Source organism: Besnoitia besnoiti, chromosome IV (assembly GCF_002563875.1).
Source record: "Besnoitia besnoiti strain Bb-Ger1 chromosome IV, whole genome shotgun sequence".
Classification (NCBI taxonomy): Eukaryota; Apicomplexa; class Conoidasida; order Eucoccidiorida; family Sarcocystidae; genus Besnoitia; species Besnoitia besnoiti.
The window spans coordinates 4,196,674-4,327,921 of NC_042359.1; the positions used below are offsets into that span (position 1 = coordinate 4,196,674).

The 131,248-nt window shown below is 55.4% G+C and overlaps 15 protein-coding genes across 15 annotated transcripts; 8 read left to right on the forward strand and 7 right to left on the reverse strand.

The window, feature by feature from the left end:
* Positions 1–499: 499 nt before the first annotated feature.
* On the reverse strand, positions 500–14,365 carry BESB_056920 (uncharacterized protein; the record flags this gene model as incomplete). Its single annotated transcript, XM_029364127.1, has 26 exons — positions 500–628; positions 1,154–1,227; positions 1,714–1,939; positions 2,269–2,394; positions 2,862–2,934; positions 3,323–3,369; positions 3,765–4,087; positions 4,697–4,808; positions 5,253–5,379; positions 5,841–6,038; positions 6,492–6,640; positions 7,226–7,390; positions 7,838–7,904; positions 8,272–8,555; positions 8,970–9,069; positions 9,186–9,388; positions 9,673–9,798; positions 10,228–10,317; positions 10,598–10,797; positions 11,167–11,247; positions 11,891–11,947; positions 12,276–12,380; positions 12,941–13,005; positions 13,475–13,548; positions 13,929–14,016; positions 14,235–14,365. 26 exons carry the CDS (start codon positions 14,363–14,365, stop codon positions 500–502), a joined length of 3,420 nt encoding a protein of 1,139 aa, XP_029220050.1.
* A 3,716-nt stretch (positions 14,366–18,081) lies between these two features.
* Positions 18,082–27,847, reverse strand: BESB_056930 (3'5'-cyclic nucleotide phosphodiesterase domain-containing protein; the record flags this gene model as incomplete). Its single annotated transcript, XM_029364128.1, has 16 exons — positions 18,082–18,243; positions 18,613–18,723; positions 19,245–19,353; positions 19,720–19,896; positions 20,350–20,471; positions 20,834–20,888; positions 21,419–21,468; positions 22,270–22,440; positions 22,787–22,840; positions 23,143–23,271; positions 23,770–23,898; positions 24,398–24,508; positions 24,889–25,111; positions 25,754–25,908; positions 26,052–26,491; positions 26,857–27,847. The coding sequence occupies 16 exons, from the start codon at positions 27,845–27,847 to the stop codon at positions 18,082–18,084; spliced, it is 3,189 nt and encodes a 1,062-aa protein (XP_029220051.1).
* A 4,760-nt stretch (positions 27,848–32,607) lies between these two features.
* Positions 32,608–41,675, forward strand: BESB_056940 (HEAT repeat-containing protein; the record flags this gene model as incomplete). Its single annotated transcript, XM_029364129.1, has 24 exons — positions 32,608–32,659; positions 32,908–32,944; positions 33,061–33,115; positions 33,229–33,315; positions 33,531–33,682; positions 33,787–33,823; positions 33,998–34,075; positions 34,311–34,376; positions 34,796–34,893; positions 34,993–35,062; positions 35,480–35,547; positions 35,738–35,780; positions 36,036–36,336; positions 36,466–36,539; positions 36,663–36,755; positions 36,904–36,960; positions 37,441–37,476; positions 38,006–38,178; positions 38,291–38,815; positions 39,210–39,414; positions 39,765–40,367; positions 40,722–40,863; positions 41,248–41,328; positions 41,575–41,675. The coding sequence occupies 24 exons, from the start codon at positions 32,608–32,610 to the stop codon at positions 41,673–41,675; spliced, it is 3,234 nt and encodes a 1,077-aa protein (XP_029220052.1).
* A 399-nt stretch (positions 41,676–42,074) lies between these two features.
* Positions 42,075–43,556, reverse strand: BESB_056950 (uncharacterized protein; the record flags this gene model as incomplete). Its single annotated transcript, XM_029364130.1, has 4 exons — positions 42,075–42,152; positions 42,478–42,524; positions 42,658–42,874; positions 43,305–43,556. The coding sequence occupies 4 exons, from the start codon at positions 43,554–43,556 to the stop codon at positions 42,075–42,077; spliced, it is 594 nt and encodes a 197-aa protein (XP_029220053.1).
* A 3,307-nt stretch (positions 43,557–46,863) lies between these two features.
* On the forward strand, positions 46,864–51,837 carry BESB_056960 (uncharacterized protein; the record flags this gene model as incomplete). Its single annotated transcript, XM_029364131.1, has 9 exons — positions 46,864–46,959; positions 47,174–47,431; positions 47,771–48,001; positions 48,173–48,247; positions 48,421–48,558; positions 49,011–49,189; positions 49,502–49,739; positions 51,030–51,149; positions 51,724–51,837. The coding sequence occupies 9 exons, from the start codon at positions 46,864–46,866 to the stop codon at positions 51,835–51,837; spliced, it is 1,449 nt and encodes a 482-aa protein (XP_029220054.1).
* Positions 51,838–55,312: 3,475 nt separating this feature from the next.
* On the reverse strand, positions 55,313–57,214 carry BESB_056970 (uncharacterized protein; the record flags this gene model as incomplete). The annotated part of the gene is made up of 4 exons (XM_029364132.1): positions 55,313–55,374; positions 56,116–56,211; positions 56,557–56,655; positions 57,121–57,214. The coding sequence occupies 4 exons, from the start codon at positions 57,212–57,214 to the stop codon at positions 55,313–55,315; spliced, it is 351 nt and encodes a 116-aa protein (XP_029220055.1).
* Positions 57,215–66,671: 9,457 nt separating this feature from the next.
* Positions 66,672–68,761, reverse strand: BESB_056980 (putative ubiquitin conjugating enzyme E2; the record flags this gene model as incomplete). Its single annotated transcript, XM_029364133.1, has 5 exons — positions 66,672–66,778; positions 66,998–67,126; positions 67,584–67,692; positions 68,124–68,184; positions 68,682–68,761. The coding sequence occupies 5 exons, from the start codon at positions 68,759–68,761 to the stop codon at positions 66,672–66,674; spliced, it is 486 nt and encodes a 161-aa protein (XP_029220056.1).
* Positions 68,762–71,014: 2,253 nt separating this feature from the next.
* On the forward strand, positions 71,015–75,409 carry BESB_056990 (uncharacterized protein; the record flags this gene model as incomplete). The annotated part of the gene is made up of 1 exon (XM_029364134.1): positions 71,015–75,409. One exon carries the CDS (start codon positions 71,015–71,017, stop codon positions 75,407–75,409), a length of 4,395 nt encoding a protein of 1,464 aa, XP_029220057.1.
* Positions 75,410–79,712: 4,303 nt separating this feature from the next.
* On the reverse strand, positions 79,713–82,297 carry BESB_057000 (uncharacterized protein; the record flags this gene model as incomplete). The annotated part of the gene is made up of 2 exons (XM_029364135.1): positions 79,713–80,534; positions 80,819–82,297. The coding sequence occupies 2 exons, from the start codon at positions 82,295–82,297 to the stop codon at positions 79,713–79,715; spliced, it is 2,301 nt and encodes a 766-aa protein (XP_029220058.1).
* Positions 82,298–89,926: 7,629 nt separating this feature from the next.
* BESB_057010 (AP2 domain transcription factor AP2VIIa-1) lies at positions 89,927–93,359 on the forward strand (the record flags this gene model as incomplete). The annotated part of the gene is made up of 3 exons (XM_029364136.1): positions 89,927–90,913; positions 91,098–91,685; positions 92,172–93,359. The coding sequence occupies 3 exons, from the start codon at positions 89,927–89,929 to the stop codon at positions 93,357–93,359; spliced, it is 2,763 nt and encodes a 920-aa protein (XP_029220059.1).
* A 2,117-nt stretch (positions 93,360–95,476) lies between these two features.
* Positions 95,477–96,172, reverse strand: BESB_057020 (uncharacterized protein; the record flags this gene model as incomplete). Its single annotated transcript, XM_029364137.1, has 1 exon — positions 95,477–96,172. The coding sequence occupies one exon, from the start codon at positions 96,170–96,172 to the stop codon at positions 95,477–95,479; it is 696 nt and encodes a 231-aa protein (XP_029220060.1).
* Positions 96,173–97,924: 1,752 nt separating this feature from the next.
* On the forward strand, positions 97,925–98,842 carry BESB_057030 (EF hand domain-containing protein; the record flags this gene model as incomplete). Its single annotated transcript, XM_029364138.1, has 1 exon — positions 97,925–98,842. One exon carries the CDS (start codon positions 97,925–97,927, stop codon positions 98,840–98,842), a length of 918 nt encoding a protein of 305 aa, XP_029220061.1.
* Positions 98,843–102,635: 3,793 nt separating this feature from the next.
* On the forward strand, positions 102,636–114,954 carry BESB_057040 (U-box domain-containing protein; the record flags this gene model as incomplete). Its single annotated transcript, XM_029364139.1, has 25 exons — positions 102,636–102,841; positions 103,267–103,395; positions 103,889–104,015; positions 104,591–104,758; positions 105,011–105,074; positions 105,574–105,719; positions 105,960–106,085; positions 106,645–106,813; positions 107,297–107,384; positions 107,593–107,805; positions 108,306–108,426; positions 108,835–109,002; positions 109,422–109,569; positions 109,736–109,940; positions 110,395–110,519; positions 111,129–111,244; positions 111,479–111,578; positions 111,914–112,057; positions 112,348–112,479; positions 112,903–113,003; positions 113,110–113,185; positions 113,419–113,507; positions 113,762–113,884; positions 114,189–114,319; positions 114,861–114,954. 25 exons carry the CDS (start codon positions 102,636–102,638, stop codon positions 114,952–114,954), a joined length of 3,309 nt encoding a protein of 1,102 aa, XP_029220062.1.
* A 5,496-nt stretch (positions 114,955–120,450) lies between these two features.
* BESB_057050 (inorganic anion transporter, sulfate permease (SulP) family protein) lies at positions 120,451–122,637 on the forward strand (the record flags this gene model as incomplete). The annotated part of the gene is made up of 1 exon (XM_029364140.1): positions 120,451–122,637. The coding sequence occupies one exon, from the start codon at positions 120,451–120,453 to the stop codon at positions 122,635–122,637; it is 2,187 nt and encodes a 728-aa protein (XP_029220063.1).
* A 2,005-nt stretch (positions 122,638–124,642) lies between these two features.
* Positions 124,643–125,074, forward strand: BESB_057060 (Dpy-30 motif protein; the record flags this gene model as incomplete). The annotated part of the gene is made up of 1 exon (XM_029364141.1): positions 124,643–125,074. One exon carries the CDS (start codon positions 124,643–124,645, stop codon positions 125,072–125,074), a length of 432 nt encoding a protein of 143 aa, XP_029220064.1.
* Between the last annotated feature and the right edge of the window lie 6,174 nt (positions 125,075–131,248).

Here is a 131,248-nt window from a genome sequence, read left to right on the forward strand (position 1 = left end):
CGCGGATAAATCTCGCACAGTTTTTAGCATTTTCTCGCAACACTCTGTTTGATGCATTTGCAAAACTGGGGGCAAGGCTCGGAAGCGAAGGCAAGAGGCAAACGAGCGTGTTGCCACGGCGCCTTCACGCGATTTGCGCCCAACGCGCTACACTCTAAACCCTAGGGATGCGCGAGGAGCATCTCACAGGCGACAAAAAAAGCCGATCGCCGCTCTGTTCGGAATCCTGGTTATCGAAACCCTGTGGTGCATGCATGGAAGCCACACGATGCCTCCGTCTCGGCGTGGCAGCCGGCAATGCGACGCGAGTCGCCTGGGCGAATCAAGCCCATCTCACGACTCGGGGTCTTAGCCCAGAGCAAACACAAACGGACTCCGACGCCCAGAGCGCTCGCAAGCCAGAGAGGAAAGAAAACGCTAAACAGACTCAGAGGCGAATCTGCTCCGCGCGGCGGAGACCGACGGGGTCCCGCAGGCGACTAAAAATGGTAACCGAGGACTACACAAAGAGCGAGAACAGCGCGTTTTCGCCGACAAAGAAGTGAAGAACGCGACGTGCAGTCGTCAGCTTGGTATTTTCCATGTGCTCCCAGCTCTCCACGACGCACTCGCTTTGAATGTTCAGAGCCTGCAGCGCAGGCGCCAGAAAGAAAGAGAGACATAGCCACACGATACGGGGCAAATGGATCTCTACGCCGCGTAAAAGAAACAATAATCGCGAAAACGTAACGCCTGATGAAGCTTGGAGTTCAGAGCCGCGTCGTACAACTCTCGGATTAAGACGGCAGTAAGCTCCATGTCTGCACGCTTCCAATACTGCCTCGACTTGCTTTTCGTCTCCCGCGCTCCGGCGGCGCAATTCTCTTAGCCTCCGCCTACATCTTTTCGGATATACTACACATAGAGTCGCCTTACTGAAGCCGCAGCTAACATGTGGACGTTTGGATGGAGTCATTTCATTGCTAAACTGGAAAAGAAAGAAAATGATACGAGCCACGCGCAGCCACGGCTAGTAAGAAGTGCCGGTCAGGAAGTGACTGCTGCAGCGCCTGCCGATACCCGAAAAAGCGCACGTTTGGGTATCCATGCAGATCGACAAATTGAACTTTCTGTTCCGCGGAAGCATGTCCGCTTTTTCGCTGAAGGCGCGTACCTTGCTCTTCTCCCAGAACCGCCGCATGACGCGCCGCTGCTCGTTGATGAAATAAGCCTTCTCACGCATATCTCCTGCGAGGAAGAAATCGAAGCGAGAAGCGAATTCCATTCCATGGGCAAGCAGCGAGCACACGTATACATATCCCACACACCGAGGCCAACCTGTCAAGGCCGAGACGCGCATACGCAATCAGAACTTAAACCCTAAACTGGACTTGTGGCTATCTGAAGCCGAAGGAAGACTCATCGTTTCACGCATGCATACCCTACAATATATATAAAAAGATATATGACTGAGCCACGGGCACTTTCATATTCAGTTTTCCTGCCGAGTGCGGGCGCGTTGTGTGACATCGCGAAATACGAGTTGATATGAATGTGCCCTCGCAGAGACACCTCTTCGTTCAAACCTCGATCGCGTAGAGCCCTGCGCACACGCGTCTCACTACATGGCTCGAATCATCGCGCTGAAGAGGCGCAGCCAGAGTCCGGCGCGCCTCGCAGAACCCTGAACGCGACCGGGGGACGGAGTATTCTCCCTTTTGCTCGCTTCCTAACCTGCTTGGACCTGCGCGTGGACGAGCTGGTTGAGGAGCATCGCGGCTTTGCAGATGCTGCTGGCGTCCTTGGCGAGCTCGAAGTCGGTTTTGGCGTCGAGGATCTGCTCCAGGTAAAGCACTCGGTCTACCGCCGCGATCGCCCGCCTGCGCCCGGAGGCATGATCGAGGAAAAGAACGAACTGAACAATCTTCCCGAAGTCCATCGGATCTAGGTCCACGCCCCTCTGCAGGCAGCAACCCCAGAGGCACACCTGGATCGACAGATCGGCTGCTTCACCACGCTGAACAATCGACCCGACGCGGCCTCAGGAGACCGGGCGGCGTCGGGAGGCTCAACAGAGCAATACGACAAGCCTGGACAGTGCGCTGAGGCGATGACGACTGCATGCCCGCTCTCGTGGGAGTTCCAGGCCACGCCAAAAGCCGCGAACAGAGATATGCAGGCGCGCAAAGCCCGCAGCGAGCGAACAACTATCGTAGGCAGGCCTCCGCGTCTGCACTACGAGTGATATTTGGGTAATGTGCAGTTTGATTTTCGTCGTCCGCGGAGTACCTCGTAGTACAGGGTGGCATTGCCGGCGTCGTGCATGTCAAAGTCGAGAAACACGCCGTAGCCGAAGAGCACGTCTGGGTCTCGTGGGAACAGCTCGACCGCCTTCTCCTGGAGCAGCCGACTCATCTGGAGAGAAAACGCAGGACTAGGGTCATGTGTCAAATCTCAAGCTCGCGGAGGCGCCACATATACGCAGAGAAGCAACACGGATGCTGTCTGCGAAGGACGGGGAATTCCTGAGGGAGGTTACGAACGATAAGGAAGACACTCTAAAGACCGCATGCACGAATGAGTCCTGGAATGCAGACGAAATCTCTGTATTATGCGATAGCAACGAGGAGGCGCAGAGGAAAAGCCGCCGGAAAGGCATGCGGAAAAACTGCATGCAAACAAATATAGGTGTAGATACAGGGAGACGTACATATACATCCCCATAAAATAGATACGAATATATCTAGAATCCTTAAACAACTCTGACGGCAAAATGCTCGCGCGAGGAGCGACAATCTGTTTCCTTGACAGCGAAAGGCGGTGACGACGTGTCTCCGATCGCGAAAGGATGTGAGACCGAAACGTGCTTTGGCGTTGCTTACTTCTTGCAGGCCATACATGTCAAGCAGCTCTTGCGCAAATTCCTGAATGTCGCGCCCGCATCTGGTGTCGTCTCTGCAGAGAAGCGGAAGAAAGTTCGGCTGCATGTGAACAGCAGATTTGTGCCGCCTGCCGGCATTTCTATGCGCATCTATCAAGATGCTGAAGAGAGCAATTCTGCGATTTTGCAGAAGCTCCAACCACACATCGGGGTCATGAACGGTAAGGTCCGGTACAGCGTCATTGACAACAACACCCATGCATAACTGTCACAAATACGGTTTTCGCGTTTAATTTCAAGCACCTCCCGAAGTCGCACCCGCCCTCGCGTCTCCATATGCACCCTCTCGAACGCCTGATTCGTCATCCTATCTCTCTGGAAAGCTGCACATCGCAGCTCGCATCCGCCACGGCGGCAGCAAAGCAGAAAAAATGGGGGAAGACGCAGACTGCATGCACCTACTTGACGCAGTGTTTCAGCCACGGATTGAAGGTGTCTAGCTTCGCAACCTGCAGAAAAGGCAAAAAACAGCAGAGGAACCACAGCAGACCACATAGGGAAGGCAATCCCGACAGACAGCCGCCTCCCTCCCCCCCCCCCCCTCCTCCCCTGCTTCCCCCTTCCCCCTCACCCCCAATAACGACATTGCCTGGAAAGCATGAAACACAGACTGAACGCTTGCGGGACGAAGACGTAGGGTACTAGTGCTAAACCCCTACGTGATGAGCGGAATGAGAAAGACACAGGCAATCCGGATTCACACAAGCATGGCGAGAGGCGGTCCGCTTGCCTAATACTCGGATTTCAGTGGCGACACGGTGAGAGTGAGAGAATCCAGGCTCAGGAAACGCAGTTTCTTCTAATGCGTACACACAAAGAGGCGGCGCCGCCTGAGTGCACCTGCCTTGTGTTTCCAGTCGAACGAGAGGTACGACTCGTTTTTCTTCTGCAAGTCGACTTGCCGCAGCATCCCCTTCAGGCGCCGCGCCTCTTCTCGCCGCGCGTCCTTGCTTGCGAGCGCCTGCTCCCCGGCCCGCTCGTCTTTTGTGCCCTTCACCTTGAGCAGGGCGTACGTGCCAGATCGGTAGACAAGTTCGAAGGCAGAGGACTCGAGTTGGACTTTGAAGCAGAAACGCGCAAAGGGGTTCACGGCCGGAGGGCAGCGAAAGGCCTTCTCCTCAACCATGTCCGCGACGCTGAACACGCTGATTCTGTTCTCGCTCGCCTCTGAAAAGAGAAAAACGCAACGCATCGCAGGGTCAGAATGCTAACCGCCTGCGCGAGGAATCGAGGGTTGGACAGACACCTCTGCAGAGAGAGACGGCGCGTTGCCCTGCGTGCTGCCAAAGGTAGAAACGGCAACCTGAAGCAAGCGCCAGAGACTGAGATGGCTTAACTCAGGATTCAGGAGACCGCTAACCTCAGAGAGTCAACACGCAAACTATCAGAAACCCAGGAACACGGTTGTAGTCGTCACATGCGGAATCACTTCAGTTGTAAGCTCGCAAGTCATGCAAACACGTCCGCCGCTCATGAGAGTCAGGGCGGTGACCGCGGGTCGACGCAAACAGGCGAGCGATCTGCAAATCAAGCTGAAGTATACGCAGCCATGCTTCAACATTTTGAGATTGCTGCTTCTGGCACCATTGCATTGTGCGACGTTGCGGCACACCAAACAGCCGCCCTAGTTATCCGGCGACGAGGCCAGCGCTGGCTAGCGCACACGAAGGCTCCGCCGACGCATGCGACAGTGCGTTCATTTCCCTTCCTATCTAATCCACAGGAGACGCCTTTTTGCTGTCTATTGCCTCTCGGGTTTTTTTCGAGTAGACCTACGTGCACAGCGGAAGTTGCTGATGAGAAGGTAATCTGCAGCGAAGACTCGGTGCGCCATCGTCGCGTAGAGGTCCTCGGGCGGGCAGGCAGAGGCGCCGTAGAGAAATTGAACCTGCACGAAAAAGTGGGAAGGCGACAAAGTGGCGCATGAAATGAGGTGAAAACAACAGGGCCTAGTGCGCCACCAAGGAGGCAACAGCCGGGCAACCTGCAGGCGACGTGAAATGACGAGGAAGCCGCAGGAGAAAGAGACGACCAGCCGCCTCAGTCCTCAGGCAGAAAGCAGAGAACTCACGCATACAGCGCACATTTGCGGACTGGCGAACATAAAAAAAGGCAACAGCGGCGTCAACGATGTGCACGGTGCAAGGGAATTGGAACTGCCGCGATCTCGCAGACGACCCCGGCAGTGTAGAACTATCCACGTTATGACGTCGTTAGAACAAAAACCTAAACCCTAAACAGACAAGTGTGTGTCAGCACAGAGCTAGTGGAGATGTGAAGTTGCATCGTTACTTTTCAATTTTTCCGACTTTCAGAGGATTTTTCTTCTCACTCTGCGCCTCATCTCGACTTGCTCAAACTGAGGATGGATGATCAGGCGCGCGCTCGTCGCCGCCCGGAGAGTGGAGGAGGAAGGCATGTCACCGAGGATTGCCACATCCGCTGGAAGATTTTCTTGTCTGGCAAGAAAAAGAGGATACTCAAACGGGCGGTAAAACGGAGACAGTAACGCGTGAACCGCTTCGGGAGCTGCGATGCTAAGACACTAAAGAAAGAAAGCACGACGGCAAGCGAGAACTCGAAACACGCAATACGGAAACGAGGCCGTGAGAGACTCCAAGCATGCGACTTAGCAGGGGTGTAAAGAGCGCACGAAAGACGAGACGGAAGCGCAGAAGAAGCCCTCGAAGAGGCAATTTGCAGCATGGAGCTGGCCTGATCTTCCACGGGGATCAGTCCAGCTAGGCGTGACTCAGGGAGAAACCCTCCCTCCCTCGACCCCCCGTCCCCCAAATGGAGCAACAGTGAGACGCGCACGTCGTGCAAGGGCACGAGAGGGCGCCAACCTCCATTTCACCGCCTCCGCAGCAGCGCCACGAGGGTTGCGGGTTGCTGTGGGGAGTGTCTTCTGTCAGCCTACATCCATTTGACGAGCGAGAGTCGACTGGGCGTCGCTGCGTCCTCCGTCGTCGGCGCGACGCCGGTCATCTCCTCGACGGGGAGCTTGATATAGAATGGTACGAGCGAGCCCGCAGAAAAGAGCAAGAGGTGGACTACACCCCAGAAGCGCGAACGGCAGAGCCTACCGCCAGCGAGGCGGCTGGCTACCCTGGAGATCCTGAAGAAGCAGAAGCGCCGTCACAGCGCATGCCTTTTTGAGGGCGCGGAATGGCGCCGCCGTGCGCGACTCGCCGCGCCCCTGCCTCTCTCTCTTTCCTTCTCTCTCTCTGCGCAGCAACTCACGTAATATTGCGAAGCGGCCAGCCTCCAGCAGACCCACGCGGCTCTCTACGCTGCCCTGACCGAGACCTAGAAGCTGTCAGGCGGTTGGGGACCGACTGCGTTGATCGGCTAAAGGCTTCCTCTTGCCTCACGCAACGGCGCAGGCATACAGCCGACACGCGAGAGTCCGCCTGTTACGCGCTGCGCTCAGGCGTCCTGCGACTTGCCCTTCTCAGAGTGCCTCTCCGATCCGGCTCCCAGCTCACGTCTGCCTCCCTTCGGCGCCTGTTCACGCAGGTGGTCCTCTCCCTCCAACTCGAGTTCAGCGCTCAGCGTCTGCGTCTCTTACAGCGGGAGGTTGAAGCAACCGGCGAAGGCGCATGCGAGCGAACGCCAAATGGCCGGCGAGGCGACGGCCGCGGCAGCCACGCAGAGGAGCGGCAGGCACAGCACGCGGAGGCGAGCGATAAGAAGCATCAAGGCGAGGAACAACAGCGTCTGCGAGAGGCAAGCGACCCCAGATGCACACGCACAAAGAGCAACACAGTGCGTCTGGAGCTCAGAGACCACCCGGCCGCACATCCCACGAGCCCGAAAACCTGCGCGGTCGCGGATGTGTGGAAAGAGGCTGAACTAGCGAGTCAAAACCCGCACTCGCCACGGGTTTGGACTGACGCAAACGCCGAGCGAGAGTCCGCGAAAATGCGAGCGCGTCTCTCTCACGCAGCCGCGCCACACCTACCGCGCTGACCCACTCGACGGGAAAGAGAAGAGAGAGCAGCTCGGCAGCGTTCCATTGTTCTCCTTAAAAAAATATTGGATTCACCAAAATCGAAAGCAGCCAAGTGAAGAGGATCAGTGCACAGAGAGACCCTATCACTCAAGCGTCTTGGGTAGGGACACAGCCTCTGTTCGTTTGGTCTCCAACAGCATGCCGCCCGCGCGCCCAGGCAAGTGTTGCAGCCACACTGGCAACGCCGGCGGGAAGCAAAGGCGCCGGAAAACGACGCAGGAGACGTCTGAAGCGAAGAACGGCATTTAGCCTCTCACGCAACGGGGTAGAAGAGAAAAAACGCGACTCACCTGCACGGCGAGATAAAAGAGATCGGGTGTGAGGACGACACTGGAGACGAGCTGCTCTTCCAGGCGCTTGCGCTTCTTCTCCGCATCCTTCCGCTTCTTTGCGGCAAGCGTCGCAGCGTCTTCGTCCTCAGAGCTCGCTTCCGTCTCTTTCGCGGCCGCCGCAGTCTGCGTGCATACTCGAAACAAGCGAAGAATCACTTTTTCCAAGCGCCCAAGCGGGTCGCAGATGGCCCAAAGTGTCCCCAAGCACCCTTGCCACACATACAAAAATCCATACATATGCATATGCATTTATACGTATATGTGGCGGTTTCTCTGTACGTCATTTAACCGCCTATACGGTGAGGAAAGCGACGCCGACAGGCTCAAAATTCACGCTCAGAGATGTAGACTATGACGCGGCTTGGACGCAGAAAAGTCCAGAATACAGACAGTTTCTAGCACACATCTGGAAACGTGTCTGTTGCAGGCCGAGCAGTTAACGGGGTTAACTACCGAAAGATAGTCCACGGCACACAGCCGGGTACGCGTGGTCTCTGCTAACGCATGCATGCGAACCGCTATTCTACTTCTTCACTTTTTCTTGTGAAATACATTGAGAGGCCTACGCACCTTCCCGCGACGCCGGACGTCGCCGTCGCCCGCTATCTGAAACGCGCTCGAATTTGCTGCTTGTTCTCTGCGAAACAGAGAAAACAGAACGCAATTCCTCACAAAGAGGAGCCCAAAAAAGTTACATTCGGAGAGAGGCCCGCGGGCCTTGCGTCAACGCTGAAACTGCCATGGCCTGAAAGAAGGCGTACCCGCTGAGAAAAAGGAATCCGCCGGTGCAGCTCCGCACATACATCTATACATCCATGAACAGTCGCCCTGCCATTCAATAGTATAGCCTTATACCCTGTTTTCCATATGGATATGCGTATACACAAGTCACCTCTGCTACGTATTCGCGAATGCCACTATGCATGCAAAGGCTGCGAGAGCGGCAGAGGAGCCAGGAATCCCACGCCCAGGGAGATACATCCGATTGAATTCAAAGTCTTTACCTGCGACTGCGAGGCGAAGCAGAGTGGCAGAATTTCTTATCATGCTTCTTGTCTCCGGTGGGGTCCCCACAGACCCCTTTTCTATCGTTATCATCTATCGATTCATTCAGAGATTCCTCATTAAGACTCGCGTAGAGGCCGGGCGCGAGGCGGTGCACCCTGTGGAGGAAAAGAAGCTGCTCGGAGGCGAGAAGGAGAAAGACGAAGAGACCCGCGCCAGCGAAGACAAAGAGGCGGGAGGGCGCGATCAAGTTGAAAAAATACAGCGAAAAAAACTCGAATTCCTGAGTGTCAAAGCAACGCCACAGCGACCAAGAGCCGAGTCGGAGCGGCCGAGTGCTTTAGAAGAATAAAATCGATGCTAGGAAACCGCCAGACAGCACGCCCTAGCTTCAATGAACTAAGGCGGCTAGAGCCACAGCCGCACCCAGAAGAGTTCAAAAACAAATCACATTCACGAAGACCAGCAGAGGTCAGGAAAGGCCTACTCCTACATCCGACGTGCAAAGTCTCTACGCTGGCTGGGAGTACGTCTCCGCACGTTCGTAGACGGACACCGAAGTCGTCCGGAAAACACGTCGTTTGAGCACTGTCCGCCGGAGAGCGGAAAGCAAATGGGCTGAATCAGCGCTACTCCGGAGGCGAGCGAAAGCAGCCAAAATGCAAAGCACCCAGCGTCACCTTCACGCCTCTCTTACCGTCCCGCCCATGAGGTAAATTTGCGTGTCGAACGAACTGGGCGCCAAGCCGAGCTTGTACAGAAGCAGTTGGAAGACGTGCGAGTCATCTTTATCGAAGCTGTAGAGAACGAAACGCGCCAACACGTGACGCCAGCGTCCGGCCATCCTCTCACCCGGCGTCCTCGCAGACGTTCAAGCTGTCTGTGTTTGTCTCAGATGCTCGCGTGCACTCACCTGCGGAGCGAGGCGCGGATGAGAAAGCAGAGCCCGACAGCCACCAGCCCCCGAATGAAGTTCCTCGATAGGAGAGAAAGCGAAGCGAAGAAGCGCCGGGTCTTGCTGGCGGCCTCTGCTTGAGTGCGTCGTTCGCGGAAGGCCGAGGAGGCGTAGAGCACCGCCAGCACAGAGACCAGCGTGTGTGGAAGGAACGAGAGGAGCTGAAAAGCAGACAAAAGCCCGCCAGCATCCGATCAGGGAAGCCTGTGTATCTGCGGCTAGCGGCCGAATCCCAGCAAAGACGAAAAACAATCTGCACGAGTCTGAGAGCCAATGCCCAGCTACGCATCAATAGAGGCAGCGCCCACACTCCAATCGGAGCGGCAGATAAAAAGTGAGAAAAAAACGTGTACAAATGTGAACCGGACGCTACGTCGGAGTCCGGACACGTGCTCAGGGCTGCCGCGTGCAGCGGCGCTCAGGAAAATGATTATTTTAAAATTACCAAGTATCTTGGAACGAATTGCAGCAGCACATTCACGACGAACGCTCCTAAAAGGACGAGAAGCATGCGTCGGAGGAGGCGCTCGACTGGGAAGCCGATGAGAGCTACCGCAAACAGCGCCGCGACCTGAAAACCACCGCGCAGGCGAGGCATTCAAAACAGCGAACAAAACGCCTTCTCGAATGGCTCGGAGTCGAGTGGAACACTCGTCAGGAAACCCTGACGCGAGGCGAGCACCGAGCAAAAAATCTGCGAAAAGGACGTCTGTAGGGTTTAGTGGTTAGAGCGGCGGATTCAAACGCGAGTGCGTTTGTTGAAGAGGCTTACGGCGGGCGCGCAACGCAAAGACGAGAATGCAGTGCCTGGCGGCTGAGCTGAGCCTGACAAACACCATTTCGCTAGTTGCGAAGACTGCGCGCGAAGCGAGGCAGACAACACAGAAGCTGCTGAACAGAAAAGGCACGTCATTCTCCGCGTGAACTGAGCGAGGCAACTCAGAACCTCGCCGTCTACATGGGACGTAAAAAAAGACTGCGAGACACGGCAGCCTCTCACCTGCGTGGTGAGCGCGAAAACGCCGAACTGCCAGAAGAGAAGGAGCAAGAGCGTGGAGACAAACAGGACGACGAGGAGGTAGTTTTCCCGCTGGCGAAAAAAAGAAGATGCAACACACAAAAAACACGGGAGACAGATTACGCGCCCACACGCATGCGACACATATGACAATCAATACCAGAATGACTCCACCCGCAGAAACCCGCAGCGAAAGAAGATACACCATTCTGGTGCCTCACAGTGCGTAGGCCCGCAACGGCAGCTCATCGGCGCGGCGCTCCCTATTTCGCTTAGCTTCCGTTTTCCCTTGCAGCGTTCAGCTAGGCTCCTCTTCCTTTTTTCGCCGCGCCCCTTTGTCGCATCTCCATACCTTTCGCAAGGCAGCCGTGGCGGATGCCTGGCGGCGGCTGGCAGGCAACCAGGCGGAACCTTGGTCGTCTCCGCGCCGGCGCGCCTGCCATATCTTCAAACTTAGTCGCTGCCTCTGCGCATGCGCCTGGAGCAGCATGACGACGGCAGCGACGTTCATCCAGAGAAACGGCAACGCCCAGTTCTCCCTCAGCGGAACGGCTGCGAAGACGCGACGCCGGCAGGCGAAAAACGAGGAGTGACCAACAGCACGAGAATGCGAACGCGAGACAGCACAGACGCGCGTGAGCAACGGACGAAAATAAAGATTTTGGAGGGGAAACCTGAGAAAGGCCACGATAGCTGAAACTCAAGCCTAGAGTAGGAACCGGCGCGCGTCTCAGGCAGAGGAGACGACGAAGGGCGCCGCTCATGCGAGAAAACGACGCAGCCAACGCCGCATGAAGCACCCGACCGAGCGAGAAGGCAAGCATAGATAAGGGAAAAAAAGTGAAAAACCAGGCACATCCTCCGGAGGGGAGTCTACAAGGAGGTGAATAGATAAGCGGCGGCAGATACCTCTCGACTTACCTTGAACACGGACGATCAAGCGGTGAAAATAGTTCGCGAAAAAAAATCCGAAACAGGCGATGGCGCAGAACGCGCTGCCACCTGAAAGAAAAACGGAAGCACACTCAAAGCCCTGAATGCAAGAGACGAAGTAGGCAGCAAAAGCAAACAAAAAATAACGCGCACAGGAAAAGTGATGAAAAACGCAGCAGCTCAGAGATGCGATTAGCCGCCAGAAAGTGCGAGGCAATCGAAAACGCACAACACGATCTGAGGCGCACGGCGACCGGCGAAGTCAGACAGCGTATCCACTCCGATATAAAAAATATTGCGAAAGCACTCTGTACGATCACATGAGAACGGCATGGGTCATCGGCCTCCACAGGACAGCATCACGTGCCTCTGCGTTTAGCAGAGCTTGGCGCAGAGCGAGCATGCCTCAGCGCATGTCTCGAAAGCAGCAGCCGTGAGTGCAGCGAAGAGACAAGCTGACAGCCAGAAGGCAGGTCGGTGAATACATATATATATATATAAGTATAGAGATACATGCTTATACGTATATAAACATGTAGATTTAGATAAATTCGCGTTCAGCGAGGGCCACAGGGAAGGTCAGAAAGCATCCCGGAAAATATATGCATGTTCGTAGATATACATATATATGCATGCCGATATGTGCATTATCATCAGGCGCTGGAATAAAGAACTCTTCCATTCTTTACGGCGGGCGCTCCTGTAGGCATACCTGTTACAGCGGCGAGGCCCGCGAGCACGGCGACGCCGAAGGCTTGGAGGAGAAAAACTGAAAAGATCGACACAGCGAGGCAAAGAGACTGAAACGTAAGCCTACTCAGTCCCCAGAATGCGATATGAAGAAAGAGGAACCATATAAAAAGAAAACCACATATATATAAGCATCTGTCAACAGGTGTCAAATGCCGCTGCCGCCTCTGAGCATGCAAGAAGCAAGCCGCGAGGGAACGAAGATACCTGCGGAGAAGGGGGATCCACGGAATCATTCTCCATTCGCCAATAACTGCCCTTTTGAACGCAGAGGTGAATCCCGAGGCGCACAGATACAGGCACGTATTTGTACGCCGAATGCTTCATTCGCTTAGCTGTTTTCATACCGCATGCTGTATAGAAGTTAAAGGGCGTTCGCGCGATATACAAAGTCATCCCGCTGTCTCCGAGGAGTGCGCGGACGCCTCGATACAGCAACCCCGCGAGTAGCTCTGTAGGAAGAAACAAAAAACGCTGAAAGATGAGTCGCAGGAGAACAGCAATAGACCAGCGCAGGCGGGGAAGGAACCAGCAGCAAACGTGTGAAGCAGAGACGGAGATCGTTCTGAGGGCGTCAGCCCAGCAGAAAAAGGGAAACAAAATGCAAAAGCGACGCCTGTCCACCGACAGAGAGAGCACTGACACACAAACTGAACTCGATTCGCGCACAGAATGGAAGCGCGAGAGGCAACGCGTAAACTTGCAAACGAAGCGCGATTCCCGGTCTTGCATTACATCGTGTTGCAACAAATCGCAACACCAGATCTGCTTCACATCCACCGATATCCAGCCTGGCCATGCAGACCAAGTCACCCGCCATATCGCATGTCGCCTTGTAAACGTGTATGCACACACTTCTACATATAACATAATGCTAGCGCGCCTTCTTCTCGCGCATGCTACTCTATGTGGAGACATACTTAAATATATACATATATATATATATATATACATATATGGATACACGCATCCACAACCAGAAGCTGACCACGAACTGGCGCGTGAAGCGCACCTTGGTAGACGTTGAACCTGCGGAGGGCGTTGATAACGTCGGGGTGCTCGGATCTCTCATCATTTCTGAAAAAATGCAGACAAACGAAAGAAACGCACAGAGAGCTAATCAAATTAAGGCACTTCATCCGGAAAACGCTCGCCAGTTATGCATTCGCTCAGATATGCCTGTGTTCAGTCAGTCTGAATGTGCTGCTATAAATCTACAGACGTATACAGATCAACACACCCGTAAATACGGATGTAAGTAACGACATCCTCATCTCCAGCCCCCCAGCGCCAATCCAGTCAGTTACAATCCTCACCAAGTCCCCAACTAATTCGACACGCATTCGTGAATATGCCGACACACTTCAGAGCACCAGGTGCAGCTCGACGCATGCCCCGTACGTGTCTATGACGGCCGGTAGCTCAGGAACGGATGCACCACAGGCTGGGACCACCGAGCGCAAATCTTCGTCGAACCCAGCTTGGATATTTAAATCCCTTTTCTTATATTTCCAGGCGCCCAGCATCCTCCGCGCGGCGCACTCACAGCAGCACGCGCAGGCCTTCCGTCCACGTCGGCGCAGAGACGACATCGCCGAAGAAGGAGTAGTAGAAGGATCCCTGTGGAGCAGGGGGAGAGAAAAATAGGTTCATATCGTTGAGACTGTTGGAGATTCACGAGCCTAGAGGTGTGTGAAGCACACCCACACGCGAAAAGAGAATGCATGCATCTATTTGTTCATATATATATATATATATATATATATATATATATATATAAATATAAATATATATATGCCTGAATGCAGGCACTTCATCACCCACATTCTGCGTGTAGACAGCGAGCGTGTCATGTGTGTGGATGAGATCCCGACAGAAAAGACTGCATGGTGCTCTAGCTGTGAGACAGTTTCTCGGGGGTGGCGCATGCGTGTATTCTCAAAACAATAGCCAGTTACCATGTAGCGATAACGATACAGTGGCCTGCGTACGACGCATACCTCCGAGTATGCAGAGATTTGCTGCCTCTCATAGGGCCAAGAGAAGCTCAGGCGGTGGCGACGATAGAGGAAGAAGAGGAAAAGGAGTCTGCAAAGCAGCGAAGGACAAAGCAAATGCGTTCCCAGGGGCACAGAAAAAACATCGCGCTCTTTCGCACGCTGAGAGGCACATACACATATTAATATATATTCCGATATGTATATATGTAAATATATACACATATACACATATATATATATATGTATATGTCGTTAGAGGCGACTGTTTTGAGCTGCGGGAAGATCTACTGGAAACTCGTTTCTCACCCTATGGTCGTCATGCAGGCCGCGCTTGCCTTGGGGTTGAATGCGCGCGGCAAGCCGATGATGGTCAGGCTTTCCGCCTGTGTCTCGCGCCCTTCATTTCCCTCAACCGAGCGTTGCTTCTTTCTTTCCATCTCGCGCGCAGGTTAGAGAGGCCGGCTGTGAGCAGAGCGAAGGCGAGGCTCGAAAGATCCGCGCCAGAGGCCAAAGCGGAAAACGGTGCTTTCCGCTCTCGACCCGGCTGCAAGAAAGGAGGCTGACGGGCGCGCGCCGCAGAGAGAGACCTCGGCGCGCCCCTCGCAGGAAAATGCCAGAAAAAATCAGAAAACAGGTCTCTCGGCGACCTGTGCCGATGAGGCGAAGAGACAAGAGGCCGCAGACGAGACGGGAAAAGTAGAACGCGCGAAATCGGAAGAGAACGTGGAAGCGAAGGCAGCAGGGCAACGAAAGAGGACCCGGACAGACTCGCAGAATAAGCTGGCTTATAGGACAGGAGGAGGATAAACGAACGAGTAGGAAAGTGGAAGATGAGACAAGGATTTCCACACACTCCGCTAACAAACCAAGAAAACAGGCGAAACAATGCAGAAGGACGGGGAATCCTAGAAGCCGAAAGTGAGAACAAGCGACCGATTTTCTCTGAAGTCGCCGCTGCACTCGTTCTCAGTGCTTCCACTTTTTCTCTCAGCTGGTGCGTGGTCACCTGCTCAAGACGAGTCGATCTTGAGCGCGAGAGAGCGCAGAGCAGCTCTAGAGTGCCGATCAAACGGGAAGCGGAATGCGTTTTGTAGACAACTAGGAGAGTCTGCACACAGATGAGAAGTTCAAAAGAAAAAGAACTGCGCCAGAGGGGAGTTCCGCGGCGTAGATCCGCCGCAGGCCGCGACTAGCCGCGACGTACGTCTCGGGTCGAGCGCGAGACGACCAGATTTGTTTCGCTGCTTCTGCTGAACTTGCCCTGAGTGTTGAGCTGCGGCAAAGCAGATCATCCGATACAAAGCCAAAAAGTAAAAATCCGCCTTGTTGGGTGTGTGTGCGCGATCGGTGAGGCCTCACAGTTGATCGTTGCATGCACAAAGCAGCATGCGAGATCGCACAGGGCACTCCAGAGTCTCCACTCGAGTCTCCCTTTGCGTTTTTTCCAACATCTGCCGAGCTACAGGGATTAGAAACGGCTGCGTCGAGTGCGCTGGAAGCCAGAAATGATCTTGTCGCTTCACCTAGACACGTGTCACCTCTCAGGCCCGTCCGCCGGGCGTGAGGCCAGGAGGCGCTATGTCCCTTTTTTCTGTGCAGAAGCAGAGTCTAACACTCGGTACGTCATGTTGCGCGACGCGCCTCTCTCAGGATGAGCAGTGTTTTCTCTTCTTCGATGGGTTATTCTTTCCTTGCTTTCGCGTCGGTCTCTTTTGAAGGTGTCTGACCACCTTCCTGTCCTATACACTCTAGTGTATCTCGATCCGTCCTCTGCTCTGTCCTTCCCAATTCGCCATCGTCCACGCTCTGCGTTCCACTCTTTGTTCCGCGCTCCGTTTACGTCTGATCCTTTTCGTGCGCCTCTACAGCTTTTTCCATTCCGCTCCCTTCGCCGCCATCCTTTCGCCTCCGTCGACTGTCTCCCTACCCCGAGGCGCGAGCTCGCTTTCTCTGCGCCCGCGGCGCGAAAGCACTTTCGGCGCTTCCCGCCAACAGCGCAACAACTCGCTGCTTAGGCACCTTGCAGCACCAGGAGCGTTGGCTACCGCAGAAGTCTTGTTTGCTCGTTCAGTGCTTCGAATCCGTCCCACACGCACACACCACGAATCGGGAAGCAGAAGAGAAAAGCAGCCTCTAGCTGAGGGCACGACTGCAAATGATACAACGGAGCCAACTTGCCACGCGAAATCTACCAACTCACGAATAGAAAATCTATGTCACCTAGATCTATTCGTCTGTCTGGGGCGATATACGTACACGGATGTGCATGTGTGTGTCGCTACAGGAATGTATGGAGACGTGAGAGATATATGTGCAAGTAGGCTGAGAGAAGCAGACGTCACAGAGAGAGGGCGACAGGTGCCGCAGAGAGGTGTGTACGGGGCTGCCACGCATGCAGTAATTCACTTAAACGTGTGATTTTGTCCCAGCGAAGCATGCCAGGGCGATGCGCTGCTGCACCTCTGCCAGACACGCGTGCATTGCGAACGTGAGTAGATCGCTGCTGCAGTCCGCACTTCGTGCATGCTACTTGTATGCGTGCTATGAGCAATGAGAACTCGCAACAGACCGCATAGACAGCATTTTCTTCGCTTTTGAAATCTACCTGGACTGGAGGTGGCGAGTGGCGCCACAAACGAATTCGCAGCAGAGGCTTAAGGCTAGGCTTGCGTCGCATGAAAAAGAATTAGAACAAGTCGTTCGAAACAAAACACGTCTTAAGAAAAACAACGGTGCAGTGGCATACAAGCCCAGAAACAATGACAAAAACTCTACATGGGAGGCATGAAAAAACGCGCGGAGAAACCGCGAGGAAGGGCTGCGGCCCGCCAACACAGCAATCCTGCCCTCGTCTCCACCCACCCAAATCTATGAACGGGAAAAAGCATATATACGAATGCATATATATGAATGATGCGCTTATGAGTGCATTGGTGCACACGTACGCATCTAAATACGCATACGTGCGTCTTTCTGCGAATAGAGACACAGGCGCCGCCGTCACCGCTCAGCGGTCGACCGCAGGCCTCAGCCCACGCGCAGATGCGGCCGTCGAGTCTACGCGCATATGCAGATGTCCTGTATAACATACACCACTAGACAAAAATGGGATGGAAATACCTGCGTAAATGCAAGCGCTTCGTCAAGGCCGAAAGCCATGTGCACAGACGCGCATCGACGCACATCTCGCACCTGTCCTCATCACAGTCCAGATGAACCGAGTCTACCTGAGCAACTCGAAAGGACTTCTTACCCTCTAGTTGTGCGCCTAACACGACACGCGGAAAGGCGAGAACTGCCGACGCACCCACAGCAAACGCCTCGCACGCGACGTCCTCTCTCCACATGAATCCTCAAATGCAGAGCGAGGCGTCTGCACCACGGGACGGAGACGCGCATGCACACGTGCACGGACGCAGGTGTGTACACGCGTGTTAATTCACAAATAACCTCGAGCACGCGCAGCTGAGCAATTCCACGGGGACGCGCCGCTTTTTCGCTTGCCAGCGGTGCCACAGCCGCTGCGCTGTCGAGGAACACGCGTGCATCTCCGCACAAGTAAATCCACACGTGAGTGTTGCAGACGTACAGAAAAAAGGGGGACCTTCGCGGAAATATCCACTTCAGTCGCATCTTCTGTGCATGCCCTCTGCGAGGCCGAGAAAAAACTAGAGGCGCAAGAGATTCCCCCGTAGCCGCGCATCCAGGCGTCTGGCCCTTCGGCCGCAGACACACACCCCCGGCTTCAGACTCATCTCGAAGAACTCGAAATGGCGACTATGGAGAGTATCACATTCTAGACATACAGCGATGCCGAGTGAAGAGCGACAGTGCATCCTCGTCGTCATCGATACCGCCAGACGCTGGATTGGATTGTTGGCGCATGTCGTTGACGGCCAAGCCAGTCGGCATTCCCTCGCGCACATTGGCGCACCTGCAGCTTTCTGTTCCACGCGTGGCATGCTGACTACTGCGTTTCCCAGAGACTTTCTCGACGAACCGTCAGGTTTTCCGTCTACATCTGTATCTATGTCTAAATATAGGAACGCATGCGTGAAGGCTTTAGGAGCGGTGCATGAGTGCGCACATACACCCACGGCTCACGATGATGCGAAAGCAGCGCTCGTGCGTTGTGGTCGGGCTACAGGGCTGGTTAAAGAGAGGTTTTCGGGTCGAGAAGTTCCTTCCGGTATTCGTCCCTCTTTTGCCACTGCTGGATGTTTTCCTTAAGATTTCTCAGGCAGATTGTCTCGATAGGCTTCTTGTCATTGACGCCGATGTGCTGCTCCACCGCCTGCAGTTCCTCGTACAACGGCTGCGGAGAAAAAGACAGCCAAGCAATGCAACAGAGAACGCAAGGTGAAATCACGCACTATTCTCGCCTTCGCTTCAAAGGGCCATCTGCATGCGCGAAGCGAGTTCACGCGAGAGTATCGTGAGACTTTGCAGGAAGAATCGGGGATTTTGCTCGTCTGAGAGAGGTGCTAATTATCGTTTGACGTCTCGAGACCGCAGGGCACTGATATCTGGTTTCACGAACGCGCACGCACAGTGCGCGCTCGCACCTCTCCCTCACTACTCACGCAACCTGTACTTGAGGCGATCGGGAAAGCATCGAAAATATCTCCTTAACTATAGAAGAGTCCGCAACCGCGTCGGCGCGCCGTCCGTTCTCCCGCCTCACCTTCACAACGAAATCAAGGAAACCAACTTGCGACTTGAAAAATTCTTTCTTGTGCTGGCTCCGGTCGCACAAGAAAGACACTGGTAAGCCCATGCGTTTCTCCTCGTCGCCCTGAAGACACAGAAGGCATAGCACGACGACGCGTTTCCCGAAGTCCACACACCAAGCACGCTCCTGTTAACACGTACAACTACGTAAATGCATCGCTGTGACTTCCACAAGGCCAGAGGGACAGCAAGTCCAGCGTCACATGCTGCTGCGATCGACAAGACACACAGCAAGCGATGGCAGCCTCTTCTCATACGCCTCCGGCACGCTAAATCTGTAGCGGCACGTGGCCTGCCAGGGATCTCTCTGTGTTCCCGTACCTAGCGGTGCCTCTCCAAACACACATGAAAAACACAGTCTGCACCGGCATAATAAGGACGCCGCTGTGGCGCGTCTGTCCAGACGGCGTGAGAATGCAGAGGCGCCTCTCGCCCATCCACCCAGAGTCCAGCTACAGTTCTCGACTGACGCCGACCCGCGTGTCCTGGGAGGCCCGCGCACGCAGGAGGCCCTCTGCAGGTAATACCAGCTGCGCAGAGACCGGAGAACAGCTCGCTCGAGGCGGCTCCTCCCGTCCTGCTTACCTGCTCGTAGAACTCCTGCACGACGAGCTCACACCAGCGCTCGTGGTCTGACCAGGGCAGCGCCCCGTGGCCGATGTCGGCAGCCTTGATGACCATCGACAGAACGGCCCTGGAAAACAGAACGCCTCAGACGCAGCGACTCGCACCGGCTACTTTGCGAGCCTAGAGGATGCACCACCAGTTGGTACCAAGCGCGACATAAATCCAGCGCACGCACCTACACGCAACCGACGAGCGCGCACCAGGACGTGGAAAGACAGGTCGGCGCGTCAGGCAGCAGACACAAGCAAAACGCTCTGGAATACACATACATACGTGCATATACATACATACATACATACATACATACATACATACATACATACATACATATGCGAGGCTGGAGGCCCTCGCTGCGTATACGTAAATGAATAGACACACGGACCTGCGCGGGTAGTTCCACACATGGAAACACGGAGGGAAACGGTAGACATACTGGCGATCTTCGCAGTTGTTCATCGGATCGAATTCTTCTTTCTGTCTCCGCAGACGGAAGTTGGTGATGTGCTCAAAGTGCATCTTCATGTCCGTTGACAAAATCAAGTCAATAACCGTCTTCCGGAACGAGCGATACGCCTCGCGGTGGAGGTGCTCCAGCAAATGGAGGCGGCGGCTGGTCGCACGTGAAAAAGAAAAAATGAGAAATTAATCGGAGGCATGCCCGGAGGATGACCTGCGATGCCGATCACTAATGAGGCGAGCGCAGATTCTCCCACTCTGTAACACCACAGTCGCGCCATCCTTGTCCCTAGAATATATTGAGAGTCATCAAGAGGCTGCATTCAGTAAGCTGGATTTTAAATAATAATACATATACGCAGTCTGGAAGCGTCGCTCCTCTAACTCACCATGCGTATATGCTACAGCATTCTATATCGTATATATGCGATGCGGATGAACGAGTGTATTGAAGAGTCTTTCTGTCCACTCAAAGATCGTCCGCTTTGTTAACGGATTCGCTCTTGGACAGGACACGCGCAGACAGCAGAATCAGCGACAGCACCAGTCATCGCCACGCGTGCGTTCCTTGGCTGCTGTCGCGCAGTCTTTAGAAAAGTACCCTTACTCGCGCAAAAGACGGAAGGTGAGCGAAGCGTGCATGTTTTCGAGTACCGAGACGTCGTTGTACGTGAGGGCGAGCGGCGTATTGGTGTTCACCATGAAGTTGTTGTTTCTTCCCGGATGCGCCTGGAGGCGGGCGCATGCAAAGATAAAAGAGACACCGCCCTCCACACTCTCCCTGCTGGCGCACGATGTGCAGCGCATCGCCACACTCGCCAGGGCTCGGGGACCGGCGACACACCAATTCTGTAGTACACAATTTAGTTTTGCAGAAATAAAATTAAGACACCGGCGCTCGATGACCTACGAGGCAGCACTCGACGTATACACAGCTCTCTAGCCCACAGACGTCGAGTACAACGGCGACGAGGAACCGAGTACCGAAAATAGCAGACTATTCAATCCCCCCACGTGGTATTCATACGCGAATACGGCGGCCTCTAGTCAATTTAGACAAATACATATTTACAAAAAGAATCGGGACCTACAATGTCGTGGCAAAGAGCCGCGGTGATAAGGCTCGCCTCCTCCAGGTCGCCAAGCCTGCAGCGAAAACAAAAATGAAACCACTCAACAAAAGGCGACCGGGTGAAGCAGCGCTCCAGCACACGCTCTCCTCTTCCCAGTCTAAAGGCACCGGGACTGAGCAGCATTGCATTTCGCAGTAGGCGGTGAGCAAACCTAAACGAGAAAAGCATGCGGAATCTACTGAACAGCGAGGAAAACTGGAAGCAAGCGGCGGAAGAAAACGTGCTACCAAGACTACAAGAGAAAAGGACGCGTCAACTACAGCGCCACCGGGACACGCATAGGAAAACCTTAACTGACGTAGTTTCGATTATTGCACAGTAGGCTCATAAAAAAATTCATAGCTTGATGAGAATGAACTAAGCAATCTCGGAGCAGATCGAAGACTATACAGAGGCCAAACCCGTGAAAAAGCGAGAGAAGCACGCAACGAGGGGAACTGCCACAAGGGTCGTCAACGAGGAAACAAGAGAAAAAAAAGACGGAATAGTCTTGCACCCTCAGAGCACGAGGCGGAAAAAACGACACTGCATGCTGCCACTCACGCTTCGCGGAGACGCAGCATCTCGAGCAGGCATACCGACAGATGACAAACCTGCGATGGGGAACGCAACACACGAAAAAGGCGGACGCAGTCTGAACCGAGGCATCGGAGGCCCGCATAAACACCTGGGCACGAGCAGTCGTTCCGGTTACATAACGAGAGATAACGAGATCGCTCAGCGGCGAGCCAGGACCTTGCCAGATGTCGATTCATCGAGCACGAACCGGAACGTGAGCGCACAGAAGTCCTCCCTGGGCTATTCAGCACCCCTAACCGATACAAAAGTCAGTCCGAAGGAGGCAAAAAGAAATATCGAGCGCCGCAAACGCCTCAAGCCAGAGCCCCAGGGGGAGGACGCACGACGCGCGTTGGACGTGCGACGCTGAGCGTCTAAAGTATTCATGCCTTCTGCTTGCGTCTCGCAAAAACGTGCGACCAGTCGCGCTGGCTCGCCCGTAGATGAGCACATGACGTGGGAGCGACAAAGGGCCCTTTGTGGCTCTTAAACGCCCCGAGATGACTGCAGCGAGCTGCGCTAACACAAAAGAGAAAACCGGGGGACGCTCCTGTTCGACGCAAGCTGGTTTCAGGCCTTTTGGCTGGACGTCAGCCGGGGCGGAGCCCGTCGAGAAATCGCACAGCAGCCGTGAATCTCGACGCCGCAGAAGAGACGAAACAGCGGAACGGGGAGAAGCGACGTGCGTATCAGATTCGTTGCAGACATGCCCACAGCGATGCAGGTCGACACAGACAAGCGGCTATCCACACACGTCCGAGACCGCACGTTCTTCAGTTTCTGGAGGCAGCCGCGCACCGAGTTTGGCATGCCTCGCGGCCTCTTGAGATTCATACCATTGATCCGTGCAGGGAATTGTGGTATGGACAGGAACGGTAGGCTTTCTCGACTTCGACGAGGAACTTGCGCAGCAGGTGAGTGTCCAGGCAGACGTCTGGCGACAAGGCGAACGGCGAGAGCAGGTGAAATCCGACCTCAACCAACGGCCGAGTGAGTTTCGTCTTCAGCTGCGCACACACCAACAGGGTTTAGGTTTAACCCAATGGCTGCATGGACGGTGCGCTCGCATCGAGTACTCACAAGAGAGTTAAACTGGAAATGCACTTAAAGAAACTTTGGAACAATCACGCAGGACGGCGTGCGGCGGCGACGCGCTGCGCCTCTCTCAGCGGGCGTGCAAGGCGGCACCAAATCGACACTAATGTGAATGAGGTTTCATGCGCACACATGTGTAACGGCAGACGTGTATATTCTACACATACACATGCATACAGCCTTATATAAATATATATGCCATGGAAGCGCATCCCACTCAAACTGACAACACCACACTTCTTTGCAATCTCTGCTTACCTGGAACATGTCGGCGCCCCAGACGCTTCCGACCTCCATGAGCAACTCTTTGCTCTGAATCATATCGAAACCACACGCAAACAGAGGAACTAACCACGGCCGCGGGCACATCTCCATGACTGCTCAGTCGTCGCCTGCAGCTGTAGGCATCCCTAAACCTTGAACGAAAAGCCTCAACGGATCCGGCAAACTGCAGCTAGCCGCCTCGCACCGACACTCATCTGATCCCACGGAGCGAGAAGTTGGCGACCAATGCAGGGTAGCCAACTAAGGATCTCTGCTCCCCATTCAGCGCAGTTCATGGAACTCATGACATGCAATCGAAGCCGCTAGATAGTTCATTTCAAGGAGATTACCGAAGCCTCGTTTCTTCCAGAAGCAATTGACCTCCTGCGCGTCGCCAGGGTGTTGAAGCGAGAGACGACAAAGTCGGACTTCTCTCGAGTTTGCATGCGCAGGTCCCGAATGAATGAGCGGGTGAAATCCTGACGAAACACACGCACGCACAACAGCAGGCCGCAATGCAGTGTCGAAAACGCAGCTCACCCACAAAGGTCAAGCCTACCGAATTGAACTCTATTTATGAGTTCCACGGAGACTCAGGCGATTCACGTGAATACACAGTTTCCATCTACGCTACGATGTCCAATGTGCAAGGCGAAAGCGAGGCGCCCCGTTTCTCCACGCGACCCTCAGCAGGATAGCGGTCTCTGCTCGAGTCTCTGCGCGGTTGTAAACTAGCACTCAGGGAGGTTTGCCTAGCCCTGTCTACGAGCCACCGCTTCAAGCACGCAACGCAAGAAGTGTGTGTCACTTCCACCGCTGCTCCACCAGGCAGGCGGAATGATGTCATCATTCAGCGGCCTTCTCTGTGTGCGTCTCTGGCGCAGCCTCAGACGCGGACACGGCGGACCTCCTCCCTGCGCATGCGGCAGGAGCCTGCTGGTGGAGCACCTCCAGCCTCGAGAAAACGAGTCACTTACGTTGTCAATGTACTCGGCACGAATCTGATAGACGTTTTCGGAGCTCGTGAGGATGTTGACAGATTCTTGCATTAGCGTTATGAGCTCCTCGCGGTCCACATCGCCAGGTTTCCTCAGTTCTTCCTGCGCCTGCGAAAACCAAACAGCGTGCCATGTAAGAACTCAAATATTGGTAGACACGGGGGACGCTCAAGATCCAAATCCGTCAGGGCAGGCGTCGAGCGGAAACATGCGCATCTACACAGAGACAGAAAAACAGCAAACAAAGCGCCGCACAGAAAGGCCAGTGTGTACCGATCATGTCACTGGCGCCGCACCCTTCCTCTGGAGGGCAACCCCACTCTCAAAGGGCAAATGCATCGTCTGACTACAGAGGACGCGTAAATGATAAACCGGCACGGATACATTCGACGTGGGATTAACAGGAAAGGTGAGAGACGCACAGGGACTTTTCTGTGTTCACACTCACGGCCGGAACCCAAATGCATGCATAACATCTTTTCGCCTCGCCCAGGGCGGGTCAGTGGCGTGCTCTTAGTAAGCTGGCAGATTTCAGTAGCTACACAGGCAAAACTCGAGGCGCACCGCCGCCAGAAACAACCCTGAAATCCTTGCTTTTATGCCCTACCTCGGTCAGGTTGTTCAAAATACACTCAAAGGGCGTTCCAGTCAATGGTCGGCGTTTCTCCCGCTTGTGCGAAAACTGGTCTTCCAGCAGCTGCAGCCGCGCGTCCGAGGCCTGCAGAGAAAACCAGCCCAGGGGCAAGGCGTGAATCCTCAGGCACAACAAAGGCGGGGAAAAAGCCGACTCGCATACAAACAACAGAGCATTCCGAGACAACTGTATGCCAAGAGTTACATGTGATTGATACAGAGGCTGTCACAGACACACGGAGGTAGTGGCGCAATAGACGTTGTGCATACGTCTGATGGAAAGATGTAGGGTTTGACCCTGAACCCAGCTGCAGAAAGACAGATAATAAATCGCGAGCGCACGGTCTACACAACGACGCACACGCAGACGCATCTGTGTACAAAGGTGACAGGCGAGAGCGCCCAAACTAGAGACGGCTGATGCGTCAAGGGACTCTGCGCGCGGCAAGAGGGTGCCAGCCATACCCGGAGGTTCCAGAAGAGAATGCGCTTCTTGCGCTCTTCGTAGTAGGCGGAGACGAGCGTGAGGACGATGAGCAGGAAGCAGAGGATGTGCATGACGCTCTCCCACGCAACCCACACGCGGTGAGGATTCACAACTATCTCGACGGAGAGCCGCACCGAGAGAACCGAAATCGGCACAACGCACGCGAGCATATAAATCGTCGCCCAAACCGCGTAGCCGAATCTACAACACAAACACGAAACAAACGGCGCACAGATATATAACTGTATAAGCACAGGCCACTCCAGCAAACGCCACACCACAAACGTCGCTGCCGTGTTGCAGTGGGCACTCGCCACGGCACTCGAGCCCCTGCAAATCCGAATATAGGGCGATAAGCATGTGTGTGTGTATATATATATATATACATATATACATGTATAACCTTTATCCGGCCTCCGACGTCACGACAAACCAATGTGGCAGTCACCACGATACTGCCAGCCGAGCCGTGCAAGAGAAGGTAAGCAGAAGTGGAGGAAGGAACGAAAGCCCACACGTGCACGTCAAACAACAGGCGTGAAGATTATGTTGAACACCACGGGCTCATGTGGAGAGGCGGAGGCGCGAGCGGAGAGTTCAGAATGCCGGCTGGGCACTTCTCTTGCAGCTGGTTAGACCGTGAGCCAGCGAAGAGACACGAACCAGAGGAGACGGAAAAGAAACGGAGAACGATGAATCCTTGCTTCAGTCCAGCAGCAGCTGCCCCAGCACAGAGCATGCACCCCGAGCAGAAGCCAAAAGCGTGTAGGCGCCTCCAAAGGACGAAGACTTCGACTAAACGAAAGTATCGAAAACTCCACACCACCACCTCATTTCTCTCACCTTACGCCGAGGAAGGTGACAAGCGTAAAACAAAGCAGAAAGCACTCCAGAATTCCGTTGATGCCGTAGTACGGGTAAATGACGATGAACTCCGCTGGGTCGTTCAGGGCGCCAGCCAGTGTCGCCACGCGCACCGCAGACCGGTGCGTCGCCAGCTGAAGAGAAAAATGCGGAAAAAGGCGGAGAATCAAGCCGCGAAACGTAAAGGAAAGCATCAAAACTGCACTGACGTTCTGAAGCTCTCTGCATCTTGATATAGACATGGCTACACGTTTTATTAGGTCTGCTGCAGGCGCACCAGACAGAGGAGAATGACGACGAAGAGCTCGAGTTTGTTGTAGAGGAAGGAGAGATGCGCGCCGACAGTTGCGATGCAGAGGACGATGAGTGAGGCGGCGACCTCGCCGTCGAAGTTCTTCGCGAGGTAACAGTCGGGACAGAACTGGCGCGCCGTCACGTAGCTGACCGCGTACAGCGTGCAGAGAATGGGAAACATGATGAGCAGGCGGAGAGGCATGCGGCGAATGTTGAAGTCGCGGTATGCGGCCTCGGCGCGCGGCTCCTTGAAGGCCAGCGGAAACAAACCTAGATCGCACGTTCGCAGCACGCGGTACGGACCCGTTGCGTTCTTCATCGTCGCCTCGTCATTGTTGATCGCGCTCAAGTAGCGCCACACGGACTTGAGCTTCCAGCGCATCTGATGCCAACCCGGATCGCCCGTCTCTGCGCGCCCGATGCCTGACGAGGAACATCAAACCCAGCATACAGGGATGCAGAATGAGATAATCTCCCTGCAAGCAACGCAAGTTCAGGGTCATCTACGTTGGCGGAATCGACATCTGCTCCCTGCTCTTGCGCATTTCCTCGCTGTAACGCGTAACCAGAAGGAGCGGGGAGGCGAAACCGAGAGGCAGGCGCCGCACAGGGGGCAGGAAATCGACTAAGGAAGAACAGACAGACAGTCAGGTCACCAGCTAGACACGTGTCTGAGGCGCAAGAGAGGAAGGGCGAGAGCAGCAAGCCCGGGGGTAAAGAAGGACAACATGGCTGGTACATTTCTCTCGTTTCATCGGCGCCGCTCCTCTCTCCTTCAGGCCTCTCACCCGTTTTCTTCGCTTCCTCTTCGTCCTCTTCTTCCAAGGAGAGGCGTCCACTCAGCATATCCCCGCGGCTGCGCTTCTCCTCGAGATCCGCGTGCGCACGCTGTACCTGATCGTCGAGAGACTCAGCGTCTGCAATCTCAGGATCCGAGATCTTGCTGTCACTCTCCCGGAAGTGGAGGACCTTCCCCGTCGAGCCTTTTTTTTTCTCGTGGCTCACGAGGCGGACGACGCCGATGCCGCCTTTTTTCTTCCCTTCCTCGTTCTTCGGGGCGTTCTCTGGGGGCGGGAGCGTCTCCGCCTCGACAGCCACAACGCAGCTCATCGCCGGGCTCGGCGCGGCGCTCGGATTCGAGATCCACCGCAGCCCGCTCTCCTCGCCGCCTCCGCGCCCCACCTTCCGGTCCGTCAATTTCTTCGAGCCAACGCACGAGGACACCGACCCGCGGCCGAGGACGAGGCAGTCCTCGGTGCTTCCCCACTGCGCAGAGAAGACAGAGTAGCGTCCGCCCGCCTCGACCCCGTCGACGGACTCGCCATCCGCGTCGCGGAGGCTGGAGAAGTGCCGCAGCGGGCTCGCCAGCGACTCGCGGTCGCCGCGCCTTCCGAACCCAGAGACCGACGTCTGCGCCCGCTCGCCAAGGACCGGCGAGCTGAACAGACTTCCGCGTTGCGCCTTCTTCAGGTTGACGCCCCCCCCACGCGGCAGCGAGGCAGCGGAGTGCAGGAGAGGCGAGGCGGGCTGAACCGAGCACGACGCCGGCGCGTCCGTCTCCGCGCGCGCCGGTCCCGCGGGGAGACTCACGAGGCCGGGAACCGGCGAAGGCTGGGGAAGCGTGCGATTCGCTCGCAACGCCTGAGTCTCCTCCGCCGACGCCGACGCCGACTCGGGCGTAGGCGCACGAGACGCGCCGCCCGCCAACAGCGTGCGCAGGCGAGAGACTCGCCCTTCTCCTCGCGGCGCCTCCGACGCAGCGCACGCCCCGCCTGCCATGGCGGCCGGAGGAGGCGAAGCGACGGCCTGCGCGGAGGGAGCAAGCAGCCCGCAGCCAGCACGAGAGCGGAGCTCGGGGGCGCTGAGGACGCTGGACTCGTCGCGGGCGCAGAGGACGGGCGCCGCCCACAGAGGCGCAGAAGGGCAGAAAACGCCGGGCGGGCCGTGGGGAGGACTATTGAAGAGGGTCTCCTTTCTCTGTGGGAGGTCGCCACTGCTCCGCTGCCGACTCTCCCTCCAGAAGTCAAATCCTAGGCAGTTCACAGAAGGAAGACGGCGTGCGGCGACCCGCCCGCCCGAGAACGGTCACGCGCGGCGCGGAGCAGCCAGCGAGACCGTGCGCAACCGAGGTGACTCCAAGGTCAACGCGTCCAGAAAGAGAAGCGCAGCAGACGCCGAAGAAGGCCTCGGCGCGCTGCAGGACGGAACGAACCAGGCAGAGCGAGAGGGGAGAAAGCAGAAAGAGAGGGAGACAATGCCCTCCACGCAGACGGAGCCCGGAATGTCTGGCTCGCGGGAAAAGAGCCTGGAGACGGCGTGACACGCACGCTGTATTCCTCAGGAGCAGAGAGACGAAGAGGGAGACGAAAAAGTAGCGCGTTGGAAGCGGCCCCACAATGATGCAAGGCAGATCTACGGGGCGGAAAAAAACCAAAGTTTGGCAACTTCCGCCATTTTGCGGCGAGCGGGATTTCAGCAGCTAAAATATGCACCATCCCCCAACGGGACGGACAGAACGCAGTTTTGGTTATGAAAACAGGCAGGCTAGGCGAGGGCCAAGGATCTCTGGTTTAATTCGAGAAAAGAAGAAAGTACGACTGCTGCGCGAAGGTCCCTCAGAAGTAAGAAGCCGAAACGACGGGAAATCACGGGGCGAAGAAGAACAACAAGAAGGGACTGAGTGGGGGGGACACGGATTTTGGGTGACGTTTACTTTCACTCTGCGCAGAGGATGACTCGAAGCGGGTGATGTGGCTGGGAGAAAACTTCAGGACATCGAAAAACTGAGGGGAGGATAGGCAGCGAGGCCGAATTTACAAGCTCAAAGGTGACCCCGTAGGTCTTCCAGATCAAGACAGGCGAGATAACCAAACATACTGGCGCAAAAAAACTAAAACGCAGTGAGGGAGTGAAGAGAAGAGGCTAGGACAAGGGGTTCAGCAATCGATGACGTAACTCTGGGAACCCTCAATGCGAGACTACACCGCGCTCCCTTTCCGCATGATTTTGCAAACGACAGCTCATGATGCAGCTGGGGGGCTCTTGCATGGCATGCGATAAAGAGACTTGAAGGTCTGCGTGATTGTTGAACTAAGCAGCTGAGAAGTCGATGGCGACTCGAAGAGGCCAGAAAAGAATTTTCAAGACGGCAGCGCGGACCGATGCAGGCAGCAGCTAGTCGCTCCTCAGAAGGCAGCTGCACAAGAGACGCGTTTCGTTTCTCCAGACAGAAGAAAGATTCAGAACGCGGTCGTCGGCACAGCAGAACAGGCTTCTTCAAGTCTTTTGGAGGCGTACGAGTACGGCTCCTCGAATCGTCAGTCGAAGCATAGCAACAGGACGAAGGGGGGCGATGAGCATAAAATCGCGTCGGCGGAACCGCGGTTGACCCGGGCTGGGCGACGGGCTCTACGCCTCGTAGTTAGACGAGCAGCCGCAGTGCGTGAGACACAGGCGTAGTGAGGGAGGCAGGGAAGGAGTTTCCTGCAGGCTTTCTTTCATAAACTCCAAGGAAGAGGGTTGCAGAAGCTAGCCTGTAGAGAGGAAGGTGGGGTGGACCTGGCTGAAGTCCCACAGCCGTCGTCCGTCTCGGCACGAAGAGCGCGGCAGCTCCCGAGGCTCTCTGTTTGGCCCGGGCACCGAACCCGCAGTCGAAATTTTGATCCAGCCGGCCTGGATTCAAACTCTTCCGTGTGTGCGGTGACTTGCTTCACTGCATACGAACGGTGCAGGGAATACTACTTTCCTGTGGAGACTCAAAAGTGGAAGTACATGGCCGGTTTAGGGGGGACTCATGTAAATACGCGGTTGTCAGGCTGAGCGAGCTGTCTCGGCATTCACAAATCACGCATGCTTTCGAGCAAGGGCAACTTCAACCTGAAAAAAAGGGAATCTCTGTCTTCCACACTCAAGTGTCGGTCGAAGTTTTCAAGCAAGGACCCCTCAGCGACATGTGACCACGCGTCGCGCTTCTGTGTGAATTGGGACTTGTGCTGAACTAATCAAGCTATAGCCGCGCATATCGAACCGTATCGCTCGGCCGTTAGTGCCGGCCGCGATATCCAGCTTGCACCTCGCGCAGGAAAGCTTTTTCGATACCCACAACCCGAACAGAGCTCCAACGTATCTTCAGTCAAAGCACCCGTAGCTCCTCACCAGATGAGCATGCGAAACGTCTGCGCATCTCCTCGTTACACGGCCGCCTCAGTACGCCACACTTTGAAACGCCGTAAGGTTGAACCCTCCTTTCGCTGCCACCAGCGGAACAAGTGTCTCGGCTGATGATTCAGAGGACAATTCTAGTACCCTCGCTGTTCGGAAACCGTGTGGTTCGCTGATTTCAGAGTAGAGGCGTGTACGGTAGTCGACCGGCCCTTGCAAACGGGGCTTTAAAAAAGGTGTCGGCGGCACGCTGCAGTATCGCGACCCTGAATTGTGTAGCACGTTCGAGCACACACAGGGCGATCGAACGCAATCAGTGCTTTATGTTTTTAAGCCGGCTTCGGATTGCTGCTCACTGAACGCATATATTCGGCGACTGCCGAATTTACCGGATCACTTCCGTGTTTCTCTCTACGGCAGAACGCCATCCCAACCGAAATACTGCGGCAACTGGAGAGCCTCTCGGTTTCATAAGCTTCCCGACAGGCTTGAGAAAGGAGGGATCAAGGGCGGGGAAATTGAGCTGCGCCTCTTCTGACAGGTCGTAGAGGCAGCAGAGGCGTAGATGCGGAGGCGGCCCAGTTTCACTTTTGCTGCACGTTTTCTTTCCAGGTCCAGCGAACAAGAGCACCACTGATCCACGCAAGGATGGCAAACCCTTTCACTTCTTGAATGTTGGCGGCACCCTCGCTGCAAAATATCGTCGCGCAGAGTAGCACCAAAGCATGCGCCGCGCCTCGGGTGCAAGTGATGCCGTCGGCAGCCCGCAAGAGGGCTTAAGCATTTACTGCGAGTGCCGCGAAAAGTTGCCTCTCTCGTTTTCTCTGTATTGCCACCATCATCATCGTAAAACCAATTGTCATATAGGTCTGCGGTCTCTTGCCTACTATTCGTCGGTAGCCTACCTCTTCCACTTCCACCCTTCTGTAGCGGAGCTTTGTGTGCGTCAACAGCCCCGTGGTCAGCCGCCAAGACCAGTCAAAAAACTCGCTACTTCGATTTTCAGGGACAAACGGGACATGCTTGTCGGGTCGCTCCGCAGATGTCAAGAAAATGGAAGGCATTGAAGAAATATGGGCGCAAATGAACCTGTCTGCATCTGCACCGCACCTCGGCAACCAGAGTCCGCAGATGCATCAAGAGCACGATGGATTATCCTATAAAGGTTTTGGCTGCCCGAAGCCATCGACAGGAAAAGCGAAGCCTTCCCGGACATTACCTTGGGAAAATTTCAATATGGGGCTCCCTCAAGAGACAAACTCAGTGTACAGTCGCTCTCGTCGTCGGTGTGCCACGTCACTTGAATCCGAGAAGGACTTAACTTGGAAGTTCAGCGACAGAGAGGTGCGTGACAGGCATGCCAGCTTTGATGGCACTAAGCGATTTTCAGCATTCCCACGCCCAACGGTTGAGATCAATCTCCAGAGAATCCCCTCAGCACAGTGCTGACTGGGCTGTTGTTGCTATGCTCCGTGCAGCACCTCAGAAGTTTCCTACACAGAGAAGCCAATATTCTCGCCGAGGACCGAAGCGCCACATCTAGGCTACGATCCCTGCAGAGGCTCAAGACGTGTGTGAGCCACCCAGAATGTCCCTCTTGTAAGCAATCGGAAAATGACTTGAAGCGTTTGGTGGCTCGCAGGTCACCATCTTTGGACGGGAGCCGCAGGCGACTTAGCCTGAAGGATGTGCGTGTTAGTAGTCACGGTGAAACTCGCTGGGGCTTTAAAGCCGAAACGAATGGAACTCCTGAAACTGAATATCGGTCCGGAATCCGGGTTTAGAATATGTATTTCCTTCCCCTTACGCAGGCCAAAACATACAGGTAGGCGGCGTTGCTGCCTCCCTGATTTATTGGCACAGCACGGTAGCTTCCGCGGAAGGAGGATCCCCTGCAGAGAGCACTTACTCCCTATGGCACCCCTGAGGGGTTGGATGGGCGATTTTTCGTCGCCCTAGCAGTCACGTTTGCGGTTTTTCTGCATCTCCCCCTTTAAGCAGCTGTCACTAGGGAGGCGAAAGTCGCTGATAGACGACCGGGATCTGGAAGAGACACGCACTGTCGCACCAATGCATTGCTCTGTATCATTATTTCCAGACGCACACGACATGGTGCTAGAAGTCGCTGGGCATCCGTTGTTGGCAATGCTTTCGGATGGCTCTGAAACTTGCAGAGAGTTCGCAGCTGAGATTTCTACCAGGTTAGTTGAGGAGGCTCCTGCTATTAAACGGGACTCAACTGCGCTAGCATGGTTCCCAGAACACCCCAGATATTCCAGTTGTTTATTCCTCGCACACCACTTCTTTAACGGTGTGCTCTCAATCTAACCGCATTCTATAACTTTGGTTTCTTGGTGATCCGTCTTCGTTTTTGCAGCATGGCAAAAAATGTATTTGCGGCTGACGACTTGCTGCGCATTTCTTTACCCAGTAAGCTGACGCAGCGCTGGCTTACTTCCGGAGATATTCGGAAGGCCGCGTCAGCACGGATATTCGACATTTGTCGTCAGGCGGTCCTACGCTTCATGCGGCTGGTGCACCGACTCTTGAGTGTCCGTAAAAGCATGCGTTGCCCTTACCTCGCACGCAACACTAGCAGACGGTCACATAGCAGGGCTGGCTCTCAATCTCTACCCGAGTTACCTGTTTCGCAGCCAGTGTCTCTGCTGTGTGTTCAGTCGCCGTCAGTAGATTTGGATCCGAAGACATTGAAGGGTACGCGAGTCGGCGAGTGTTCCTGCACTGAGGGCTCCTTATGCCTTGCGGCAGTTCTCCCTGAACCATCTCTGCTTCTGCTTTCGACCGATGCCCTCATGTGTCTCTGTATGCAGGGTCGGGCACCTTCCTGAAGTCATGAGACCCCCTCCGGAACAAAAGCCAACTAAGGTACGATAGCCTAGGCGCGTATATGCGATTTTTCCTCTCGTCAACAACCAGAAGCTTCTTCTCCAAGTCAGGCTCCCTTTCACTTCCCCCGCTCTGCGCTAAAATGTCTGCAGCTGATTCCCATAGAGTCAAGTGAGGAAGTCAGAGGCGCCATGCTCGAGTTCATGGCCGCTCTTTTGGAGCGCTGCTCCGATGATGCTGTAAGAGCCGCTCTACTTGGAGGCCCTTGACGACGGAGCGATTTCGTCTTATTTCTTCCGATACAGGGCCCTCGAGTGTTTCCTGTCCTCGGGGGGCAAGCGCTTGTAGCACCCCAGGAGCGTGTTTTGCGCTCTGATGCTGTTCGCGGCCACACCGAATCCGAAGTGGCATGAAGCATGGGGGTTGCGACCGTTTTTTTTTCTCCTGGTCACAGATATGGGCAAACATGGATGGCATTGTCGGAATTCTTCGAGCCTGTGCAATGGACCAGTGCGCAGCTATCCAAACTTCTGCTTGTGCCCACATCTGCAACTTCTGTGAACACCACTATGAAGGCCTACTGCACTTTACTGAAGCTCTGGCCAGGTAAGGCTTGTCCCTGCTGTCTCTTGGAGGCCCGAGTCAGCTTCAGACAGCGGATGCATGCGTGCTTTCTGGTCGTTGACTGTGTGTGTTTTATTTCGCGTCAGATCCCTGCTGTCGTGCCTCGTTCACCCTCATTCCAAGGTAAACTTTGGAGACTCAGGGCGTTTCTGTCTGGACGCCCATTGACTACGGCCTCGGTAGCTGCTCCAGCGAATGCCCAAAATGGCGGCGGCGCAGACCCTTGCCGGTCGCTCTCCTCTGCGGCTTTTGCTCGATTCTCTCTTTTTTCACGTCTTGCGCCGTTCTTTTCTCCAGGTTCGGCTACACGGTCTCGAGGCTCTAACTGCAGTTATGCGGTGCGGCCAGTACAAATACAGTGCAGCGGTTGTTCAGGCAAGTGTCTGATGGAATACAAATACAGTGCAGCGGTTGTTCAGGCAAGTGTCTGATGGAAAGCAGTTCACGCAGCACCCAGCGACGCCCACCGCTGGAGCGCTCGGCGGCGAATCTCGGATCTGATAGCCCTGCATAGGTGAACGCCCAATGGCGAGATACACGCGGAGTCGACAGCTCGCGGCGTCAGATCGACATTCGTCGCGTAGAGTTGACCTTCCCCCTCTCTCTTCAGATGTTGATGGGCTGGCAAGACCCAAATGTAGTCCCAATTAAGGCCTTTTACGAGCCCTGCTCTACGGTGAGGCACTCGAGCTTTTCTTCCTCCGCAAGGGGCGCTCAGGAGAGGACTCAGAAGAGTGGTGAAAGGCGCACTGTGGCCCCAGGAGAGAGGTAGACCTGATCCTCTCTTTTCACAGCCGCGCCAAAGACCTCTTAAGGCAGCGTATGTCGTGCCGCTCCACTGCAGGGTTGTAGTTCCTGTGGCGTGGCGAGGGCAGCAGAGGCGCGTATAGTAGCGCTTCGGAGTTGACACAACCGGAAAGACGAGAGAAGGAATACCACAAGCAAGGCACGCAGCTGTACGTGCCCACCGAACGGCGTGGCCTCCGCCGAAACTGATGCGGCAGATGAGTGGCTTCACTCAGCGAAAGCGTTATTCCGTGTCACAGTACACGCCCCTACGCATGCATTTCGGAATCCGTGTGGACCCTGTAACAGCACAATTACCTCGCTCGCCTGGTGGCTGATCGAACACCAGCGGTACGGACGTACTTCTACGAGACAATCGTCAGGTGGCTGCATCGATTTCCCGACAAGTAAGCCTCGCGGCGGAGCTGCGCCGCAATTACGCGCTTCAACTTCCCACAGGAAACGTTCTCTATCGGGGCATCACGCCGCCACTTTCTTACGCGCAGGGCCGACTACGAGTCCTGGCTCTTTCCGTACCTGCTCACGGGCATCTTCGACGAAAACAAAGCAGTGCAGGTGAACTTCCAAAAGCTGCACACGGGAAGGGCAGAAGACTGCCGCGAGGCCACCACGCTAGGAGGCGAGTGACTAGGAGAGCCGCGTACACAGGAGAGACTGACAAGCTTAGGTGGCAAGAAGTGTTCAGCTTCCAAGCCATGGCTTACACGTCCACTCTAGTCACACCGGCAGACAGGGCCAGGGCTGCAGCAGAATCCACATCAAGGAAGATGGGATTCGGGGAAATGCTGGGACCCAGAACTACCTTTATTGACCGACAAATACCAAATAGAAATTGCTATAAACCTTAAACCCGCACAATCGATTGACGCCAATCTCCCCGCCTCCACGCAAACTCCCACGGGGTTCAGCTGTATCAGATGTTATTTTCTCATGGTGAACGAAGAAAACTTCTCTCCGAGCATGCCCCCTCAGAAACTGGTCTACTGGCTCATCGAGAAATGCGGCGAGCTCTATGAGAACGAAAAGGAAAAAGACATTCGGTGAGAGCACCGAGAGGAATTTTCCATTGCGAGGGTGTGTGCACGTTAACTGGCTCTTATCGGCGTGTCGTCAAGGCTGCAGAAGCCCCCACCCAGCTGCTCTGTGCCGCAGCCACTGAGTTTATTGATGAAGATTCGCCAGGAGCGATCTCTTCGACTCCTTCGGGTGACTGCCTGCTCGCGTGTGCAGGAAAATCAGGCAGTTGAACTACCAGGAGCCATGGACGTATGAGGTATGCCTCGCGACTCTTGCCGATCCCCTCACGTCCTCATCCAACCGCGCACGATGGGTATCCTCTCAAAAATTCGTATTAACACTCATGTGATTCGAAGATAGGACAGTGTGCCTGTCCACTGGCCACACACTCCCTTTGCCTAACAGGATCGGCGACGCGTTGCTGGCGCTGCGTAGCAGCACGACAGAAGGTCAGCAGTGATTTTTCATAGCATCATCAGAGGTTTTACACTTGTGGGTGTCGTCTCCGCAGGGTCGGGGATCGGTGCCTTTCCCGCTGGGAGGGCGTGCGGCTTTTAACGCCGGAAGCTGTTCAAATCCTTCAGAGCCTGAAGCCGCCTCTGCCGCAGAATTTATCAGGGAATACGAGGCTCAAAAAAGCACTCTGGCGAGCATCAGGGGCCTAGACGGGCTCCATGAGCTTCTGGGCGAGCTGGATCACGTTCTGACGAAACCGATCGCTCGCCCGCGTCTCGGGTCAAGATGTTGGGTCAAGACGCATTTCCGTCGTTATGTGAAGGGACTTCTGAAAGAAGTCACAGACTTCAAAGAAGGTATGCAGAGACCTTGTCACACCAGCGGATCCTGCCCATCCGCCCCACTCTCCCGTCCCGCGCGCGTATTTTTCTGGGCGCTTTACTCTCTATTTCGCCTCCCCAGGCGTCGTCATGTCTTGAGTGCAGTCACGAGCGAGAGCTCTGCTCGCCTGCTGGTCGCTTCGCTGGCGTACGTCGAAGAATCCGTCACAGAATGGCTGGTGAGCGAGGCGCTTGCGCCATGCTAACAGGTGCAACGCAGCGGGATGCCTACGGTATTCGAATTGCTTTCAGCTGTTAGGACATTCGGTGTGTGGAGGCGGTGTCGCTGGCCTGTGGTGCAGGACGGACTGGTCCGATTTTGCTCCACTTTGTACGCGAGAAAAACCAGCGTTTCAAGCAAGGTTTTCAGAATATACGACGAAGCCCTGACACTGGTCAGTCATGTCGGTCTGCCGTGCGCCTCACGCACAGTTTCCCCCCACCCTCTGCAAGTCTTTCGCTTTCCGCCGATCTGCTTGGCAGCCAACCCCATAGACCGCGCCAAGCTCGCTGCTACTTCGTGGCTGAGTGCTGCACTCTCAGGTCGGGGCCTACGTCGATCCTGTCTCTTACTGGAAACTCGCCGAGGATGTTTTCGAAGTAAGTCCAACACGTAAAGGCTTGTCGTCCCCCAACTGAAGGGAGTATTTACGCGCAGGTAGACTCCATGTCTGAGTTTCTACAACCTCCGCGCCGGTCTTGCGCGGCGCGTGGTTGGCTGCACTTCGCTGCCCTCAGGCTTGCTCGAATTTCCTTTCTAGGTCGCACAGATAGTCCCCAGAGACCTCTCTGAAGCAGGGGTTCACTTGGGAGGGGGGGGGGGGGGGGAAGGGGAGGCGCTCGCGCATGCATACGCCAAAGGACATGGATTTTTTGTGATGCAGGCAACGTGTCCGCTGGATCTGACCCAGCGGACCGCCACATTGACGGTCCTCTCCAAGCTCGTGGATGTAAGAGAAACTTTGCACTTCGCGTGGATTGCTTCAAAGCATCCACACTGCGCGTGCGGCTTCCCCTGAGGTCTCCTCTAGTGGTGCCTGCGAGACCGGCGTTCGAACCTCTTTTCTCCTCCGTTTTCAGGGCACGGTGGCCGTGCTGAAGTCCGTCGGAGACAAGGTAAGCCATAGAAGGTTAAGCCAAGGCTGAAGCGGGGCTTCTTGCGTGGCTGCTTGCCTCCAACATACGTACGACCTCGCCCACGCTGAAGCGTCACTGTCGGCGGCTGTGCGGGCCGATGGCCAGGTCTCGCTCCAGGCAAGGCCCAGACGTCTCTCGATCGGCGTTGCAGCGACACTGGTGGCTGACCAGCGTGTTCACTCTGTATGCCACACTTTCTCTGTCTTCAACTGCATGCAGAGCCTCGGAGCTGGCCGCTTGCAACCCGTTCTCTCGAGCATGTGTCGCCAAATCGCCCACTCGGATCTTTTAAGTGATCACTGCATCCAGGAGGCAGGAGCCCCGATTCAGTCCGTATGTGGGCAAAGGGGGGGGCATGGAGGCGGAGTGGACCAGCTGCTCTGTAGCAACTCTGAACTGTCAGCGCGCCCTGACCGGATCGCCACGAAGCCCTAAACCTCCCACCTCTGATCGGCTGGCGACCTCACAGGCAGAGACGAGGTTTGCCTGCGTGTGTGGAGTCCCACAGCTCCTGGAAGCCCTCCTGCTGAAGGCTGAGTGGCTGGTCGAGACATGCGGCACAGAAGAAAGAGCGCAGCTGTTCGGCGCAGCCTTAGCCGTCAGCAGGCACGGCCCAGCAAAACACGGGCAGAACGTGGGCACCTCCGCCCAAGAGACAGAGATCGCCCCCCACGCGCTTCGGTACGCAAGACACCGCAAGCCGCCCACGCCGTGGGCGCCCAAGCACCCGTGTGCGACGCGGCCTAGCTCGTCCGCACTCCACAGTCTCTGTCTGACTCTGTCGATCCCGCAGGATCCTGCAGACTCTGGTTGGCGGAAAAGCCGTCTCGGTGTCGCTCGAGCCGCCCCGTGCCGCGGCGTCCATCCGCGGCCTACCGCAAGACGCCTTCCTGGGCCTGCTTCATGCCTTTGTGTCTCTACCGCCGTCGTCGTGGAACACCTCTTCGCTCCAGTGCCTGGTTCGCATCTCGCCGCCGGATATCACGCTGAACGCGAAAGTCTTCGGGTTGATTCTTGATCGACTCGGCGAGTTTCGCCAGCGAACCTGTCGCCCAGACACCCGCCGGCAGGCGCTAGAGGTTGCAGTTCTATGGATCTCGAATCTTCTTGGAGTCGGCAATGTGGGCGGAAGCGGCGGAGACGCGCTTCAGGCCGCCGCTGCACGGATCGCCTCTCGCGTCTTGCTACCGGTGTTTTCCGCGGCCGAGGGATTCCAGGGAACTCTCGGCGAGCTCGACTGTCTGTTACCACTGGTAACACGGTCCGATCCGAGTTCTCCGTATGCGACAAGAAAGGCCCATTTTTTGGCGACGAGTGGGTGAGCGACTGCTGAAAGGCTCTGAACATGGCTCAGGCACCTAGTCACAAGAGAAACTGACGCGCTCCCGAGTGCTTACCTCATATGGGCTTGGCGCGGCCTAGCCGATGTGTGATGGGGAACAACCTCAGAATCTCTCTTTTCCCCAGCAGCTACCGCGTTCCGTGTGAGCTTGACAACGGATGCTCGACGACGCGCAGCCACGCAAGTGTACAGAGTCGCATTCGATGTCTCGAGTCTCTGGCTCGGACAGAGACCCTGAGAGCCTCATGGACTCCGCCCCTGTCGCTGGCGCGGCGCCGAGCGACCTGGCCTCGTAGATGTGGACACGCGTATGCGCCAGGGGTGCGCGCGCGGTCACCTTCGTCATGCGCGTGTTCTTCGCCCTTTGTAGGATCCCAGAGGCACTGGCGGAACTTGTCGCAAATGAAACGGCACACCGCTGCATCTACGCGCGGGCGCTCGCAGCCCTGCGCCTGTCGTGTAAGGCGAAGTACGGGAGCGCGTCCAGCAGCGACTGGCTTGATGACGTGCCCGTGACCACACGCCGCCAGACGCGTCTTCAAGCTCTTCAGGCCTCTTGCAAACTAAAACAAAAAGTGCGCTAAAGAACGCGAAAATCGCTCAGAAACTGCCGAGTTGACCTGTCAAAAGCTGCACCGGAACTCTGTGGTACACCCGTCCAGGGGTGGTGTTGGAGGGGGCAGCGATCGGATGGGCGAACAGCTGCGGTCTCACGTGCAGATCTGATGTCATGCATGGCGCATGCTCTCAAGGATTTTCTAATGTTGTCTCAGTGTGACATCACCCCTCTCGGCTCTCGACGTCTCCCGCCCCTGCTTAGTTCGATCTCTCTCCCGGTTGAGCGAAGTGTAGTCGGAATGGCAGTCGGTCTGAGATAAAGACCGTGGAGCGGGCGTTTCTCTGCGCTGCCGTGCCTGTCGTTCAGGCGAGTGTGATGCTGTACAGCGCCGTCGTGCAGGTGCTTGTTGTCCCTGCATCGCCGGCGGCGGAGCTGGACACGCTTCGTGGAAGCTTTCTAACGCTTTTAGTCAGTAAAATCCGTCGGGCTCTCGTGCCCGTCAAGGAGCTGACAAGACTGAGCCAAGCAGAGGAGGCCCCCGACAAGGCGATCGAGGAAAGTGCAAACGACGTGGAAACCCAAGCAAACGAGGAAGCGGATCCAATAGCGCCGTGGGTGGCTGCCCTTCCGCTCCAGTCGCTCGATCGGGGCGTTGCGTTTTACGTGAGCAATCTGCTCGGCTTGGTATTGCAATCCATGCATCTCCTTGCTGCTCATGACGAAAGCGGCGAGTGCAGCTCAAGGCATGAAGAAGACGACAATGACCAGCTGAAACGAAGGAGAGAACTCCTCATGGTCCTGCCTTTCATGTGCGACGGTGGAGGGTCGGCGAACAAATCCAGTGCATTTTCGCCCCTCCGCGTAAATGATGGATGCGAGCCTCAAGAAGGAGTCTCACGGCGTCGGCGGTGCATAACGGCGCACATTTCGGAGAAGGACGTGGACGACTTCGTAGGACATTTGATCAAGGTAGGTGGTGCTGTAAAGCCATCTGGAACTCGCACCCTCCAGTTCGAAGCGAAAGGGCTTTTCTACGCGACGACATATGAAGTTCAGATTCGAGAACGCGTTTTCAACGCCAGGTAACACTCGCCACCGCAGCAGGAGTTGTGGTGTCATGTTTCAGGACGTGGCAATATGCCGGTCGCTACGGCGCTGTCCGCGGGCAGCTCTCGGCTTGAAGCTGGCTTCGTTCTGGTGCTGTTGCCTCTGCTTCCGGCCAGACTTCTATTCTATGCAAAGCTTAGGATCTCCACTGCGCATGAGTGTGTTTTTTTCGGCGTGGACCTGCTCCAGTTTCCTGGCACTGCGCAATGTGAGCAGTTCTACGTCGGTCTGGGCTCGAAGGTCCACCGCGAGGGCCTGCAAGACCCGTTCCCCGCAGGCGAAGCATACCTCGCTCCTGGCGGAATGCTGAGCAGCGCAACCGCAACTGCAGTCGCCAAAGCGATTGCGGAGCTTGAGGGTAAGCTAATTTGGCGGAAAAAAGCGCTGACCGGGGACTCTCGAGGCAGGTACCCCAGCCTGGGCTATGAAAGGAGGCACAGCCGATGGGCGCAGTCGACGACACCGGAGGCCGGATCTCTTCCGTGCCTCACTGGGAAATATAGACTGTGGCTCGGCTGTTCTAGGAGGTTCTGCAGACTCGTATTCAGTCATTTTGCGCCTTCCATGGTGGTACTTTCCCTGATTAGCTTGGACAGCAGGACCAGCGTGGCAGCAGGGGCGCCGACAGAGGGAACGCGAGGCGACCGAAAGAAAGAAAAAGGACAGATAGGAGCCACGGAAAGCTGAGGCGTGTACGTCTTGCAAGATTCTACGGTGTGCTATTGTTGCGTCGTTTCTGCAGAAGCAACAGAAGAAGTCAAAGATACTAATGCAGCGGACGCGGTGTCGAATCTTCTGGTTTATCTAGCGTCTACGTTCCCGGGTAAGTCCTTTGGAACGTGGGTAGCCGACCATTCCCATGTGCATGCTGTGTCTGCGTAGGCACACGAAGGTGTTGTTGGGTGCGCGTTGGACGCAGTTCATGATCAAAATGCAGCGTATGGGGTCGTGTGCTTGGATGGATATCCATGGCAAACCGCCTACGCCTGTGTGTGCGTCCGTGCCCGTATATACGTAGTAAAGCATTTCAGCTCATTTTCAAGGTTCGTACGGTCATATTATTTTGCAGATATCTTCCAATCCTGGCAGACTCTGTGGAGCGCCAGAGGCCACGTCATGAGAGCAGACGCTTGCGAGGCTTTTCAAAAACTCGCCGCAACGCGTCGCTAGCCCTCCTCTGGGGGAGGGTTGAGTCTCAACTGCTTTTCTACGTACGATCGCCTTCAGCGGCCTTGCACGGTGTAACGTGTGTGAAGGTTGGCGAGTGGTCGGATGATGCCCACTGTTTGACGCCAGAAGCAGTGATTAGGCAAAAACTCTAGCTTGTTATGGCGGTCAGCATATAGAGGGCAGAGAAAGAGTCTTCAAGCAAGGGACGAACGAAAGAGGTGGACGTGCGCGAAGAACGTAAGAGCGCACACATGACGTAACATTGTACTCGGAAACAATCGCAGGGCCACGACACGAGGGGCGACAAGCATTCCATTCAACTCGTTATTCTTGCAGGCAACCCAGGGTTACAGCCGGGCAGGCGTACCGATCTCGGCGGCCTACTCTTCTTCGGCCAGCCTAGAATGCAAAACCAGAGGAGCTGATCTGAAGCGGCCCTATGCGCGCACAGGCAATCTCTTTGGATCCAGATATCATCTGCGACAGCCACACAGGCACACACATTTTCAGGTAGTGTCCGCGCACGCTCACTTTCTCGTGAACGTCCTTCCTCGCAATTGTGGTATCATGGCTGTACTTCGATGGCTCCACCTGCAGCCGATAAAGAAACAAAGTGTGCGTACTCTTTGTTTCTGTCGCTGGCTGCACGCTCTTCAAGTTCTGTTTTAGTAGTCGCCTGTGCGTCCCAGTCTCTGTCGTGCTGTGAAAACACCATTACTGAGGGGAATTTTAGGTCCTAGACGGAAACAGCGGACCCGGCTCGTGGCAGCACTAAGCGCAGGTCTCCCTCGTGGGAGCTTACTGTGGCATCTACGGTAATAGGGCCGGAGATTACGGGGGGAATCGCATCTGCAAGGGGCATCCACAGTGCCGAAACAGCCAGCACGCACACCTATTTCAATATGTGGCAGGAAATCGCGCTGCGATTGTTCGCAATTACAGATTCAGCTTGCTAGCAAGAAACGCGAGACTCTGAACTCACATGAAATCTTCAGCTCCTGGTAGCCGGGTTTTAGAGGGCAGAGGCGAGCTTGCTCCGCACAGAGATTTCTGGTGTGCGTGATCCTAATGAAACGACTGAGGACAATCAGAGTCCTCAGTTGCAAGTCCGGAACCTCTTCTTTCAAGTTGCCTCGCAAGTGCAGGTCGAAGTTCCTTCCTGGTCGTAGGGGATAGGGGTCCAGCAAGATATCAAAGTCCTGCGTTAAAAGGAAGCACACAGAGGCATGTCCCCGCGCAGTTGGTGGGTCGAGTACGAATGGCTGGCTTGTTCGCTGAAAACCTTTAGACGGCTCTCCACCGCGATTCGTTTGAGCTCGTCGAATGAAGAACCGAAAACTTCCTGCCGAACACGGAGAATGAGTCTTTTGGTACCTGCCTGAAGGGACAAAGCTAGCGTCCAGCTGTGCAGGTCTAAATAGGGACGGCCAAGCTTTGAATTGCAAAGAATAAGGTGAAAAGTGGTTGGCGTTCCAAGGAGCCAAACGATCGGAGGGGACTGAACGATCACTACGGCACTAGGGCCATGCATACAAATAGTGTGACACTGCGTTACATACAGAGGCTGAGCTTGACCGTGGATCCGAGTTACAGGGACATGGGATGGCAGAACGTGCTGGTACCCATTACCTCGATTAGAGAGGGCTGAGAAGTACACCACCTCCATAGGTCCCGGTGGGATTCAGGAGCATTCGCCCAGACCGACGGGGCGGCTTCAGGTCGTGAGCTAGTCTTCTCATTGACCGCTGTGTCATTTGGCGCCTCCTCTGCCGGCACGGCCGCTGGGACCTCTTCTTCTTGGCAGGCGACGAGGATGTGGGAGGAGATGGTAAACAGAGCAATCCCTAGGAACGCAACAAGAATTGGAGCACGGAGTGACATCTTGGGGAGGTATATATCTGCAAGAAAAGAAAATTCGTTGACAATATGTCGGAGGGCCCGCCAAAAGTTGATGCCAAAAAGAAAGAAACAACTGGAGCACAAGAGGTGTTGCTTCGCTTTCCCTATACAACGCTAGGGCCTCCAGTCACGTGATGGGATCTCTTATTTCGAACGTCTCTCGGCTACACGAGCGAGCCGCCTCCCCTCCCCTGCTTTCGTGTGCAACTGATGATGTCAGTGGCATGCATTAGACTGCTTCCTGGAGACGGGAGCAGCTAGAGGTATGCCGCTAAAAAGACTCCAATAAATGTATAAAGCGCACCGTATGGTGGGCATTCGCTGCAGCAGCACGCAGCAGAGCTTGAGCAGCTCCATGGTCGCGCGCGTATCCAGTACTGTTAAAGGAACTGGTCGATGTCGATTCCGCTGCAGCACGCACCCTATATTCTTTAGACACTAAAACAAGTAGATAGCCTCGGGCTTTCGCTTCACGTTAAGAAAGAACTGAGGTGTTATATACTTTTTTACTGACAGATGTTTTTCATTGCGTCCGCATATGCACGCGGTTTGTCAAGTGCACGATGAATGCCCCTAGAATAAGCATTGTATATGCTGCCTGAAAGGACGCGTTTGTCTCATCAGCGAATGGTTTACAGCGTAGACGTGTGCTGAGGCGGCAACGAAACAGCAGAAGCCCAAGGGGTTCAACTCAGCTTGCCGTGTAGTGATTAGGTCTCAGCCTTCGCACGGTTCAGGCCACACAACTCCATGGCACAGCCTCAGATGAACCTCTTTTCAAAAAACACCTCTTCCGTGCCTGATAGTTCAAAGCCAAGGAATTGCTACTCGTCAGAACAGAGGTTTTCCAAAGATTCCGCCAAAAATAGTGGACATCAGCAGGGGCGTGGTCGTGCTCTCTGCCTGAGGTGGCCCTTGTGAAGCAATGTCAATCAGCAGTCGAGGCAGGGAGGATTGATCGACACGTGTAATCCCATGTTGGCTGTATCCCAGTTCTTTATAAGGGGCTTAGCTAGAGTTTCATGTGCCCGAGCCGACCGGCATTCCAGAAGTGATTCTGGATAGCATTCAGAAGGCAAGCGCCCTCTGCTGCCATCCGTCAGTGGCCATGCTTGTTCCTGACAAGTCTTCGACTTCAGCGGCTTCGTTGCTTTTGTTCATCCCCGGTACAAGTTTGTCGGTTTTCTGTGCGTCCCCCTAAAAGGTGTCGCCATTTTTATAGGGAGTCCACTTCAGCCTTGGAGGATGCGGACGCGCCCGAGGCGGGCCTCGTGCTTTTCCAGGTTTGCTTTAAGCATTCTGAGTCCCTCCCTCGTCAAACTTGGCGACTGTGCAGCGGTGCAGATGCAACTGGATATTGACGTCCGTTTGATCCTTTACTCGGCTTGTGTGGAAATTGCTACCACTCTGAATCCCAGTGTTTAACGTTAGTCAGCACATTTGTCTTGCTTGGTACACAAGCCAGAAAAAATACTGCAGTCTTCCTGATTGTTAGCCCAGGAGCCGGAAGAAAAGGTGTATTCCATCGCTCGTGACGCTGCGAACAGCAGCGGTACACCTGAGCTCAGAAAACCCAGCGTACAGAGAAATAATTTCGTTTTAGCATATTTAGAGTCATGTACGGCTGTTCCTCGTGTGATTTTGCTGACTCTCTGACTTTTTATGGGCGTGTGCTCGCCGCCCCATGCAGCAAACTGCAGAAATTCCACTGCTGTATTACGCGGTTCGTTTTCACGCCAGAGCCCCCGACGGGCTCCACGGGGCCCCACGCAAACCGAATCGATTTGGAATTGTAGTGGAGTGGTCACCCGCTGAAATGGTCTTATACCACGTTTCATTCACCAGCATCTCGGAACCGGACGTCCGCATATGATACAAAGCTGTGCAGTGAGTGATCTTCCTGTGGGCACTGAACGGGCTTCATGACTTTCACTCGGGAGGTCAAACAGGGATCCGTTGTCGTCCTGTGATCATGGTTTCCTCCCATACAGAGTTGTGCAGTGAGTGATCTTCCTGTGGGCACTAAACGGGCTTCATGAATCTCACTAGGGAGGTCAAACTGGGAACCGTTGTCGCCCAGTGATCATGGTTTTCGATTCGCAATGCCCACACAGAGAAGGGAGAAACACCCTCGGGGCTCAGTCGGTTAAATAAAACTGCTTGCGACAGTTTCTGAGCACAATGCTGCAAAGCCATGCGGTCACACAATCCAAGCCAGAGGCTTCTTTACGACAGGCCATGTTGAACAGAAATGGTACTTCACAGTCCTCTCCAGGGACTGGATTGGCTGCCGATCCTCAAAGCCGAGCAAAGAGGACTACCAAGTACGCACGGTTTGCCCAAGTATTTTTTCTTCGAGGAGAAACGACGGAAGTTGTGCAGCGGAACGATAAAAGTCCAAACCTCACGGCACAGATTATGCTCAGGCTTCTGAGAGTAGTCCTGAATACACAGAATGCTCAATGCAGTATGTCCTACAACTAGTCGCATCAACTACACCCCGAGGAACGTGAAGATGCGGCTTATTTTTTCCACAGTGCCGTCTGTCCCATTCATGTATTCATAAGCGTGACGTGTAACATTGGGTTCTCACGCGTACCGTCAGGGAGAAGGTAATGCATCTTCCCACTGGCAAGTTAAGCGAATACACCGATGGCTGACGGTTCTGTTTACCGCGTTCTCTAGGTCGGGGCTCCGTTTCGCTCCAACAGACAAAGCTTTCCTCGGACCCTTGCCACCACCGGCTAGCCCTGTCCACCGGCAGAAAGATGTTTTTCCGGGAGAGAGGGGGCCCAGCAAGCGCCATGCGACTCTGGGAGAGCCGAGGACTACCGACAGCAAGGCCATGTCGATGCTCGAGTCGCTTCTCAATGAAAACGCAACGCAGAACGTGAGCAGCTGAGACAGCGTCCTCGAGCAGGATGGAACGCACATGCATCTGCACGTCTCTCCTGCATTGTTTCTCTGTCAGGAAAGGACCTTGTTAGATGGCATACCGAAGAAGTATGCCAAGATAAGCAGCTATGCAGATGACTGTGCGCGTATGTCCAAGAGTACTTTATCGGAATGGAGAACCGGAGGCAGTCCATCAGGGGGCCTGGCTATATGACTATGCATACATCTCTCTGCACATTCACATGCAACTGAAAAGACTGTAATGCCAATTTCTGCGCTGCTGCATGGCAATGGGGTAGTCTCTTTTCTCGTGTGTGATGCTTAGTAATTGTTTCGTTGTTGTTGTGCACGACTGCTTACGCAGCAGTTACCAGGGGAGGCAGCGGCCCAGGTAATGCGGCAGTACTTGTTACCGATGTTTGACGTGCACCGGATACGTCTGGAGGATCTTGAACGCCATGAACGCCTCGGTACCCCCGTCTCTCGAAAGGTAAGCGCCAGTTATTGACTTTGTCATAGTGGGTGTGAACTCTTCTTTTCTGCGAAGTTGCTTGCCACCTTCCCTCGTTTCGGTCGCCGCGAAGAACGAGCAGGCTTTGAATCCCGTCAGCCGAGCAAGCATGGTAACGTCACCAATACCGAAGCAGGCCGTAGAGAGGTGATGAGGCAACGTGGGTGTGTGTCGTTGGACTGCCAATTGGTAGGAAGCTAAAGAAGAAGCGCCCCGACCTAGTCCCCGAGCAGCGTCGCCGGCGAGCTCGGGGAAGACTGCGGTGTTGGCTGAAATGCAGTTGAGCGACACACTGCTTAGTGAATTGCACGCAGTCAAGGAGCGAAATGCGACTCTTCAGCAGCTCCTTAATGTCTCGGAGACGACGTGCAAAGAATTGCGAGAAAAACTTGAAGCATCGACGTCCTCTTTGACAAAACTCAAGGTCGAGTTGGAGCAAACAAAGCAAAAGGTAAATATCTTAGCAGACCATTCACAAGAAGGGTTACCTTCTTCGTTCTCTCCCCGCGACCTCCGCGTGATTGTTCCATCAACACTTCATCAGATACTAGTGACTGTCACAAGGGTGTGTGTTCATTCATGAGGCCGTTCTAGGCTAGACGACAGCAAACTGTGCTCGCACACGCAGCCTACTATTACTACAAGAATTGACTGCGGTTGCGCATACATCTTCATCACTAGTAGCATCACTTCGTGAGCGACAGATATGGCGTCTGGTGTCGCCTGGGTCGCTGCGTGAGGAACGTCCTGGCATCTCCCGCAAACCGATGGGTGTTTCGTTGCTTTTCAGGAATCCTTTTCTCGCCTTCACATCACTCAAACGGAGAGCGACTGTGCTTCCCTCAGGTGGCAGTTGCAGCAGCTAGAAGCCTTAATCGGGCAGCATCAGGCAGAGCAAAGCCGCCTGTCTCAATGCGTTACGGAGCTGCGACAAGCAAACGAGGAGCTGAGCAGAAAACTCAGTGTCACGAGGAATACCGCGTCGCTCATGCAGCATGAGCACGAGGTCCTCACAGAGCAGGTGCGCAGTCTAGGCAGATTGATCCCACACGCTCTCTGCGTGTGCCTGTACATATATATGCAAGACAGAGACTACAATTTGGCAGCAGGCGGAGTACTGGGTCTCTGACACGCGTCATATTTACAAGCCGTGAAACGCCTAGTTCCTGTTTCCGTATATTGCACTTGCCAGGTTAGAGGCCTGTCGGCTGCTGCAAAAGATCTTCCAACAGTGAAGAGCCTACAGGACACTCTCCTCTTTGAGCAGGTGAGCTTTCTTGCAGTCAATTAGAAGGACTAGGCGCGTGGCTAGCATTCATCAGGTTGACCTAACGGCTGAAAGCATGCTGTCTCTTCCTTCTGGTGGCGGAAAATGGAGACGCGGCGTCCGGAATGCTCAGTTGAGCCGTGACCTTCGAAAATGGTTTGTGTGGATCGCAGTCAGTGTCTAAGGCCCACATCGACGACATACAAAAGTTCTCAGAGAACCTCCAGAACGAGTGCGCAAAGCTCGCCAATGAGCGAACCCGCCTTCTCGACATAAAAAAGGACTTGACGCTCCAACGCGACAGGCTGGTTGTACGCGATGCCATTAGACATTCCTCACGGTTTTGATGTGAAAATGCACATGGATGTCACTACCCAGACAAAGCGAGATTGACTCCTCTCAAGTTTAGTTCAGGAATGCCACCGTGTGATCTATACATGTCTGTACGAAGTATGTTCACTTGCACACCCACTCCACCGCGTACTGACAGTAGGCTGGGCGACTGACATGGTCATACAAGGCTCTCTAAGAACTAAGAAAGTGGCTTTGAACGGCATATTGCAGGCACAGAGAGGCCGGCATCCCGGAATGTATACATAAATATACGCAGATATGTGTCGGGATATGGATTCGAGCAACAGCCCATGGCGACAGCGGCTACGTGTGCGCGTCTACAAGGCACGGCAGCGGGGCGTGGTAGTCATCATGGTAAGAGGTTATCCAGGTCTTTCCTCATGCGCTGATTTCTGAATTGCTGCCGCAGGCAGAGACCACCAGACTCAGGCGGGAGCTAGAAGAGACGCGGCAGCAAGTCACGAAGGATAACGCGCAGCAATTCGAAGAGCGGGAAAACATGAGGAAGGAGCGGGAACAAATGGAAAAACAGCTGAAGGATCTCAGAGAAGATCGCGACAAGCTGAAGCAAAGGATCGCACGATTCAGGTCTGAAAGCACTGAGAATGCCATGGCGGTCGCGGCTGTTTCTGTCGTAGCCGGTTTCGCTTCCCTGAAGGTGCCTGCCACTTGACGTGTCGGGGGTGAATCAGTGAGCATATTTCGCGCCCCTGTGAACAGAAATAACAGTTGGCATCCTCCCATGTCTCGGGTGCCAGAGGGATCACGTTTTTTCCACTGTCTTGCCAGCGACACTTTACACAAAATTCGCCTCAGTTACGCACCCCTCGTTCTTCTACGACGATAAACATGGACAAGGAAGAGCGCGCAAGCCCCGAGTGTGTACTCGGTGTCCGGCAGAGCGCGACGAAAGCTTTTCGAAGCGCAGCAGCGGACGTGCAAGAACTGCGGCAAGGACTACGAGGAAACAGAGAACTACAACTGGAGTTGCCGCACCCATCACTCAGAATATGGAGGCGAAATGTGGTGGTGCTGCGGAAAACTCGGTAAAAACGCGCTTGGATGCCGGTTCAGCAAACACGAATCGAAAGATGACGACGAGGAACTCGACGCCGAGGAGAAGCTGGAGCGCGAGGCGGTGAGGCCTGTCCCCTTTAGGCATCCGCAAATACACTGCCGCCACTCCCTCGCGGCCTGAGTCGACCTCATGGCCAACGGCTCACGCCATCAAGACTCCACATTTCGGAGAGGCTTTCTGGAAGTGCCTATCGTGCAGTCAGCCGCCTGAAGTGTCTTCAGAGAGGAGTAATGCCGCCAGCCATGTGCGCAGGAGCGTAGAAGCTGAACTCGGGACTTTGCGCTGTAGGCAGTTGTGCTTGTTATCGACAACTGCGAGCCTTGAGTGACGCTACACTGTTTCCCGGCAGTCCGTCGTCCTTGCGCAGCATGGACACGCCAACTGCAGCGGTCCTATATGCAGAGAAGGTCCGTTGGCGCGCCGGTGCACACGTATCCTCCAGCATTGGGGGATGGAGTTCGAAGCATGACCTGTCACCCCTTTTGCTCTTCTTCGCTTGGAACGCAGGCCGAGCAGAAAATTCGAAATCAAAGCATCCGCTGCTTGGCGTGCAAGGAAGTTGGACACATGGTCAGTCCGGGAGGGGTGGGAACCTCGTTGTCGAAACAGTGTTTCCCTGTGGAGGCTCGTGAGTAAATCACGAGCTCGAAGCCTTGCAGATCTCCTCGCAGTTTGATAATGCCTATCACTGTCAGTGCAGATGCCCAGAACACACAACGGTAGTACCTATTCTTACCGGTAGTGCATATGTGTGGCTAGGTATTTACGCCTGCGCTAGTAAATGAAGTAACGCGTTTTCCTTTCTGTACCGCGTCCAACCGCGGATGTGGCATGCATCTATCTATGCATGTGCTGGTCTTGGCGATCGTACGCGCTCGGATTCACAGCACGGAAAATTAGCCTTGTATCCCTCTGAAAGTGTGCAGCTGATCTGGCTGCCTGTTGATGCCCTTCTGGTGAAGAAGAACGCTGAGTACTGGTTCTTTACCTCTACAAATTTCTCTGGTTGCGCACGCAGCGCTTGCATTCAGGTGTTTCCCCCTGGGTAGTGTCCGCAGAAGCAAGTCCAATTATGAAATGCGCCACTCCGCTTCTTTCCTTGTCTTCCTGTGCATACAGTCGGGGTTTCATACTCCCGCTTACTGTCGTATTCGTTTGCATCAAAGCGCATGTAGAGGGATAAATCTACGCAGATGAACGGCAGCTGTTTCCTCACGCGTGTAACATCTGGTTTGTGCAACAAAGTCTTACAGAACTGAAGAGGTTCACACTTCATGCCACGTGATTGCTCCCTTCCGGCGAGCAGTTGCCTAGCTCGTCCTTCTCCGTCGAACTAATCTGCTGGTACAGGCGAGTCAGTGCCCGAGAGATCCCAACCCTCGGGCTGGTGGCGTCGACGTGAACGGCAAGGAAGAACTCCGGCGGCTAGAGATTCTTGGAAACCAGGAGAGGTCGCAACAGAAGCGCCAGGTCAGCCGGCTAATTCCCCCACTTCCGCAGAAGCAGCTCCCGGACTGACCGAATTCTGCGTTTGTTGTGGCGTGCCTGCTGAGTGTTTCAAGCTCACGGGCGAGAATGAACACGCTGGAAACGCGTGTACGCAGTCATCCGAGAAGGCGGTCTCCCACTTCCACAAACAGGTTTTCCTCAGGATGGATATCACGAATCCGTTCTCGCTGACTGCGGAATCGTAACCGCAACTTACAGACTTCTTGCGGTCAGGTAGCTGCTTATCTCTCGCCGCGCTGGGGACTAGGGGCAAATCAAAGCAAACACAGGAAGTAATACATCTCTCTGTATGCAGTAGTGCACCACACGTGTGGTTAAAAGAGGTTGTTGTAGAAATGTGCTTCTTTTTTTTGGCACGACGCTGGTGCAGCCGGGCTGCTGCGCAAGCGGGCGTTTCGCATACGTATATATATACCTAAACCCTAAACCCTATATATATATATATATATATATATATATATATATATATATATATATATATATGCGGAGAGGTATGGGTAGACGCCGGATGGGTGTGCGTGTTTTTCTTCTGCAGTCTGGTTTGGGAATGGCGCTCGAGCTCGCCGACAAATTCGGCTATGAGGGACTGCGGGAGCCTGTGGATGAAGGGGACATCTTTCTGGTAAGGGCGCTGACCTGCTACCGGTGAAACCGTCAGCCCTTCCGTGGGCACATGCAGGCATAAGCCCCAATATAGACGTATTACTGGGTCCACGCGGCTTCTAGTTTTGCCTGTCGCTAACTCGTTTCATTCTGAAATATGGTCTACAACAGGGAAGCCCGTAGGGCAGCTTCAATCTTGCCACAACTGAAGAGATGCATATCATTCGAGACCCGGCACTGAGCTCTCGCAGACACAACGTAAACTACTCCTATAACACATACATTAGCAGCACACCGCTCGAAACATTTTTCAGACAGATTGCCTCCCGCGCCCTTTCTCTGGTTTGGGGGCTCGACAGAATCGAGGCACTTCCTTACAGAAGAGGATTTGATTTCACGTGGAGATGCACTTGGTAGATTCGCACATGCCGAGATGTTCGAAATTCTTGCGCAGGCCGTGGCGTGACGCCAGCCATGGTTTATTTTGATAGCGTGCGAAAAAGAGAGCAAGCTACCTCCGGTGTTTACCGCGCCGGTTCTTCCTTATGCCCTTGTGTTTTCCCACAGGACCTGCGATCTGCAGTTACATCGAGAGCTCCGTCTTTCGCTGTGAGAGTAGAGGTAGAAGGTCCGTGTGAGCACGAAATGAATATAAAAGACATGGCGGAAAAAACAGGACACACAGAGCAGACGCCCTGCGCCATTCCTTAGTGTCTGTCGTTCGGACGGGAAGCAAATGGGAAGAAATATAACGCAGGTAGACGCATATGAAGGCAGACGTGAGTGGAAGCAGCACACAATCCTGCAAAGTTAAGTATTTACGACTAAGACAGGGACCACCTTCCGTCATCTGGGCAACCAATGCATGAGATTGTCTCACCCAGAAAGAGCCCGTGGAGGAAACTCGTCACCATGGACTATTCCCGTTCCCGCGACGCTACGCGTCCTCGTCGGATACAGAAGCACCCGTCGTAACTACAAAACCAAATTTTCAAGCTCAGTAGCCTGCTCCCTCATGGCGCCTGTACAACCACCCTTCCACAGCCTGGACAGTAGGCGGGACATGATGATTGCGTCCTGATGCGTACGACATGTTCTTACGCTCACTTGGGCACACAGAGAGACAGGGGGGAGGGAGTGTTCGAAATGACGCGGGGCTTCGTATCTGCGGCGCGAGAAGAGGCCGCTGGTGGTGGGTCGCACAAATGCACGTGTGCAGATCTCTGCATAAGGGCCTCAACACGCTTTCTTGCCTGTTGTGATCCGTGGCACGCAGGAGTCTCGAGCACAGACGCAGAACTGCCGTCGGAAACGCTTCCAAATGCAGTGGCAGACGTCCCCGTCGCCGGCTTGCAGGTGGCGGCAGAGGAGGCGGACCTCCACGCCTAGACACAGGCAAAACAGAGCCGCCGGTGATTCTCCACATGGTGCAGCTTTCCTTTTCCGTCGCGTTGTCGTCCTTGGCTCTTGCCTCGCAACACTTGTTTGAACGCAGGCGGCGACGGCTGCTGCCTTGAAGTGCGCCGTGGGTCCTCTTTCGGTCTTCACTCAGTGGAGGGTGTGAAGTTTTTCTCTCAAGATGGGGAATATCTCGTGTTTCGTACTATCGAACCCAATCTGTCGTGCTCCATCAATGAGCGCCTTCTGCGGTACTCTGTTCTGTACCTTGACTTCAATTGGTTTCGTTCTCCCATGAATGGTCCCTATCACTTTTTCCGTGGCTGTTCTGTACACTATCTAGAGGTTGAAGGCGATACTGAGGCGATGCAAAGGAGTGCTTGAGGGCTGAGAGAAAAGTAGCTTAGCACACCTGCAATACTGACGCGGCCGCTGCTGAACCAGAGTCCGATCGCCGTCGCGAATATTGTCTGTTCACCTCAATTGACGGCGTAGAAGTTGCGAATCACACAGAAGCTATTAAGCGGTTTGACTTGTTGCCAGCAGAAGGCTCGGGAACCACGACTTCATACTGGCAATGAGACGAGTTACAGCTTTATGCAAGTCGAACGCCGTTATCCTTGACCTCACACTCATACACGCTACTCAAGGAAAACATATTCACTTGGATGATCTTTTCCTACGCCCCATACTTTGATAGGTGTTCACACCAGACTCTCCTCTTTTCTCTTTTCAAGTCCGGTCTCCAATACGGTAACTTTCAAACCTCCTACCAGCCTGCTGAATCCTCTGACGCACAGCAACGAGAAACTCGCTGCCAGAACTCCACCTCCATAAATTGTCTCAAGTAGTAATACCACTATACTCCTCACACCACTGCTACACACGTGGAATCCACAGCCGCGCTAGAAAGCCCACCCAGCAAAGTGCACTCGTGAAGGCACGCGCCCATGCAGCGCATGCATGGGACCAGGCAGCGCTATACGCACGTGGACAGACATACCAATATACAGCTTGTCGGCCTGTCTGCCACCCCGAAGGTCCGAGGAACGAGAAACAGAAACAAGGGTCAACCTGAATATCTCGGCAGCGACGAGGCATGACAAAACACAAACTAAAACACGATACAGGAAGAGTGTACAATATCTGACGTTCCGCAAGACCACAGATGACCGAGGACGAGAAACACACACACGGGACACCCTGAATATCTCGACAGCGGCAGGGCATGACAAAACACAAACTAAAACACAATCTTGGAGGAATGCAAAATTTTCCAGGTGCCCTGCCGTCCATAATTTCCGAAGAACGACAGATATATTCCCAGACATCAAACACTCCACCACGACAGAGATAATCGTGGCGATGACGAACAAAGGACGTCATCTGCCAACCTCGCCTCATCGTCAGAATCTCGAGGAACACGATGCTGGACAAACCTAGAAGGTAGATGCATCGTGTGATAGCGTGCAGAATCGCGAAAACAGGAGGCGGTTCGGTCCTGGCCTTCTGCGAGACCAACCGGACGCCGCTCAAAAGACGTAATCCGGCGCCTGGGGGGAGCCCCAGACTGACTGCCGAACTGATGTCTCTAAACCTCAGAGCGCGGGAGCTCCAGAAAGGCTCGTCGACCATCCCTGTCCTTATTCGCCGTCGACACTGTCCAGCGCTGACGTCCGAATGTTCAGCGCCCCAACATGAGACAAACACAGGACAGATACAAACATCCGGGGTAACCCACGCCTCGGAAAATTGGGTCACACAGCAGCTAACAGGTAAGATCGAACGAGGGGCGAAGGCCACACCCGACGAGAATAGAGAGCAACACCGCACAAGCCGCAGCACACCGTGCGGAGGACTGGAGGACGAAGTTCTGCCGCGATGGGCAGAGTGGGTCGACTGGAAGACAGACACAAGCGAGGAGAGGCCGTAGCGGATGAATACGGTGCGACGAACAAAAAAGAAAGAATCCACGAATGAAACGCACACGTGTAGGACTGCGAAGACGCCTACCCAGGGGCGGATTGGGAGCGCGCCCACGGAATTCAGTGCAGTCCCAAGACGTTTGCCTCATGGATCACCGATGACGGGCGTGAAGGGGTCAGCTTGGTCCGACGATCTTCTTAGGGCGACGCCATGCTTTGTTCAAACGCGGAGTCAGGGCTGGACGACGAACTGTCACTCTCTGACAAAACAGACCCACAAATGCATGGTCGCCAAAGGTAAGCTCTGGCGCTCAGAGGCGACAGAATCTTTCAACTGTCATGCTCACTGCTCCTCAAACTCCGTTGCTGCCAGAAAGCGTAAATGCAGGTTGGGGAGAACTCGACGGGACACAGACGCGCCCTGATGTAGCTGCATCTTCACTCTACACGAGTGCGTCCAGACGGAAACTCACCCTCTGGCAGATGACTCATCACTTTGGGAATACTACGCATCACTTGATACGCCTCCACACACCGACATCAAGAAAGGAGATCTGCATGGAGACTGCCTGCATAAGACGACCTCCGTAGAAACAAAAAGCGCGGGAGCAGACAGAGTGCAAACAACTTGGGTCTGACGACCCCAGTCAGGCCACGCGCTGACATCTACTTAGAGCGAGGGTCCCCTTTTGTCGTCCACCTGTTCCGCTGCGCTGCCAAAGAGCCGCAAGCAGCTCCTATATGAGGGAATAGGCTCAAAAATCAGACTCTGGACTTCAGGGAATGCAGGCAGAGCTAGACGCTTAGGAAGGCCGCAGTGTGAGTGCATACACAGGCTGGTACGAGAATTGGCGTGTGCCGGCAACCCCAGAACCAGCACTGACACCGTCAGAGATGTGGGAAAAAACACGTTGATGAATCATGTAGCACCAAACAAAAATAGCATGCATCAATAACTCTAGCCAAATCGACGGCTTCAAATCCTCTTCATCTGTCATTACCTCTGTCACTCTGACGTTCAAACACGCCAGCTAGGCGACCAAGCATTAGATCCGCCACATCTTCGGGACCAGACGGAGCATCGCCGGCCTCCGCAGCTGAAGAAAGAAATTCACAAGCAAGTGTACGACGGTATGAAACAAATATGGGGACATCCGACGTCAAAACAGGAACAAGCTAGCTTCACGCCGGCAATGCCGTGACCACATACACAAATAAAATATATTCGCGATCACAGTTGCAGCATGCAAAGGAAAGAGATTCATATGAGGGCGAAATCGAGATGGATTATTAACTCAGTCACGGATTCTCAAATGTATATCACATTGACGCTTACACCGCAGTACCAAGCCACACTGCGCAATAATGCATGAAATATCACATTGGCTGGTGCTTCTCGGAAACGAGAGGCAGAAAAGGGAGCGGCCTCATCTTAGACCTACATGTCCCTCTGTGGGCACCGAGGTCGCCTACCTCCTCATCTAGCAGCGCGCTCGTGTCAGAGTCGTAATTCCCAGATTCTCTGTCTTCGTCGCTAGACCCTGAGGGGAGGCGCAACAGATGCACACACCCGAAATGCGCAGCAGAGGCAGATGAACGACAGCCACCACCTACCTGTTAGGGAACTCCAATCACCAGGTCCCGCGCTCAAGCCAACAGTCGATACCTTCTCTCCGGTACCGTCGCGAAGAAGCAGAGAGCGTCAATGCCCAACATGCAGTAATAGTTGTCACTCGAAAACTGAAGACGCACTAGCGTAGAACAGGTGTAAGCTAAAAAGCGCTCCTCATTGCCTCGTTACCTGTGCCACTGGAACTATCCGCATCGGCCAGAATGGCGTCCAACAACGATTCGGTCTTGGATCTGTATTAGGACTGAAAGGCGCGTTCGGAGAGCGCCGCCGCACTGGTGCACCACAATGCACACACGACCGAAAAAACTGACAAAGGACGGACGCTCATCACTTCATCACTCAACCTCGGACATGCGCTTCGCCAGTCTCCCACCTAAGCACTCCACCACGCAATCCAATACCAACGCCGACGGAGAAAGCGACAGCCGGCGAACACGAAAGAGCGGGCACCAACACCTGAGGAACATGTACACTAGTGATTGGCGACAGACGAAAACACGCCAGCGCGAAACATGCACTTCCTGCCCAACCGTCCTTATTCCCACGTTACCTGCTTGCTTTCAGCCTCAAGCTAGTCAGCGCGTACTGCAGCACAGCGAATCGGGTTCCGACGGCTGTGGCGGACGCAGTCCTGGGCTCACAGGCTTGGATGCTGAGGAAACGCCCAAACACAAACCCGACAAAGAGACAAACTGACAAATGGCTCCTCTACGTAGCACTCAGCCACGCCATCTAGCGCGGCAGGGCCGGTGCCACGGCCATTCGCGAAGATTTCATACGCGGAGCCTCCCGTGAAGCAGAAAGGGGAAAAGCCAGACAGGGCAGACAGAAGGGTGTGGGTGCGATGCTCATCTGTTGGCGCGCAACGAGATAGCTATCGCGGAGCATGACAGGCATGCAGTGTCTGAAGTTTTTGCAGTCCTGCAGTGACCAGTTTTTCTTTTCGGCCGCAATGTTGAGGGCGGCAAGCAAGTTGCCCAAATACCACTCGTCCTAGGCGTCCAGACCCGTGTTGACGGGCGCATGCGGGCAGCCGGACGCTGACGAAAGCAGAATACGCACACACTAATAGCTACTCATACCAGGACTGCATCTCTATTTCTCGCCTCATCATGCGGACCAGGACACACGGAGCTCGTTCTAGCAGGTAGCATAAATGCCGACCCACGGGTAGACGCGCTGAGAAAAGCGACAGGGCGCCTCGGCGGAGAGATAAACTTGGCGCCGCTAACAGGCCACCAAATGCAAGTTTAGAAAAAGTTTTTGCAACTGGCGACAGAGGAGGCGAGAGACAGAGAGACCGGAAGGCAAGATCTGGTGAATGCGATCGTCCTGCAGTCCACTCACGCTCAATGAATTGGACGTCCTGTCGGACGTGGAAGAGATAAAACGACCCATTTCCATACTCAAGCCGAGAATGAGAGACCAATGGAGTCAAAAATAACTACCCTAGATAAAGGGACACGCCGGAACGGATGCACTCAGTCCGCCTAGAAGCAGCTCCGTCCCAACACACTGAGGTCATCGCGGGGGGAGTTCTTGTCACCCTTCACTTGCCTGTTATCTCTTGGCCATCGATGTTCACCAGCGGCTCGTCCAAGAGTGATTCATCATCAGAGTCGGGACGAGTGGACTGGAGTGGAGTTTGCGCACTTGACGCTGACGAAGATACAGCGCATGCAGTCCGGCAGAGGCACGTATAGTAAAACGCGGTTACATACGTGCAGCGTCATGACTATGGCTTCAGACTGATGGTCCCGATGTCTATCACCAGAGCATTTGCGTAGAGCAAAGGCACGCATTAGAAAGGTATATGCAATAAATGTCCATCGACATGCGTCTGCGCATGTGGCAAACATTGTACGCTTTGTCACACACAATGGTTTCAGATGCCTCTTTGGAGAAGAGAGCAAGAAAGAACGCTAGAAACCAAACAATCGATCGAGGTTTTATACGACAAATGGGGGAGAGCGGACACAGTTTGGAAGCGCTCGAACCTGTATCTTCCAAAAACGATGCCACATTCGCTCCGCCACGCATACTGTTCTTCCCTGCACAGCAGTTGAGAAACACTTCCATCTACCAGCTCTTGGTCCGCAAAAACTGAGACGCTGGCATGGGCTCTAGGATACAGTGTCTTGCGTACGTGGGACGCCACGTACTTGAAACTGGAATCACTTCGGTACGCACCGCCGTAGGGGCAGGCGTTTCGCCGTCCAGGTCCCCCCCGGCTCTACCCTACTCCGCAGTCGCAGCTGTGGACCTCGAGGCTCCCGCCCCAGCCTGTTGACCTGCGACGCAGAAAACACAGACCGTCGGAACCCTTCAGCAAACGGAGCGACTGCATAGACGAAATGCGACGAGTGGTTCATGCATACGGATAGGCCGGCAGAATTCCCGCATCGACTACCGATGAACGCGCGACACGCAGCAAGAAAACGACGCGCCTGCATGCTACCACTGTCCACAGCGGTTCAGGGGTGACTACGTAGCTTCCGACGCACAGACCGGTACGCAGGCTCACGGAGACAGATGCGCGTTTTCTGGCTTCCGGGTGGCGAAGCACTTCGGAGGCTCAAGTGCGAGTCCGGACTTGTAGCCGCTGTGCCTCTCAACCTTGACAAGAGCCCCCCTCTCTGCGGAAACGAAACACTCTCCCCTACCTGTTTCGCGGGCTTTGAAGACACGCCTGAGTGGACAGCTCTCCGGAAATCCTAAAGGCGAAGCATCGGGGCAACGGGCATATATCAGCAGGAACAAGTACACCCGACGGATCGCTTGTGAACGCTAGCATCTGTAGTTTGGCACGAGTGTTCGCACATCTTTCGCGTCGCTGAGGGCACCTGATACAGGACTACGACGGAAAATATACCTCCTTCAAAACCCGAATACAGAACGTGGCCGTGGCTGGACAGAGGCATCGCCTCTGACAAAAACAGAAGGGGCGGCCAGCACGAGCCGGCACAGGAGAGACACACCGCCTCCATGAGGAACGGAGAGGCGAGCAGGAAGCAGAACAGAAGTGGACCGTAAACGAATACGAAGCGCTGCGAAGGAGACCGCTTCGTTCGCACCAGTGTCGCCCACGGGTGTTGTACAGCCCACTGTGGCTCCTGATTTGCGGTCCCCATTCCTCAGTGTTGGTGCCATGTATTGCTCATGTGCGCTGACATCGGCGTGCGAATGCAACCAGTGCCTGATATTCTCAAGGGGGTCGCGACCAATCAACGCGGAAGCAAGAACGGAAGAAGACAGATCACAAGATGACAACAAACAAAAGCTGTTCGTCCACTAACGGGTAGAGAGAGGCGCATGCATGTACACAATCCTCGACATATATATATATATATATATATATATATATATATATATATATATATATATATATATATATATATATATATATATATATAAGCATACAAGACGCAAGGCAGCATGTGTTCCACGTGGCAGCTGGAGGGGTGCTGACTCTCTCAGCTCTACCATGCGACTGCATGTCTTCCTGGGATTCACACTCGCCGCCCAGAAACGTACATATTCATGGGTATGATGCTTTTATTACTCGCCTTAGCATTTGCACACACATGCAACGGAAGAGACTGGATAGCCTCAGAAAACCCCCGACTCTCGGGAGTTCTTCTTCCCCGTGCGCATCTGCTGGACACTGCCTCGCAGTTGATGATGTCCTTCGCCAGTGAAATCCTCAAAACGAAACAGGAGAGAGAAAACATGCGAGATCTGCAAGAAATAAGGAGGCTTCACGCAACTACAACTGAGAAGGAATGACAGTAGCGAGTCAGTCAGACAGAACGACCAGGAGCGAAGCAGGTGGCGTCGCGCTCGCTAGGAATAGGTGGGCAAGAAAGGATGATGTGCACCCGGACGGGCGCTCGATCGTGAACTAAGGCCGATTTCCACAGACGCCGAGCGGCACGGAAGCGGTACGACAACACAGACAAGGAAGGCAGCCCTTTGCTCTCGGCGATTCAGGGGCCTGAACTGACGCTCGCTTCGTAAGTCATACATCGCAGCAGCTATTTGGCAGAAGAAACCACGGACGCATTGGTGTTTCACGCTTGCATGCCCGCTCACCAGCAGTGACCGACGCAGACTTCGGGCGTGTGGCATCTTCGCTGGCTTCCAAGTCAGCACTATCTCGTCTGCTCTCGCCCGCTTTGTTGCCGATGTCTCGCCTCCGAGTTTGCTGCTTCTTCGCTTCCGTCCTCGCGATTCCTTGTGTTCGACCTTAACGACTTCGCAAATAGAAGGGTCTACGTATGGAAGCCCGTTGCCAGGAGGCTTCCCCGGCGCGCCTGCCAGTCTCCGTTGCTGGGACCCCTCGAGTGGCGCCTCGGAGAGGTGAGAAGAAACCGAAGGAGAATCCGCCGAGGCCTCACGCGGGGAGGCAAGCGCAGGGGGGGTCGGATGAGGAGACAGGGATGAAGAGTGGAGCTTCGGACCGACTACGCACGCAAAGTAGAAATCCCCTAGCGACAGGAGGCAGACGACAAGGCTCGACAACACGACAGCGATTTTTACGATGCCGCCGATGCACATGTCCCTGCCCAGCCAAATGCGAAGAGTCTCGCCTTGTCTGCGAGAGACGTGCCGTGTGTTCGCCCAGAGCAACAAGCTGCGAGGACGATCGAGTGGCAGCGACGGAACTCGGAAGTTGGAGCAAAAGAAGACGACGGAACGCGGTCCTCCTCCGCCGCAGATGTTGAAGCATTCTCTTCTGCTGCATTATGAGAGACACCAAGGAAACTTGGGGTCCCTTGAGGCGCAGGCGCAGCAAAGGGCAAAAGAGGAGGAGACGCCGCAGAGGGCAAGAGGCACCGGAGAAGGCCGGATACTGGAGGATTCATGGTGCCGTCTACGGAATTCAACAGGTATGAGGCTTACTGACCGGAAATCAGGCTTATAGCCGAGGGGGGCCCCCTGAGGATTCGGATGGTCACCAGAAGGCGTTAGATCGATTTGGTGCAGGGTTCCCGTCGAACAAGAAGGGCGCCCAACATACCAGAAGATGCCACTTAGCAGTCGACTGATTGTTCGTTCGAGATCAGGAGCCTGGTCCAGCGCGCGAAACCCTTTCGCCAGGAGGCTGGAAGGAGGCACCTCCGCGCTGTTGTGGGAGAGAGATATGACGAAATGGCTTCGTCCTTCCCGCCTCTCGGATTCTGACACTAGATTGAGTTCCCTCTGAAACGTTAGCACCTTGAACTATTTGCAGAAGACGGACCTCAACGCGGGTGTAGGTCACCCAACGGTGCGAATCAGCATCGAATGATGCAGAACACGATCTATACCTTGCGCTATGAATGCATCAAGAACGAAATTCTGGTCATTCCACAGAGAGTATCTAGATCAACAACGCCGTACATATACAGTTCCCACAAGTTTGTTCGTCGTCTAGAATGGATTCGACACTCGCGCACATCCACTGCTGACCTTGTAGGTGCTCACCAGGTCGTCAGATGCACCAGTGCCCGCCGAAGCGCATGGTGTATGCTGCGTGTCATAACCAGCAACTTGGTTGCGGAGAACCTCTTCGCAGGATTACGAAGCCCCGTCAGCGAGGATCGCAAGCACGGGTCTCTGGGCGTTGATGAAACGAAGCACACGCGCACCGCTGGCTGCCGCTCAGTTCTTCACGACTGGTTCTTGTACCCGTTGCCACGGAACTCATACAATACAGTGCATACAACCCTCCACGGATTAGAGTGTGTCCAACCGCAAAGACACGGTCCACGCCTAGAACTCCACTGATCGTCATTCCCTGACTTGTTATCACGCAGGGGAAAATGGGTGTCTCTGGGTATGCCAGGCGGCAATCGCAGACGCGTCTGCAGCAGTGTTGAGACACGACTGGAAGCTCGTCAGTCGACGATGCTTGGTTCTTTCATACAGTGTTTCCCCGTCCCGTTTGCACTGACTTTGAGCAGCCATGCGGCCACTGTTCAACATTGTCGCGATGATGTGCGAAATTCGACCTCCCCTCCCGAGCGGGCAAAAGATGAGGCAAAAGACCCTGAGCTTTTCGCGGCGGCTTGCGCTACCAAATCCAACAGAAGATGAAAGGCAGTGCAGCCACAGCAACTAGAGCACAACGAAACCGAAAGGTAGCAGACAGTTTGCAATATTCCCGACACTTGATAACCGTGGTTCTCTGTAGCGCAGTTGGACAGTCGCGTCGAGGGGGTGCGGACAAAACTTCAGCCGCTCCGAAATCCTTCGCAAGGGGCGAAGATGCAACACTGTCACACCAACAAGACAGTACTGTGCTGGACACGCAAGATTGTGCACGTAATCACAAGGTCGATACGAGACTGCTGGATCCGAACGCCGACCCTGAGCTCGGAGGAACAGAGGAGAGATGCGCCTCTTTTGGGCGGCGATTCTGTCCTTGCACAATTGCACTGTGTGATTCCTATGCACTGTAGGATTCCGGTCTCCACTTGTCAACCCACTGTCTGTGGACTGTAGGAGCCAGGCTCTCTTGGACAGAGAAGTGACCATCCGCACACGCTGCCGCCGCTGTGGACGCGAAATTCAGCCTCGCCCCGCGCAACTCCGCGGCTCGGGAGAACCCGCGGGCGCTCCCCTGCTGGCATCCGCCGGGGGAAGCGAACCCCCGCCGCGCTCCCTTCTTATCACGCCGGCGGAGGAAGTGGAGTCGACCTGGCGAGGCATACGCCCAGTCTACGTAACCTCAGCCGCATCAACCACCCGAAACCCGACGGAACCTGCCGTGTTCAAAAAACAGCGACACGGCCAACTATCAATATTGTACCCTTATCTTGATCAATATTGAGCCTCACTGCGTCTTGCTCCCTTTTTGGCGTCTATGCCAAGAGGCTGCGCTTCAGGCCTCCCTCGGTCTTCGCCGCATGGCGACAAGACATTCGAGCAAGACAATGAAGCGAGCAGTATAGACCCCACGGGGTGGCTGCTCTGCACATAGGGTTCGCTGGCAACTTTGCAAACCTCGAGCATTTCAGAGTGGTGACCTTCAATGACAAAAAAATCCAAGTATCAACGGCGTCTGCTCAGCTGAGTAGTCAGCGGCTCACCAATAACTCTATGGCAAGTCATTCTGGTCGCTCTACCTCTCCTATCTGTCATGAGTAGCAATGGCTTATCCGTTCGTGCTTTACCTCACTCCCGTGCCCATTGGTTCCGGATTGTGAAGACAAATATCTTAAGCTATGTAGGCGAGACAATGCGCGAGCGAATCGTCAAGACGAGTATGTAGGTTGAGTCGTGCTGACGTGCGGCGAGGGTATTTGTCCTTTCGATGTCGCTGAAACAAAGCTCCAAGGAAACGGAAAAACAAACGATAAGCGGGGACACTGCACTGCGGGGGATCGCAGAGTTGCACCCGCGATGTTGCCGCCCCGGACACAGGATCGCCATGTGCGGGGGAAAAAATACAGCCTCAGGCACAGGTTTGCGGCTAACATTGAGATAACCCCAGGCAACCGAAGCAGCGAGCATTTCTGTCAGATACAACCTCAAGTAGCACCCGGGACAACTGTAACGACGCAACGGTGAGTGGCCACGCAAATCCGCGTCTACGGCTCCACCTCGTGAATATCTCTTCACGAAAGTGGAGGAAAAGTGCATTTACGCAGGCCATAACGCGGAGAAAGCTAGTTGGGTATTGCATGCGTCCGGATAGAATTGTCACCAGAAGGAATATTGACCAACAGGTAATTCCGCCGTACGCCGGAGAGCTGTGTGCTGTCGGTTGAAGCCCGGGGAAGGAAGTACGCAGCTTCGTACCGGCTCATCCCTGACCGATACATGTTCGTTTGTTATTCACACTCGAGCGAACGCGACTCCGCCGCCAGTTCGGCGCACTACGGCGAGCGAGGATTCGGATTCTTTAGCGATGAGCCGCACCACGCAGAAGAATCTGGAGGTGGCCTGGTCACTCATCTGCGTTTTTCGTACCGATACCCAACTTCCGTAACCCAGTATATGAGGGCTCGAGGTTCTGCGGTTCACCGCTCCGACACTAACGTTCATCATCGGGCGTGCAGCATAGCTCCAAAGTTTGCGGTTACACTTAGCAGGACGTCTCACGGGCACTCTTTACAGCTTCCATCACCGATAGCACAAGTGACCAGATCGCATTGCCGACCGAAAGCTGAATCGCATGCGCTCTGTGGTTGCAGTCCCTGTCAGCGGCAGGGCCTTAACCGGCCTATTCTCGCTCGCTGCTGGTGCCCTCCGGCTTCCGGACCCAGCCACCAACGAGTCTGTGTTTCTTTACAGCCGCTAGCACACATGGTTTGCCCTCTCGAACTTGTAAACCACGCCCCCCCCCCCCCCCCTTTTCGTTGCTTCCGCTTACCTGGCACTGCAGGGTCTCAAAAGTTCATCTAGTGATGCCGCAGTGATGCTGTCGGTAGAATAAGCGACAGGAGAAGCTGGCTGGATTACCCTATACATTTTTTGACCGTAGTTCAAATTTGTACCAGGTGTTGGCCTCTATTTTCGCACACATCCTGACACAATGACGAGGTGTACACCAGCCTCTTTGTCGGCGGTGTCTTTTGTTATCCTATGGATGACTACTTCTGTTTTGGAGGCCACGCAGTCGAGCGTATGTGCCGCGGGCTTAGGTGAATCGGTCTCGCCACCCGGCATCCGTGCTTTTGTGACGGCATGCCTCAAGTCTTCGTCGGGGGATACGGCCGAATCCTTTCGGTAGTTTCGGTAGCGTGGACAAGAAACGGCTGTCTCAGTAGGAAGAAGGCGCTCGCTAGGTGATACATTTGCAGTTGCCACGAGAGCATGGAACGCTCGGCTTGGAGCCGACAGCAGAATGTTGTGGTGGTGATCTGTGAACGTTCCTCCTATTGCCAAATCACTAAGACCCACTTGCTCGAGAGGGGCATCTCAAGCATGAACGAGGCCTGCGGTCGACAAGCCAGGAGATTCCGGGGACTCGTCTCGCGACCCGAATCACTGCGCTGACCGGAGACAGTAATTTTGTTCGCGGGTGGGGTCACTAGTTGACTAGCAATCGATCTACGAACGCGAGAATCGCCCTTTTGGGGATAGAATGGCGACACTCTCTACGCCGCTGCCACCTCTCGAGAGAAGTGTGTGGAGCGGTACTACACGGTTTGAGGGGCGGAATGGTAACGGCGGTAAAGGCAATTACGGAAAGAACTGCAGACTTCCGCCGGGACTCTGAAAACCGCAGGCTGCCGGGCCAGTGTGGACAAATACGTAAGAGCCGTTACTCAAACAGTTCCACTATCCTCTTCACTTTCCTTGCTCGTTGCACCTTATGTTTTTGTGACCACAACAGTCGACGTGTCCTCACTTTAAAAATGAGGATAATTCGCTTGACTCACACGTAGCTACCTGTGTGGAAATCTTCATGCGGGTTCTAGACTCGCAACCACCTAGTTTCCTGAATCATTTCCTCTCGCGTCTGAAAAGTTTCAAGCACCATGGTACTTCATGTGCGGCTTTACATTGTCAGAAGCAAAATACAAAGTAGACACTAATGCCTCGCCTCTCGGGATCAAGTCACAAGTAGCAAGAGACAGCCAGGTTTGTCACGTCCTATACGAGCACTGCTGCCGCGAGCAGTGCCTACAAAATGCTGGGCACCCAGAGAAAAAGAAATGCAGGAGCTGCGTCACATCATCGGGCCCTCGACAGAATACGTAGTCACACGGGAGTGTGACGGTGCTTACGGCCATCATTTTCGTGGCCGCGAAGACGCATGTGAGCTGCGTTCCAGAGGAAAAAAGGCATCCCTCCCCAGCCTTCGTACGCTTTCAACTTCCCTTCTTTCATCCACGAGCTCTCCTCGGTATTATCTCCTACGCCTGAACTCTTCGGCCTTCCTTACATTGCCTCCCAAAGCTCATCCTTTCCCACCGGGCTTCCACTTTCCCTCTACTGTTCATCGCACTCAAGCGGAATCTCGGAGCTCGCGTACTCGACAGTGTACATCCGCGCCATCGAGCGAAAGCCTCTCAGGTCTCCAGACCTTATCAAGTTGCCTGAGGAAAACAATCATAAAGCAGGGCTCCTACACGCAAACGGGGGTGACACGTGCAGAAAACGTGCTAGACCGTCGAGTGCTGCCACTGTCGCTCTATTCAAAGCTGCTTTTTTCGCTGACAGCCCTTCCGCCCACTCGTGAGCCGAGTAAATTATCGCCCCACACACAAGCGCTGTCTGCGTCATCTGCTCTCCAAGCGCGCGGTCGCCTGCAGTACCTGCGTCACAGTTGAGGGGGCTGTCCGCGTTGGGTTGGTCCAGCAGTGCACAAATCGCAACACACACAAAGTGGAGGTTCCACGCAGGCGTCCAGCTGGATTCTCGGAGAATATTGAGGCATACCGCACCTGCAAGGAGACATCAGAGAGCCAGCGCACGGATTCTAGTACTCCGCACTCTTTCCCCACACCCCCCCGTGAGCGCTTCAGTCCATCTGTGCTCGAGGCGTGGTCAGCAAAAACTGTCCGTTCAGTATTGTGTGTATCAACCGACCCCTACAGGAGGGCGCGCGTCGCCTGCCTGCGCCTACGGCCGGGCGAGCATCAACCTCGGATGGCTTTAGAGGGACAGTAGATGACGATTTGCTCCCAACGTGTATGCGCGAGGCGCCGTCCCGGCATCTGTGATCTGAGTGTAGGGACTGGGAAGCAATCGACGAGCTAGAGACGCGCATCTACATCTGAGCAAAAGCCATAGAGGGCATCCACGGTCGACATGCACTCGCAGCCGGCAGAGACCCGTGCGGGCGCGCAGCTCTGAAGCTTCGTTCCCAGCTCGACAGCTTCCATACGCCCACGCGATTACCTGTCCGGAAGTCCACGTTTGGGTGGAAGCACTTCGTTAAGAAAGTAACTGTCGGCGGCGTGAGAGGATAGGTGGAAGGACACGTCAGGCGCAGCTTCCACTTGCCTTTCTGAAGCAACCAACGCAGGCAGTCAAGAAATGCGCAGGAGTCCTGTCATCGGTCTACTCGCCGCTGCGTCTCCTCCCAGCCAGTATACTCTGTTGGTCTTCTCCGTTGCCGCCGTCGTCACTCTCTTTCCCGAGAGCTCCCAGGCAACCTGCCCTCGACTCCTCTGCTTTCTCCTTCTCGTTGGCTTCGACCGGGACCCCCCCCCTTCCGCCCTCCGCCCCCCCCCCCCCCCCCCCCCCCCCGCTGGCTCTGGGCTTCAACTACAGCTTGCGTCAGCTGCCCTGTCTGCGTCTCTGTTCCGCAGTCGTCGCGCCTCAAGCGTCCTCGCTAGCTCGCGTCGCCTCGGGCGCCAACTGTTGCGCTTCCTTCCTGCCCGCGATCCGCATCATCGGCGGCATGCAGCCGCACACAGCGCCGAAGGTGCAACTCACTTGGTACGGCGACTCATTTGGCCCCGAGACGACCGCGGTCCACTCGTACAAATTGTCGTGGCTGAATGGATGCAAAAAGAATGGATGCAAGAAGCAAACGCGAGTTGGAAAGACTAAGCTTCACCGAACTGGAAGCCTCTGTCCGGCAAATGCGCGCCGCGCGACAGGCAAACTGCGGGAAAAGCACGCTTGTGACGTTTGAGCCGTCTGCGTCAACCATACCCCAAAAACACATCTGTTTCCGTGCTAGCTCATAGCCGAGGAAAGCAGTGGCTAAAAAAGAAACAAGACACCAAACTGCACTAGACATCCACGTAGTAGTGGGGTACCTACACACGCAGCTACGCCTACCCCGAGGCATGGGAAGTCAGATACACGAGGAGACGAAAGACACACGTGTTCACCTAGGCGCGCCAGAGAGAGAGTATCGTAAGGGAGCAGGGGCCCACGAAGCAAAGCAATACAGAACCCGCCGCCGTTTGCCTGCAAGCTGACAGAGGTGAGAAGCCACGAAGCGGAGGCGTGAAAGGTGGAGCAGACACACACAAGAAGACGCACTTGGCCTCCAGACGAACTTGAGGATCTTTCATCCGCTGGGCCTCTCGGAGCTCGATGAGCAACCGGTTTCTCGCCGCCATCAGGGCAGAGCGTACTCGAAGGCCTTCGAGTGACACGCACGCCCCCTCAGACAACGACACGCTGTCTGCACTGCCCGCCTAGTGTCAGAGCGCGTGCTGCGGGAGTGTGAGCACGTGCTGCGGGAGTGTGAGAGCACGTGCTGCGGGAGTGCGAGTCCGCCTATGAATAAGCCAGAGTTGCCCGAGAATGCGCTCTGAGAGTGTAGAAAAGGAGCAACGACTCGCGAACCAGCAGCCGGTTTGAACGTTGGCAGGCCGCGGGAGAGGGAGCGGGTGGGGGGCAGGCCTCCAGGACAGCGGGCGAAGCAAGAGAAGGTTCCCTGGCGGGTGAGGAGTCTCGCGAAGCCTCTTCGACGTCAGAAGGCGCAACGAACGCGACAAGAGACGCGCGCAGTGAAGGACGACGCTCGACGCGAAGGCACCGCGCGGTTCAGTAGAGGGAGCTCAAGCTTCCACGTGCGACGACGGAGAGCCGACGAACCTGAGACATCCAGGGAAAACAGGAAGGGGAAGCGACGATGCACCGGCGAGAGTGAACGAGGAAGAAGCAGGAGCCGGCAGGGAAGAGAGCGGAGGCGACAAGTTCCAGCAAGCTCTGAGCCTGAGACAAGTGCTCAGAATGCCATAACGACTCAACTCAGAGCGAGAGCGCGGCCGATTGCAACCAGAAAAAAGAATCAGCGTCCTCCACCCACAAGCAACGCAGAAGCGCTGCTTTGCAAACACAAAACAAGGACGTCTGCGCTTTTGGTGAAAACGTGGTGCTGTCAGCAAAGAGTAGAGTCGAGAGAGTTGGAAGACGGAAGAGGGAGATGAACCCGCCTCGAGTCCGGTCAGCTCCTGCAAAAATCGGCAGCGGGAAGGATGGGCAGGTGGGGGCGAGCAAGTTTAGCAGGGTAAAAACGATGTCATTCACAGCTCCACGCACGAGCCCTGTGGCGCGCAGACTGACACCACGGCGACTGCCAAAGTGAAGAGAGAAGTTCCGTATGGAGACCAAGTGCGCGACGCAGAGAAAGAGCAGTCGCGACTCGGAACATCACTTTCTAACTTGCGAAACTGGGTTCGCGAGACTTGGAGATAGAGTCTCTCGCCTGAGACGCAGTTTGGTTGCTAGCCGCTTCCCGTGAGACTCAATCTCCTGCGTGCGCCTCTGCGCAGACCAGAGTGCCTCTGAGCCTTCCAGCGAAGGAGAAAAACGAAAAGGGTGTTCTTCCGCAACAGGCCGCGCCGGTCCCTGCGCGAGATTCTCGCCCTTTGAAAAGCTGTTGGATTCCACGATGAGACTGGACGAGCAAGCAGAAGCCCGGGAAAAGCGTGAAAACGGTTCGGGCGCGTGACGGAAGCGAAGCAGAGACAGGCGCTGACCAGACGAAAGATAAGAACAATTCGCGACGGGAGGAGACCCGAAACCTCTGGACATCTACGGGCCAGTATGACCGGCAAGGGCCGTCTCCCCCTCGCTGAAAAACGCCTTGCATGCGCATGCATGCGCACGCGACTTGGGACTCGGCTGGACAGGCTTTGAAAGGCCACTTTGGAGGATCTATGGATCTCAGACACGTGAATACGGCAGAAAGGAAGAACTGACAGAGACGTCAACGAGTGCCTCTTTGCAGGCTTGCATATGGTGCCGACGTCCTTCGCGTGTATCCAACCGATCTCGCGGGCGTGTGCGCACGACGTTTCGCCTCGAGGTGTGTCTCGACTGAGCGCGCGAGAAATCATCTGTCTTGTCGAGCGGAGACGGGAAACGGGGCTGTGTTGACGCAGAAAAGGCACTTCGCCTCTCTTCTGTCTGGCTGGCTTCTTTTAGTCTTGCTGTGGCCTTTGTCCTCCGCAGTCGTGCAGCCGTTCCCCATTCCACGGCGCGCACCCTGCTTTGGAAGACAGAGCGGCTCGCCGAGAAGAACGCAGAAGACAACCGGCCTGCCGTCATCCGGTCGAGAGGCTCTAAAATCTTGCTGAGAGGCCGGGGTGATTGCAGAAGGCAGGTCAGGTCGGCGGAGAGGGAGGGGATTTCTTCACCGTGAAGTCGTCGGCCGCGGTACAGAGGACAATCTTTGCGCGCAGGAGGTACGAAGTGACCAAAGCACGACGAAAAAACCTTGAGCCCGATAAAAGACGCTAGAGCTCTTCAAAACAGTGCAGATGCTGTTAATGAGGCAATGCTGCCTCCCCTGAAGAGGTCTCAGGCCGCGAGCCACACGACGAGGCAGGGCTAGACGACGCAAGAGTGAAGACAGCCGCGGAATGCGGAGATCCTCCAGCGGCTGGCGGGATGCCTCTGGTGCGCGAGAGAATCGCCTGTGTCGAGACTCCGGTTTAGCCCCCCCGTCTCTTGCGGAGCTCCTTCTTCCAACGAAAGCGGAGCGAAAAACCGTTTCTCACGTCGAAGAGGGGCGCGCCGCCAAAGTCTCAACAGGCCATGGAGAAAATGATGAAGCTGGGCACCGATGCAAACGGCAGGGCAGCGAAGGATGGGAGGAAGGGAGAAAACAGAAAAAAGAGCTCAAGAAGCCGCGAAAGACGGCGCATCTCCGCGCATTCCCTTCTCCACTTCGTCCAGCACGAAGTGAACAGGCGATGCCGACGGAGGCTGACGGATACAACCTCTCCGGTTCTGAGCTCTCACGTGTGGGAACCGTTCGCTTGCATCGCGGGGTCAACGGTACAACTGGGGACGAACAAGCGGTGGGCTGCTGGCGACCTCGTGCAGAAGGCTCCGCTCTTGCACTGAAACGCCCCTTGACGACCGCGAGTCTTTTTTCGTGCTCGCCATGTTTTGTGGGGGAAGCGAGCGATGCCGCACGCTGGCCGCCTGCAGGCGCTGGCTTGCGAACCGACCCTCTGGCTGGCGCGCCTCCGCAGGGTGAGCCCCGTCGGAGTGCATGCATCGAACGCCCGCGGTCGGCTTCCACAGAGTCCCTCCGGGCGCGTGTGCCGGACGCCGCGAAGTCCAGGAGAAGCTTTGCAGAAGAGCCTCCAGGCGCGAGGGAAGCCGAGCTGTCGCAAGACGCACCGCCGTACCGCGGCGAGCCACAAGCGCAGGGGCAGGCGACGCGCGGATGGAGCATCAAGACAGAAGCGCATGCGCGTGCGCCGCGCGATGGACTGAGCGCCCTTGGCGAGGAGGTCCGCGGAGTCCTACGGCGCTGCTGTGCGGCCCCTATAGACTCTTTGATTCTGGCGACGGGGCGCCCAAAGCCAGAGGCGCGGGAGACAGTCCGCCCGACTGGAACGCATAGCCAGACGTGGAGGCTTGCGCAGGCGAGCGAAGACGTTGCAAGCGGGAGAGCTCTTACTTCGGTCGGTGAGAGAGTCCACAGTGCGAAAAAGACGCGTCCGCTCTTGAGCGCCGCGGGGCAAGGAAACGCGATGGACTCACGAAGAACCGCGAAGGAGGAACAGGGGACGAAGCGAGAAAGAAGAGGTCTCCCAGCATCTGCGACCGCCTTGGCGAGGGCGCGCTGTGCAGCCGAGCTGCCTGCGCGCCACCCGCCTCCGGAGGCTCCGCTCCGCTTTTCCGCAGCCGACAGTCCGGCGCATGCAGTTGGTCCCTGTCCGTTCAAAGGGCAATTAAGCTTCCCTTTGCGAGGAGCGCTGCTGCGAGGACATGACGCCTCTCTCAGCCCTCGCGCGGGCTTGGAGCGGAACAGCCGAGGGCAGAACTCGAGTTGGGTTGCGGCTGATGCGCGGCGAGAGAAAGAATGTGAGCCGCAGCCTGGTGACTGGCGTCTTGACGCGGCGTGCGCAGACAAGCGCGAGCAGACGCCCCTTGAAAAGCGGCCAAACTCGACGCGGAACTCTCATTCTGGCGACAAAGAGAGCGCGTCTGATGACGCGTGCCGTCCCTCCCCTCGTCTTCAGTCCTCGTCTTTCTGCATCCGCCCAGCGATAGGGAAGCCAAGTCAGAGACAGTTGTGCGCAAGGGAGCCGCGGCCCAAGCCGCTAAAAATCATCGATGGCCTAGTGGTGAAGACTTGTTCTTCAACTCTGCGGTTCAAAAATGTGGGTGGACTGAAGCCCCCCGGCCCGGGCGCAACACAAGTGGAGGTGTCTTCTTCCACGATTGAGCGTGCGGGCACTCCGGAGACAGACAGTCTTCTTCGACGCGGACAGCCTGAGGTTCAGGAACTCTCCAGGGCCGAGACGGAGAAGGTGAACGCTGGTACGATGGTAGGGAAGAGACTTCTGTCCTCCGCCAGGGTGGTTTCGAACGCAGAAAAGGAGAGCTGGAGATTCGAGGACCTGCTTTTACGGCTGACTACCCGTTCACCCCGGCGCGGTCTACGGCAGATTCAGAAGGAGGTTCTGGATTATCGGCGCAGTAAAGCTGGTCAACGAGAACGGCTAGCGTCTGACGAAAACAGGGCACGAGGAGAACATGGAGACCCACCAGGGGCTCAGGGCGACAAAGTAGTTAGCACTGACATTCAACATCTCTTTAGATTTGGGCGTGCGCAGGACCTTCCGCAGGTCCCCGCGCCGGTATCCAGCAGGCGAGAAGGTCGCGCGACCTTGGAGAAGGCAGCCAGAATGCGGGATACCTCAGGGGAAGCCGAGTGGCGGGCTCAGTCATGCCCTCCAGCCTCCATCCTTCCAGTGCAAAGTACCACGAGGCGCGGGATGGTAGAAGAGCATGCACATGTGGTGACGGAGACAGGACACGCTGATATGCGTGACGAGTGCGCCGCCTTGGTAGCAGAGAGCCTGACCACCCGCCACACATCGCCCGGCCGGAGGAGAATGAACGCCTGCAGCGTTTGTTCGAGTCATGAGACGGCTGTTCAGAGTGATGAGGAGGAGTTGCTGAGAGAGAGTCTCCAAGCCTTCCTCAGGCGCCGCAGGCAGGCGCGGGCGACGCGCAGGAAGAAGGTGCGATGCGCTCTGGAGCAATTAGGCCTATCGCGAACTGCATTCCCCTTTTCCTGCGTTTTCGACTGCAGTGCTCGGCAACGTGAAGCTAATCGGTTTTCAATTGACGAAGGGCAGACTGTGCCCAGCCACGAGACAAGGAGCGAAACTGGTATGGAATCCGTCCTCGTAGACGCTTTCGGGGACGCTGTAGGTCTTCCTGCCTATGAAGTCATTCCTCTGCAGACAGAGCAGCTATCCACGGACACGCTTGACGAGCGCATAATGTCCACGCATCTGCACGGCGCAAGGTTGCCATCCGTGTGGACGAATCATCAAGACACGGATAATGAAGAAGGAAGACTCTGGTGCAGACTGGTGGGTAGTATGGCCGGGAGTCGACATGGGAAGAGTCAGGCGGAGGCCTTCATGCCGCTCCGCGAAGCGCAGGCCATAGAAGTGCATGGAGGCGCTAAGATCCAGAACGACGAAGCGGTCTCCTGCGCCTCCTCTGCCACCGCACATTCAGCTGTGTGGAAAGCGAGAGGACGCCGTTCTGACTTCGCTGACACTGGAGGCTCTATGCAGCGTGCGTGCATATGCAGGTGTGATGCCGAGAGCCGCTGGGGGGAAACTTGTTGCCGCAGGCCCAGCAGCGAGCGAGGCCTAGACGTTCCGCGTGAACTCCGGTCTGAGTGCCCCCCGCCGCTCGTGAGGCACCTGTGTTTTTGGGCTGCGTGTCGACTGTTGTTGACACATGGTGCTAGGACGACAATTCATGCTCGGATAGCTGAGCTCGTGTCAAGGATCACAGAGGTTCTCTTAGCGACTTCAGTCTTCACCAGACGGTCGCAGAGGCCTGCTGCCTTAGGTGACGACTCTGCGAATGGCGATACCGTGGAACAGGGCTCCAGAGATGGCTTCACTAAGGCATGCGGAGGGGCATCCGCAGCTGCTACGGCGGGCTCTGCAAACGAGATGGCGGAAGCAGCGGCAAGCATAGCAGGTGAAGGATTTGTCAAGAGAAGCTGGAAGATGTCTGCATCACACGGAACATGCGAGGCTGGCTGCGGCCTCATGCAACCGAGAGCTCGAGACAAGGCTTTGTGTTTGGAGCCGACGAGCAATAGAAGGCTGCCAGGCGGCGTCCTGCTGAAGCCAGCTACTCGCTGGGCGATCGCTGGCGGAGAGAGATTGGCTGAGGCGGAAGCAACCGTGCGGAGCCCTCCGGGTGTCGATTCGGCCGTCATCCTTCAGTGTGCGGACTGGTTTCAGACGCATGTCGGGCGGGTGGCGAGCAGGCAAGGGATCGGGAGCAGCGGTTGCGCGGGAGAGCGGCGCCTTGGAGAGGCGGTTGCAAGAACGCAAACGGCAGCCCTAGATCGGTTCCAGTCGAGAGCAGCGTGGTACCAGCCCATGCAGCACTCTCAAAGAAGGTCGCTTCCATCGACCAGAATCTATGAAGATTCTGACGATGAGCATACACTGCTCTTTCCCACAGTAACCGATTTAGGCCTCAGAAAGGGGCCATCAGTAAAAGCCAAATGGCAGCTTCAGCAGCGGTGTCAGACACTCCGACTGGTGTTGCGGTCGCTGCTAGAATGCAGCTCATCAGCGTTCCCCATGTCGAGGCGCACACGATATGGATTAGCATACGGTCATTCATGCGGTGATGAGTCAAATACGAATAGCGAACTGCGAACCGGTGCTGCCGTATGCTTGTATGCCTTGCTTCGTCAGATGTTTGCAGATGTGCCCGAAGATGCAGGCAGCCTTCTACGTCGAACGTAGCAATGGCATACAGTCTGAATCCTCTTTCTGAGGAAAGTTCCGTTGAATCTGACCGGCAAAACTATACAGCAACGGTGCCTCACCACTGGTCAGACGCCTGTTTCCTCGAGCACGTACGCAGGAGTAACGTCTTTCTTTGTCCCGAATGAAACAGGAGGTGTCGTCCGAAGCCCGCCGTGCCCAGTGAACACAAGACAGCGGGACTGTGGTGCGTGTACCCAGTGGAGCGCACCTCGGCATGCGGGAAGCGATAAGGCACAGTGGTTCCGCACTTTTCCTTATGGGGGTATCGAGTCTTACTATTGCCGCGCTTCCAGCGGCAGCACTTTATACGTGCAATTCGATAACGTATACGAACAGTCTTGCTGTCACCTGGGAAGTAAATTTGCGCGCCGAAGCTGAATCAGTAGCTTGGATACACGAATTCAGCGCCTCACTTTCAACGTCTTGTTGCCAAGGCCTGATAGGGGTAGTCATCGTGTGCCTGCCCCCGGACTATGAATCCAGAAACCCTCTCAACCGGCTAGTTGGCTCGCGGGATCGACTCACTACCGACCCGTCCGTCAGGACGTGCCCATGTGTGTTCATTGCTCGTGGTGAAGCGTGGGTAGGCATCCACTGAAACGTAGGGGACTCCAAAAGTTCGTTTGAACAGTATACAGTTCGGACATTCGAGGTGAATGCTTTTGACCGTAGCGCAGCTCAACTGACCGTCGAAGAAGCACAGCTTCGGGCTATGGCCAAGAGCGGGAATACGCATGGCCTCCCCCACTGCGCTGTGCCTTCGGAGCTTGTGCACCAAGTTCTTCCTCGAGGTCATCCTTGTCAGATGTAACGGAAATCGCGGAGTCTTCCCGAATGCTGCCTGCCCGGGACCGCTAGGGGTGAACACTTCAACACCTCAAGCAAGGTACGAACCTCCGATACATCACTAGGAGACGGCCGCAAAGCACGCATAAACGCCCTCCCACGTTACAACCCGCCGCGTCTGCAGTTCAACACGCAATGCTCCACACGAGGAGCACACCAAGACACGCTTGATCAACGTACCTGCAGTGTTGCCACCGCCGCCCTCCGGCGAGGCTCCGTGCCGCTTGAGCACTCCTGGCACTGTCCCAACTCGTATCTCCTGGCCACGTAAAGAATATCTGGGCCAGCGCACGAGGCTATCGTACCACATCGCTATCGTCTCAGGTGAGCATTTGCACATACCCCTGGGGAAAAGCCTCCTAGGAACGTTTGGTTTAAACATCTGTACATGACGCTGTGACACACCAGCACTCCTTCCACCTTGTTCTGTTCCGCCCCGTTCGCTCACCACATCAGAATTCCTTGCACGCGACATCTGGGGTCGGATAGAATCCACACAAAGCACCTGCTGCTGGCGGCGTCCCGTATGCTTCCTAAACTCGCCAGAAATTTTCATGTCCTACACTCCGGCGCGCCTCCACGGTTCGGCCCAAGCCCCAAGAGTCGCAAGGCCAAAAGGAACGGGTTTCTCTCTGCATGTGTGGTGGTTTCTCACTCTCACCACAATTCCGTCACTGAGCAGGCTTTTCACCGCGTATGGTCTGACTCCGCATAACTCTGCCGCAGTTTTGCTGATACCTCACAGCTACATAAGTGTTGCATGGACGCATCCCTGCGTGGGGAAACCATGCGCCCGTGGTAAGGCAAGAAGCGCATCAAACGATACAGTATATCCTCTTTCAGACAGCACAAGGTGCTAATTCCCGAAGCGCATCACCAGGCTTCAATTTTCCAAAGCCGCGCACGCAATATAATCCGGCCTGACTTTGTCGCAGAATGACAAGCGACAAAGTAAGTGCAGGGCGTCCTCACAAGATTGCCATCCCCACCAGCCTAAATGATGCTGGCGCCTAGGCACACCCAGCCGCCACCGGCCACGTTCATCTTCGCCAAGGCTTATTTTGCTGGCGTTGCGACGTAATCGTACTCCCCTCCCCTAAATCCATCAGTGAATCCATCCATTCCAACCCGCTTCAGCGGACTGTCTTTTCACCAGACTACCCACACACAGTTCCTCGCATCTCATGATGCATGAGCGTGGGATCCTAATTTCTCAGTTATGACTGCAAATGGCATACGGAGACACCAAAAATCACCAAATGGCACAAAGATAATTTCACTGTTCACTTTACCTACCTACTCGCAGCCCGAATGCGGGCACGCACATCAGCGCTGATGTTCGGCAACGAAGCGACGAAAGACACGAATATAACCATCATAACCGGGGGAGTCGCTGCACCTCCCGGTTTCACGCGCAGTGACGCGAAAGCAATAATAGCGACTCATGTGCCTTTTGCAATCGTTCATCCCTCTCTTGCACTCCATAGTGTCACAACAACGGCGGGTCCCGGTCCCTTCCCTAAAAATAAGATGCATCGCCGTCTCACATTCAAATCGTTCCCGTAAGCTGTCCACTCCTCCAGGATAATTGCACCTACTTCGAATTCGGCATGACGAGACACGCAGATTGGACGCCTCGGAAAAGCGCACTTGCGGGTGGCCCTAGGGGCACAAGCCCGGGGCACAACCATGAACTGCCTAGATAAAAACGGAGACTCAGTATGCATGCGCTGAGTCGTCATGATTTTATGATCGTATCAACGAGATGAGCGGAAGGACATGAGAAGCCGCTTCGAGCGGTATTGTGTTGTCCTCAGATACAAACACCGGTATCGGTTTAGTGGGGGATATCCTCGGCGGAACACTAGAAAGGAGACCCGCAATGTATCGGGCATTCTAGTGGCACCGGCGACGACTCTACATCGATTTGACGCGTTTCACCTTTCCACAGCTCTCTCTCATGCTCGATGTTGCACGGAGCGTGGGCGGAGGGACTCCATTGCGTGGTTGGCTCTGATTTGCGCCAGTGATAACGGTATCCGACTTCAAGTACCATGCCCAAAGAGTAGCGTCGTCCCGTTCATGCCCTCTATGATCCAGGTCGTCTCCAACAGCCTCAGCCAGTAATTCAGGAGGTTCACGAATTGCCCATGCCCTTTGGCAGCATATTACAGGACGCATTCAATTTGTCAGGCGCTAAGGTGTCTCTTCTCTATATGACGTCGTCGCAACAATCCAATAGAGGACGACCTCGATACATGAAATTAGCGTCAAAAGCAGGCGTCTGCACATGGCGTTACAGAGCTCCTTGGATCGAAGCACGGCGAAATAAAGACCCTATCTCTTTCGTAAAGAGCCTTCCACGCAAGGTCGAACGCGTCCCTCCCTACGTCATCGAGAAGCATGCCCAGCGCTGCCTTCAGTAAAGAAAGTCGTTCGTCGGTAGCAGCAAGAGAACCAACTCGGCTTTCCAAATCCGGCTGGCACTGAGACGAGCCTTCCATCAGCACCGTGCCACGGCTATCCTGCCTGCGGATACCTCCCGACGCTCGAGTCAGACGGCTTTCGTATGCCACTGTACCCGGACACGTAGCAGAGACCAGACGGCCAAGCTCGCCACCTCCAGCACACGGAAAGCACTTTATTCCCTGAACCTCCGTCCTGTCTCCGCGTGTGACAGAAGATGCACCTGCTGGACGGACCATTTGGTCAATGGCCTCTCCGCTCCCCGGCCCGCTGAAACTCGGGTCCTCATGACTGATGTGGATACTACGTTTCACGCCTGCAGAAGTATGCTGCGTATGCGCTCGGTCTCCGGGGCGGAAAATGGATTCTACCGAAGTACTGGTAAATCGCGAGCTGGGACAACCCAGAGCGGAAGCCTCCTGCAGCACGGGCCACATCTCAACGCAGTTCAAGTCTGCCGAAGCCGTGTTTGCGTTGGTAAGTACACAAGGGTTCTTTTGGTCACTCTTGCGTGCGTGCGGAAAAGGCGGGGGGCCATCGCAGGTTGCGAATGACGTGCAGCATCCAGCAGCCAAAGTGATTCAAACTCACGCCATCTCTTTTGTATCTATCACACGCACGATACACGTGACACGCCTGAAACAACGTATATGGAAACATATGTGAAGGACAAACCTCTGACTCCCCAGCTGTTATGTCAAGCGCTGCGGAAGCCCTTGCACCATTTGCTAGGCCGAGAGTGCTCTACAGCGTTCCTAGGGGTCTTGCTAGCCGACAGCAGTTACCACCTGTATTGTGATACCGACCTCCAGTGCTGCGGCTGCCTCTTACAGCACGCTCAAGCGGTGGTGTCATGCAGCCAGTAAGAATCGTTCCGCTCGGATGCCTCACTGACTTACAAGTTGTCGCACGTTTGCAGATGAATCGTGAGAGCTCTGAAAAGAGGAAGGTAAACCATTCAGGCAGTTCATAGTATGGAAGCCGACAGACGTCTCTCCTCAGTCGTCCGGCCCCCCATCATACTTGCCACCAGGCGCCTGCCTGCGCTTGCCCAAGTTTGCTCCAGGCAGTCAGTATCGGAGCACGACGCACCTGACGAGGTCGACTGGGACTGCAAATCAATTATGTCCTGTTTCTGCAGCTGAGCTGCAATCAATAAGGCATTGCTTACACTTCGTATATCTGGGCGGATCCCCAAGCCTTCTGAGAAACTTTCCTCACAGCGTCTCCGTAAATGGGCTTTTCCTTGAGTGCCAGCGGCCGCCACAGCCCTTTCGAGCAAGTCACACAAGCTGATGTCTCTCGCATCCACTCTCGCCGCTCCTCCGGCCGCAACCACTCTTGTCGTCTCCGGTGTCCACAACCTCCGCTGCTGCTCGAGCAAAGTGGGCAGAATATGGTCTTCTCGCCGACGCTTGAGGCCAACCTCACAACCGGCTTCTGGGTCCGCCCTTTCGCTGGAAGTTCGCACCGGGGAACGGAGGAGTACCTCCGTAATAGGTGTCTCCTTCGCCGGCTTAGATTCGCACGTCGCTAGGGGCAGCAGCGCGGGACGACGAGAAGATGTGAAACGGGGCGTTGCAGTCTCGATGGGAAATGTGTTTCTGCACGGGGCTGGCGTCGCCGACGGGGTGTAACTGTCCACGAGCCGTCGACGCTTCGAAGTGGGAGTTACCATCTCCACTGCTCCGCTTCTGACTGACAGGTTCCCTCTCCCGTGCGCAGACGCAGGACTGCCTCCGACGTCCCCTTTAACATTGCTCTTCGCAAGTTTCATCTGCAGGACCTCCTGGCAGGAAAAGACACATGTCACGAGCGAAAAAGATGGCTTCCAGGTTGCATCTCCGGGGCTTCGCTGTACTCAAGGCGACTTGAGGACTGAACTATCCATGTCTCCACTGGCAACTGCTACAGTGAATGCCACGATAGTCGTAGAGCACGAGCTCAAATGTCGGCTCCACAGAAATGAATACCTCCCATTCCACCGTCCTTCCCAGCCCCAACTTCACCTGTCAACAACGCGCTGCGCATGGATCAGTCGTTGCGCTCGCACTAAGTGGATGCATCCCTCACCTCTCTACGCCGAATCGCCATATTCCTCGCCCGGTCGAACCCGTACAGCTTGACAGGGAAATACGCCATCCTCGTTCGCCCGCGTTCGTACCATTCTGCGACAAACCGGTTTCTCTGCGCCTGAAAACGGACTCCTGTAACTTTAGGCATAGCTTTGTGCATTGCAGAATAATCGGATATCTTGGCGCGGTCCGCAATATTCGCTGTTCCACTCCTGTGAATCTGCCCATACGAATTTCTAGCTGCGACGTTACACTCCGCTCGAGCTACACCGGACTGAAGGGTACAGGCGCCACGAATCAAGTTTGTCGAAGAGCCGGCGGCTGTTCCAACCTCAAATTCCTTCAAGGAAGCATCGGCCCAGGCATGCGCCCGGACTGTTGTGTGGTTATTGTCTCGCTTAGCAGAGGCACTCGCTGGAGAGTCACAGCAAGCACCTGGCGTATTGCACGGCGATGATGGTGAAGACTCAGAGCCCGACTCTTCTGACCTGGTACTATCGGTACTACAAAGGGGTTCGCCGTGTCTGTTGGCGACAATTTGACAGCCGGTGCTGAGGCAGTTTGCATCAGTGACTGTCCTATCATCTGCTGTAAACCTGGAGCCACTTGAGATAGATCTGCGTCCTCTAACTAGAACACCATCCTGTCCAGGAGGCCGCCCGTATGTGTGCTGGGGAAGCAGACCTGTGGGTGTGAATGCCTCTTGGGGCTTGTATCCGTCCATCAGTCCTAGCCTTTGAGAATTATGTCCGGTCCTGCCGACGAAACCGTCTGTCGCACTAAGGCGGTCGCCGCGGTCCGTTTCTCTGTCGTGGGCAGCTACTGGCTGAAGCCACTGTCGCATCTCTTTCTCTTTCGGAGTCCCCCTGTTTTGATGCGCAGTGAGTCCCCCTTGCTCACGCGATTCAAGTGGCTCATTCGCGCTACACGGCAACGACAGCAAGCGGAGAAGGTCATCTGGAAGCGCATCTTCCACCACCCTGTTGCATGTATGGAGGAGACTGGATTCTTGAAGTGCGGTCATCAGCTCAATGGCTTCCCCCACGGAAATGCTGTCTCCCTCGCTTCGACGTGAGGAGTCCTCCGCGTGAAACGCGCATACGCCCTCTTCAGCTCGTTGTCCACGTCCCGTCACCGACGTGTTCTCCGCGTGCGTCAAGCTGAAGAGGTCGTCTCTCTGCAACTGAAGAGGACACCGCAATTGCGCTTCTCCGCTTGGTTCCCAGGAGACCTTGCTGCCGCCTGTGGCTGACTCCGTGTGGCAAAGTCGAGGTCCTAATGTACTTGCCCCCTCAAAGCCCCGCGAAGGTTGATCCAAAAGCGACGTTGACGACGCGGCGCCCTGGGTGCCCGCAACCGCAGTTGTCGAGAGTGCCTGGCCTCCTGCCGCACCCACGACTGAATTTCCACAGGAGTCGTCCCCCTCGTTTCGGTGGTCGCTGCCTAGCATACCCGCGCCGACCTCCTCGTCCTCCATCGCAAGTAGTGGACAGGAAACGAAGACGTCAAAAAACGGTTGCAGTCGAGCCGTCCAACGACGTGTAGCCTTTTCCCCCCTCTTGCCCCACCCCCTCCCCCGGTAGCCGCGCCTGGCGCGGTGTTCACAACCCGGAGCACTATGTAAGCGAGCAGGGGAAGGGCACCCTACTAGACGGCCGCACAGTAATTGCGACGCCGGCAGGACAAGCGATCTGCCTTTGTACCCTAGGAAAGACAACGGAAAGACAATCACCGTAGAGAGGCCGCATGTGCGGACAGTGGAGACGAGGTCACTGGCACGTGCCTGCACATTGGCTAGATACAGACAGCAACGCCGCCACATAAGAATGGATGAACGGAGCAGATACAGTAACGAGTTTGTGGACCCAGTAATCGAGGACTGGCCGTCCAAATCGAGGCAGGAGGGAGAGGCGCGGGCACCTGTACAGCTTGGACAGACCAGACGCCGCAGAAAACCGCACAGTCAAAGGCGAACAATCCACACCACCGCGGAGACGCACCAAGAACAGACAGAGGATATGTCAACCGTAGGAGCAGTTGACTGGTTCGAGAGAGCGAGACATGGAGATGGAAACAACCGAGGGCAGCGGACCTGAAAATGAAATCGATCGTCCCGCTACGGTGGTCACTGTGAAGAAGCGAGTGGAATTTCGTCCGAAATGAAGAAGAAACACCGTCAACCAACCGGCTAGCGAGACGGCTGCAGCGCCGTGCCTCAGTCTTACTCACAACCCCACAGGACCTCCGACCGAAAAAATGGGCGGTAATACGCAACTGTCAAGCTCTCGGTCGTGTCCATGTCTGCAAAAAATGTAAGACTGCTCACAAAACGAGGGTACCTGCGCCAGACTGTTGCCTGGCGGCCATCCGTCATGCGGTGAGAGCCGGCGACGAAACTGCTCCATCAACCGCGATGTGGCGGACGGTGCCCGGATAGGATGGCGCCCGGCTACGGCCGAGAAATTGTACGCCGGACGACTGCGGTGTGGACGGTGGGAGGGCACCACCGGAGCGCCGGTATCGTGGCTCGCGTTGCGGCCTACCGTGTGCTCGGTGTCCGCGCTCCGCGAAAAACTGCAGCGAATGCAAACAAATCTGGTGGTATAACTTCCTCGTCACAGCACAGTCTCGCGCCGTCGAGTTCAACTGACCAACTGGATGCGTGGACGAACACTGGTGTTGGCAAATTGGCTCAGTCGAAGGGGGCTGGGCCGACGGGTTCGCCGCGAGGAGCTCCGCGGCGCCTTCACCTCGAACAAAAGCGGCACAGACGAACACCTGCTGCACATACGGCGTTGGCTACGGGAAAGCCCCGGAATACCCAGAGTGTTGTGCTTGCTGCACGTTTGCTCCGTGGAAATGACTCCATACATGAGGAAAATGTCATTAACGCAGAAAAGCGGCAGCTCGCCGTGACCGCTCACCGCAAGCTACCATCTTCGTGTGCGGCGGTCCCGCGGTTCAAGCTGCTGTGTGGCTGCCCCTCCTCCCGGACCCGTTGCAGCTGGCTTTATAGTCGATGACGGCCACTTCCGACAGGGTCGAGGGCGCCGGTTGAGATATTGGGAACCTGGAAGCAGACCGTGGGAAAAAAGTGCAGTCACGGGGGCTTCCGAGCTTGGTGCGAATCGAATATGGCATATTTGCTTAAACACAGCCAAGGATCGACACCCCGTAACACCACAAGTGCGGGGAAGCACCGGCCGCGCGCATTTTGCCGGACGGTTAGACACAGGCATGAGCGTGGGTGATTTAATGCAAGTTTGAACCTATTGCGGACATGCAGTATGAAGGGGAAACGGCCGCAAGGGAGTTGACTGCGCAGCCGAACGCGTCTTCCGACTCTTTTCGGGCAGGAGTCGGTCGCTAACGGGCGCGGGATGACCGATGAAAGGCAATCCACTTTTTCAAGTCACCACGTGACCTCGGAGAGCGGCACGAGCGGGCAACACCTGTTTCAGCTGTCACGCGTAGATCATTGCCGTGCAGGCCGACGGAGATGGCAAGAAAGGAACCCTTCGTCTGCTCAGGGGGGAACTTCACTAACGTGCGGCTACACAGGAAGGGGGGAAGTACACAGGCCAGCATCAGAGTGAACATTATATGCTCGCGTGAGGGACAGGCATAGTGAGGCGCGAGCACTTGTAGCTGTGCCCGTTACAAAGGACAAATAGAATGAGTATTTGTTTGCTCGGAAATATATGTCGGGCTTGTTCTTTCTACTAAACCCTGGCTCTTGTTGTAGCGGGCGTTCACGGCCACGGATGTCGCTTCCCTCATTCTTGCAAGCCCCCTACAAAGAGGTCGCACAATCAGCATGCGGAAGCGACGAGGCTTACGTGGTGTAGGCCTGGTAGCGCCGAAGACCCGTTGGGCTGCGCTGAGCACCAGGCCAGACTAAATATCGCGGCGGTTGGCTGTTGTGAGCTTGAGGTTTGGATGGAACTGTCCTTGAGATATCCAGGTTTCGGAAGCGTCGATGTGCTACCACCGTGCTTGGTGCCTCTTAGAAAGGAGGGGGAGCAGGGGGCGCCCCGCTGGCCTATTCAGGTCATTTTCAGGAGGGCACACTTGTGCTGATTGTGATATGGAGAAAAGACACCTGCGAACAAGATGACAATGGCATCCACATTGGTGCCAGCCCATGATATGACTCTCACACGCTGCTCACGGAGCATAGCTGAAAATATGGCAACGCAGTTCGAATTTGTGCCACTTTGCATTCTGGCAGGCTAGCTTTCTGAGTCGCTAATAGTTCGTCTGATGCGTTGCCCCTACTCACGTGAATCATTTTGGTCTTACGATGCGGTTAGGGCAAGGCACGTGCTAGCACGTGCCTTGCCCTAACCGCATCGTGCGATCGCGCTCCGCGCCACAAGGACAAGCAAGCAGCACGGACAGTTAGATGATAACTAACACCTAGAAGTTCATGGTGGGGAATGAACTAGGACAGCGGGAATCCTCTGCGTTCATGGTCGTGATCAATTCTCTGACTACGTGTATGCTGGACAGAGTCGAGTGCTCTGCTGCCAGACCGGTCGGCTGCACAGGATGTCCAGACACTGTCCGCCTGAAACGCAACAAGTAGCAGGCAGACGCCGGCAGTCCTGAAGAGATGGAGGCATGGGTCAGACCGATTTCCGCATGCTAATTCATTCTTGGTGCTGTCTCCCTCCTGTGCAGGTTATGGCGGAGGTCGAAGTCCGCGGAAGCACCTTAGTGGCACACTAACAAAATCTCTAGTCGTAGTTTTTTTCTGCCTACTTGCGCACAAACTCAACAACGGTCGGAGTCATACTGGAACTCTACAGAGGGGGCATATCTCGCCTTGTGTACCATCGTCCAAGACGTCACTGGTTGCACTTTTCCGCATCCGTTTTCGTCTGCATGCTCAACTCCGGGCCGTGTCGTGTACCCAGCCGAACGATCACGCAGCTTGGACAAGCGAGATAAATGGCGATAGATGCGGAAAATCGCCCATCCGGTGAAGCGGATAGTCCGTCAGTCGGCGACAAAACTCGATGCACGCAAACTGAAATTTGTCTGGCATGGTCGCTGCTGCTTGTGAGAGTACTGTAGTGATAGACGGCCTCAGCAGCTGTGATCAACATCACAGCACCACGATGAAACGCTAGGGTGTCTCTGCAAGCTTTGCCGAAGGGACAGAAAAAACCATGATGGAATATGTGATGTTTATTCCCCTCAATTAGCAGGAGGATAGAACACGCAACCTCCATGCGTTCCAGTCTCAAAAAAGAGGTGTGCGAGCTTTGCTGCCAGGTGGCCTTCTCGCCCTTCCGTCCAAGCGGGGGTTCATTCAACGGAGCAGCGAGTTTATGGCGTTTGTATGGACAAGAGATAAGCTAGAAGACTAGCAGACAACAGCCAATACGAAGCATGTCGTTGTGCCCTGTTGAGCCCCAACAACGGGTGACTGACGATGCATCGCTCGGATATGCCCGTTTATGAGATCATTCAATGACTACTGTAGAAACTGGATGCTTCACTGTATACAGACCAAATTGATTCCTTTTGAAGCATTTCACGCAGTTCGCACGTCACGAATTCTCCATGCGGTCGCTGGTTATCGTCACAGAGCATATCGAGGAAGCTACTGCGATAGCGCGTTGGGTGGTAGAGGATATGCCTGGGACACAGGCCAGCGTGGCGTGGATGGGGCAAGCTATGCGGCTGCGTGTAGGTTTGCTTTACGGCAAGGTGAATAAAAGTCGACGGCTGACGATGACTCATCGTTCGGCTGGGGAATATACGGAGTGCCACATCTGTAATTTGTTTCACACGTTCAAGACTCTCGACAAAACTTCGGTGCAGAAAAGTGCACAGCTTGAGCCTCCGCTACCTTCTCCAGACGCCATAAGAGAACATTCGCCTGTTTTGCGAAGTTGTCCGCCCGCCGGCACGGACTCGGCATCGGTGGAAGCTGAGCTTGTAGCGAACCCCTTGGTGGGCCGCCACATGATCCAGTACGAGTTAGGGCGGCCGAATTTCTCGAACACAGAGCCTTCACATGACCTACATATCTACAGCTGCTTCGCCGAAGAGGATCGGCCACAGCAGCACCGCGTTGCCCTGCCCTTCCTGTAGGCTGTTCGTGACTCACCAGAAATTGCTATTTGATGAGCCAGCGCTTGGAGCTGGTATAGACTCATTGGTCCAGGCACTCTGCCTCCGCCGTATCAACTGTCACCCATCCAAAGAACTTGCGTGGCGCCAATCTCCATAGGGCCGGTAGTGGAGGCCTGCGGAAAGAGGTTCCTTGTGCTGTTCCGCTGCCCCTACGCTTTCAGAAAGCGACAGGCACAGGGATGGCACAATATAGTGAATGTTGCGGCTTCACGAGGAACTGCAGGTTGAAGACACGCAATCTGTTGAGAAAGGGTAGTGATATAGTGATTGGCGGTAACAGCAGTGACACATAGGAAAAAAGGCAAGAGTTGGCAGTGGCCGCCTGCAAGTTTCGTCAACCTCGTCCACAGAGGTCCTACGATGGTCTCCCAATCATCGCTTTGGGTGGAACCTCTACCCTGACAGGAAGTATTGTTTCAGAACCACTGTCGATAAGTCTGTAAACTCAAAACAAAGGGAGCTGACGCGAGCAGTCGTCACCGATCTCCGGTGACCGATTTCCTGCCGTAACGCGGCCGTTGCCCACATCCGATCCGCCGTGGGATTCCCATTTAGCATGTGGACTGCGCCTTATTTTTCCGAGTCTAAGGCGGTCACGTGCAACTCAGCATCCAGCCAAGAGTGCGAAAGAGCGAGGTGACGCACGACCTGGTGTCGCTTCGTCCCCTTTCCGCCCTCGCCGGGAAAGCCCTCACGTGCTCCGGCCGCGTCCCCCTGCTGTGCGCTTACCCCGGGGGCTGACGACACCAGCCCGCAAATGCCCAGCGTGGCAAGAGGCCGTCGACGAGTAGCCCCACCAGCAAGCTAGCTCCGTCCGACTACAGTTTTTCTTTCGTTCAGTCTCTACTTTGTTCACACTTGAATCTGTACGCCGTTTCTTCATTCCATGTGAGCAATCTGCCGTAGTCTCGGCTGGCTCTGCAGCAACTTCAACCCGGCTGCCCTTCGTCGCCCACACAACCACGAACAGTGAACGTGTCGCCTGCTAGCTTTGCTCGTTCCACTCCTCCTCCACAGCTGTGTCCAACTCTGCTTGCCGGCACTCAGTGTGTGAAGATTTTCCCCCTGGCGAACGTCAGTGACATGCAGGTTAGCGGACATCTAGACGTTTTTTTCTTCTCCTGTTTCATTGATTCTTCGAATTCCTTAGCACTGCTTTAGGTCGCCGCAACAGGACCGCTGCTGGCTGGTACTGGCGACTGTCGCGCTCGAGCGGAGACGGGAGATCCGGGGCCGCCGTGTAGTGCGCCGCCGACAATACTAGTCCGGTCGAGTTCCTTGCCGCGGGCAAGCGCCGGGTAAAGCGCTGGAGCGTTTTTTTTTGAAGGAGCGTTCCGAGAGGAGTATATCGTGTTTGTCTCTAGGTTGGCGAATATAGAACATTTACCCCTCATAAATAGCGGCATCGTCATCTTCTACTATTTGTCGTGGACACCTTTCGCTCCCCCGCAGTAGCGCCGCAGTCTGCCCGGATCAACAGGCGTGAAGGCGTCGCTCGCCGACAACGGGCATTTGCCAGCCGTGAAGGCTGCGCCGGTTCGGACCTGTACGAGGAGATTGCGATGAACATGGAAGACATATCAGCGCGTTTTACGAGAAAAAACATTGCTTCTACTGGATTTATTCACTTCCTTGGGAAGTAGATGCAAGGTTGAGGGCTGTTGCACATCTCTTCTACCACTCTTCCCATCCCCAATCGATGCCTGTAAAAAACGGTAGCAGGCTCGTTGTGAGGCGGTAAACCGTCTGCTCTGGATCACCAACTTCACAGAGGCTTTCGCCAGGAGGCACACACCCAAATCAAGGACTTCTCCGGGGAGTCTTATTCGTCCACTATCATTATCTCGTCCAACGGCGTCATTCACATCGCGCCCGATTTCGCTGCAGTCCGGGCCCCCCTTGAAGCATATCAATCCTTCCTATTGTCAGAGAACCTAGCCCTGAGGATTTATTCGACGAAGACGAGGGACCGCGCCTGTCTGACCACTTTCGTCTGAGACTCAGTGGGAGCAAATCATGTGAACGCCGCTACATCTTCCAAGGCTGTCGCTGCGTCGAGCTATTCTCGCCTTTGGGCCAGACACGCATTACGCATCGCACACATAGGTGCGTATACTGACACTCCATGGAAGGCTCTCGCTTTTCCCCTTGGTGTTGACTCACGGAAATCTATAATGAGCTTCCAGGAATAGAAATGCACGTCGAATTGCATTCGGCTGACACTCCGTAACTGGACCGCCCGGAGAGAGGAGATCGGACAAGTCTGTGTTCTTTAACGCTGTAGTAGTACATTCTGAACCGAGTACTGCCCCACCGCCCTCACATCCTCATTGTCCTCTGCCACACAAAGGGCCCCGGTGAATCAGAGCCCAGCTGGGTAGAGAGGGAAACCTTCGACTCAGAAACGGCTTTTTGCGTGGGTGTGACACCGGTAGCTGAGCGCCCTCTCGGTGAAACCGTCATGAGGTTGGACAATGAATCAGGAGATAATTCATCTAGTTGCAGCGCTGTACAGAAGTGCTGCAGTCTCGACTCCGGCTCTGACAAGTGCACACTGCCTGACGAACCGGTAAGGAGTCCACCATCCCATAAAGCAGAACACAGTTCTGAAGGGCCAAGCTCAGCCTCGAGTGCGCGATCTTTCAATTGCTTGCCTTTTCCTGCCGGACGTGAGTTTCACCCTGGTGCCCTGCTGACGGCTAACGCGATCTGCGAAGATTCCGTAGTCCCGTGTAGCCAGGTTGGAGCTGACACGACCATCCGTCCCGGAGGTGCCCAGCTGGACAGAACTGGTGTAGAATCTGAGCGGCTGAATCACGCTGACACCCCCCAAAGTGCATCCAGTGAAGGGCGCGTACGGCTCGACGACGGACTCACCGCCGAGCGAGAAATGTCCGCGTTGGAATTGCTCTCAAAGTGCCGAAGCGCGTGCAGCGCCGACTGTCCGAGCCCAGTGCCAATGCCTGCTGACGGAGGTGAATGCGGACCGGCGTCCGAAACTCGCGCAACACAGGCTGATGAACATCAGCTACTGGTGGAGCTTAGCGAACTCCTCCGTCGACGAACAGATTTGCCTGTCGAGGTGCAACTTCTTGCCGCTGCCATTGGGGCTTCAAAACGCAGCGGAAGCGCCACTGACCGGATGTCCTTCGAACGAGGAACCACAGGAGAAAACCATGCAGCTTGTGAACGAGAAGCCCCTGAACTTGACACCAGGCAACTTCCAGGCCATGGCTGTCATGGTTCAGTCGACCAGCAGGACACCGTGGGGGAGAGAGGATGTGCCAATGCCTCCCTCGCACCTTCACTGAAGCCTCAAGCCGACACAGTGCCTGGGGAGGTGAGCCTCTCTTCACCCTGTATTCAGTCGATAAAGCCGTCATCTCCCCCTCAGCCAGGCCTCGAGTTCCACTCGGAGGTTGGCACCGTTTCTGGGCACAGCACAGACGGAATTGGCAGTAACGGTAGCGCGAGGTCGGAAGCATCTGGCTCGGATTCTTCTCCGAGACTATCTTGCGAGCGGCCCTCCGCACCGGCACACGAGCCGAGTCTGGAACGGGCGGACCTGGCTGCAACGCACATTGAGGCAGGTACTGAATGTGAGGAGAAAGATGGCGCACCTGAGCGTACTTACAATGTCTACCGGAGCTTGGAAAGCCGCCAAGCCGCCGCGATGGCAGAGAAAGAGATTGGCGGCCGCCTTCTGACTGCGGCTAAAGCGCCCGCAAAAGGGCGACCTGAAAGCAACCGGAAATCAGGCGCCGACACGACGGATTATCACGCGATGCACCGCGCGCTTCCCAAGGTCACTGGAGTGCGTTTCCAGGCGCAGCGCAACCGCTTCGTGGCGGAGTGGTACGAGCAAGGCCGGACAAGAATGGCCTATTTCCCGGTGAAACTCTACGGCTTCGAGCGCGCCAGACACCTGGCCATCAGATGTCGGGAGGTACGTGCAAGACACGAAGCAAGCAACGTGATCGCTATGACTTAGGCCGGAGTCAGAGAGATTCATGGAACCGGTACCATCACTGAACGAGTTGTATCCTCGGGATCCGGTGCGAACCGCACTTGGCTGATCTACGCGCAGTGCGCTACGATGTTTGTTGTGTATTTGTTCGCTTTCTGTCCAGGAAGTGCTTCAGCTAAAGAATGCCAAACGCGGCGTCTACGGAGAAGGCTCGCATTCGCCCAACAACCACCGGAAGAATGGAGCAGCAGAGGCTGGCAGCTTAGTTGGAGAGAGCCCGGTGCTAAAGCGTCGCCGTCTCGTTGGTCCATCATCTCCGAGCAGCGAGGCGAGCCCTCTGGCTTCACCTCTGCTACAACGCCGCTCGCGCTCCTTCGCGGCTTCCCCTTCCACTGCAACAACAGCCCGTAGTTTTTTCAGTCTCGGGCGGAAAGCGTTCAGTCTCTCGGATGAAGACATCAGCGCGCGCCTGCCGTGGACGAAAAACGAAGAGCAAGAACCAAAAACGCGCAAAGCGGGTCGCTCCTCACGAGTGCCGACTACTCCAGCGGATAGCCAGGCCGAGGACGACTACATGGAGCGTGAGGATGCTCACGCAGACGACGAGAGTGAGCACGCGAAATGCACTGAGCACAGTGACCTGCACGACCTGCTGAGACTCTCCAAGTTGGCGGCTATGGGCGACGCCGACAGATCAACCAAGAGCGCGGTGACAAGCTGCCTCTCTATTGACCTCCCGCTGACGCGACAGGTGAGGACCCGAAGTACAGCAACGTTCGCCGATGTTGAACATATTTACTAAGACATTGTGACACCGCATTTCCATCACGCACCCGCCCCAAAGCGGCAGTCACATATTCTTCCCGGGTTGCGAGAGGGTGAACAGACGAGTTTTGTCGTCATCGGCTCTGGAACCTTATACACTGTCGACGCGCGAAACGATGTGCGAGTGACATTTTGACGGCGTGTGGCCATTTGAGGTTGCCTGTTCTACCGTTCGCTACATCCCGCGTCTCTCCTTTCTCATGTGGATGCAGGCCTCCGGCGACCATTCTTCCAACTACTCAACGACGGTACGTGTCCCCATTGACGGCTCGCGTGCCGTCGGCTTCCAGAGCATTGGAGCAGTGATGTCTGTTTGCCAGCTTTGCACTTCAGCATGACCCATATCTACGGTCTGCTTCTGGCTAGGGTGCAACTGTAGCTCTTTCCTCGTGTCTCCGTTTGTCCTCTTAAGGTGGCCAGCACACCGACGTGTGAAAGCTCGTACTCCCCCATGAATGCGGGGAACCAAGCTCGTCTTCACTCCTCGTTCGACAGTGCCCTGAAGAGCGGGCTCGCCCAAGACGCCAGGCCTCGACTGGCGGAGGAAGAGGCTCAGGTGTCCCGCACACCGCTGTCTGCTGAGGCGTCATTCCCTTGCCCGCAAGGGCAGCAACGCGTTGTCCGCAGCGCCAGTGACAGGTCGCAGAGGGCCGCAGGGCCGCCAATGGCCAGCGCGACCGAAGGCTCAAGGAGCGGTTCCAACGGCCTAAACATCGACCCGAATCTGCTGCTGGCTCTTCTTCTCGGTACAGGCGGCAGCCGGGAACAGCAAGCGGTCTTGGATCACGCGCTGGAGTCCGTCACGCGCCTGCTCGGGAAGTCACTTGCACGCGTTTGCAGCCGCGACACGAGGCGAGTCTCTCGCACCCATGAGGCATGCCCTGACGAGGGCCCCGCTCCTTCCCTGGTGAGGGCAGACTGCCCGCGCATTGCGAGCCGGGGAGCAGACGAAGCGGAAGGCTCTCGAACGCAAGAGAGCGGACGACGGCAGCCCTGTCCAGAATCCAGCTACCAAGGACGGTCCACAAGCGATTCCTCTTTTCGGCCGGCGAATGACGAAAAAGACGAGAAGCTGCTTCTGACGAAGACGGCTGTGCGCGTGATCCTCAGCGATCTGCTGGACAGGTGTATTCCCCGGCTCGCCGCCGTGGGGAAAGGAGAGGTAGATGACACGCCGGTGCAGCTGCGTCGCGGCTTTTTCACTTCCGTTGTGATGCAAGCCTGGCGAGCAGTCCAGGACGCTCGGACGATAGACGAGCTCTATCCCCTTCTCGCGGTCTGCCGGCCAGCCATTATGTCTGGCGAACTGCCAAGTTCGTGGGAAGTCGAGAAGCAGCACAAATTCTTTGTACAGCTGGTCGGGCGTCGCGTGACGGAAGGACGTCCCTCACGAGGAGAGGCCGCGGCACCGATGGCTTCTGGAGAGACGAGCGAAAGCGCGAACCATCCAGCATTCTCCGCACATGGGCTCTCGACGATGCCACGGGACAGAGCTCGTGACCACCATGAGGTGAAGCAGAAAGCGTGGACTCCTTTCCGGGCCAGTGATGCGTTAGACGCACCGCTGGAGTCTGGCTCGAGAGACCTCACTGCTTTCTGAGCGTTCAGTCAATCGGCGACGCCCCAGCGGGTCAACGGTACTCTTTCAGGAGGACCCGTGCGGCGTGATCACTAAGGTACCAGAAGATGATTCCTGGTCAGTTTCACGGGATGTGCCTAGCAGGGGCCTCTGGGCACAATAAAGATTGTATTGCTTTTATGTTTGCGCCCTCTCCGCTGTTGGCGGCCAACTGCGGAAGAGGAATTCTGTAGGGCGGCTGTTGTTGCAGTGGGGCTGACGAAAGCCGCACCGATGCCAAAGAGCTCTGTTGCCGTGGATGCAGTTCAGTCTGTCCAGAAATTTATGTGGCTTTCGGATGCGTGATTCGAAGTCGAAGTTCCGCGTCTTTGGGGTATTCTTGAGGGCAGGAAAGGTTTCAGGGCGACACAGTGCCGGAGTGTGCAGAACATGGGTCAGCGGCAGGAAGGCGATACGAGGTGATTCTTGCTTGGACGTGCGGCTTTTCGCCCTGGCACAGGGAAGGGCGTGCGCGCCCTTCCGTGGTTGTGTCGTGGTTCAAAGCAAGCAGGATGCCCTCAGGGATGACATGTGAACTTACACTACCTCATTGGCTCATCACGCATGGGCGCCAGCTGACTGCGGCCCAGAACGCGTCATCCACAATGTCTTGTATCGTTTCAGAAGGGTCGAAGTATCGAAGGATTGTTGCTGCGGTCCATCTTCCTCTTCTTGCTTGACGCGCACTGTATGTGGAGGAGGCGACGAGTCATCAGTTGATCCGTGTATTCGTTTGCATGCACCTTGCAGTCATCGTGTGCTAGCTGAGGGCACATGCACTGCGTCTTTGTTGCCTGCTTGGCTGCGTAAAACACAACACAGGTTCTAAAACTCTCAGAGGAAGTGGAATTGCATGCTGACTTCGGTCCTTATCATAGCGTTTCTCGTGGAGAGCGCCTCAGCGGCGGCGCCTCCTAGTGAGGCATGTGGCATGGTGATGCCTCACGAAGAAATGCCTGGTATAGCTTCTCAATGCATATTAGCTGTGTCCTGTGTTGTACGTCGTTTCCCCCTTGATACAGTATCGCCAGTCCAGACTGTTCTTGAATGAGTTATAACTGTGTTGTTTCTCCTCGCGAAGTACGAGGAATATTCAAGGCGATGTCGGACTGGGCAAGTGCGAAATCAACGTTGTGCTGTTGGGGTTCTGCCTAAGCTTGCTACGCGTTATCGTCTACTTACACGTGTGCCCTTCTGTTTACTTCGGTTCAGGCTCTACTTTAACAAACCAACGTTGTGTGCACGTGTGTCGTGCACACGCGTGCCATTATGCAGTGCCACCAATGCCTAGATAGAGTCGTGAGTTGGCTCCGTGCATGGGGGTGAGGAAGCTGGGAATGCACAGGTGGACAGCAAGTAAACGAGCCTGGTTGTCCGCGTTCCACTACATGGTACATTTGCTTGCCCCATTGCCCTAGGCCGTGGGAACTTGACACCAAAGTCGAAATGCGCACCTGTCTAGGGTCTTTCGTTGCTGGTCATTCAACTTTTTTCACGAAAGGCACGTCCCTGGAGCGGGTGCTCGCGCTGCAGTGAGTCGGTCTCGACACGACGGGTGGCAACCGTGTACGAATTGCTGCGCCGCGAACGGCTGGTGCCACATTCTGGGTATGTGTGCGAGGACATACCGGACTGCCTAAGCACATTTGCGCGATTCGGCCAACGAGAGCCATTCCGAATGCAGCAGGCACCGGGGGACACAACATGCAACTAGGATGCAGGATTCACTGTGCACTTCGGTTTGATATTCGACAACAATCACACGCAAACTAGCAGCTGGCTAGCCGCGTACTGCATTGCGCTCACGATATCCATCGTTTCAACTGCCAGCAGTCCTTCGCGAGGTTTCGTACAGAATGCGCCGGTCATATGGTGCGTCACCCAGTTCGTGTGTAAATAAGACGCAGATGATTCGACATGACAAGACCGGACGGCGCGGATGGGCTCACACACCGGCCAGGAAACGAACACCCAGCCGCCAAAAGGCCGCAGCCTGGTGGAAGTCCTACCGCTAGGCGGATCTCTCAATTCAGCTCGCAGCGTGTCCGCCAACCGAAGTCACTGGCGACGCAGCATATCTTCATTCCAGACAGGCCATACTACTTGGACTGATTCTTAAGGAGATGAGCCATGTCTCTCATCGACTTGAGTCGTTGTTGTTGATCCACGGACAAGAGTTGCCGCTGTGCTGGTCGCATGTGTCTGCCCATCTGCAGGCCGCGTCTCTCAGCGAATTCCAGGTAGTCCTGCCATGCGTGCATGAACACCTGCAGCTGATCTGACGCCTTTTCTGCCTGGGCAACTGCACCATCCAGTGGCGTCCGTGCCGTAGGTGGCACATGCTCTCCATGTTGCGCATGAGTCTGACCACGCATCGCATCCGAGACACTTGCCGCAGTTGCTTCTTCGGGATCTCGAGAGCCTTTCTGGCCCGGCACGTGCCTAGTGACGTGCGTCGAGAGCCCGTTGACGGCCGAAGAAGAACAGGCGAGCGATCCATTAGCCAGATGATGCCCTGTGGTGAGTGCTTCGCTGGTCGAGGAGCCGACTAACCGGCTGGGGCCTGACGTCCACAGACAGGACTCGGGTTCGTAGGGGATGCTTTCAGCGGCCTCGGAGGCTGCAGCCATGTGAGCGCGGAACTCCGCGCGAGCAAATTTGTCTGCCAGCTCTTGCCATGTAGCCGACCGCAGTTGGGAACGATGTGCGCGCAGCACCCGCCGGTAGAGTTGCACTGCTTGACCGAGCTGGAGCTGCAACCGGTCATAGAGGCAAACCAGATGTTGTGGTGCCATTGGAATCCGGCACATACACTGAGGTTCTGGAATGGATTCAAAAGATGCGCTGTTCACCCGCTTTTTGAACAGGACTGGGTTGCGAGAGGTGGAACGCCCGCGGAATGTGGCGTAAGCGAACTGCGAACGCTGCGGCCACCATCGGATCTCTCATGATCCGTAGCGTATCATTCTCACACCCATCAACAAACACGTGAACGCCCCAGTGGCACCCGCTCTTCTCTAGCGGGCGGAACTGCAAGCTGGCAGACCGGCGCTGGCCTTATGCAAAAGCTTCCAGTACCGTCAGGGACAAACAAGTACGGCTGCAGGAGGCGCCGAGCTCCGCTTCCCTAGAAAACCACGCAGAAAGCGAATGCACGTTCTCAGAAAGCTCTCGACCCTCCTCCCAGCAAGCAGCTGGACCGTTACACATGTTTGCTAATAAATGGTGATGGGGATTTTCAATCGCTAAATAAGAAGCGCTGCATGCACATATGGTGGTGGTGGTCAACTGGTCGGAGTCCGAGAAAAACAGACTTAGGCAATGAATGGTTCCGCTGGAGTGGCCCTAGCTACTGCGTAGGATGCAAGAAAAAAACATGCAATCGCCGAGTCTGCAATAACGTGAGCGCGAGAGGCTTAACCGCACATCGGCGACCCCACGGGGGAGGTGCGGCCTCGCAGTCCGGGCAAGAACCGAGTGATAATAGGGGGCCGTTGGACCGTGCGTCGAAAGAAGTCTCTCAAGGAGGCTTACACGTAGAAAAGAGTTGAATGCTGCAAGCGTGAGTGATGGCGAATGGCTCCGTTTGCTTGCTAAAGGACAAGAGGAGGGATGGCGTAGCGTGACCCCCCCGATGTGGCAACTGTTGCCCGCCCGCGGCTTCGCACGCCCGGGGTCCGCTAGTATCCTTCCGTCAGCAAAAGAATGGCGCCTGGAAATTTTCCCGCGCACGTTTGTGTCTTCTTGCCAGGAGCCGCCATCCTTGCGTTTTCTTCACTAACCAGTCAACCATAGTCTTCGCTGGCGAGGCGGACGGAGCTGAGCGCCTTACATTGATTATGCCTGATCACCAGTCTCCACCACGTTTCCTCGCAGACTTGGCCAGTCGCGAATGTAGGCGACCCGGCGCGCTAGCTAGAACCCTGAACTGAGAAAAAAAAATCTCCGTAGCATGCGAGACAGGGCCGTCGAGTTCTGGAATTACCAATTTGAATGTATCTTTTTTGCTGTACCAGGTTACATTTGTGCAGTTTTGCAGCAGAGGACTTTTTTTCCGCCTGTGTTTGCAATCGTCATCTGAGGCCCGTTGGTTCGCACCCGATGCTAGCTGTGTCTCACACGACAATTTTGCGTGCTTACCGTTTCAGTCGTCCAGCCGTTGTCAAAATGGTCGGACTCCCACTGTTTTTCACTAACGTGAATGTTCGATTGATGGCTGTCTAATCGACGTGGTGTTTCCACTCTCTGCGCAAGGTTGCCATACGGATCTCTCACTCCTAGTGGATTGCGCCATACCCAAGTCGGTGCGCGTGGGAACTACCGTCCATATTTAGTCGGGAAATATCCCGTGTAGCCGTCTGGATTATATTTTTGAGCTGTCGAGGTGTTCTAATTCCTCGCTCTTCGGCGTTCGGGGCAGTATGGTGTTGTGCATTGTGTCGGCTTCGCTAGCAAGAGGCCACGCGGCGGGCAGCGCTCCTGTCTGAGAGCAAGCCTTGAGTAGAGGCTCGTCCCAGCTATGATTGTTTAGTATGATTGTGTCAAACATGACGGACCAAGAACCTTTGCTGCCTCAAGCTGTCGAGGAGGGAGAGGCAAGAGTAGCCTCGGAACGGGGAAATGTGAGAGGCTCGGATGCCGCTTACGACCAGTCAGGAGCGCGAAGAGCGAGGGCTCAGCAGGCCATCCGACGGGGAACTGTACATGCGAAAGAGGTAGCCAAAAAGGGCTACGAAAAATCACGTTCATTTATCATCAACCAGTACTCCAAATTTAAAGAAGATCCGAAGAGAGGACCCCGGTTTCTTACGTGGGTCAGCGTAGCTGCGTGCGTCATCCTCATTCCTGGCCTCTTCTTCGATATCATTACGCTTGCTCTGACACTCAGCCCTATGGATGTCCTGGCGGACATCTACGCTGTCCTTGGTTGCGTGCTTGTGCTGGGCGCCGAGTTTGCGAGAGTTAGTTCCCGATTTGGCGTGCGTTCCATGATCCACTTCTATATCCACTTCATCGAGTTCACTGCAGGGAGAGGAATTATACAGATGTTTATTGCCTCGCTCTGTGTATCTGTCAAGGATCTGCTGAACCTCTTCAAGTTTATTCCAGGTCTCGCGCTGCTGATGTGTGGCGTACTGAACGTGATATGGGGTCTCTACGCTGCGTGTAAGCTCAACACGATGATGGCGAAAATGCGGGAGTACGACGGGGAGGTGTTTGAGTCAAAGACCATGGCTGAAAAGCTGGATCTACTTGACAGGAAATTTGAGATGCTAAACAAGAGGGGTGACGGGATCTTGACCATCGATGATCTCCGAGAGGGGATCAAGGAAATGAATCTCATGATGAACGAGGTCGAGCTGAGGTCAGTGTTCGAGGCGCTAGATAAGGACTACGATGGACTGGTCAGCAAGGAAGAGTTTGAGACATGGTGGCTCCGGGAGAAGGGACCCAAGTTTCTTTGATTCAACCATATTCGTCTTCACACCAGCAGGGTCCGCACAAAGAGGGAAGCTCCCAAGCCCTTCCTGTACAAGCTCGCGTCCGGTCCGCAGCCGAGTCGTAGGCTGTGACTAGGTTTAACAGTGCGTGTAGTCTCTGTTTTAGACTGTGTACTGTCTGAAGAACGTATTTGCTATGTGAGTCGACCGCAGGGTGAGGCTCTGTGACCTTCCTAGCAGTACCACTGCAAGACCGGCTTTGATGATACTGATAGGTATATTACATGCTTTCAGTGGTACGAGCAGGCCACTATCAGATCTGCTTACCCTCATCATAGTTTTTCTGGTAGGCAGCGAAACGTATCAGGTTTCGCGTCACAAGCTACTGATAAAAAACGAGGGCCGCTCGACGCAGCGTTGCTGCGCCTGCCAGTTTCGTTACCGGCGGCGAGAGAAGCGTGTCGAGGGGAGACAGTGCACGGTACAGCCTCTCTTGCCGTTCAGGCACGAGTGTAGCGGGACAACACTATACTCAGGACCTCATATAGACCATCTCACTATTACTACGCATGCGTTAGCCCCTCAATTTGGGTGTGGAAGCGATGATAGCAGGATGATCTATGGTTCTGGTGACAAATCGCCCTCGTCAACGGATGCCTCCATACAGAGGGCATTCCTTCTGCAGCGTGTTTCTGTCTGCAGACACCATCTGTGGGACTGTCCCTTGAATCGAGTAGATATGTTACCGGTTCTCTGCTTGTTAACTGTGAGGAGGTGCATTAGGCCAGCAGACAAGAGGACGGAACTAGTCGCAGATTCTTCTAGCGGTGCGCAGATGAACAAATTTGCGTACACATACCGGTTAACCTGTGCCCAATACGACGAGTTCCACCAAACAGATGTGTGTGCGTAAACTGTGGCCGATAACAGAAACGGCCTTCGTTAACCCAGAAGGGCTGAAAGGGTGCACCGCGCTTCCCGGATGTGCAAGAGGAAGGCGACGCTCGAACAAGCTCAGGGTCCTAACCTCCCCAAACAGAAGTTGATGTGACATTTTTGGATCCAGTTGGACCCATATCAGTTGTCACACTGATAAGAACGGATACTACACTTGATCATAGCCAAAAGGCCGAGAAGGTATGAACCCTACATTGCATCAAACGTTTTCCCCCCTCGCGTCGCAAACACATCCTTTTGGTGTGGGGCACCCAACCAAAGTACGCCCAAACTTTTTCGCCAGGGCGTCTCGTTTCTTCGAAAAACAACAGAAGATTCCTCAAGTAAATTTCCAGTGTGAGGACAGGTGGGATATGGGCCGTAGAGTACACAGGCCAAAACACGGGTTGAACGTCCCCGAATGCGGTGACGTACATAGCAGTCTGCAACCCCGGGCACGGACGAGGCTTACGAAATCAACAATGAGGCCAGAGTACGCTGGATGGTGACGCCATACAAGATCACATGTTTTTTCTTCTCGAGCAATAAGCGGTTTCCACGAACCCGTGAACCGTAGGCGGCGACGCCAGGTGCAAGGCAGCAGAGCAAGGGGGACACGTGAGAATGCCTCGGGGTTCATCTGACGGCCAGCAGCAAAGCCGTGTGTATTCCTGCATGCTCCGGCTGCGCCGAGACGCCAGGACTGAGCCTCAGACTGTGAATGCAAGGGTTTGAACTCCACGCTGTCAGGGTATGTCCCTCGCAAACCAGCTGGTCACTACGTAGCTTGTGTTATGCTAAGTGCACACCACGGCACATAGCAGCATTCTGTCTATGGAATGAGTCGTACTCTTCTGGTGAAGGAGCTGGAAGAGGGGGCGAATGGAGTAACGATGTTAGGCTGCGGTTGGTAGCGACCCTGCTGCACGTAGCCGAGCTGTTCTCGATATCGTAGAAGCAGTCAAAGTATAAGATAACGGTAAGCTTCTCTGCCTCTCAATTGAAGCAATAATTACCCGTTCGTGACGCCATTTGTTCGATTCTTACAACTGTGACCGTCTCAACGAAAGCGTGCGCGAGACTGGTCGCCATGGTTTGCTTCCTCCCCTCTGCCAGTAGTACGTAAACAAACTGCTGACACACTTTCGTGTGAGGCCGGCGGCTTTAAATTCGAGCCAGGTGCATGAAGGGAGGGTTGACTGGAACACTAGAGATCTAGACTGTAACAGGGGGCTGTACACTCTGCGTTGGGAACACTGCGTCACCTGACGTCAACAGCAGCGCTTGGGGTAACTTGTGTCTGCCTCCATGAATGCTGCAGCGTTCTGAAGTGATAGGTTGAAAGGAGCGCTAGCAAAGTATAACGATGGTATCCGCTTTCAGTCAGTCGCATTTGCTAACAGTAGACGCTCTGGGCGTTCTTTGCTCGCACGTTCAGCACCAAACACAACCCTGGCAGAGTGCCTGTAAGCCGGCACACGAGGTAAACGTGTCAACCTTCCTCCAGCCGAAGCTCTGATGAGATGGACATCACACCCCGCGGACTTAGATCGGGGGGATAGTAGTGATTCCCGTGTGTTTCCGCGAAGGCACTCGCCGGTCACCGCCAGCACGGTAGCCTGCCTCGATAGTGACTGCATAGGCAACACAAACGAGTTTCGCAGCTCGCAACTTTTCCATCGTCCTCGCAACAAAACACACCCTATTGGAAAGATTCTGGTCTTGGAAAAATCCGTGTTCACGGCCTCTCGCTGGTTCTGCGTTGTACGTTCCGTCCGCCAGCCGGTCATAGGCTGCCAGCGCACAAACGAGCCATAATTCACCTGTGACGCCTCAGCTGGTATTCGCACGCGGTATCCTTGTTTCACGGCCCTTTCTCCCCTCACAGGATAAGGAAACGCAGCGAACTCGTGAGGCAGTCTAAATCGATCACGCAGAAGACACTGCATGCTGCGCGAGTTTCTCCTTTACCCGGAATCTGAAAACCGAAACACGCTGAATATCGCACGCACCTGAATGCTCACAGAAACATACGATGAAACACAAACAGACTTATCTGTTCACCGCAATCTAAAGGCGGCATACATGTTTGTGTGTTGGGTAGTTGCCTTCCTTGTGGATGACCCGCCGGGGTTGATTTTTCGAGAGCCCCCCCTTCCCCCGGGCGCTCGTTACTTCTGACCTTGCGCCAGCGCACATGTAAGAAAAATCGCTTCCAATCAGCCAAGCAAGAAGTCCTTTGCACTGATTGCCTTCACCCTTGGAATCCTGTCCGACGTACCGTTTTGCGCCTGCTGTTCGTTTCTGGGTTCTATTTGGAGGGCGTGTGAGTTCGTTACGTAGTCCGCTGGACTTCCAGCGGATGCCATGCAACCGGATTGCTCGCGGCTCGCCCTTCGTCAAGTGAGTTAGGATTTTCTCCTGAAGGAAAGCGGCTTCTTCCTGAGCTTTTCCCATTGTCATCATCTCTCTCAGTACAACTATTCCTTATTACCTCGCTCATACGATCCTCATTTCGGGTGCCTCTCTGGGATTCTGGTCAATTCGTCTTCGGCGCCTACCTCAAGTTACCGGATGATGACGTTTTCGCGGCTCGCTCCGCAGCAGCTGCTGCGGATGTGTTGAGATCCTGAACCGTTCCACGGCGCAACATTTTTCCAGCGTATACGTCTGATTGACTGAGCCTCTCGACGGCGTGCCTTCACGTGAGCCGTCGGCTACGTCGTTTCCCCCTGTGAGCCGTGGCTCCCCAAGAAAAGTTTACAAGAAAGACACGAGCGCCGCATGACTCGGACAAGAGACGGCCCTCGCAGAACGCTCACACTCAGGAACGCCGTGTGAACTCTTCAGTTTTCCTTCCTCGCACTGCGCCAACGACAACATGGCGGAGTCAGCTTCCGGCGCGCCCGCCACGCAGAGAGGCGGGACTCCTCCAGCTACGGAAATCAGCCCCGCGAAGGAAGACCACTTTCTTCAGTTGGTTTTGCGCATCACTCTCGACCCCGCCGCCGCCTCCTCTCCTCACTGCCAGCTCTACTACCTCCGGCGCTACGCCGAAGAGCTGAAACAAGCGGGCAAGCCTTTAAAGTAAGCACCTCAAGAAGCATCCGACCGTCGCCCCGCTGCCGCCTGCATGCACCGACCGGCATATTCCATGTGGCCTCAAAGACATCGCCACATTCCTGAGGGCGCCAGTTTTCCTCTCTCTGGGTGGCGCCCTGCGGTGCTGCCGTTGTCAACGCGCAGGGGGCGACTCTCTTTTGCTCCAGCCTTACATTCTTCTACACATATCCGAGGAGTCCATCGCGCATGCGATCGGCGCTCAGAGTCGCTGCCTCTCAGTATCCTACGTCGTATACGCACCGTGAACAGGATGCGCATCCATGTAGGGACGCGCGCCTGCATCTGTGTATCTCGCGATGCATCGATGCTGGCGTGCGTGTGATGAGGGTCGTAAGCGCGCTTCTCTTGCGTCAAGCGACAGGCGTGGAGGTTGTTTCTGTGCGGCACAGGCTGACTCGGGACGATTTCGAGACCGTCATCATCAAGCGCATTCAGGACGCCGCCGCAGAAGGCAGTCCAAACGTCTTCAGGTTTCTCGCCGACTCGTTTCACAGAGCCAACGATGAAGTCTACAGCAAGTATGCTGTCGTGGGCGGTCCTATTCTGTGTGCGGCGGGCCACGCTCCGCGGCACTTTTTTCCCCTTCTCTTCCCGCCGTGTGTCTAACTTTCCGGTTAAACATGCCTTCTCTTTGAAACACACTCTTCTCTCGTCTTCCCGCCGCCGGCGGTCTGGCATCCTCGCCGCCCTCTGTGCGCTGTTTCCATCTTCAACTCCCGTTGCGGAGGAATCAGCTGATGCATTGAAGAATATCATATACATAAATAAGGATGTATATGTATACGTATACTTTTGTATGCAGCATAGCCACAAAAGGGATGAGAACCTCTCCCTTGTGCGTGCCGGTTTTTCTCTCTCTACGTGCTGCACGGTGTGCACCCGTGGAGTGACCACGTCTGCCGCACCCTCTTCTTTTTATCTTTGGTTTTTATCGCTCTTTGCCTCCCCACTCTCATAAGCCCTCTGTCTGTCGTCCTCGCCTCTGCGCTCTGCGCGGCTGCATGCTCTCAGAGGACTGCCGGCTGCACTCCGCCTGGAAGTAATCCAGGACCTGCAGCGTCAGCTGGTGAACTACGCCGTTCTGCTGCTCTCTTGCCCGGAGCTCTTCGAACTGGGCGACATGCCTCCGTGTCAGATGGTGAGTTTTACTTTGTTGTCGGTGGCTGCGTGGCGCTCGGCCTTCTCCACGCAAGGGGGTTCGCCCTTTCGCGGGGGGACGGGCTCCGCTTCGATCGCCTCTCCTCGGCGTCGAGGCCTTATCCGGGCTTCATCCGGAAGGCGACCTTTGCGCGGTGCAGTGCCGTGACTAGAGTAGAAATATAACCCATAGCCAAGGTCACGGACTGTCCCCCGAAGACATCGGGAAGCGTACAGAGGTAGTGTCTGAGGCCCTATGCCTACGCATGCAGCCTCCGTTTCAGCCGCATTCACGTGCGCCACGCTAGTGGAAGTAACTAGGTGGCCTTTTCCTGGGGAGCCTTGAGTCTACTGTCTCTCGTTTTCCGAGCCTTCGCGGCCACCATATCTGCATGCGAGAGGCTTTTTCTGCGTGTCTGTATTCGCCATCTTGTGCGTGAGACATCGCTGTGGCGTCTGTATCGTTTGCATTGCTGCATCGCGAACGCGCGTAGAAGGTCTCCGCGTCGCCCCTACCGCTTGGGTTTTTTGCGATTCTGTGATGGCCTGACGCCGGTTTGTGGTGCCTTCCGCCAGCTCGAAGAGCAACTCCGACAGTTCGTGGAGATCGGCTGCCCTCTGTCCTTCTTCAACCGCATGGTTGACGACTTAGTTCAGCAGGGCGTCGACTCGGGGGAGGACCTGCTGAAGCGGTGGTTCAGACCCGTCATCAAGGCTCTGTGTGACGGCCTCAACCTCCACAACGTGAGTTGCAGACAGCGGTTCATGCGGGCCGCATGTAGATGCAGCGGGGAGGCGAACTTCAAACTCTGTACTCCCGACCCCGCGGTAGTTATATATATCTTGGAAGAATGTGTGCTAGCGGCTAAATGTCAATCCAGCACGCGAATTCTAGACGCAGCTCGTTGCTCGTAGCGGGTTGGCGCGGCGCACTCTCTCTTCTCCGTCGGCTTTCGATCGACTGCTGCCACCGAATTGCTCGCTATTGCTCTTCAGATGACCGAGTACAAGTCGCCCGCCTACAACGCGCTCAAGTTCCTCTCTGGCCAGAAGCCCCTCGGTGAGACTCGAGGCTGGGTAGGCCCAGGAGCGGAGAAGAACTGACCTGTGTGGGCAGGAGGCGACTGCAGCGCCAACGAACGCACAGAGAAGAGAACCCACACAGACGAGAACCGGAAGCGAGATACTGGGAGGCGCCGGGAGAGAGGGGAGCCAGGCGACAGTTAGAAGCCGAAGAGCGGTGCTTCGGTCCGCCCTGCATGCACATAGGCGTTGTGTCTGCTGGTCCTTTTCTCGTGGGTCGCCGTTCTTTCCTGTGTATGCTTCTCAAAGTCTCTCTGCACGACCCGCGGCCCTGCCTCTCTGTCCGTCGTCTGCAGAGAGTAAAGGGAGGGAGTCAGTTTCAGTTTTGAAGAATCCCTTCTTTTCTGTAAATTATTTTTAGACTCATGTTAGAATAATGTGCATCGTGTGGGGGGGCAGCGGGTCTCTTCTGGCGCCGTCAGCGACTGTGCGCCCGCTTCATCGGTCCGCTGTAGGCTTTCTTCTGGCTCTCGCAGCGCGCCTCATGGCTGAAGCCTCGTTTCTGTTCCCCGAGTTCCAGCGCCGCTTCCCCGTCACCAAGTCCGGGCTCTTCTATCAGGAGAACTCACTGCTCGGCCGCCTTCTCGCGCCGACGCTGCTGGATGGTCCCACGCTCAAGAAGGTGAGACGTGCGGAGACACGAAAGCGTGGCGGCGCGCCGCAGACCGCGTCCAGGGGTCGCGACGCATACACCATCTGCGAAAGACGCTCCGCGGGCTCAAGCGGCTCGCCAGGCCTGATGTGGAATCTGCGCTCGACAGCGGAACCGCCCCTCTCCCCGCGAACGAGGCACGCATGGTGAGAAGATGCCGCTGGGTGCGCGGCGGGCGTTCGCCTCTGGCGTGGCGTGTTGTTTGTTCAGGGCCGCCAGGAGAGTCTGTCAATGAAGTACTTCGCAGGGAACCAGGCGCTGACGGCGCAGTATTTGCAGGCGACCGTTCAGACCCTCCGCCACGACCAACAGAGTCTGCAGGAAGTCTACGTCCAGGTGAGAGGCGCGGGAGAGTCCGAGGCAGTCTGCCCGTTTCGCCGACTTGTGCGTTGTTTCTGCGGCTCGCCCGGCCGGCAAGTTTCCTGCAGTGGCCTTGCGCTTCGGGCGGAAGGGAAACCCGAAACTTGGGGCGTCCAGCCCGCGCAGCTTGAGAGTCGTTGTCAGACAAACCGACCGGCTCTAACGCTACGCAGGAAAGGCGAGACGACCGTCTGGCTGCCCCCGTTTTCGCTCTCTGCTCCGCGCTCGCAAATGAGACACTTTCACTGCACTCTCGTCTAGCCATCCGCTCCGGCAGGCAGCGGGCGAAGCACCGCTCGGGCAGTTCTGCGTGTTTCACGGGCTGTCTCCTTGTGCCAAAGCGCATGCCGGAGTTCCGTGCCTCGTTGGGCGACGAGTCTACGCGTACACGCGCACCGTGGCTTCGCGGCGCCAGGCTTTGGCTGTGGTCGTGTGTTCATCTGTTCACTGGGCCTTCGGGCGCTGCCTTCCGCCTCCTCTCCGCTTGGATCGCGGCGCCCTGTGTACTCCCTCCTGGGTTTCTGCTTCTCCGCAGATCGTGAAAAACATGTGCCGCGGCGGGTCAGAGTGCCGCCACAGGGTCGTTCGGTGGTACGCGGAGATCCTCGGCTCCAACGAACTCCGCGCCAAGATGAGCCACATGCTAAGGATGACGCAGCAACAGGCGGCGGAGTCGCTCGACCCCATGCACGCCATGCTGCTGAGTAAGCGAAGGCTCGCGTCTGGACTGCTTTTCTCGAGAAGTTGCGCGCAGATGAGCAGGAACAGGGCGGCTGCGCGCATTCGCAGACGGCTACCCGTCTATTCATATATTTATATTCACACATATATTTATATATATGTACGTATCTATGTATGTGTATATGGATGCGTATACTGCGACGACGTTGTGCAAGAGGGTATGCCGGCCGGAGACTCGGAGCGGACTCCGCGCGGCAGAAGCTCGATGCGATGCTCTGCAGCCGCTGTTCACGCAGATCTGCACGCATGCGTCCATCCTTTGGGGATATAGAAACACACTAACCTTTCACAAAACTATGCCTAGGCCAACGTGTTTCATCTGCTCGTGTGCCTCTCGTGCTGGCGAGTGAGCGAGTCTCCGCTACTTCAGAGGGAGGAGAGGAGGAGGTATAAAGCACGCCAGTTAGTTCTTTTGTGTACGTTTTCTCTCCTCTTTTCTTCTGCAGAGGTTCAGGGCCAGACGAGCTATGGTTTTACGCTGAATGCCTTCTGGTCGCTGCTGGGTTTGACTGAGCCGATAAAGATGGAAAAACTGTAAGGCCGCGGAACAAGCGCCTCAGTCTTCGTGTTGAGGCGCCCAGACGGAGGGAGAGACGGGCAGATTAGGCCTAAAGAGAGAGTGGGTAGCAAAGCCTGGCGTGCGTTCTGTTGGCTTGCCTTTGGATAGCTCGGGCGCTTCTGTATTGGGCACACTTTGCTCTCTCCATGCCGTTCGCGTCTTCTTGTCGGCTGTCGTTTCCAGGTCAGATATCTGTTACTTCTACGGCATGCGCGCGGAGGATTCTCTCGCGCGGGAGGTGCTTGGCGACCTGATGAAGGACGCGAAGCTGGGAGATGACGCCTCGGTTGCGGCGGCGGAGCGGTTCGCGAGGGAAAAAGGCCTTCTGCAGGCTGAGTCAAAGTTCTCCACGGAGGTCTTCTTGCTCATGCTCAAGTCGCTGCGTGTGTTGTTCAAGTACGTGTGCGGAATCGGGGGAGGAACCTCCTCCGTGGAGTTGCAGAAGAGGAAGCAAGATTCCCTTCACACACGGGGTCAAAACGCACAGGAAAAGAGAACGCGCACGCAGCAGCAGGACAGGGATAGAGCGATCGAGGCAGGCGGGCGGGGGGGGGGGGGGGGGGGGAGGGATACGGGTTCCCCTTGCGGCACAGCGATAGGTAGAGGCGCCCGCGAAGCTCTGGGCAGACGGAGAGAGCGGACGAGACGCGGCAGAGGGCGTGGAGAAGGAGCGGCGAACCTTAAACCCTAAACAGCGTTTGAAGGCGGGTTGCCTTGAGAGGGAGGAGGGAGAGACGGGGGGATACTGCTTTCCATGCATGCAGTTCTTTTTCTTTTGTATGCGGTCTAGCGCGCGCAAGGCGTCTCTTTTTGCCGACGAGTGCGGCGTTCGCGTATGAGCCTCCACACACCTGTCTCTGCGTCCGGCATCGCGTGATTTTCTGTCTTCGCTTCAGCCCCTGCATGGCGGAGTTCACTCGCATTCTGCAGAAGTTTCAAGCTGTCCACGACCAAGGTACCTCTCCGACGTCCCCTGAATACAGATTCCTGATTGCGGAAATCATGGCCTGGCGCACGGTAAGGAGACACCCCACACGGTCGCGGCTCGCCTCGGTGGAACAAAGCTGATCGCAACGGGCGGCAGGCCGTTGCCCCTGCGACGCAGTGCCCATGCAGGCGTACGCTTGCCTGAGCATGTACATATATACATATATGTATGTGTATGTATTTGTATGTATGCACGTACATATATACATCTGTATTAGTATGCATATATGTACGTAAATGTATATATATATATATATATATATATATATAATCGTGTGCGTAGTTGACCGCACACGTTTATCTCACGGTTTCGGGGCGCGGCACCGGTTGTGGAGTCTGTGTCGCTGTCGTTGCTGACGGTTGCGAAGGCGTGCCTGAGAGCGTCTGCGTAAGCGCTGCTCGTGTCTTAGTTTTCTCTCGGGTTTTCTCTTTCCGCAGGTCGTCTTCCATCCCAAATTCTGCTCGCTGTACTGGCACGCAGTCCATCTCGCGCTCGCGTGGCTGCTGCGCGCGGTCTACTGCTTCAATCTGGATGGCTCTCTCCGTGCAGATGACGTCGCGCTGGTCGCCAAGCAGCAGAACCGCTTTTCGACTCTCGTTTTGCAGGTAAACATTCCCGCGCGCCGAGGTATCGCCACTCGCGGACTGGCGCCGCAGTCCGCATTTTTGCGCAGAAAAAACCGCTGTGCACATGGCGCAACGCGCGACGCGCCTGTGCTTACGTTACGCCTTGACCTGTCTCCCTCTCCTTGCTCGCCTTTTACGGGGGCCTTTTTCTTTTGGTGTTGAAGAAGACTAGAATAACTCCAGACGAGAGGAAAAGGCCGAACCGTACACCCTTTAGAAGGAATAGTGTTCACTGCACTTGCATTGATGCAGAGAGACAGACCTGACGGCGAGTCAGAGGGGGAGTGTTCATAGAGTTGGGTCGCAGTTCCTCGCAGTCTTTCCGTCATGTTAGCGCAGTGAAGCGCCTCCTGCGTCGACCTGACTGAGTGCATGCTGCGTCGTTTTTTTCTCTGCAGTCATGTCCTCCTCCCCTGCAAGCGGAGAGAGCCACGCGCGGCGCCTCGGGTGCAGGCCGCACGTCGCCCGGCAGGGGAGCCACGCCTTCGTCTCACGGCGGCGCCAGCGCGTCGTCAGACGCCGTCACTGTCCCGCCGCAGTTTGCCGGTGAGGCGGTCGCCAGCAGCATCTCCCTTGCGGAAAGCAATGTGCCGACTCGCGAGCCCTCCAGCGCGCATGCATGCATCTTTTTGTAGATGTATGTATACTACATGTATGCGTATGTATGCGCATATGACCCCTTCGTGTGCGTGGCTGTGTGTCGCTTTTGCAGCTCTGCCCAGTGCGCTAGTGGAGGACCTCTTTACGAGCGTCCGCCGAATGCTGGAACTGCAGTCGGTCTACCTCTCGGTGCGCAGCACGCAGGGGTTTGAGCAGCCGCCGATTGCCGCGATGGACGCCGAGCTCGTGGCGGCCGCATGCATCGCCGTCATGACTGCTTCTGAGTTCTTCCGGAACGTCCATCTGCGCTGCGACGGGTAAACCTCCACTCGAAAACACACAGCAATCTTCCTGAGGGGCGATGAAGCTGCGCAGTGGGCGCACGCACACATGTATATATGTATAAATTGCTATTTATACGTACATGCATGCACATACGTAGAGAGATTCGTGCGTATTTAGATGACAAGTTGAAACGCACCACGGACACCCCGAGCGGCCCCGGAGAGGTAGAAACAGATAAAACAAGCAGAAGGAGGCAGCTCTGTGGCTGTTCTGAGAGGCGCGCATCAGACAGAGGACAGGCGCAAGACGAGGCCGGTCGGATGCTGCAGCTTTTTGAGATGAAAGGCTAAATAGGAGAGACGGCGGTGCGCGAGGGCGGCGATAAGGGCTTCATCTGCAAGAATGGCGGTCGCGACGGGTGTAGACGCTTCTGGAGGCTTGTGATGTGGACGTCGTATTGCGTGCTTTCGTCCTTTTCGTGTTCAGGGCATGCAGAACTCTCTACTTCATGTTCCTGACTGAAGGCGTGCGCGGGCGGTTGGAGAATACGCCAGTCGTCCAGGAGCACCTTGTGCGGGCTCTGACGGATGTCTTCATTGCCTCTGAGCGTGGTAAGTCTCAAAAAGTTCCAGATGAAATCGGCCTGCTTCCAGTTGCGCGCTCCGGCCTCGTGGAGAGCAAAGGCGAAGCGAACGGCGGCAGACCTTCAGCCCCGCGCTGTGGGGTCGCGCGGCCGCTTTGGATCAGACTGCGCATACGCCTTCGCGTGCCCTCGGTTCGAAGAGTCGAGCTGGTCACGTGTGTCGCGTTTTCTTTCCACTAACCCCGGTGCGTAAAAACAGTGTGGTGAGGGCTTCAGAGTCTTCGCAGGCCAACCAGCGACGTGTAGCGCCTCCGCCTGCGTGCTAGGGGGCCTTTTGGCTGCGTCATGCTTCGCGGTAGTATACGGTGGGGCGGATGGATCTCCTGGTCTCGTCCGTAGGGCATGCTGATTGTGCTTACGCTCTGCCGAGCTCGCGTTCTGAATAACGTAACAGCACCGTCTCACGCGTCTCGCCTCTCACAGACTGCGGCTGCATGCGGCCGCGATGAGGGGCGATTTTCCCGCGAGCGGACTGTCGCGGCGCGCGCAGAGGGACGCGCGCGTGTCTCTGCCTCGCTCCTAAACATCCAGACGAGGCACAGCATGCATCGCGCGGCGGGTGTTGCATGCGCTTTAGGGTCCTACTATGACCGCATCACCTTCCGCATCCCGATCGTCGACCTCTTTCAGAAGCTCCTCGTGGCTGACGACTTCAAAGCCGCTCTCCACCGCCTCGGCTCGAGCAGCCCCGAGGTGCGGCCTAACGATTTGGGGGACAGGCGAACGGGCTTGTGGCGAGGCAGGCGGACGGTCACGTCGCTTCTCTACCCCTGAGGCGCGAGGCTCTGTCTCTTCGAAGGGTTGCGTGGAGGGGCGACGCTGAAACCGCCGCGGCAGGGTATAGATGGCGCAAGAGAGTTTTGAGAGGACTAAATTTGGGTCGACGTGTGCGTGTGTGTGTTCGTTTGTTGTGTGTGGCGTGAGCAGAAATTCATTCACATGATTCATCTGCTGCTCAACGACGTTTCGACGCTTGTCGACCAAGCCATGTCGGCGCTGACCGAAATCCGCAAACGCCAGCTCGAGGGTAGGAATGAGAAAAAAGCATGACTGCCTTCCAGGTCTTCGCTTCCTCTCGTCGGCATGTGTGACTCGGTCGCCTTGAGAGCTTCGCAAGCGCGTTTCATGCCTCTCTTCGCTCCCGCGTCGCCGTCGCGCCGCCGGGCGCGCATCGTCTTCTAAACACTTGCCGCGACTTCGTCTGCGGCCTTTACGTTTTTCCCCTGGTTTTCCGTTTCGCCTGCACAAGCTGTATTTGCCTTCCGGTCGCGTCTCCGTGTACTGGGGCTTCTTTCTGTTCGCGCGGGCCGGTTGAGCGTTCCCAGTTGTTTTCTCGATTTTTCCGGTTTTTTCTATTTCCAGGCAGGGACCACGACGATCCGCCTCCGCAGGCCAACGCTGCGACGACTGCCGAAGGCGCGGCCGAAGCAGTCGGGGGGGGGAGCGCCGCGGCCGCGAGTGGAGCTGCAGACGAGCAGAGCGCGGAGGAGGAGGAAGACGACGACAGTAAGCAATGAAGCGACAGCGAAGACCGCTCCACGCAGCGTGGGCGGTTGTGCCCATGGGAGGGGCGACAAAAAGATGAAACACTCATCCGTCGTCATTGGCAGCCCATGTATCCGTCGTCTTTGGCATGCGCGTCTGTAATACCACCTTCATTGCATGCGAGCATCGGCTTAAGGCGAGGAATGCCCAAAACGCGCGCGAGGCCCGCAGCCGCGATACGCATGCCCCTGCCGTCTTAAAAAAACCCGCGGTGCGTGTGGCTCTGCGTGTGTGTGCCGGCGTCTGCGCAGCGGGCGCGTCGCTAGAAGGCAATGCGCAGCTGCGACGAGAAACGTGGTCTCGCCTGGAGGCGACTACTCGAGATCTCTGCAGCCTCGGTTTCAACGCGTGCAGCCTGTTCAGCTTGTACGCTAGAGAATGCGGTGCGTCACCCAGGCCTTGAACCCCCGCACTTCAGCAACGCGCACGCTCTGAAACTCGCGGCTCTCCGTCAGGTTGCTTGCACGTCGGCGCAGGACTCAACTTGACCCTGGGGAAGGGGGGGGGGGAGGCTGCTGCGGGCTGTCAACCCTAGGCCCCATTGCGCTCGCGCATCATCTTATCCGAGCACATATATATATATATATATATATGTATATGTGTACGTAATTGATATCTATCTATATCTATCTATCTATGCATATGGACTTGAGCAGGAACCCATCTACGCACACGAAACAGATGCGGTAGTGCGTGGCGCCTGCTTTTAGAGTGGATATCATTTGTTGGAGTGGGTTTTTTGCCCGGTTGCCTCTCTGTTGGCGAAGCGCTTGTGTATTTGCCTTCGCGAGTCTGGGTTTGCGCAGGCGCCTACATTATTCGGAGCTCGAGCATTCTCCCGCAGGCCGTGACGACGCTGGACTGCTGCCTTGATCACCTTGTCGGGCCTCGCTGTCTGCAGCTTAAGGTGGGCGTCCTGCGCGATTTCCGCTTTCTCCTCGCCTTTGCTAGCGTTAGAGTTCGTGGACGCAAAAGTGAAAGCGACTCGTGTCTCCGTTGCTGCGCATGCGCAGGTCAATAACATGGAGAGTTACAATTTCCAACCCAAGAACTGGCTCATGAAGGTGCTCGAGAGCTACGTCTACCTCTGTAAGTCGATCGGCGCCTTGTGGTTGATCGACTGCGTCCGGGTGGGGGGAAGCGGAGGAAGGGGTGGGAGGGTAGTTGGGTAGTGTTCTGGAGTGCGTGGCTTCTCAGGGGTTTGACGTGCTGCGTGCAGCTTCTCGGCTGCTTACACGCGGATATAAAGCGCAGTTCACGGATTCTCTGTGGTAACATTTTTGCCTCACGGGCTCTTGTCTTTGCTGACTCTGTGTCTGCAGTGCAAGCTGACCCCGAGGACGGTGCTCAGCTGGTGGCTGAAATCCTGAAAGATGGCCGCTATTTCCAGAAGGAAACGGTCAACAAGGCGGTGAGTTCACTGACGATGCGCGCCGCCGCCGTGCGCGTCCTTCCTGTCTTCGTCTCGTGAGGCAGACTTGATCGATTTGACTTCCTCGCTCTGTCTCTGTCTCGGGTTCGGACGTCGCTGCAGACTCTAAGAACTTCTCGAGGCGGATGTGCCTTTCAACCCTACGCGCGGCCCTGCGGCTGCCTGTTGCTCTGCCGCCGCCGCGTGTAATGGGACTTATTCTTTTTTCTAGGGTTGTGTTGTTTGCGGTGCAGTATCGCATCGCGAAACGCGAAGGCCTGATGAACGTGAAGCTGCTCCAGAAGTTCCAAGAGCTGGTCAAGCGACTTTCCGAAGGGAAGGAAGAGGACTTCGAGATCGACTACGACGCTTTCCCGGTGAGCGTTCCGGAGGAAAAGGCATCGTTCATCAGAAACTCAAGTCATCACGGGGGCTCCAGCTTTCCAGCGGAGCTGTTTTCTGGAGCTGCGTGGGCGAAGGGAGGCAGCCGTTGCATGTCTGTCGTGCCGCGCAGAAGCAAAGACGTGAAGAGACGTGAAGGCGACGCTCAGGCGGAGGCGCACGAGCGCAGAGAAGGCCGTGCGCCGAGCAAAAGGAAAGGAGCGCGCCAGCAGATTCACCTAGTCCCAGCCTTCAGTGGCGGCTCGCGGTGTGCTCCTGTGCTGAGCTCTCTGGTTACAGGCTGAATATCTTGATCCGATCATGGCTGACGTCATGACGGACCCCGTCAGGCTACCGACCAGCAACAACATCATGGACAGAAAGCACATCGAGCGCCACTTGATGTCTGAGCCTTCAGACCCCTTCAACAGGTGCGCCAGTCAGCGCCGAGCCCAGAGCGACGCGCGCATCGTGCTGGGCTCTGTGGAGTCGTGGGCGAGTGAGAAGGCAGAGGGCGTGAATCGCGAAGCGCAGAGAAAGGAAGTGAAGGCTGGGGAGGCAGCGGTTTGCGTTTGAACGCAGAGGAGGCAGAGCAACATACCCCCCTGGCCGCACCTAGCGACGGAGAAACGAGCTCTGTAGGGAAGCGTGGAGTGTTTCCATTTCATTCAGAGGGGAGACTTTCGTGTCCTGTGCTGAACTGTGACGTGCGAAGGGCATTGGAGCCTCGCCTTCTGAAGTTTTCGCTTGCGCGGAGGGGGGGGGGGGGGGGGGGGGGAAGAGGGGGGCAGCGGGGGAGGCTAGTCCGATGAAGCAGCACGAGACAGCAGCGAGAAGAGAAGGAACGGGTGGGGCCCGCTGTGGCCTAGATCTGTTCGGAGCCTGGGCCCTTTGGCACCTCGAGTGTCGCATGCAGGATGACTGTTTCCTGAGGAGTGCGTTGCGTCTCTTGCTGCTGTCGTCTCCGTTCAGAATGCCTCTGACTAAGGACGCCCTGATTCCGCTACCAGAACTGCGCCAGGAGATCATGGCTTTCATCGCCTCGAAAAGCAACTCTGCGAACTAGGGGCGGGCGAGCGAGGCGGCTCTTCTTCGTTGCCGTGCTTTCTTGACACTGGCTCTGAGGCACATGTTTAGACGAATCCCGCGAGACGTTAAGGCGGAGTTCGTGTCCGTGGAGGGAGACAATGAAGCAGCACTGCTCTTCTCGGGCGGCCTGCGCTTTCTGGTGCGTGGCGCCGAGAAGTTAGGGGCCGACAGGTGACGCGGGACCACAGACCATCCGCGCCCCATCCGCGCCGCGGACTATCCTTGTGCGGATACACGCATGCTTTTTCCTACTGGCGGTTGGCTTTCTCTCGTTTCTCGTCTTTTGACATGCGTTTCTACAGACCTGCTCCAGGTGTGATTGCTTTCCAACCTCGTTTGCGCTGCATGTCGGGACGCTCCGACGCTGCCTGTGTACCCCTTTGCATATGCAGATATATACATATATAATTATATATGCATATACGCATATCTACCTGTAGATATATATATGTTGTGGCGCAGCGGATTTTAGGGACGCAGGGGCGCATGCACCTGTCTACCCGGTGATCCATACGCGCGGAGGAAGATAGGAAAGCTCATGGGCGTGAATCGGTATATCCTAAGGGACGCGTTCATCGCCCTCCCCTGATTTTGCGTCTACACACGCGCACGCGATGAGGCACAGGCCGTCATTTGCACAGGCGTCAGAACTTCTGCGCTACCCCATGTGACAAACAACTGTATATATGTTTATACTTGTATGCTTCAAGAAGATTTGTATGTTGCTGTGCCCTGCTCGTCTGTGCGCGGTGCGGTGCTTTGTAGCGGAAGAAAGGTCTTTAGGTCTTACACCCGGTGGATGGAGGAAGACCGGAATATAGTCAAGGTGACGAGTCTGTCGAAGGGGGAAGGTGCAAAGAGGGCTTCCCCTCTAGCGCTTGAGTCACGCTCAGGGGTACTGCGAATAAAGAAAGACAGGAGAGTGTCGTGCACGCAATACAAAGCCACACACGTAGGCTACGAACCTGCCACCATGTGTCCCTTGAGCATGCTTCGCGGCACGCCTGAGGACAGATGCGCCTCTCACCTTGACTACACAGCCAGAAAGGCTCGTTTGCCGCGCGACACGCCTGCCTCGCGAACATGTGATTTCCATCTGAGCAGACTGCGGCGCGTAGCAGAAGATCGGTGATTGCTTCTGGGATCGAGCGATATAGGATATGTGCACTGAGAAAAGAGCGATGCTTGCCGATTCGTGCGCCGGTGGCGCAGGCCCTGCGCTCGGCGTCGTTTTCCTCTCGGCCCTATGATAGCTATATAATTCGACAGACAGTAGACAGGTGCGCCTAGCCGTTTAGGCCAGCGAACAGCCTGGGCATTGGGAGCCGGAGCGAATTAGACGAACAAAGGGCGGCCAGAGCATGGGCACGGCTCCCGAGGTTGCTTCGTGCCTAGACGTTGTATGCTTAAAACCAGAAAATGCAATTCGCGTGTGGAGGGGAGTGGTGCATGAACGCGTCATGTCGTGCAACACAGTAACGCTGGCGGGGAGACCGCATAGGGAAGCGTATGAGCCGGCGCGAGAGTGATACCGTTGTTTCGCATCTTTACAGTCGGGACCGTGACGAATTGAGGATGCTGATGCAGAAGAATGTGAAAGATACGAATCCTTTCCGAATTCGCGTCGGGGGGTGCAACCTGACTAAGTCGGATCAGGATAGCAGCCTGGGACGCTCATCCTTATGGTAGCACGGGCTGCTTGCTCTTCATCACTCTTAGGGGAAGTTCACTGTGCCTTAGAGGAGAGACTTGCACAACACGCCGGCGCTAGAGGTCAGCGGATACACGTTATTTCGTGCATCTTACTTGCCCATGACGGCAATTCATGCAGACAGCCAAGACACAGGCGGCCGAACATGCTCTATGAAGTTCGTCCCTTCAGCGTATCCCTGCACCTTGTTTGTGCAATCTTATTCTGCTTCCACTCAGCATCATGTGTCATTCTTTTTCGATAGTCTGCACAAATTATTGTACGACCGAGACCGCACCTGCTCCAGAGAAGTCCTGAGTAGTGCGGAGAAACAGGTAGTTCACTGAGGAATTGTTACCAACAAGGAGCTACGATAGTACTCCGGTGCCTGGTCATTTACACCTGAAAGAACTAACCACGTCCTGTTGCCTCCCTAAGTCTATACACGCCGTGCAGCGACGTGGTGCCCAGCGCGGTTGGGCGCTTCGCCATTCTTTAGCGGCGGAGGAAGACACAAGAAGATCTACATGTCCACATCAAAGGGACCATGCTCAACCACCCGGTATAATCAGCTAAAGCGAATGGTTGCTCATCCCTGTGCCGCTAGAGTCACGCCGTAGGCTGCCGTGGCAGACGGCGAACGATATTAGGGTGAACGAAGGCAGAGTAGCCGCGGGCTGCTTCCGTATGTGGTCGTACTTTTTACATGTATAGGACCTGACCGCTTTGTTCGGCAGAGAACTAACGTAACGGAAACAAGTGATGCAACGAGGTGTAACATTCTGTACCGTTGTTTAGTCGTGGGCTCGTTGTACTACACAGCTTCAAAAACCTGGTATTGAAGCACTCACACTTGCCATGAGAAGCCAACCCGCCAGTGCGAAAGCTGTCATCCACGATTCGGAGGAACCAGGGTCGCTCCCTTGAGTTTACAAATGCAATCACGCTGACAGCCCCGGCTCACCGCTGCGCTTCAACTCTCTCTTTCGACGTCGGGAAACGAAGAGGAATCCACCGGCGATAGCCCGTATTGTAGTTCGTACACGTTCAAGGGCTCAGTAAATGTGTACTTTGATGCATCTTGAGTTAAGCCTTTCCCACCTACGCTGGGCTGCGAGCGGGAAAATAGAGCCGAAAAAGCTTGGCCGACTTGACCAAGCTCTTTTTGTATCTTCTTTTGGCATGCCCAATCATGAGAAGCAGCGTCCTCCAAATCGTCTAACTCTCCTGCTGACTTTTTCCCTTGTATTTTTTCTGGCGAGCGCGCGGAAACAGCGCCAGCTAGAACATATAGATATTATTTATCGCCGTTGTGAGTGACTCGTGTAATCGTGCGTCCGGCAAGAACGTGAATACGGACCTGCCGACAAGCGAGTGAAAATAACAGGTCTAAGCGTCCGCTCATCATGTTTCATGATGTTCCAATTATGTGTCCCGCCAGGAAAGCTCTCTATGCCGCCGAACACCATTCTGAAGGCAGGAAATCTTAATATATAGATGGCCACAGTTTTCACAGTTTCCCCTTTGCTCCACGCTGCCGGGCGCTCACGTTTCCCCCTGAGTTTGCCGAAGCTCCCCAAGTTTGTAGGAGAAACTGTTTCACGGAAGCGATCGACCGGCTAGCTTATGATCGGGTTGGCAGAACGAAATCGGCTCTCCGAAATAGTATCAAGGCCAATATATCAGACAAATGCACGATTTGAGGCCACTTAAAGTCATTTCGCTTCCATAGCCGACAGTTTGTTCGTGGACGCGGGACAGACACCCGCGGTCGTGAGTACACGGTGCCAGCAAAATCCGGGAGGCCATCAGTCGCTCACGCCGAGCAGACAAGCCCACCAGCCCCCGTGGTCTTTCTCCATATCGAGGGGGACTGCAGGTTAACCGAAATTTCACGCATTCCAGAGACGGTTCTATGGCACGCTCCGATATTACTTCTTGCGGCCAGCCTAAGCAGAGACCAAATGTTTTTCTGGGTTGACGGGCAAGGGCGCTGCCACTTGCCAATCAACTCCAACGACGATAGCAGAATGCCCGTAAATACCAATGGAAGGATCGCAAATGGGTCATCAACCACGTGGTTGTCCGTTCACAAACATGGAGGTGCTGGACCAGGAAGGGTGCACCTTCAACATTACCAGTCCAGCACAGTGCTGCGAAGCCGTGCGGAGTAAAGCATCACGCCACATAAAAACGGCCGCTGGCCAAGACGGATTCGATCATGTAGCGGTTCCACCGGCAGTGGCTGCGGAACACACGCCAGCATCGGCAAAACGGGTGGAGGCACCGCTTTCGTCCTCGCCTGCCGCAAACAGCAACGTTGAGGAGACCATCATTAACAACGAGGGAAACTCCCCTGCAGTCATATCCGTTCGAAACGGGTTACGAGACAACGCATATTTGGGAGGTTCACCCGCGACGACGTCCAACACAAATGCACATCAATACGGATGTACCAGTTGCTCCTCGTCAGCTGAAGCAGAGGACACTCGCAACGAAGGTCCACTGACGTGTGGCGGCGGTCTTTTCAACGTGGAACTTTGGGCGACTAGTCCACCTCTCAGCCTCCCCAGTGGCCTTTCTGGATCATGTGAGACCTCAACTACGGAGAGCCTCGCGACAGGGGCTACGACGGGCCTCGTTTCAAGCCAGTCGATTTGCTCGATCCCCCCGAAGCGAACGCGGCACCCGGTTCAGCCTCAGAGCAGAGAGAACGCTACCGAGTGTGACGAAACTGGCGATATATACACAAACACCTCGCACAAAAGTCAGATTCACGAACTTCCAAACCATCCGATGCGGAGCCTCACTAAGAACAAGACAGAACACCAGGCCGTGATATCGCGTTCCTGTGAGGCTCTCCTGTCGCACAGCAAGGAGTACGGATGCATGTCATTGGAGAATCCTGTCAGATGTTGCCCCGCAGGCGGCATCACCACTCACTCGTGCAGAGCGAAACTGGAGCACAGTTGGAGTCTGTTTTCTTCTAAGACAAAGCAGGACAGTGAGCGCCTTTGCGCGGCACCCTCTTTCGAGTACGTCTCACAGAAGCTCTCCCGAATTTGTTCAGGAGAAGGAAAGGCGGCGGAAACACACCAGTGTGATGCGACACGGGGTTTTGCTCCAGCCGTGGCCGCTGGTAGTTCGTGTCGCGGCATCTCTTGCAGTGCGGAAAGCTGCTCTTCCACCAGGCGAACACATGGACGCAAGCCGGAAGCTTGCGGTGACATAGACAGGAATGTGCTCAAGACGCACCACCGGCGGCTGTCTCGTACTCGGAGAACAACCGTTGTCGCGTGCGAGACGTGCCGGACGAGCTCCGAAGAGCAGCGACATGTGCAGAAGCAAGGTGCAACAAACGAAGGCGATACGCGGAGGCGTTTGGCGCGTGAAAGAAAGGACCTGCTTCCTCTTGCAGCGAAGCAACCGACGGGGCACATTATCGGAAACGAAGGCATACCTGAGCCCAGCCGCAAAAACAAACAGCAAGGCTTCTGGGATCTCTTTTGTGGAGGAGACGAGGATTCTCCACGCAGTGCTCCCTCACTGGCTCAGAAAGACCAACACACTGACCAGGTTTTATGCTGGCAGTTGACTTCTCCAGCGGATGAGGGCTGCTGCAAACACTCCGCACTTTCATCTGCCAGCGATCGAGAAATGAACAAATGCAGCCGCGCGTCCAGCAGTTCGACCCGAAGTAGCGCGGAAGCACCGCTTGCGCCTATGCCTGTTGAAACCGGGCATGCAGCTACCGACATGCTGATAGCACGGGAACACAAAGGAATGGATTCTCCAGGTAGCCTAGAGCGTGATGTTTCACCAACTCATGCCCCGGTGGACAGAGACTGTTCGGCTGCGATCCCCTCATCTGAGGAAGCGCACCGCCACACACCGGGCACTTGGATTTGCACAAATCAGAACCCCGCGTCATCGCCACGAGGGGCACATGGGGCTGAACATTTTAGTCAAAGGAAACGTGACCACTTCAGTCCTCCGTACATACTCCAGGGAGGCAGAGAAACCCAACCGTGCTGTGGCATTGCAGCCGGTGACCAAGAGGATGGCGATGGCTTGACACCTCGTCACTGTAGCAGCTTCCGCCATACGGAGCTCTCCTTTCCTCACTTCACAGGGCCGGACAGCGAAAAAGAACGCAGTCACCACAGCGGGGACCACTCGAGTCAAAACGAAGAGGAGGGCCCGTGCAGTTGCTCAAGCGCACTGGAGAGCCTCAAGGGGTTCACATGGGGGTGGGGGTGCCAGCGCCGGCCTGCTGCTACGTTTAAGTACTATTTCGGGGAGCTCAAGTGCGGACTGGCTGTTCCCATGTCGCAGTTGCCTGCAACGATGACATGCGCTATTGTCGCGAATGTGCCAGTCGGAGCAGCTCTGAACGGCGCATGGATCACGGGTCTCATTTCTGCTGTGTTCGGAGGTAGTCCGCTCTCTATAACAACAGTCACCTCCAGCCTGGCGGTGACTCTAGCTAAGGTAACCAGGACGACGTGCGATGAATCTACAAACGTCTGTCATGAAGAGGGCCTCGAATTCATCTTTCCTGCTCTGATTCTTTCGGGTCTCTGCTGCCTCCTACTTGGCTTACTCCGTCTGTCCCGCTTCTCACAGTTCGTACCAAGCGCAACAATCGTCGGGTATCTAAATGCTGTGGCAATTCTGAACGTCAGAGCGCAGGTCGAAACATTTCGGTTCGACCCGGTTACGTCGACAGGATACGAATGGCTTTGGGTTCTGTTCATGATTATTGTTGTGTTTGGAGTGATGTTTTCTTGGGAGAAAATTCCCCATATCAGGTTAAATCGCTTGATTCCATCATCCGTCTTCGCTATTGGCCTCAGCAGCTTCATTGAGTTTGTCCTTGTTCGACGCGTCTGCAGTATGCAGACGAAGACGGTAGCATCACTGTCTGCAAAGGGAGGGGATGACTTATGGCCAAAACCGTTCTTTCTGAAGCAGGAGAACATCAAGCCGCTTGCCTTCTACATGCAGCCCTCCAATTTGGTGACCACGCTCGAACTGACCTTGGCTCTAGTCATGGTAAACTACATATCAACGCTTATTACAGTCGATATGATGTCCGACAAGGCGGGAAACATGCCAACCCAGCCAGACCAACATTTGGTCAGTGTGGGAGCTGCCAACACGGTGGCTTGCTTCCTAGGTGCCCTACCAGGGTCAACAGCTCCATCGCCTTCACTCCTCAATCTGAAGGTAGGAGGAAAGGGGCGAGAGTCCGCAGTGTGCTGTGCCCTTGTTAACTTGGCTCTAGTCGGGGCGAGCACGTATCTGCTGGACTACGTTCCTCTGGGCGGTCTCGCGGGGATTATCATGTATACCGCGTATCATGCTTTTCAGTGGCGTGCTGTCGCGGCTATGTTTGCTTCCTTTCTCCCGGCTAGACTAAGAGGGAAACACCCAATTCTTCAACGGAAAATATGCAGGAGCGACGCTTTCGTGATGCTATTGACAACCGTGATTGCAGTTTTTGCCGATATCGGCTCGGCTATCCTCTCGGGAGTGTGTATATCTGCCTGTGTATTCGCATGGAAGAATAGATCTCGCCTCACCATCACTAGCCGTATCGATACCGAGTCTGGCATCAAATACTACCGTGTGAAGGGCCCAATTTTTTTTCTTACGAAAAGAAAGCTTCTAAAGTCATTCGATATCGATCAAGACCCATCATCCGTTGTTTTCGAGCTGACAGGCGACGCCTGTCAGCTCTTCGACTTCGGGGCTATGGAAACCTTAAACACAATAGTGGCTCGGTACCGGAAAAAAAATAAACACGTGCGTGTTGTTGGCATGCAGCGGGGTGACAGAAAAATGATAATTAAAGCAGGGCGCATGTGCGAATTTGCCCGGATTCACATCGTTGAGAAAACCATGGATGATGGGGACGGACCGTCTCCGATCCCTCCCATCACAGATATGATGAAACTTCCCTGCTAACGACAGAACGTTCGTTTCCCATATATTTTCCAAGAGGTGAGGTAGTTTGCCTTTGATTGGTTCGAGTCGCATCAACTCCCGGAAACATTTGGGGAAGTTCATTTTCTCAAAGCCGCGAAAGGTCCGTTCATTCAAATCCAAAGACCGGAGCCCCTCATCTCCCGCGGGTTTTGAGCTCTTCGCGCATAGAGAACAAAACAAGATTATGCTGCGCCTCCTACCGGGCATGTGCCTGCGTTCCAGAATTAATATAGTGTCTTGTCTCATTGTCACTCCTGCACCCTACCGCGGCACTCTTTACAGTGCTACTTACTGGGGAACAAGCCTCGCAGCCTACACCGAATTTGGAAAGACGACAAACGTTATTCTCGTCCGCACGCATAACTATGAGGAGAGGAAAAACGTGCGTTTCTTTTTGGAGAGGCCGCCGGCCGATTCGTAATGTACGGAGCAGGGCGGTTTTATCCCGTCACATTCGCACAGATCCCTCCGTGTGAAGGTGCCACAACTTTGCAGCTTCCTTGGCCTAGTGTATAACGGATGAAGTTTTCGCTCACTCCTTCGCAAGATTCTCTCTGCTACGTGTAAGGGAAGGCTCGACTAACGACAAAAACCTGAAGCAGTGTAAGATTTCCCCTCTCTCTCCCTAGTATTCGCACAAGAGGGTGTGCCACCGAAGGAACTGACCCTCACCGGCTGTTGGAAGAAATGCACAGGGCGCAGGACGTACACCAGTCAGATGTCACGCGAGTTTGTTGGCTGCGGTATCAGGGCCCGGCGACAAGCGAATCCTCAACAGGATGCAAGACATCGGACTCGTGACGCCAGCCCTCCATGTGTTAGCTCGTCATGTTTCGTGGGAACGGTTATGAGTGCCACGGCTGAAAATGACGCGGGCACAGTGCCTTGAGTGGCCCACTTAACCCTCTCTGTCGGGTCCTGCCTGCTGAAATCCACGCGTGCGTCGAGAAAGCATGCGTGCATAAACGCTACGCCACGCTCAATAGCGAATACAGGGGATCTAATCCACACTGTAGGCAAGGATGGTGATGGTGATGGGTGTTGTATCTCAGTGGTGACACCCTCGTTTATCTGTACCCCTCGACCTAAGTTGCCGACTTTCCAGCTCCCGACTCGCAGTGGGGCCGCCGAGCGGAGGACCACGAGCAATATCTGTTCTTTTCGGTTTCGCAAATCTGACCCTCCGCCCTCACGCGGGGTTTCAGAGCAGCGAGAAGTTTCTCAGACTTTGCAGAGAATTCCCACTGCTTCTCGTTTGCCTGTGCTAGCATGCTATCCGCCTGGCTGCACAAAAGACTTGCTTTCCACTACAGGTCTCGTAGCGCGCTTCTGCGGTTCACCAACGCTGCTTCTGGTGTAGCCACCCTGAGGGTCGTCACCTTTGCGCAAGGGCTGCGAAGGAAGATTCTTGGTCTGCGATCACGCGCCAGCTGGAAGTTTGCAGAGAGCCATGAGAGTTCCAGAAAGTCTCGAGAGTCAGCATGGACGTTGTCGTTGAAAGGCTTCCTCCGTCGTCCACGGTGACTCTTTAGAGCACTAAACACAGAGAGGTCATCATCTTTCTCCTAACGTCCCAGGCACTGAAAACGTGTGCTTCTGTCTGATTTCCGGGTGAGGGAAGGCATTCAAATTGCAGGCCGCTGTTATCTGTCCTTGAGCCCGTGCGTCCGCTGAAAACGCCAGAACTTTGTGGCTGACTTCACTTCCACTTGGCATCTGTTCCGAGGGAACACGCTATCATTACCAAATGGATTAGCCTTTTTTGCCCGGCTCTCCCACTTCACAGTAATGCGTGCTGAGAGTGTTCGTTACTGCAGAATCTGACGTGTCGAGCAGGCCCCCGAGCGACACTTCTCGCCGTTGCGTGCCCCGTCGTGCCCTCAAGGCTTATTCGTACGGAGCACATTCGGGTTCGCTGGCATATTTAATACTAAGCCGGGCCCGCTGTGCGTCAGTTTGCTTCCTGAATTCACTAGTCGGCAAAATGCGAGCGTCCCTGTTTTCGGCTGCTCCGGAGACGGCCACTTCCACTTCCGCACACAGCGAAGGAGCCGCAGGTGAAAAGAGGGATGACACGGAAGTGAGGAAAACGGACGTCGCAGAGCCCGTCTCCCTGGACGCCCCAGCAACTGGACTCTGTGAGAGACATCTGGCCGAGGTCGACCATGTGCCATTCGGGGACAGACGACCACGTTTGAGTGCCCAGTCTTTGCCTGTGCGTCAGTATCTGGACCTAATGGTAGTGCCAGCCCTTCTGCCTGCCCTGACGGTCCTTGTGAATGAACGCCCTGAACAGCCAGTAGAATTTCTTGCTCACTGGCTACTTGAAAACGGTCCGAAGTACGCCAGCCGAGACAACGGTTCGTCTGCCGATGCTGCTGCGGCGCTCTCAGTGCTCGTGGGGAGAGGCAGCTGATTAGTATTTCTTCGCCTCGCTCCGTATGGCAGAACTTCAGGATTCCCGTGATCCCGCTTGTTCTATGTTTTCTCAGTTCTTCGTCAGTGCACAACCCTCTCTTTTCTGCGCTCCCTGCAAAGCTTTCTAGTCGAAAGAAGCCTGTGGGCAGGCCATGAGAGTAGGATTTGCCAAACCCCCAGTCCCGATGAGGAGGAAACTGTGACGGTGGATGCTACGGTTGACCGGCCCTCAGCATTATGTAGAGACAAGACATCGCTACAGAACGGTTATCAACGTTTATGAGCTGCCTCTTTCGGTTTCCGTCGCAGCCACCACCGCTCGGGACACCTAGATACAAACGCAAGCTGCTGGGGAGTCGTTAATACACGTAGACCCGGGAGCGAAACTCTACAGTCAATGGGATGCGGGTAGAGATCGACCGTCGGCGGGAGATAGAACAATACAGGCGCACGCGCATATTCTCCACGGCGTCTGTTGGACAGCACTGCTGTGTCATTTTTGAAACGGTTCAGAACACTTTGTCCACGCGTGTCCGCTGTTGTGCACGAAGATTCTGACTAGAAATATGCCCACACGCTATACTATCACAGCCTGACTGAAGTTGAGGAGCACAGTTCCCTGGGTATCCAATCAGTGCTCTGCTTTGGGCATTGAAACTAACCCACAGTTCAACCCTGTATTATAAATTCCAGTAGGCTCATGTCCTTGTCGTTTATATAAATCTATTAATGCTTGTCAAGTTCCTTGTATCTAGTTAGCTTACTGCGTACTTAGGATCAGCATCTCTTCCGTTCGTTTTGTTCGTCGAAGGGCGGACGATCACGGCATAAAAGTCTTTTCTTGCTTCATGCTGTTCGCTTCTCATTAGCGATACCTCGAAGGTCGCAACACCCCATTCAGGAGTGCACGCGAACCAATACTGGCCTTAAGTTCGTATCTTCAAACAGCATTGTTTTGACGTTGCCACGTCCCCAAAAGGCTGTCGCGGCATCCACGCAGGATAGGAGAGTGAGGAAATGCGCGTCAAACTAGGAAGCGCACCGGAATTCGTCCGCCGGAGTCCTCCACGCAATAAAGGCGCTTCCAATGAGCACGATCCCTTCAGTGCAAACAGACGTCGGTATTGAACAAGAGGCTCCCACCAGCACTACGTCTTATTTGTCGCCGCTCCCTGCAGATATCTGTGCCGAGGCGCTGCGAGTGGCATCCTACTTAGCTTTCGGGACTGTATACTGAATGACCAACACACTGACGCTCACTGTGTCTGCTCGGCGGCAGCGTAGGCTACGGCTGCGGTGGCATCAGTGAGACCACGCACACGATAATAGGTGCGCAAGGGGGGAGCTCTGGAGCAACGTCAGAGGAGGCCCCAAATACGCAGTTAGTCGGGGAGGCGCACAGCTAACTGCGAAGCCCGTACCTGCCTTGCTCGGAAGAGTACAACATGTTAGGTCCCTTACCTCCTCACGAGAAGTTTTCGCTTTTTCGATCAGGCACGCTGCGAGATCCTCATGCCGCATACGCGCATGAGTTGCTATTGGTGACGGTGCCACACTGATGGAGGGTAGAAGTGTCGGTGGAGGCTGGTAACCGTCGACGTCATTGATCCCACGTTGAAGGGTCCCCAGGAGCCGGTGGCTGTACCATAAGTCCGTCGGTTCGCGCAGGCCGTACTCTGGCAGATGCATCGGCCAGCATGAGCGGTGAAATTGCATATATGGGCGTGCTTGCCGTTGTTGATTCTACCTTTCCGACCATCGAAAGCAGCACCTGCGCTGCTTGTGTTCTCGACGGGGGCGGGACTGCCCTTGCGACACCAGTGAAAGCAGCGCCTGCCCTGCTTGTCTCGTCGACAGGTGCGTGTGTTTTGGTGCTTGCGAAGAAAAGAGAATGAACTCCTTGGCAAGCCGGACAAGCTGACAGAGGCGGCATAGCCCTTACTGATAGGGGTCTATCACCCGCACCGCTCGCTTCCCAGAGCCTCTTTGCCCGGAGCCTCATTGACCCCCGTGGTGGAACTTGACCTGCTGCACATATTCAGCAACCCCATCAATGCAAACGCCAGTTCACTGAGGCCTTGCAGACTGGTGCAACACTGACGAGACAGTGGATCTAGAGTATTACCCTTCGCACACGCAATATAGTCCCTGCAACCCGGATACCAGGTAGCTTTGCATGAAGCTGTATCTCCAGCACACTGCTAATGCGCAGCAGAGTTGAAGATCCGACGGTGCTATCTAAGAGACCCCAACACTGCGTTATTTGGCCACGCCAAGGTCGTGACCACCTAGCGTTACTAAACATCCTTTCTTCGTGCTGCCGATACACTCATTGACGTGCCCAGGATATAGGGGCAGAAAGTGGCGACTGCTAAATCCATTTTCGACAGACATTTGGTGACAATGCCGCAATCAACGAAACGTGCGTTCGGGCCTCCGGCTCGCGAATTTGCTGCTCAACAGGCGAAAGCGACGAACACCGCAGAATCAAACCCTCACAGACACACACGCTAACTAAAACGTCGTCTTCATAAGTTGGCTGTCGCTCTCGCCGTCGAACGGTGTCTTTCAGAAAGCACACCAAGGATAGGATTATACACAGAACGGGCCCTGCAGTTTTAGTGTAGCCAAATGCTGATTGCAACTACATGCCTTCCGCTGCAATGAACGAGAACAGTCATCCTTCTGTCCTTGCAGATGTGGGGCCTAGGTCATCGAAGAAGCTGTATATACTGGCTACAACAGCAGCAGTCACCTACGTTTAGGGGCTCGGCACCTCAGTGCCGACTTGCTGCGGTCTGCACTTACGTCCGCAGACCCAAGGGAACCTCACCTTCTTTATCAGCTGGTTCGAGACGGACTCGGAGGCTCGGCCACCTGGCGGTAACACTTGTGCGACGAGCTGATGGTCCTTGGAATCAGCCTGTCTGCGGATCCGATCAAAAGGCAAAAGCCCAGCTGCTACGCGGCTGAAGCAAGAAGACGGCAGGCGAAGACGCGGTTGCCTCACCTGAGCGCGTCTCTCCCCGTCCGGCTGCAAGTGAGCTTGCGGGCCGCGTCCGCGAAGCACCTGACGGACCAGCGCTTCTACAGGTAGAGCCAGAGTATGATGAGAGCGACGGCATAGTAATACAGAGATTTTGTAGCGCCCTCACGTCCTTATGGGTGTCACGAGATTTCCCGCCTCCCAGCTTGGCGGTGCCGTTAGTTTTCCTTGAGCGACTGCGAGTTGTACGGTCTTTTCTCGCAATTGCGTACGACGAATTAGACTTCTGGCATGCGCGGCCCGGAGTGCGGCTTCAGCCGCCTGATACAATTTCTCCTTAGTACGCAGATGTTCATGCAGGATCTCCGCAGACTCCGCACGGGGCTGCCTGGCTACATGAGAGTAGCCCTGGTTACTGAGTTGTCCTCGTCGCGCTCTCACGGCCTCCACCGTAGTTCTGAAGCGCCATCGCCTGTCACACATGTGCCTTTTCTCACGTTGCAGTGATATGTATTCATCCTGAAGCTTCTGGCTCTGCAGCCAGCATTGCGGTTCTATCAGGCGCGGGCGGCCTTTGGCCAAATGCGAATGCGGGCCCGAATCGACCGGGCCCCGTAGTGCACTCTCAGGTATAGTTGAAGGGCCGGCCGCGGCGGTGCCTGCCGGATCTCGTTGCGTCAACGACTTAGCTCCCCGGCAGCGCCATGCCCATTTGTGACAGTCGACGTGTTTCCCAAGAGAAGGAAAGTCTGCACACATCTTCAGTGTCTCCGCCTTCTTGCGGCATATCAACTCCGCCAGGTCCTGCACCCTTTGTGAGAAGACCATTATCTTTTCTTGTAGCCGATTATGCCTGGGCTTCTTCCTTGCCGCGGCCGGAGTATCACCGTGAATCGGCATTTGCACCGATTACCGCAGCCAGTGCGGTACACTCGCATTACCAAAGACTCTACAAGGAGCTGCCCGGTGTCGTAGCAGGGATCACGCGGGCGCATCTCTACCCTGGACAAGCATGACGTCAGGGGTTCGACCGCAACTCTGGAGTCTCTCACCGTTGACCGACTTGGCGGCGGTTAGTCGTGTAATGGCGTCTGATAAGGACGCATGTAATAACCTTTTCTGCACTCGAGTTTCCGCCTAAGGTCAAGCTGTTCTGCCTGCACAGCAGGGTAATCATTAAGGAGTCCCATCAACAATATTTTTGCTTCCTCTTCAGATTTCGCTGTGAACACCAGAGTCCTCTTGGGCCTTGTTGCTTCCCTGCTCCCAGCTGCTTCTCCAGCTCCTTCCGCGGGATCATGCATGTAGCCAGACGGCTCAGCTGAGGGACCCTTCACAGGGTCGTCGCCTTCGTGGGTACTTGCAGCCGCCGCAAACTCCACGGAAACGTCTTGGATCCTCCCGTGCAGCAGCCTGCAACAGCTTGGAAGGGCGCCATGCTCCCAGAGGACGGCTCTAGCGACAAATCCACGCTGCCGCCTATATGCCAGACCCTTCACCAGCACCGCGCAGACGAGGGCCCGTGCGAACTGCGGACTCGCCCATTGCACGACGCCGAGAAGCCACTCCACGGCGATCCGCGCGAAGCCGACTTTGGGGCGTAGTTGTGGTCACAAACCCTGCTTCATCGTTACAAATGCCATCGCGCTCTGAGTTCACTTGTACCGACTGCTGCATGGATGCTGCCCACAAACACTTCTCCATCACGGAATGTGTTGTATCATTGCCGCGACGGCTCTGTGGGGCAGGCGCAAAAGGGAAAGCACCACAAGAATTTCGATATTGAGCAGTGCCGCCACTCTCGTATAGTGCTCGTTCGACATGATGATGCTGGACGTACCCTTGCTCTCCGCTGGGTGTTCGACCGGTAAGGAACACGCTGAAATTTAGCAGCGCGTCTTGAACTACTGGGGCAGAGTGCCCCGCCGCGATGTGCCAGATGTCGGGCATGAAGTTGCGACTGACCGCGCCCTTTTATTCAGGGACCACGTGTCCTCGGATTCGCGATGCTCCAAGTTCCTGGCTGCGCCTACGACGCTAGAGTGCCAACTAACTCAACTGTTACCCTCTGCATGAATGGTCCACTCCAATCCATTGAAGCCGATCTACAGGGGGGACGACACACCGAGGCAGCACGAGGACGCGGGAGTGTGAAAAAGTAAGGGGGCAGGTGAAAGCGTTTCTGCGAGCCGTGAACGCAAGGATGCGGCTGCTGCCTCAGGCAGCTTGTTGCTCCGTACTTCGCGAGTGTCTAATCGATCCCGAAACTACGCTCGCATAGTGGCAAAGAACGAGGCCCACCTGCCAGGAGACGTGTGGGCTAGCCGACTGCACGGCGAGTCCCTTCTATTCGGTTAGTTAACGGAGTCCTGAGGGGCTGCAGGAGCACAGCGCGTGGTTCAGACAAAACATGACCTACAATGGTAACAGAGCAACCCACCTGTCATGATGCACGCACGACACGCAGGCCAGAGCGAGCCGCGGGCACGCCATGGCAAGTCATGTGAACCGTTCCAGCAAGGCGGTGGCGCCTCGGAGAAACCACTGTCGCAACAGAAGTCACCACCACGGCCTCGGCATACGCGTCGGAGACCTCAATGTGTGCGACGGTAATATGCGGGAACTGGCGTGCAGTTCGACGGACGGGGGTTGTTGACAAAGCTCGCTGTCCCTATCCCAACTGCTTAAATAGGGCGCGCCAGTCGTGTGCGTGTGAGGCATATTTCCAAGGACGCTAACTTGATGCAAGGTGCACGACAGCGTCTCCACGTTGCATAGATATCCGTCCCTATTCAGCAAAAGTTCTGGCCTCTAATATAGCATAGGACAGAAACGTCAACTCTGCTGCTCGAGAAAACATCAGCGCGAACGAAGGTACGACAGCGCTCAGCTGTTGTTGCTCGCGTTTCGAAATCCGATTGATCCCGGTGGTGTCACAGGAATGCGGATAATTTTGGCAGGCAAGTCAGCGTACTTAGGGCCTCGTGGCACAAGGGTGAGCGTACGGACCGCCTGGGGGCGTTATTGCTACACATTCAGCAACCTGTACCATGCATTATATTGCAGTACCATTTTGAGATGACACAAAGCTTCCCCGGTACCCCGCGTATACCCACTCAAACCGCCATGGCGTCCATATACAAATCCATGGACGCACCGTATTGATGCTGACCCTAATATCGAGAT